General features: G+C 39.4%; 1 protein-coding gene, 2 long non-coding RNA genes and 1 other non-coding gene across 6 annotated transcripts; 3 read left to right on the top strand and 1 right to left on the bottom strand.

The window, feature by feature from the left end:
- Positions 1-29043: 29043 nt before the first annotated feature.
- LOC139716308 (uncharacterized) lies at positions 29044-134099 on the bottom strand. 2 transcript variants are annotated; one of them, XM_071627868.1, is made up of 10 exons: positions 133825-134099; positions 121944-122077; positions 116443-116528; positions 106189-106275; positions 91834-91982; positions 68625-68718; positions 55195-55288; positions 39307-39399; positions 35936-36014; positions 29044-31054 (listed from the first exon to the last, which is right to left on the bottom strand). In XM_071627868.1, the coding sequence occupies exons 1-10, from the start codon at positions 133825-133827 to the stop codon at positions 30965-30967; spliced, it is 909 nt and encodes a 302-aa protein (XP_071483969.1). In that variant the 5' UTR covers positions 133828-134099; the 3' UTR covers positions 29044-30964. The 2 variants fall into 2 exon arrangements, with proteins under 2 accessions (XP_071483969.1, XP_071483970.1); XM_071627869.1 differs by lacking the exon at positions 121944-122077 and having other exon boundaries at positions 133825-133831.
- LOC139716307 (uncharacterized) lies at positions 47435-50140 on the top strand. The gene is made up of 3 exons (XR_011709886.1): positions 47435-47545; positions 48090-48195; positions 49360-50140. It is a non-coding gene; the product is annotated as an uncharacterized lncRNA (long non-coding RNA).
- On the top strand, positions 75971-80473 carry LOC139716228 (uncharacterized). 2 transcript variants are annotated; one of them, XR_011709879.1, is made up of 5 exons: positions 75971-76504; positions 77216-77360; positions 77998-78095; positions 78617-78722; positions 79934-80473. It is a non-coding gene; the product is annotated as an uncharacterized lncRNA (long non-coding RNA). The 2 variants fall into 2 exon arrangements; XR_011709878.1 differs by lacking the exon at positions 75971-76504 and having other exon boundaries at positions 76850-77360.
- Trnas-gga (transfer RNA serine (anticodon GGA)) lies at positions 81367-81439 on the top strand. Its single transcript has one exon. It is a non-coding gene; the product is annotated as a tRNA-Ser (tRNA).
- Positions 134100-144179: the final 10080 nt, after the last annotated feature.

Raw genomic sequence — 144179 nt, 5'->3', positions numbered from 1 at the left:
AGTTGGAGAGGGTGCTGCCCAGATAGGTGAAGGTCTTTGCTGCCTGGAGAGTCTGTCCATTCACCTGGATTTGTGGTTTGTGGTACTGGTTCCCTGGAGCAGGCTGGAACATCACCTCAGTCTTCTTGGTGCTGATGGTAAGGCCGAAGTTGTCACAGGCTGAGGAGAATCTGTCCATCTGCATCTGCATCTCGTCCTCACCATTGGCATTGAGTGCGCAGTTCGCAGCAAACAAGAAGTCTCTGATGACGGTCTCCTTCACCTTCTTGATGGCCTTCAAGCGCCTAAGATTAAAGGGCTTTCCATCCGACCTGTACCTAATGTTGATGCCAGGTTTGCAGTCTTTGAAGGCGTCTAAGAGCATTGCCGAGAACGTCATGCTGAATAGTGTCGGGGCCAGGACACAACCCTGCTTGACTCCATTTGTCACTGGAAAGGCATTGGAGGGTTCACCATTATCAAGAACTTTGGCAGTCATCCCATCGTGAAACTGGCGGACAATTGTGATGAACTTCCGTGGGCAGCCAAACTTTCCCATAATTTTCCAGAGTCCCTCATGACTAACTGTGTCGAAGGCCTTTGATCAGATTGACAAAGGTTGTGTATAGGTCGCGATGCTGCTCAATGCACTTCTCCTGAAGCTGGCGGGCAGCAAATATCATGTCAGTGGTCCGTCGACCTGCACGGAAGCCGCATTGACTTTCAGGGAGATGACCCTGCTCTAGATGTTCCAGTAAGCGATTGAGGAGTACTCGGGCCAGAATCTTGCCTGCTATAGACAGGAGGGAGATGCCTCGATGGTTGTCACAAGCCTGGCGATTTCCTTTCCGTTTGTAGATGTGAACAACCGTAGCATCTCTGAATTCTTGTGGTAACTGTTCTTTGCTCCACATGGACTGGTACAGCTTGGTGAGCTTAATGAGGGTGATTGGGCCACCCTTTTTGTACACTTCAGCAGGGATGGAATCAGAGCCTGGGGCTTTCCCACTAGACAGCTGTGTGATGGCTGTGTCGATTTCCTTCTTTGAAGGGGGCACATCAAGCTTGTGATTTATGGGCACCTGGGGGAGGCGATTGATGGCTTCATTGTTGATCTGGGCAGGTCGATTTAGTACGCTGTTGAAGTGTTCAGCCCATCTTTCTAGAATCAGCTTCTTCTCTGTGAGCAGCGTAGAACCATCAGCACTGAGAATTGGGGATGATCCGGACGGTTTTGGCCCATAGACTGCTTTCAGGGCGTCATAGAAGTTCTTCATGTCGTTTCTGTTGGCAAAGCTTTGGATCTCATCGGCCTTGGCACTAAGTCAGGAGTCTTTCATGTGGCGTAGTTTTGTTTGGACCTTGCTGCAGGCCTTGATGAATGCAGCTTTCTTTGCCATGCTGGAGGGATCATTCTGATGTAGACGTAGAAGGTTGTGTTTAGTATCTAAGAGCTCCTCAATTTCTGTGTCGTTTTCATCAAACCAGTCTTGATGGTACCTAGTGGCTGGACCAAGGCATTCAAGGGCGACAGAGTGAACAGCATCCCTAAAGGTTGCCCACTGATCCTCGATGCTAGACTGGTTTAGCTGAAGGTCTGCTAGGTGGTTATGCATGTGTTCTTGGAAGTCTTGCAGCTTCTTGGGGTCTTTGAGATTGTTGACATTCAGTCTCTTTTTTACTTTCTGGCCCTGTGGCCTTCTCTTGGGCTGGATTAGGAGTTTCATCTTTGAAATGATCAGGCGATGATCCGTCCAGCAGTCAGCACCACACATGGCCTTTGAAATAGTCACTCTCACGTCCTGCCTGTCCCTCGCCCTGACGATCACATAGTCAATAAGATGCCAATGCTTCGAACGAGGGTGCATCCATGAGGTCTTGTCCGAGTCGAAAGTCGAAACATGGTGTTGGTGATTACTAGGTTATGAGAGGAGCAATATCTGAGGAGGAGGTGCCCGTTACTGTTACAGTTTCCAATGCCATGTTTTCCTACTACATTGTGCCAGGCATGATAGTCGGCCCCTACTCGAGCATTGAAATCGCCAAGGATGATGAGCTTCTCAGACTTTGAAGAAGCGATGAGAGAATCAAGTTCCTCATAAAATTTGTCCTTGACCTCATCAGGGTTTGTCATGGTCGGAGCATAGGCACTAATGATGGTTGCACTTGTCTTCTTTCCAAGTGGGAGATGCATTGACGTCAGACGGTCATTGAGTCCCACAGGGATGCTTGCTAGTTTCTGCACGTGGGTGGATTTGACAGCAAAACCAACACCAGCCTCTCTTCTCTCTTTACTGCTACGTCCACTCCAGAAGAATGTGTAGCCACCACCAATTTCAGTTAGCTGACCTCTCTCTGCTAACCGTGTTTCGCTAAGAGCAGCTATGTCAACATTGTAGCGAGCCAGTTCTCTGGCGACCAGTGCAGTGCGTCTCTCTGGCCTGTTTGCTTTCTTGTCATCAAGTAGAGTTCTCACATTCCATGATGCTAACGTGAGCGCTTTTGTTTTCATTTTCCTTGTATTTCGACCGCTAGAGGGGGATCCCCGCCAGCCGCGGTATGCTGGCCAGGGTAAGATGAGGCAGGCTATGTTTAGGGCACCTTTTCTAGCCCCGTCCTCTTGCTGAGGAGGCGAGCAGAGCGATCCTCAAGAGGGCTGCTCGGTCGCTCAGAAGGCTGCCGAACTCTGCTGCCTCGGTCCATTGAAGAGCGACCACATGTCCTAAGCCGCCTGTGTGTAGGTTTGCGACTACAGCATCCAGTGTATCTGCACCTGCTGCTTCACCGCTCCCCTATCGCCACAGAACTTGAAGGTTGCCAAGTTGGCGACGTCATGACTTGCGCTAAACTTTGATTAAAGTGAAGGAGACTTGCGCAGGATCAGCCTCACTCTCTCGTCCTGAGACGCCGGGTCCAGTGGCAAGACGAAGTCGAGACGGCTGGAGGCGAGACAGGATGCAGGAGCTGCCGGAAGGTGACAAGTATGCCAGCCAACCGCCTAAGGGGCCCCACTCCATTGATTCCCATTGAGCACTAGACAGTCACCAAGAATCAGCCCGCCTAGCCCTTCAGTTGTTCTGTTCTCCAGCAGTTTGAGGGATCTTCACCCCAGCCGGAACATGATTCACAAGAACTCTAACCTTAGGGCAGCCGAACATGACCCAGATGACCCCCAGCACTCATGGGAGGGGCACAGGTATGACGCTGGATGCCATCCCAGTATTCAAGAACAAGTTCTTGTCTGTCGCCAAATACACACACACACACAACGTAGAAACAATGTCAAATACTACTACTATTAGCCACCGACGTCTTCATGCATCCGGGTAACTAGGCAGCGTACGGATAACGAGCAGAACACGGCTGGGAAGAGTTGTGCCTCGGTGGCGTCTGACTCTCCGCCAGGACTTGCTCATTAGCATATTCACCATGCAGATTCACACTTTTTCAACCAAAATTTACGAGCTTATTTGGTGATTTGAAAGTTTGTTTTCGGTGAAAGTAGTTCATTGGAGGTACCAACAACATATTTTTTTTACATTTTGTGAGGACTGCTTCCTTTTAATGGCCTCATATCATCTTCCTAATCCATTCACCTGCGGTAAGAACCGTGTGTACTGGTAGAGTATGATCTTCTCTCCCGTTATGCCACCAAAATGATAAATTAATTTGATTTGATATGTAATCTTAAGCGTTCGGAGATGACGCTGAATAAAGGTGCGACCTGGCCTTTGTCACAAATTTCAAAAAAAATCATAACTTTCTTGATTTGAAATAAGGGGAAAACGTGGTGAGTTCTTCAACTTCAGCATGTATAACTGTCATGTAGCACTAAAATCGATACTTAGGGTACCCGACATTTTTCGTTAATGGCGCCCTAAATGTTCGTGACGGAGATGACTCAAAATGGCGGGACACACAATTTTGAATTATTTATTTCAATTTTTTCTTAGATCGTTTGATGTTGGTATATCTTACGTAAACAGAACAAAAAATAATGAAATGACCTTTTATTTTTGTATACATAGTACCTTTAAACTGGTGGGACACAGAACTATACACTTAGCAAAGAATGACCCATATACTGTTACGGATTTTGATGATAGTATTACAAGTAACTATATGGCCCCTTACCAAGCGGAGAAACTCTCCTGGTGGTCGTCGACCATGTGAGTCGTTGGCCAGAAATAGCAGTCTTGAAATCCCCAACCGCGACCAGCGTAGCTTCAAAGCTTGACCGCATCTTCGCTACTCAAGGATTTCCTGTCTCCATAGTAACCTGCAACAATCCTCTATTCGCGCGTCTGCCTAATTCGAGGCCTACACCCGCAATCATGACATCGCTCACCGACAAGCGACACCACAATTAAGCGAACGCAGAGGTTGAACGGGTCAACGCTAAGATTATGGCAGGAATCAGAGCCGCGATCAACGACGGCCGCGATTGGCACCACTCTCTTCCGAATATATTGCTCACCTATCGGAGTACAATCCATCCCGCGATGAATGCGACCCCTGCCAAACTTTTCCTCGGTCGCGAACTACGAACCAAGGTGCCATCAGCGACAACGCCTTCGAAAACCACCGCGTACCGCGAAGCTCTTCGACGCGACGCGACATACAAACGACAAAGGAAACGGAGAGTAGATCGACGCGCGAGAAGACGCGAGAGATCAACAACGCGTGGTGACACGGTCATCACTCGACCTCGACCGGACAAGTTCGCGACAGAGTTCGACCCACAACCGCAACCATGGACTGTCGTCGAAAGAAAACGACACAGGTCGCATGGGAGAAACACATACGACGACGACAGCGCCGATGTCGCACCCCCAAGCGCTCGCCGCTCAAACCGAATGCGACGGAAACCAAACAGACTAACGTAATACCGCGAAGGACCAGCAATGTAATATCCGCTGATGTAAATATGTGCTGGTAATTGCGTAACTGGAACGCGGAAATTCGAGATGTGTCGAACTGTGAACTGTAATAAGAAACAGTGAAATATAATATAATGACTAGCTGGACTGTAAAAAGAAGCAGCGAACAAAAAAAAAAACACACACACACAAAAACTGAACAAACTGAACAACAATGAAGCAAAAGTTAACGTGAAACTCATGTTCATTATGCCATGTCTTGTATGTGTACATGCGTTGTATGTTCATGCCTTGTATATATGGCTGCTTTGTTTCTTCTTGTTTCATACTATTCCTTATCTCCACTTCTCACTTCTCACTCTTGTGTTTCCTATAGCTTATCTGCCTGTTCGAATTGCAACCTTTTTCTCTGAAAATAAAGGAAAAGAAAAGGGAAAGTGTTTATATGTATGATATGTATAGTATGAAGCTCTACTCCGTGTTAAATTACGAAGCTCTGAGATCGTTCGAAGTTGTGTGGTTTAAAAAGTGTCATTTTATCATGTTCTCTGCTCGGCGTTCCATTTCATAGCCTTTGGTTACTATCCAATTCACCCTGATTACTATCCAATTCACTCTTACTCGCTCCTACCTTCTCCCTTCTCTTCTGCTCTCGAAAAAAAAAAGCGACGACGAATATTTGCTAATTCTTGTCTTGTCAAGTGTCTATTACTCATTTACATGCTGCCCTGGTTACGAACTTGAGAACTGTAATCATGCTGTGTTTTATTATTGTTATGTAAACCTCCCTGATTTCTTCTGTCTTGATCTCTGACTGTCCTAATTTCTAACTCACTCTTCCTCTAGACTCCTTGACTCTTCGATCTGATACACTATGCACTTTTTCTTTCAACAAGGGGAGGGATATTGTGTTTGCACATGTATATAAATGTGTTAGGCTTATACCAAGAAGCTGAATTGTACCATCACATGTTCTCATTCCACCATCACTGCTTTGGTCACTCTATCAACCTATAATTCTTATTTAAGTATGTGTTCTATGTTGTTAGCGTACGTTGATTAGTAGGTCGTAGGAAGGTGGAAGCGTCATCGATGTCGCCATGGTTACATCGACTGTATCCTCGTCGTACATACACTCGCATTAACCTGACATAACCAGAAGGATGTATGTTGCGACACGGATTGTCGCCCCTACACGGATTGTCGCCTCCTGCTCGGGGCGACAATCCGTGACGGGCGCTGGCGGCACGGATTGTCGCCTGGCGACAATCCGTGACGCTTGTGCAGTTCCCAGTTTTTGACCTCGAAGGCGACAATCCGTGTTGGCAAAAAATTTGCTGCGACACGAATTGTCGCTCCGTCACGGATTGTCGCCCCGGGCTCGGGGTGGTTCCTCCGGTGTTAAAGGTAGGGAATCCCATTTGCATGCCTTAAATGAAGAGTTGTATAAATACAGTGGTATGTTGAAGACAGTATCATTTTAGAAACTCCCATAAAGTATTGAAAGTGGAAGGTAACATTTAGTACACTTTTTTGACCGTTAGATTTTGAATTGAATTTTTTTCGGGGCTCACCGTAAATTCCAGTACATTACTAGGCTACCTTTGCAGACCCATGCACTGCATGTGTGTCCATCATGTATATTTTGTGAAGAAAGTTCATCAAAACTTACAAACATTTCTATATACATTCTTGCCACACACTCTATATGTTATTACATCAGCTCTTATACATTTAGATTTGTGTTTATAGATAAAAAATACAGAAGACTGCAACAAAAAGGCTTAAGTGTGGCTGACACACAGAACTACTGATTAGTTGAGTTTTGTGCATTATTCAAATTGTAGATAACTGTTGACTTCCAAATTTCTCAGCAGTGGCCTAAACAAGTCCCCTGAGGTTCATATTTAATGTTTTGCTGCATTTTGGGAGGTCTGTAAAAGATATCCCCTACCTTTAAGCTTTGGTGGGATGGGTATGACTGGTAAGTTATGCGTATGTGTGTGTGTGTGCGTGTGTGTGTTGTGAGCTGCATGATATGTGATGTGTATGATTTGTTGTGTGTGTGTGTGTGTTTGTGTGTGTGTTTGGAGTATAATAATACAATAATGTAGAAATTGTGCATGTGTGGTGGTTGTATAGTGGTAGTGGTTTGTTTGTCTGTGTGTATACGTGCTTACGTGTGTATGTGGAATATAGTGGCGCTACTGTGGCAATACAAACGCCTTCAGAGTGTATGAGCACGTGTTTAAAGAATTCACACCAGCGTTGATCTAAAAATAGTATGGGTGTGTCAACCAAATATCAGCGGGGAGGCGGGCTAGGCGAGAGAGAGACCGAGAGAAAATACATACGAGGGAGGTACCCTCCCCAAATGTTATTTGTCTTTGTTCATTTTTCCCTGCAGTCATTTTCTTCCATCAGTCTTATAAACTAGAACGTCCATACCACTATTCTTTGTCCCAGAATAGGTTTGGCATGCTTTATGCATGAGCGAATAATTTCCACACGCCGTAAAAAAATTTGTCAATCGTTACTTGATTTTAGCACAAACGAACTGCCATTGCACACCGCTAATGCATACGTAATACAAACAAACACCAACAAACACTCAAACAAACCTCATAATGCAAACAAACCAACTCAACACTTTTTTCCTTGATATTGATTTCATTCAAATCATTCATAAATCGACCCATTCTGGGTGCAACATGAACAAAAAAAGTTACAAATGGCAATTCGAAACAAAAGCAAATCCATTTGTCAATTTATACCACAAATAATCTCACTTCAACATAGATAACTCGATTATAGACCAACCCTACTAATAATTTCTTCACGGGAAAGTTTTGACATGTATAGGGCCCTACCAAACCTATATTCCTTGAATATATTGGTTTGGATCATGTAACACCTTCTTACTTACAAGGGCATATACATAAAAAACACACACACAAATATATTACACAAATCTAGAATGAAATAAGTCATAAAAAACCCCACCACCCCCTCCCCTCCCAAACCGAAACAAATCTAAGGCCTACATTTATCCTAAATATTAAATCCTACCAACATCCGTCATACCATTTATAACTATCCTTCTTCAAATCCAATCACCAACCCACCAACCCCTGATTAAACAAAATCTAAATCATCCCACACCCACATTCACCGACCCAAATACATACATACACACACACACACACACACACACACACACGAAGGTTCGTTATTCCGAAGTTTCGTTTTTTCCGAGGCTTCATTTATCCGAAACACACAATTCCCTATACCTAGTGGTTCGTTGATCCAAAAATGAAATTCGGAATAACGAACCTTCGGAATAATGACCCTTCGGACGAATGAGCCTTCAGAATAACAAACTTTTGCAATAACGAAATGTAACCCCCTTCCCACAAACCGAACGCACACCCGAACCGATACCACATCCTTCCTGATGGAACGATTTCCCAATGTTGATAAATGAGACCGTATCAGGGTAATTACCCCTCGAGGGCAATTACCCCCCGGCTGTTGTTGTTGTTGTTGTTCATTTTCCATCTGTGAAGATGGCTGGATAGCCCATATTCAGCTACACTAAGCTGGTCTTCCATGGGGTCCAGTTGGATGTGGGGTAGGACCACTTCACCGGGTTAGACACCCTGCTCTTTGCGATGAATGAATGAAGCGGGATCTTTTACGTGCATGAGCTGTGACTCTCTCATACACGGGACCTCCATTTTATGTCCTATCTGAATACTGGTTAGTGATAAGGTTTGAGTAAAGATTAGGGTTAGGGTTAGGTTTAGGGTATAGAGTTGTGGTTAGGGATAGGATTAAGTTCAGGATTACGATTAAGGTTAGGGTCAGGTGAAAGGTCTGGGGTAATTGCCCAGGGGGTAATTGCCCTAGACCCAAATAAGACATAATGGACCGTATGCAGAAAAGCAGCATCCGCCCGCACGCAAGCTCCACTTCGAATTCATATACAAATCTGCCAAACAAACTCATCAAATTCAAAGCTGCTGATAAAATCAATATCAATGTTTATGCCAGCAACAGCTTACTAGGTATCCCTCCCCACGCGCAGCTAAAAAACACATACGCAAAAAACTGACATAATAAACACATTCTTCCATCACACACACACACACACACACACACACGCACACGCACAAACGGACACTAAAATAATTATCATGTGCACGCGCACATACACACTTCCTTGAAACCTCACCATGACTTTTTGCATGGCATGTTTGCATGGATGTAGCCATGTATTAGTGTTAGTATTTCAATGATTATGTCCAGAACGATATTACCCAGCAAAATGTGCTTCGAGGGCGGGCGACAATCCGTGCCGCCAGCCCCCTACACGGATTGTCGCCAGGCGACAATCCGTGTAGGGGGCGACAATCCGTGCCGCCAACGCCCGTCACGGATTGTCGCCCCGAGCAGGAGGCGACAATCCGTGTAGGGGCGACAATCCGTGTCGCAACAGATGTACACAACTTGTAAAGCCCCGGTCACACAGCACTCCACGTCTAAATCACGTGCAAAAAGTTATGAAAATCTGGTGGACGTGATCGTAAGTGGTAATTTTTTGGTCAATTTTGGTTTGGCCGTGCTTTGTATACTATTGAGATGGAGACTTACTGGAGAGAGACTCATCGGACACGCCTTGCTCCATTCCGGTCTGAGATGCCAATCTGTTTATTCTCGGCCAGGATGGTTGGTTATATAGCTTGTCGAGTATATCGTACAAGTATTTACAATCATGGGATGAAGAGGGTCGGTATTGTGTGAGAAATAGCTATGATTGTTTGAGCACAGGCTACAAGATACATTTGTGTTGCCATGTAATTGTTGTTTTAATATATCTAATTAAAATGGGTATCTGATTCTACACAAAAATTAACAGTGGGCAAGATGAAACTTACGGGTTATAAACCCTGTCAGACTTTTATACTTCTTGTGAATGAATCGTTTGTTATGAGTTATATGGTACCTGGGTATGCAGAGTCGGTGGGGGAATGGTTTGCATCTTCAGGGAATTTACCGACACATCTGCGCAAGAAACATACAACATATATCATATTTCGGTAGAAGCATGCATATCACACACACACACACCCACACACACACACACACACACACACACACACACACAAGGGTAACTAATTGTCCTGTAATCGAGTCTATGACGACTTCCGTAGTTGAGAAAATACAGAACAAGCATGGCTGTGCTATTCAATGTGTTGATTAAACAAGTTTTCTTCAAATTACACATGTATATAGGAACTGTATTCTGGTTATAATTACTTGTTTGTCTTGAATTTTGACAAGCTTTTTTTTTTGACATTTGTGATTCTTTGTTATATTCTGTGCCGTATTGTTGTTATTTATCAATAGGCTTCTAAACTTCAACCGCTGATTAGAAGAAAAAAATCTATAAGGCTCAGGAGACCGACACGATGAACAGCACCATCTATAAACCAGTTAAGAGTGCGTAATTGTATAGGGTGTCCCGGTAGTGGCATAAGGAAGAAATGAGTGGTGGGAAATGGTAGTCGCTAAGGTGTTGCCACGCCCTTCCTCACCTTCTGGTATTCTGAATACTCTCTACATATGTGCGTGAGTGTGTGAGTGTTTGTGCAAAAATTACTAAAATTCACTAAAAGTGATAATTTTTGTACCGATGTGTATTATATTCACTCAGAATATTTATTTGCAATTATTCACGATCTCGTTCTCGATAGTGTGACGAAAGTGCACCCCTTTTATGTCATTAAAGGCCGGATTTCACGGAGCACGCGAACGATTTGCGAAGGACCAAATCCAGCATTCCAAATAGCCAAATCCAGCATTCGTATTTTAGTCTGCAAAAGATCGCCAAAAGAACGCGGAGGTTCGGAAGTGTCGCCAATTGTTCGCGGATGTCGTTTTTACTTCGGCGAGAATTTCAAAATTTTTTGAAATTTTCTGCGAACCTTTCCCGCACACTTGGTCGGGATTTGGTCGCGATTTGTTCACGAGCCTCGTCATAAATTATGCACACGACCTTCGAAAGACATGCGCGATGTTCGGAAAATCTTCGTGAAACCCTTCACAAACCCCGAAACTTTGGAGAATGTCTTGCGTATGTTTCGCTAAATCTGCGAAGTTTTTCTGATCATTTTACGACATAACCACAAACTGCTCCCGTACCTTTTGAGACATTCTCTCGAACGTTTGGCGCATGTTTTTTTGGATGTATGACCTCTTTAATACTCTACGTATTCTACAAATCAAAATCGTAGCATACATCCTCACATCAAACAACTATTGACAATTATAGTAAAACAAAAAAGAAATAAAGACCAGCAAAGAGAACGAAATACTTGATATTTGGATACTTAAAAGGAAATCACAAAATGCACTTAAAATGATTCTAAAGTATGCCAAAATTGCATTTGAAACTAGAGATTATGTGGGAGAAACTGCAAAAATCAAATGAGTTACTAGTGGAGGTAGGTCCTCAGAGAAAAAACAAGGCAATCGCCGAATTGTGTCTCGCCCATTCGCGTACAAGGAATTAATATTTTTTATAACTCCCACAAGTTAATTGACCTGCTTATGACCTTTGACCTTGTGGTGACCTTCAACACCCTAAGGGACATTCACCATCCAAGTTTGGTCACAAACGGACAAAGGGATCAAAAGTAATGAGCCATAATCGAAACGCGCCATAAAAACTTAACATTGGGCCCTAAAAATTTGTTGACCCCTTTCTGTGACCTTTGACCTTGTGATGACCTTTAACTCCCCAAGGGACATCTACCGTCCAAGTTTGGTCACGAACGGACATAGGGATCAAAAGTTATGAGCCACAATCAAAACGCGCCCTAAAAACATATTGAGCCCTAAAAGTTTGTTGACCCCTGTCTGTGACCTTTGACCTTGTGACGACCTTCACCTCCCCTAGGGACATCTTCCATCCAAGTTTGGTCACAAACGGACAAAGAGATCAAAAGTTATGAGCCATAAACGAAATGCGCCCTAAAAACTTAACATTGGGCCCTAAAAGTTCGTTGACCCCTGTCTGTAACCTTTGACCTTGTGGTTACCTTCAACTTCCCAAGAGACATCTACCATCACCCAAGTTTGATTGCCATTGTAGCAACATGTGCTGAGTTACGTGTGATAAGAGTCTTGCAAGTAAACTTTAACGTATGACCTCAAATGACCTTTGACCTTATCATGTGACCTCTTACGGTACCATAACATGAAGGTACCCCCAGTGCATCCATCACCCAAGTTTGATTGCCATTGTAGCAACATGTGTCGAGTTACATGTGATAAGAGAGTCTTGCAAGTAAACTTTAACGTTTGACCTCAAATGACCTTTGACCTTATCCTGTGACCTCCAACAGCACCATAACATGAAGGTACCCCCAGTGCATCTATGACCCAAGTTAGGTTGTAATCCAAGCAACTTATGTGAAGTTATTTGTCAAAAGAGAGTCTTGCAGGTAAACTTTAACATAGAAAAGAGAGTCTTGCACATACTCTTTAATATATGACCTCAAATGACCTCTGACAACACCAGAACATGAAGATACCCCTAGTGCTTCTATCACCCAAGTGTGGCTGCCATTGCTGTTACAGATGCCAAGTTATGCATCATAAGAGAGTCTTGCAGGTAAACTTTAACATTTGTGATGGACGACGGACGGACGACGGACGGACGACGGACGGACGCCATTTGGATCCCTTAGTCTCGCCTTCACCTCCGGTGGGCGAGACAAAAAAGTGTAGGCACACACACAACAGAGAAATGAAAAGACAGGAGAAATACAGGAAAGAGAAAAACTTCAACTAAAGACAGCTATCGTCTCTCCTTGGAAACATTTCCCCCATGATTATTGAAAAAATTGCGTTCACTTTTCCGTCGCGTGTTCTTCGTGTACGTGACATGCTGTACTTTAGCAATGTTATACACACCACATTCGCACATACGTCATGAGAACTTCGCACAAATTGCGCAAGGATGGTTTTCAGCTTTATTGTCGGAACACATTCGGAGAAAAACCTTTCCGTATGTTGGATTTTGCCATTCGCGTCCTTCGCAAATCGTTCGCGTGCTCCGTGAAATCAGGCCTTAATGCAACGCCCTGTACAGATAGATAGGCCTATTAGCAGTTGACATTATGACGCTGTTCATCCAGTCGGTCTCGTGGGCCTTCTTTGCCTAGTGTCGTTCTCGTGAGCCTATTAGCCTAGTGTCGGTCTCGGAGCCTTTTTTTTTTTTTGCGTAGTGTCGAATTCATAGGCTGAATGACTCGTGCGCTGTATGACTCATGGACCTATTCTCAATGTCGGTCGCGTGGGCCGTATGACTCGTTGGTGTCAGTCTCGTGGAATTACCCCCTCTGAACTCCGTAATGATGTTGTTGTTTAATCATGACTTTATTCAAGTTCAAGGACTTGTTAGAATAACATGTATAAAAAAGAACCAGGTCCACCGTTTCATTCAAAACGAATGGCAGGTTAAGACATGTACATGAGGTCCCCCCCCCCCCCCAAAAAAAAAAAAAAAACAATATTGGAGTTTACAGTACTGCAACACAAAATATGCATATCATATAATATCACACACAAACTGTCAAATATTAATTATTCAATCAAATATCAATACTATATCTGCGTTACAATAACAACAGTGGTGTAATTATCTTCCACAGTATTAATACAATAATCCTCATTAAAAAATGATAAAATAAAACAAACATATAATACATATGCCTTATTATCATCATCATCTCATCAAATCTTCACCAACTTAAATCTTTATTTGACTCTGTGCCCCATACCACCACCACCTATTATAATAATCAAAACCCATCTTTGCAACTATATTATAAACCTTTTTCAACATAAAACCAAAAATTACAAACAGAAAATTCTACGTTTTTCAATTGCCCATTCACCCATAATATTACAGTGTATAAAAATAATCTCATCTCAACTTTCCAAACATATCATTTGACTTCAGATTCCATTCCCTTCCCAACAGAAACATGACACAAAAATCTATACGAAATCCAAGCCAGCCGCAGCGACAAAATAAACTTTCACCTACTATCCCCATCTTCTACCTGTGGCTACCCTTTCCCCTTGCACCGACTTCTAGCGCATAGAATGACACTGAGTAGCCCTTAGCCTGGATGGCCCGCACAATGAATTATACTTTTCTATATACTTTCCTTTGATGTGCATCCTCGAGGTTCATTTCAAAGGGAACAGTTAGTTCAACAATCGTGATATCTTGTTCTTCTTCCCTTAAAATAATTAAATCTGGGCGCAAACTTGTATACGTGAGAATATGGGGAGGTATGGTGCCCCCGGCGATTGAGTGCCCTTCTAGGTCAGTGTAAATCGTCCCGTTGGACAGATTTTCAAGAAATGTTTTATACATATACCTCAGCAGATTGCTATGTCGCCACTCGTATCTATTTAGAAAAACTGGGCAATTTGAGAGTATATGATGCAAAGTGCCTGTGGTGCCCGGGCAGATCAGAAGACACATTTATCACTGAGGCGTTTACCCCAGGTGTGCAAATTTGTGTAGGAGGACAGAGAATCTATACACGCATTGATGATGAAACTGAGAACTCTTTGGGGGAGATTATATTATGATCGATTTCCACATTAGATTCTCGTTTTCCATCAGTAACAGTAAGGAGGTGAATTTCCCCTGCACTAAGAGTGGCGCTATTCGATCAGTCCAGTATTTCACTGTATCCTCGTCTATTACCTGCTTGACATTTTCTTTACTGCGTTCCATGAGCTTGTCTGCACATTGACTGATAAGTTTTCCACTTTACCATGAGTTACGTTACTATGCACAACAGTGGACTACTTACGTGCCCATTTTGACTCTCTTTCAATGGCGGAGTCAATCGCTTGGTTAACAACACTATCAGCTTTGACTCTCGATCTGGTGAAAGCGAGAGATTGAGACTGCATGACGGTAAATGTCAGATAGGCTGGGGATGTTGAGACCATGGGGTAAGTGAACAAAGTGAACAATACTTATACGGAGTATTATAATGGTCTAAGGTATCAAACGCCCTTGAAAATCTCCAATAGTATCAACTATGAAAAATATTTAAAGTATCCATGGGCGTAAATCGGGGGGGGGGGGGGGGAATGGGGGGAAATGGGGGATGCATTCCCCCCCCCCCCCCCGACATGGAGAAGGGGGGATGGCTTGTACAATCATCCCCCCCCCCATGAAATAAAAAAAGAAATGGAAGAAGCACATATGTGATGGTATCAATTTGGCATATTGCATGATGTTCTTACGCCCGCCTTCAGAGAGTTTAACAATATTCTATCTTGTAGGATGTATAGGCCCTACAAAATTTTCTTAGGCGCTCGCTCGCTTCGTCGCTCGCGAAAAAGGTGGTATCGACATAAGGTATGGTCCAGACGTTGCAACGTCAAAAAGTATAGGCCTACATGTAAACACACGCTATGACGCGCCCAACTCAGGACCATCTGCAAATTATGTACAAAACAAACAAGCAAAAAAAAAAACTACAGTATATACCGCCATAATTGAACCCCCTCCATTCCATAATTGAACCCCCTTCCCCCCCCCCCCCCCCGAAATGGAGAAGGGGGGATGGCCTGTACAATCATCCCCCCCCCCCATGGAATAAAAAAGAAACAGAAGCACAAATGTGATTGTATCAATTTGGCATATTGCATGATGTTCTTACACCCGCCTTCAGAGAGTTTAACAGTATTCTATCTTGTAGGATATGTATAGGCCCTACAAAATTTTCTTAGGCGCTCGCTCGCTTCGTCGCTCGCGAAAAAGGTGGTATCGACATAAGGTATGGTCCAGACGTTGACAACGTCAAAAAGTATAGGCCTACATGTAAACACACGCTGACGCGCCCAACTCAGGACCATCTGCAAATTATGTACAAAACAAACAAACGAGCAAAAAAAAAAAAAAAAAAAAAAAAAAAAAAAAAAAAAAAACTACAGTATATACCGCCATAATTGAACCCCCTCCATTTCCTGAATCATTCAGCGAACGATGATGACTCTGATGACTCAGTCAGGATACATCTATGGACATATACAGGGATGATCTGGGGCGTCGATCCTATGGGGGGGGGGGGGGGGGGGCAAAGGGCCATTTGCCGCGCCCTCATGGAAATGTTGGGGGCAAACAAATCATTTGTCTCCCCCAAACAATTCCCGAGATGAGGACAAATCCAGAGATGTCGGAACTAGGGTTGGGTATTGGTATAGCAGAAAGTAGATTGGTGGACTGATAAGAAGATATGCTTTCAAGTTTCCGACAAAGTGCTTCGAGTACACCGCATTAGTTTGCGTCTTGGTTCTTGGTTCTTGCTCAATTATGGCACAATAATTTTGAGTTAAGTGTTTCAATGACTATGAAATTTCATGAGAATGATTATTGGGCCAAAGGTACAGACAGTTGAATTGCATTAGTGAAGTTCCATCCTGATATTGCTAGAAAGTGAAAGGTAATAATATATCTCTTGTGGAAATGAGTTTAATATAATCAAATGCCAATGAGAAATCTCCTCTCTTTGGTGGTCATAGATGCCGTCATTTTTTTATGTCGTCTAAAAAAATCATGTATGCTCTGAATGAGCACTTTACATGAAACGTGCACAGTTCGTCGGTTGCCCTGCAGAAGGGCATTAGCTTAGGTAAATGTTCCTGGCAGAAAGGTCTTAGCATAAAAGTGAGTGTAGCATAAAAACTATCAAAGATTATCAATTCAAATTCTGAAGAACAGTGTACAACAATATTGACTAAATGGAGATAAATTGCTAGCCCAGAAAATTAAGAACTCCAATTTACAGAGACATTCGAACATAAAAAATGTGATTATCTAAAAAAGTACTTTTTTTGTGTGTGTACAACTCATCAGGTAAGGCCCTTCTGCAGGGCAATTGACGAGTTGTATGCCAGAATGATGCAATTACACTCAGCAAAAAAAAAGAAAGAAAGTAAACGCTTTTTCAAGTTTAGATTTCTCATAGAATATTTGGCTGAAAGCTAATGTAATATATACCATATTGACGGTAATTTAATTGGCTATCAACCTGGTAGGTCAACAAAAAGGGAAACTTAACGCATGAGTAAACACCATTGTTTTTCTCTTCCAGGGCACAAAAGCAAAAATTGCAAAACCGAACAAGTTGTCATTCATGCGTATGCGCTCTTCCATAGATCAATAAGAACAAACAACAAATTTCACACAAAAAGAAACATGAACTAAGTTGCAAAAACAAACCTTTGATCTCTATTATATCTTTAAAGCCTAAAAGAGCAATGAAGGCTAAAAATAATGGAGGAAAATAAAGCATCTTATGTCAAAACTAAATTCAAATGAAATAAGAGAAGTAACAATTAATAAAAATGTTACAAATTTGAGGTTTTTTTTTTTTCAATTAGGAAATTGCTAATAATGTTTGGTTCTTGAAATTGTCACATGGATTTTAAATCACTAGTTTAAAAGAAATAAATAAAGAAATACTGCTCATTTAACCATCTTTATGCTTTTTATTCCCTATGTCATTTAAAGGACAAGTTCACCTTCATAAACATAAGGATTTAGAAAATGCAGCAATATTAGTAGAACACATCAGTGAAAGTTTGAGGAAAATTGGACAATAGATGCAAAAGTTATGAATTTTTAAAATTTTTGTGTTGGAACTGCTGGACGAGGAGACTACTACAGCTTGTGATGTCATATGAGTACAACAGTATAAAGAAAATGTAAAGAAAATTCAACATATTTTCATTTTTTTCGCATAATAAAAGAGCATGTGACTTGCCTCTTTCTAAAGGTAGGGGGAATAATATTACCCATGACATATGTCGGTAACGAGTCAAGGGAATGTGTACTTTTTTCAAAAGATGAAATTTTGTGAAATTCTCTTTTTATTTTCCTTATATTGTTGTACGCATGTGACATCGTGCACTGCAGTAGTCTTCTCATCCAGCGGTTACTGCACAAAAACTTCAAAAATTCATAACTTTTGAACGGATTGACCGATTTTCCTCAAACTTTCAAAGATGTGTTCTACTAATATTGCTACATTTTCTCAATCCTTATGTTTATGAAGGTGAACTTGTCCTTTAAAGTTTGACTTGACAGAAAATTCTTATTTTCCCCTTTAGTTTCCCACTTTGTTTTTCTTAGAGGTAATAAAGAGATAAAAAGAACAAAACTGATTTTTCCTATTTCATTCATGTCTCTCATTGTGTTAAACTGGTCTTTTGTTGCCATTGTTATCGTAAAGCGCATTTGCAAAGTAAGAGAACATGTCAATTTTTTTGCAATTTTTGATTTTGTGCCTTGGAGGACAAAAAAGAATGTGCTCACTCATGCATAAAGTTTTCATTTTAATCAACCTATGAGCTTGATAGCCAATTAAATTACCTTTAATATGATATATAATACATTGATTTTCATTAAAATCTTTTATGAAAAATATGACCTCGAAAAAGTGTTTACTCCCTTTTTTTTTTTTTGCTGAGTGTATAAAGTGAACAAATTGAATTTAAATTGAGGTATCGGCTTCAAATGAATGTATGTTATGGGTGTACAAGATGAATGTTGCAGTGGACTTTGAGGAAGAGTGAAACTTGCTATGATGTAGTTAAAAATTACACAGAATGTGGGAATGTTTCTTTTCGACAATATGAAAATTGGAAACATGGGGATGACTATGTTCCTGGTTGTTTGGAGGTGAGAGGATGCATTACCTAAGGGAAATGCACCCTCTCACCTATTGACTTCAAATTTGAAATGATTGGATATTTGCAAATGTGTACATGAGCATTGTAAATGCTACCCAAAGGAAATGCATCCTCTCACCTATTGACTTGAAACTTGAAATTATTGGAAACAGTAAAACTGCGATTATAGGCGGATGTGGACACATTGTCCTTTAGGGTATCTTTTAAGAGTTACCAGGTTCTGGTAAAAAATAATACAGCAACAGCACAAATTCCTTTTGTGGGAGCCACCCAGAAATATTCTTAAGTTCAATGTGAAATTCTAATGAGGAGATGATTAGAACATAGTGCGGACGAGAGGGATGAGTTTGAACGGACCTGAATATCCATTTAACATTTTTGAGCAGCAGAGAAGGCTCCCGCGTAAAGAACTCATTGAAAAAACAAACATCTTTTTCGTATTCATACCTATCATGTTTTTGATTAGAAAAAGTGTTTTCCTGGACATTTTAAAAAGTTTTTCTTATGGCAATATATGGCCCACAGGGTGGCAGGAAAGCAAAAAGCCAACAGTAGGGAGGCCAATGACTTTTGCTTGGATTCTTTTATAAAAACCAGACAAGTTTGGTATCACTGGAAAGGTCCTGCCAAGAGAAAGACAATGGATCAGCTAAATCGATAAAAAATTGGTAAAGTTACGATCTTTTAACTTAAAGATTATATTTAAAAATTCTGCTGCAACATTGGACCCTCTAAAACAAGACTAGCAGTAAAATAAATGATTGGAAAATGAGCACCATACTTCAAGCTTTCATATGATACCACTTCCATATGGGTTTTTTTTTTTAAGTCCTTCATATCCCATTCCAAATTTGATAAAAACTAGAAAAATGTTCAATGGGACATTTTTGTGTACTGACAGATATAATTTCAAAATAACCAGATTTCACTGTCCTCCCTACCAACAGGCATTTATTTTTGGCCCCCTTATTAAGTATTTTAATTTTTAAATTGACATTTGTTTCCTGTGAAGTTAAACTTAATTTTTTTTTAACCTGACGAATATTTGGAACTCATACCATTTATGCCCCCTAACTAAACTGGAGATATTTATATAGTTTGAAGGAACCCCAAAATCCATTTAAAAGTACTAACTGCAGTAATGCTGAAGAAAATACACGTGTACGCTACTCTTTCCCAAGCCTGGCCCAAGCCTTCGCGAGGGAGGTAAACAGTGCAGGTGGTGCAGAGCGGCTATAGCTACGACCCGACATGACACAAATTTTTGCCTTGAATTTTATTGAAGGCCACACCTACATGTAGTCGTTCTTGGCGATAGGATATCATCTATAAACACTAAATGTAGCACGGTGTGGCAGGGCTAAGGGGGTCCCATGGGGCCCATTTAAAAACCCAAGTTGGATAATTGCTTCTTGAGGGTTAACGAGTGTGGCAGGGCATCAACAGCTGATTGTGGAAGCTTGTTCCACTCATTTACTAGGCCTATATTCTTTGGCTATAAAAGTTTTTCCTGATGTCCAGGCGACTCCTTGCTTTTAATTTGGCTAGTTTCATGGAATGGCCTCTTGTTCTATGATAACCACCAGTGGCAAGTTCAAAATAGTTCTCAATCTCAGGTTTTGAATTGTCAGTGACAATTTTTTTGAATATTCTGCCATGTTCTGCATGTTCGATGTTCTGTATGATTGGAGTAAACTATGTCTCCTCTCTTCTTTTTTCCAAAGTGGTCAGCCTTAGTCTTTCTTCGGTATAACTTTAGAGTGAAGACTGAAGTTACTAGTCTAGGCTATTATTATGATGAACATGTTGATATTGATTTGGCTTAATCGTGGTTTAGGCCTTAGTGGGTCGCCCTCATTCACCTCGCACACGTAACACTATCGCATTATCGCTTAATTCAGTGTACGCAATGTGGACTTCAATCCACCTCCACTGACTTTGCGTTAGCCATGCTTCACGAAGAAGAGTTGATAATACAGTTAGGTCTAGAACCACAGCGGTATACGGTACAGGTTGAAAGAGTTGAACGCTAACTAGTCTAGGCAACACAGATGTTTATGTGTGGGACAACAATCCAGTAGTATAGTAGTACGCGGCACAAATTGTAAAGGAATGCTTGCGCTCACACTTTCAGCGAGTGGGGACCTAAACCACGAAACCGCCGTTGATTTTGTATTGTATGTGCGACAGCGTGACATTACAAATAATGAATAAAAAACTTCAGTTTACTTACAAACACACCAGATAATTTAGATTACTTTCATTTCTCACTTCTCATAAACTTGTCTTTGGCTGCGTTTATCAACTTTCCTCTGTGAGCTGTTTAAACGGCTTTCGATAGCCCTTTCGATAGCCCTTTCAATAGCCCTTTCGAGAGCCCTTTCCAAAGTCCTGACTGCCTGTACTATTAATGTGCCGCTTGTTTTCTAAGAAGGGACGGCGAAAAGCAATTACCATCATAAAGACATACAGTGTATCTTCCTTTGAGAGTGACGAGTGACATACTAATAGTAGTCAATATCAAACTGAGACATAAACATGGTTCTTTCATACTCGGTATTAAACGAAAGGGTTTGCCTATATTCAGAAATAATATTGCCAAAAAATTGTACTAAATTTGGTCATAAAACAGAGTTTGGCCTGTGAAGATTAGCAAGGATTGGTTAATTCTGATCGCAGCAGCTTGCTGAAATGTGTGCAGTCATCAAGCACTGAGCCACGAGTTAATTATTCTCTCCTTTTCTGGATGAGGAAAATGCATAGAAACAACATACACTCAAGCCCAATAGAGCCATCAAAACATAAAATTTCTGAAATAATGGAGGTCCAACATCTATTTCTGATGGTCACAAGCCACTGTTAATGTTGAGCCTTAATATACACACACATACACACGTTAACTGAAACAAATGCAGAAGATCAACACACAAAAGTTGGGTCTGAAGGTTAGTTTTTCATTCTCCCGTACCCAGCCAATGTGTAACAACTGACATCACTCTTACAATCAACTTTTTAGATTAATGGGTGCATTTTTCAACTTTATCATTCATGTTAAAATTGTAAATAAAATGATTTTACACACCTCCCTTCCATGCTTTTAGAGATCATGACACATTTTCAACATATTGTATCATGTTATACCTTAATCTTATTACCCTTACTGGGTCTCCTTTAATTGTCTCGGGTTTGTGCGTTTGAGGAGAATATGCATAGTTGGCACACTGTCTAATGAGTCGGATGTGCGAACGTGGCACATAAAGAGTAAATTCTCAATGCTCATCTGGTCAGAAGCTATTGGAGAGGGTGTGTTTGTATATGTGTGTGACACACACACACACACACACACACACATACACTCACATTAACCTGACATAAACCAGAAGGATGTACACAACTTGTAAAGCCCTGGTCACACAGCACTCCACGTCTAAATCACATACAAAAAGTTATGAAAATCTGGTGGACGTGGTCATAAGTGGTAATTTTTTGGTCAATTTTGGTTTGGCCGTGCTTTGTACGGGATATGGCCGTTGGCGGCTGTTCCACTGCTGAAGCACTGCCTTAGCACTGCTAACCACGTCCAGCCACGTGTGTGTACGCGGAAAAATCCATTTGTCAGCGATAAGCCGCTACACACACACTATTTCCCGTGATACCAACGCGTAACACGCGTCAGATGACCGTGCTTTGCCCGTGACAGACCGCTAAACTTTCGCGTCTCCCCAAGTTTTAATCACTGCCAGAACACGGATTATCACGTGTGTTTCACGTGTGTTGCACGTCTTTATCACGTATGCCGCCCGTGGTTGTCCACGGAATAAAATTTTGAGCAGTTCAAAACTTTTTACCGCGTCCGACGCCGTTCAGATTTTTCCCCACGTCCTGCCACGTCTATAAATCAACTGTAGCTCATCTTAAAGGGACGCAGTCCTCACGAAATTAAAAAAAAATATGTTGTTGTTGGTACCTCCAATGAACTACTTACACCAAAAACAAACTTTCAAATCACCAAATAAGCTCGTACATTTTGGTTGAAAAAGTGTGACTCTGCATGGTGAATATGCTAATGAGCAAGTCTTGGCGGAGAGTCATACGTCATCGATGCACAACTCTTTCCAGCGGTGTTCTGCTCCTCATGCGTACGCTCCCTAGTTATTTATAAATACATGTTTACTATTTATTTTTATATTAATTGTATATATAAATAAGCTTGAAATATTTTGTTTGAAATAATAAAACCACATATTGTCACATTTTATGAAAAAATCAGATATGATCATTTTGAACACTTAAATTGGTTTTCTGAGGCACGGCTGTCAACTTGAGAGTAGGGCATCAATGACGTTGCACCTTTTGGCAGGCTCTTACACGATCGCTTGCAGGAATTATTTTTTAAAAATTGCGTACGGAGACAATTTTTGATGTCCACGCGTATAAATTGGTGAAAGATTATATTTTTTACTCTTCTTAATTATCAGTACGGTGAAAATCTCAGGACTGCTTCCCTTTAAACTCGACATCAATGCGAACAACATCGTCTGCTTCACAGGAGACCACTTTTTGACGTGTTTTGGGAGCAGCATCCTCAACTCATACATTGTTATATGCTCCACTCTTGCCCTAACCAACAACCTTGACCTTGAAAATCCGAACCCTGACACAGTAAGCTGTCTGTGACAGACTTCCGACACTGTCTAGCTATCTCATACAAAAGAAGATGCATATGCCAAGTTTGATTTGGATATCTCAAAAAGTTCTTCTCAACTTATGTCTTCCATAAAATCAATTATGGACAGCACAGACAGACGGACAACACAATATCATAATGCATCTGTGCCCTGTTGAATAAAACCCTTACCGCTGGACTTACCGCTCCTTCCTAGCAGTAAGTCTTCAAATTAACGGTAAATGTTATAATCCTTGATGCTGATTGGCTGTGACGCCTAATTCTGACGGTAGTTACCATTGAAATTCAATGATAAGTTTTATGGTGACACTTTGTGGTGGAGGCATAAAAGAATAAAATAGCAAACGCCACAACAGCTGCTCATTAGTAGTCCAGTAGATGGTCTATATACCACGTAGGGCAACTTTCTACGTGAAAAAGTTGCCCAGTTATTTTTTTCCCCTCTGATTCTTGTTGGAGATGGGTATTGAACTAAATCACCAAATTAGCATATATGTGCACAATATAATATGTTGCTAATTCTAATCTAGGAATCCAAAAAATATGGATAACATGACTTTTCAAGGGTTTCCTGTGGTGAGGAATCTATTTGTAACACCAGTATATACATGTAGTATGGTCTAATACCTAATGGACTGTTGTGCACATGGAAATTAGCTCATTATGCTAATTATGATATCTAAGACACTTACACTATTTAAAATAAGAAACTAGTGTTGTAGAAAGATTCTTCATCATAGAAAACCTTGAAATTATGGTAATGGGCCGAATGCATAAATGCTAGCAATTGCTTGTGCTAGCCTTTTACTCGAATCCGTATGCATAAAAACGAGCAATTAATATTGCTTGCGAGCAGAAGCTTTTGCTAGCAAGCACAAGCAATTGCTTGCTGCCCGCAAGCAATTGCTTAGAGACCAAGCATTTGCTTAAAAACGTATGCATAAAACATACCTTTTGCTAGTTCTTGCTAGCAATTGCTTACGATTTTCCAAGCTCTGTAAAATGAGCTTGAGCTTTTGCTTAACCGGAACGTACCCTTTTAAGCATCCTTTTCATATTTATGAAAGAAAGACCACACTTGTGAAGGAGTGGTATAAATCTACAAGAAATTACTCATAAGTAGTGTAAGAAACTTTTTCATTTCAACAACAGGAATTTCCAGTGGTTAGCACGCAAAATGTGATGAAAAACAGGTAGGATGTCTTGACTTCGGTGGAGAGCAAGGAGACCTCTCTCCGCGTGCGATCTGGCAGATCCGGGCTACTGTAAGCTGCAGTGATGGGAATCAGCCAGTAATACGTGTGTGTGTGCATAGCTGTGTGTGATTGTGTCTGTGTGTGCATTTCATAGCTCTTCTGCTATGTCAGGAAATGTTTCCACACAGACATGCCCTTTCAAATACATGCTGCCACACTCGCCTTTGTTCTTGTGTTCGCACAGGCGTGACGTCCCTTTTGTTGAAAACGCAGGCAATTGCTTGTGCGGGACAAGCAAAAGGTATTAGCATAAGCAAAAGGTTATACATACAACGTGTATGGATTTAAGTAATTGCTCGAGCTAGACCTTTTGCTAGACGAGCTTGTGCTTTTGCTTGAAGCAATTGCTTACAAGCAATTGCTTGTTTTATGCATTCGGCCCATTATCTGTGTTTTGGGGCTATCTAGCTTAAAACTAGTGTATAGCACATTTTACATATCGTCGCTGGGGTGACAAGACCTTGTATCTGAAATATTGGTGAAAATGACTTTTTTGATTAATGGTCAAATAATGGGTTAAGTGACGTCCTGGCCAAATCCCAAGTGTCTTGCTCCAAAAATGAAGCCACCATGGCATGTCAAAGGAAAGGCTATCCCATTCGCTATAGTGCTTTGGCCGCCATGTTTTTTGGCTCTCCTGAACATTTGACATTTTGTAGATACGAGGTCTTGTCGCCCCAGCAACGATATGCTGATAAGAAGATTATGTTACAATGACTAGGCTAACTTGAAGTATCACTAAAGGTGATTAATACCATCGCTCCCACATCTCAGATTCCTATGAAAAAGAATACCTGGTGAGTTTGACTGCTTCAAAATTGTGGAAGTAGTTCATATCACAAGATTGTCACGAAAATAAACTGTTACCATGACAATGCATTGTCAGGTACAAACACAAAGTGTGTCTTGCATAACTACACCTATAAATCATTATACATACCGAATTTGAAATAAATTGCTTAAATACTGTGGAAGTAGTTTACTCCACAAGGTTTTGGGAAATTTGTAGTTACCACGGCAACACTTTCTCTGATAAACATAAAATAGTTTTTTACATGTCTTGCACATCTACACCTCAATGTCATCATGTACACCAAATTTGAGTTCAATTGCTTCAAAATTGTTGAAGAAATTCACTCCACAAGATTTTCACGAAAATATGCCGTTACCATGGCAATACCTTGTCAGGTACAAACACAAAGTGTGTCTTGCATAACTACACCTATAGATCATTATACATACCAAATTTGAAATAAATTGCTCAAATACTGTGGAAGTAGTTCACTCCACAATGTTTTGGGAAAATTTTGGTTACCATGGCAATGCTTTCTCCAACAAACACACACACACACAAAAAAATGTCTTGCACATCTACACCTCAATGTCATCATGTAACCCAAGTTTCACCAAAATTGCTTCAAAACTGTAAGATTTGCAATGTACCGCTTGACCGTCAGACCGCCCGACCGACTGACCACACGCTGATTCCTATACACCCCATTATACACTTTGTGTAAGCGGGGTATGATTAAAAAGTTGCCCATGGTAGCCAAAGTGGCAACCATGCTGAATTTAATTCAATACCCATTTAGAACATGAACCATCACCGCCATCACAACCACCACCAACAACAAACAACCTTGTGCTTAAACGGCATTCTTGGGTCTGAAAAACATCTGCTGGACATAAGTGTGCTGAAGAAGGGCTCCATCTTTAACCTGTTGAGGACAAGCTGATTTTATTATAACACACAATTCCCACAGACACCTGGCTGAGTATACTCAGGACTAGTCTTCAACGCAGAGACTCCAACCCCAAGCACCTTCTGATCTGGAGATTCTCCCGCCTGAAACCCCTAGCAAACGGGAGACTCCAAGTTTATGTGTGCCAAATGCGAAGTTCCTAGGGTTATAGATGCTCTCTGGTGCAATCTAAGGCTTATTTTTGCAACATACGATAGCAATAAGTACGAAATCCTTTACAACGGGAGACATTGAGCCAGGGCGGGAGAAATTAAATCTCAAACGGGAGAACAGGAGATTTTGCAAAAATAGGTTTTCGGCGGGAGATCTCCCGTCGAAAACGGGAGAGTTGGAGTCTCTGTCAACGGGTTAAAAAAATGTTGGCATACACAGTGAAATAATGCCTGAGGATAAATATTAGGCAGCTGCCACATGCAAGGCCTTCAACAAGTTGTTTCTCTCTGTGAGACTGTGGCAGTTATATACAGCAGGTGACTGCAGCCACAGGTGGTCAGTACAGGGGTTTGACTGCAGTTCAGTGAGATCCCCCCCCCCCCCCCCCCCACACTAAATTCAAGTGAAGCCTTTGCATTGTTTGGTTTTAGATGTCTCTTGATTTCATGTGTAGTGCATTAAGATGTACCAATACTATGCTTCCACAAAAAAACACTTCATTTACAAACATGTCATATCACTATCAGCTAGATCACTTCTCAAGATGTGATTAAAAATTCAACAAACTTTGTGAATGCCTTTACAAAGAGCATGCATGTGAATTAACATACGTAGCTACTTTATCAATAAAGAACAAACCTACCAGAAAAGCAGTGAAAACTAGGAAGAAGCAGATTGAGTCTTCCATTGTCTAACATACAGGAGAATCTCATTATAACAATATCGTTGGTCTTGGGTGATCAATCTTGTTATATCTGGACTCTTGTTGTACCTGAACACTTTGAACCCCCCCCCCCCCCATATGAAAATGTACAATGTATAAAAACAGACAAGAGATCTAGGAGTCCCGCGTTCACCCGAGTATCTTAAGTTCACCTTCCATGCATTCTTGCAGACTTCTACCTGAAAATTGTGCAAATTTGAGGGGCAGGGGGCAGGGGGCAGCTATGAGAGCTTCTATGAGGGTATGGTGTCCATTTGCATATTCCATCACACTGGTAAAAATACCTGCCATGTACCTACACTGTATTCAGAAAATTTGACTATGCAGTGGAAAAGAAAAAAGACATAATTGTGAAAACTGCCCCCCTCCCCCCATTTGATCCCCACCAAACCCCTGGAGCTACAATGTACTATGAATAACCCTGAAAGTGCTCTCACTAATGTACAGTGTATTTACTCAGAGTATTTCCAGTTTTAAACATTTCTTTGTGTCTTTTTTATGTTGTGGCAAGTATGTAAATTGTCATCCTTGAGACAACCACTGGGTTTGGTGACAAATGTGACCATGAGTTTTGAAGAAGAAGAAAATGTGTTGGTACCACCTCCCACTTTAACTCCCCCTCCCCCTGCCCACCCCTGGATCTGTCATGAACAAAGTAGAAACTACAGCAATCTACTTAACCATAGCACTAACTTAGCATATATCTTCTGGTTCTAGATAGAAGACTTGTAAAGATTTCTTGAATTTGTGAACTTTGCCTCTCCCACCCACTGCACTGTGCCCCATAGAGCCCCCAGGTATGGAATGGTGCCCATTTGCATAGATACATATTTTACACCCCTGGCGATAATCCTTGCCAACTTTGGTAAAAATCTGAAAATGCATTTTCAAGAAGATGAAAATGTATAATTTCGGTCAAAATTTGGATGATCCCCTCCCCTCCCGAGCTCCATGGCGGGCACCCCTGGATCCACCATGAACAAAGTTTCAATGTACTTTACAGTGCGACCTCTCCTACCTGGCCTCCCTCTATCTGGATCTCTCTATTATCTGGATGCGATCTCCGCCAGATTTTTTTTTCTTCCAATCTAATAATTGCAGGGGAAAGGGGAATTGAGCAAGACCAAAGGGCAAGTTGAGCCATGGCTCAACTTGCCTCACAAGGTCTGGCCCATCTTGCCAAATATAGTACAAAGCAATTCATATAGTATTATAATTTTTAGATATGAAACTAACAAGCAAAACTTCAAGAAATGTTGGAAGTTAGGAAGAAAAGATTAAAAATTCATTGATTTTTTTTTTTCTTGAGAATTTTTGAGTCTTTGTTGTTAAAGACAAATAACAGTCATGTCTGATATATAAACTTAATTTTGATATTTGTGTCATGTGTTTGCACAAATGGCTGGAAATTAATAATGTCAAATATCTTGGACTTTCCTTTCCTTATTATTTTGATCTTCATGAGAAACTTTTTTGTTTTAGTTTGGCGAAGGCAAAAATGTCACTGGCCCTAATCTCAGTCATTGCATTAAGGCTATTACAATTTTCTTACACAGAATATCATTACCATATATTTTACTTGATATCCATTATATCTCTTTCAAAAGCACACAAGAAATGAGAGAATAGTTAAGTCTTGATGTCTTTATTTTTAATTGAAACTGATTACTAAGGTAGACTCTTGTACATAATGTTGATTAACCAAACCTTGACATAACATAACAATTTTCTTGGTCCCAACATTTAGATTTTTTATGTTATTTCATTGCCTTTTCATTCTCCATTATACAACAGTATTTTACTGGGTCTGAGGAGTTTGTCATATTGTAAGAGAGTCCACCATCAAACTATACAAACAAACATGTAACTTGAAACTGGCTCCTGGATTGAACTAACTATCCATACCGTATTTGCCAATATTGATTTTCCCAACAATTAATTTATTTGTAACTCTGTCCAGGGATACAAAGTAATATTTTTCTCAATTTTGTAGTAACAAGATTTTATTTTTCTTCAAACAAAACAGTGGTTTTGTACTTTTTTATGTTTACTGGAACAATGGTCTGCTACATGGGATAGTTTTGTTGTTTTGTTTTGTTTTGTTTTTTAAATAGGAACACTGAGTACCAGAATTGTTGGAAACATTTCATTCACTGCTGTGGCCGCAACATCAATGATATTTGAAGTTTGTTTCAGCTAATGGTCAACACTATTTACAACATGATTTACTTAATCAAACATGAAACTGTGACATATGAATGGAGCTGACTTTTTGTCCCATGATGACTTTCTTCGTTTAGTTAATCTATGATAGTATGAAAGTGACTCAATCTGTCTCCGAGTGATAATTAAATATAGGCCCTACGTTTATTCATGAACAGAAGGTAATCATTTCATTGGATGTTGTTGAACTTTTTGACATTAAAAATAATTTCAAGCAAAATAATGCTGTATTTTCATGAACTTGCAATGCTTCATGTTTGCATTATGTTGGGCAATGGTGGTATAGTCACTGCAAGCACACAAATGGTAAAGCAGAATGGTTATATTCAACAGTAGTCTCTGGTTTTGACATGTGTGATTTTGTCTTGGCTTGGCAAACAAAAAACAATTATATAATTATCTATTAACTATATCTGTACAAATTCTTCTTTGTTTTTGTTTTTGTTCTGAAAATTTTAATGAAATACAAATGTAAAAGAAACTTCGAATTCCCATAGGTTAACATGCAAAGTTTATAGTTGGGATTGGAAGATTTAATATCTTGTTACAAGTGGCCTCCTTGTACCTGATCTCGCTATTATGGGATTCCCCTGTAGTTTATTTTACTTCTTCAATTTAATTGTATGTCAATATGTTAACACAATATAAATCTGAATCTGTAACTAGTCTGTCCCCTGTATGCTTTTGCTGTATAAAAAGTGACTTTATTACAAAGTTCTCACTTATCTATTGCTTAATCACTACCAACTGAGTATTCACTACATTTCAGTCAGTTTTCTTGGATGAAACTTATGCCTTGGTGCTCCAGCATCTATGATGGCACAGGGAGGACCTATGTCACTGTCAAACTCTTCACCAATTTCATACATCTTAACACTGGCTTCTTTCAGCCTTGAGAAATGAACAGAAATTATAATTATTCTGTCTGTTACACTTTTAAAGGGCCTCTTGCACCTATGAACTTTGGTATCATGTGTCAGTTGTAACGCATTTGACAGAGATTCATAATTTCAGCTACATTCCATTCAAAGATGGCATTTCACACCAGAAATACTGCACTTTCTTTAGTTCAAACCTGACCACAGATCAGCTGACTCAAGAGCATTATATAATTCTTCATTTGGTATTTCTTTTGAAAGTGCACAACCTTGTCCAGTCACTTCATACAAAATTTCATTCATGAGACATGTGTGAATATGTAATCGATGTCCACCACAAGTTACAATCCTGCATGCTAAACCAGAACAGTCCAAGTTAAGAAGCAGAAAGACATTAATGCTACATACATACTTTGGTGTCAGTGCCCTTCTGATTCTAAACAGAACATCTTTTAGACATTATACTTTTCAACCCATTGAAGATTTTCTCCCCTCCTTTCTTTGTAATTGCAGACTTCTACTTACAAACTCTGAAAGGAAAACATATCAAATTTGCAGTCATACTGTAGTTTAAAAGAGGTGCATTCAAATGAAAACACGGAGAACAAAAATGTGAAGATTTATCTAGATGGGGCAGTCATAAATATGGATTGCCTTGTCGTCTGATACAGATACCATTTTAGCTCCATTTCCACTGTATTTAGTCTGCCAAACCTGCAAAACAAGAAAAGATGAAAGTATTCATTTGTTATCAATCTTGATCTTTATTGTGAATGTTCTCTCTCTCTCTCTTTTAAAAGGAGCAGTCAATATTTGATTGCAAAATAAATCGAAACTTCCACGTGAAAATATACTACTGGGTGAGTCAAAGTAGTAATGTTGCTGTGGCAACTGGTATGCCTCCGCCACCTTCCATATTCTTTACATACATGTACTTCTCCAGTACATCTTGACAAGGCAAGAGGACAGTTTCACATGACTGGCAAGAAAATTAAATGACATGTTTGAAACTTTGAGAGCACAACCCAAATGTGTTGAGAGTTTATGCATTCCTTGAACCAGGTTTTATTTGGATGGCTAAATTGTTTCAGATAGCAAGTATTCAGGAATTTGATTATGCTACATTTACACTATGTTCTGGCAACCACTGCAGCCCCATTTGCCTGAAACGGAGTGCACTGTGGGTAGGTGGGACATTCTCATTCTTATTTCCTCTCAGTATTCTAGTCTTGTTCATTCCAGTCATCGCTTCGGTGATCATGTCGCTATCAAATGCCATCCTCACAGCGTCTGGTCAGACTAGACTACACCATATTTCCTGTTACGTCCAATTAAGAACCGCTTCAAAAGTTTTGTTACGGCCTATTACGTGCTGTCACATTTTCTTGTGTACATCCTGTTTCACTACACCCTACTAGGTTTCTCATCAGCACCATGAATGCCATGACAAATTCTTTGACCAAAAAAAAATTAAAATAAAAAAATAAATAATAATATGGCATCCACAGCAATTACAGCCTGTTAAGTTTGGCAATCCTGTCCCCCACGTTACCTCACATCCATTTCAGATTTTGTCCATGCTGCCCTGAAACATAACTTCTGTGGCCACCAGGAACATGGTGTAAACATCACATTATTTTCACTGGACCTTTGACCCCATGACCCAAACTTTCTTCAAATAATCACAACCAGTAATAACTGGTAACATCCAATTTTCACAATCCTTTGAGCTATTTTCAAAATGTGGGGAAAGTGACTGACACTTAAACATTCTCACTTGAACTTTGAACCACGGACCAAATCTTTTCCTACACAATCATTGTGCAGTACTGCATGTAAATGCCTAGTAGATCTAAGTGGATGCATTGAGTAAATTCAAAGGTATGGAAAAGATAGTGGAATTTCAGCATTAAATGGAATTATGGCATTTCAACCTGCCCTTTGACTCCTTGACCATGGACCCCAAAATTCAACAGAGAATCATTGTCAGGCAGTACAAGCATATGAATTCAGTTTTCATGGAGAAACCTTCAGCCATTTCCAAGATATGGAAAAAAGCTATTTTGTAGCATTTTCACTTGACTTTTAACCCAATGGCCTAAAACTTTTCCTCTAAGAATCTTTATCTGGTGGATGTATACACTATTAAAGTTTCATGAAAATGCCTTTAGGCATTGAAGAAATATGAGGGAACTAGTAAAATTTGGAGAATTTGACCCTGACCTTTGACCTCGAGCATGTGCCTCCAAAATTTGATAGGCACAGCTTCATCCACTCATAAATACATTGGATTATGCCATGTTTCATTCAGATACCCCAAATAGTTCTAAAGTTATGCTATCCACAAAATCAATTGCGGACAGAAACACGGAAGGATGGATAACCTGAAAACACAACATCTTTGTGGCTGAGGTATAATAACGTTTACACTTTTAAAATGGACATTCATGTAAAAACCAACCAGAAACAAAAGGCCACCATATATGTTTTTAAAGAGTGTTTTATCCAGAATCATTAGATATCATTCTTTTTTTATGTGTGTGGTATGTGTTCATGCTTGGATGAACAGGAGACATTGATTGTGTAATAGACCCCATTTACAGTGCGGGGCTGGACCGAGAGGCGGCCGAGCCTGGTCTCAATTGCGGGGCCAAGCCCCCCAATTCTGTCCGTTTACAGTGCGAGGCTCGGCCCAGGCTTTTCCTTCAAACCTTTCAATATCTTGTTGTTGTGGCGCTCTGCTTGTAAACAAACTCAATTTGGTATAGTCTGGTTTTCAGACCCTTTGCCAATTGGATTCGGTGGCGAGGAAATCGCCGTTCGGGCAAAGGCCTTTGCCGAAGGAAAAATCCTTTGCAGGACAAAACCACCTTAAACTAAACTAGTTTTCGACGTTGAGGGGGTTAATATCCTGAAAAGCGAAATAATACGGGCAGAGGGTCTGGAAGCTAGACTAAAATTGGCTGCGCATTTGACCCAGTTTGTGTTTACACTGAGAAAAGGCCGGGCTCGGTCGAGACTACCTCCAGAGTGTGGCCAAATGCGCGGCCAATTTTGGCCCCGCATTTGGCTTTTTGCGCGTTTACAATGAAATGAAGGCGGGCTGGGCCGCGGCCGAGCCGTGGCCCAGCCCCGCACTGTAAACGGGGTCATAGAGGGCAAACTCAAGTGAAAGTATACTAATACTTATGTGGTGTTTGAAAAAAAAATTGGGATTTGGGTAACTATTCACTCATTCTTTGCAGACCCAAATAACATCGCGAACATCCTTTGGACGTCCTCCTCTTCACTGTACTGTGCTCTAGTCCCTTGGTTGAACAGGAGATGTTTGAGAGAGTGCAAAATTCAACTTGTGCAAAAGTATGGTGATGCCTATTCATTCCTTAGGGTGGGATTTCACGGAGCACGCGAACGATTTGCGAAGGACGCGAATGACAAAATCCAACATTCGGAAAAGTTTTTCTCCGAATGTGTTCTGACAATGAAGCCGAAAACTATTCTTGCGCAATTTGTGCGAAGTTTCCATGACGTATGTGCGAATGTCATGTGTATCATTGCTAAAGTACAGCATGTTACGTACACGAAGAACACGCGACGGAAATGCGAACAACGAAAAATTTTCAATAATCATGGGAGAAAATGTACCCAAGGAGAGGTGGAAGCTGTCTTGAGTTGAATTTTTTTTCTTTCCTCTATTTCTCCTTTCTTTTTCTCTCATTTCTCTATCGTGCGCTTGCCTACATTTTTTTTTCCTAGGACGTATCTCCACTAGTAAAGCATTTGATCTTTTTTTTTTTGCAGTTCCTCCAACACATAATCTCTATAGTTCAAATGAAATTTTACATACTTAAGATTAATTTTAAGTGTATTCTGCGATTTTTTGTATATCAAACATTTCTTTCTCTTTGCTAGTCTTTAATTTCTTTTGTTACTATAGTTGTTAATAATTGTTTGATGTTTAGATGTATGCTACGATTTTTATTTGTAGAAAACATATACAGTAGGTCATACATCCCCCAAACGTGCGCTAAACGTTCGCGAGAATGTCTCAAAAGGTACGCGAACAGTTTGCGATTACGTCGTAAAATGATCGGAAAAACTTTGCAGATTTCGCGTAACATACGCAAGACATTCTCCAAAGTTTCGGAGTCTGTTTGGGGTTTCACGAACATTTTGCGAACATCGTGCGTGTCTTGCGAAGGTCTTGCGCATATGACGAGGCTTTAAAGACACTTTCGAGAACAATTCACGAGCAAATCACGACCAAGTGTGCGGAAAAAGTTCACAAAAAATTTCAAACTCTTTTGAAATTATCGCCGAAGTAAAAACGACATTCGCGAACAATTGATGACGCTTCTGAACCCTCACGTTCGTTTGGCGAACTTTTGCAGACTAAAATACGAATACTGGATTTTGCCATTCGCGTCCTTCGCAAATCGTTCGCGTGCTCCGTGAAATCCCACCCTTATTAGCAGATGCAAATGACATCTCTAACAAAATTAACCATGCCACACACATCACCAATACACACACACATTCACACTCAGTCAGACACAAACACACACACAAACCTAGCTGATCTTCGACAGCCTGGATGTCCTTTGTTGAAGTTACAGTTTGTTCCCTTTCTGCGGTACTTCTAAAAGTTTTCATATGCAATTTACGATAAGCCTACCAGGACATCTGATGTTTGTTGCCGAAATTGTCTCAAGACCTGGGTCACATTGCATTGATACTGTGCACTTTCTGTCACCAAGAAAGATCAGCCTTGAAGGCGAGCTGAGAATGCACCATGCTTGCCCATTCAAGTTCATACACATAAGGACAAAGGCCAATTGAAAGCTACCATTTTTTTGTTGTTGTAAATAATAGCCCTATTCAGTGCCTATGTGATGTCTGCTAAGTTAGGCAAGGCCCTTGAGCACAAGCTCACATCTATAACCTGTTGAATGCTGCCACTCTTTATGGAAAAAAAAGAAGCAGCCACTTATCCTCTCTCTGTTTCATTTTGAGATGGTGCATGACTACATGCAAAATAGTGGTTACCTACATGCGTATTTGAAACCAAGTCATCATTACATAAAGAAACTTTCTGTAAAATCCCAAATTTCACATTAAACATAAAAATGAAATTCACATTCAATCATATTGCCATGTTGAAAGTCAAGTGCATTAACATAACGATGAATCGTTTCCCCCCAAAGGACTCAGTCACTGTCCATCTTTGGTGTGCTATGTGACATGAGTGTGTGTGTGCATACAAGTGCAAATTTGCTCCTGAAAAAAGCATGAAATTATGCATTGCATCTCATTTGATACATTCATTGCATACTCGAATACTTTTGTGCAAGTCCATTTTTGCATTCTCATACAATGCCTCCTGTTCATCCAAGCATGGACATTTTACATATCATAGAAAAATGAAGACGAATGATGAAGAATAAAACATTCTTTCGAAACATGTATTAATGGCTGGCTTTTAAAGTAAACTGCAATTTTCTGAGAGTAACCCTTCTTTTAACCACACTGTAGAGAAGACATGACACACCATATGAATTCTATCAGAAACTTTTTCACATCAAGAGGTTGCCTCACCTGATCGTAATGATCATAAAAAGTTGCTACACACTGTCTTGTGGTGCTGTCCCATACCTTCACTGTCTTATCTGACGAGCTGGGGAAAAGAGGGTCAAGAATATCAAGTGATCAACAATTTTAAATTATGTACATTATATCTCTGTACAACTTGAATTTCCAGTATAATGGATAATAACATTTGATTATTACAGTACTCTTCACTTAATCGAGTACCGCTTGATAATAGGGTATACTTACTCCTCTTAAACAAATAAAAACAGGAGATAAAAAAAAGTTCCTGATGCGCATTATATTTACTGGATAACTGGGTTGGCATTCCGAATAAACGGGAAGGAATTTTCCAGATTATCCTGATTTACTTCCACAATTTATTTCACATGCTAAAAAGAAAACATCATGTTCACAATAAAACAGAAGAGAAAAGTATATACAAACATAGCACGTGAGGTGTCAGTAAAGGCTGTATGAAGCCTATCGAGGCCGATTCCCTTACAAACAATAAATAGAACACAATTTCCATCAAATATACATTAACGAACAAAAACAACAAAGAAACATCACAACAATAAAAAAGGGGAAAAAGTGGCAAAATTATTACAATAATTACTCAATTGCACTTTGGATTAAAAACATTTTGTATTTACGTTTAAAAGATGACAGTGTTGGACTCTCTTTTTCTCGCAGAAAGGCTTTAGAATTTGTGTAAATATTAATCAAGAAACTCTGAGGTGCTGAAAGCCAATAGAGGGCTTGGGTTGACATTTTAACATGCTAAATCTGAAGTGTACAAATGATTGGCCTCATCACTGGCACAAGTAGACGTACTATGCCGTGTACGAACTGCACCAGTACCACACACACACACACACGCACAGTGACACACTAATCACTATACATGTGCCAATGAGCTATGGCTAGCTCTCAAGAAAAATGAAGAATAAACTAACTCCATTGAGATCTTAACCTTTCTTCAGGCTGTTAACTGAAAAAATTATGGTCGCCATGAAACACATAGGAACCCAGCCGAATTTGTTGCAGCATTTGGCTGCATATGCATATTTGTGACCCATCACGTCAAAAGTAGCTATTATAAGTCGCTGACATCAAAACTGAGAAAAATCAGATTTTAGTTGAGGTACCGATAAATTGAAATTTTGATTTTTGGCTAATTGGAAACCATAGGGTTTTATCTACCACTAGTTTCAAACTGGTACCAAATGGCATTCACTGATTTTGTCATTTAGCACGGTCATGATACAGTTCAATTCTCGAATGGGGAATCACAAGTTAAACAAATAAGCCAGTTAGCAGTTCCACTTCTCGCATGAGCAGAAGAAAGGTCATTCATACCAACAGGGATGTTGGCTTTTAAATTCACTGGGATAAGCATCTGTGTTGTAATGATTATTCATGTAATCTTTATAAATGCTGCTTGCCAGCACATCCACCTGACAGCAAAAGTGGTATAAGCCAGTTCACAGTTAGCTCACGGGCACATTAGTACAAATGACCTTTCTTTTTTCTTAGTTGGTTAGGCACTTCACTCGTTTTCAAAGCAGCATGATGCATAAGTATGCCCACAATTTATGACTTCACGTTCAAACAAAGAATGAACTTGCACAGAGCAGGTGACAAGAATGGTCTGTCAATTGACACTTCAGCAGGCATTCATTTCATAGTTTCGTGTTGAATGCATAAACAATGTGCTACCACGCTTGCTGTCAGGTGGATGTGCTAGTAAGCACCATTTACAAGGGTTACATGATTAATCAATACATCGGGGACGCTTATCTCGCACGCCTGATTGTACAAATTACCTTTTTCTGCTCATGCGCTAGTGGAACTGTAACTTAGCTTACTTGGCAATAATCAGGAGAAAGAGATTGTTAATACCTCCAATGCAAAATAATGAAATGGATGCTTTCCCCAAGTGTTAATTGATGGATCATTCTGGTCATATGGTCTACGCAAGTTCATTCTCTGTTTGAGCAGGATCAATGAATTCCATGAAGTGTTATGTAAAGCTTATGCGTTATGTCGCTCTAAAACGAGTGAAGTGCCCCTAACCGACTGAGGAAAAAGAAAGGTCATTCAGACAAATGTGCCCATGAGCTAACTCTGAACTGGCTTATGCTGTAAAACTCTACCTACAACTATGAGTCTTACAGCCCATGAGGTAGACACCAAGTAAAACAACCCCCTGCATGAGATAGACACTAAGTAAATCAGGAACACAGGCTACACACTATGCAAATGAGGTCTACAAAATTGACACTAGGCAAGTATGGCCCATGAGCTTGACCAGGGAGGTGTAAGAAAAGGAGAGACAACTCCTGCTCTCCTTTGAAGGATGCGCAGCACCGCCGAGAAGTTACATGTATGCGCTTAACTACACGTGGAAATCAGGTGCTTTGACAAAAGAGAGCATCAATAATCGGGACTAGCGCTCTCACATCTAGAAATACTTGCCCCTACTGCATTTCGCTCTCTCTTTCAATGTGATGGCAACAATGAATTTGTGTACCTTGAATTGGGGCAGCGAATCAAAATGCAGTGTAAAACTGACAATTTTAACAGCAAATAGTTTAAAAGCACGCTGGAGCACGCTTTAGTGGAGTACTTTATTTGAAAGATCAAAATATCCCAGATTAAAGGATAGAAAACTAACATGCGGAAATGTGCGCATTGTAGAAAAATATTAGGTTTTTAAGAGGGCCTAATTTTCATATCATTTCGATTTGCGCATTATGAAGAAACTGGAAATACATGTTTATAATATTGAATTCTTTCCTAAACTACTCTTAATCAATTCGAGTATTTCATTTAGAATTTTACGGGGAAATAAAGCTTGTAATTCAACGAAAGGTGAAATGCGTTCTTCGTCTCCGAACTTTGCCTTGCAACTAGAGCGGTGCAGAGCATGACTTCAAAGCGCATAGTGGAATGCTAGATATCCCATTGTAACGCTTTGAACCCAAACATGTGTTTGCATGAATTACGAAGAGTTGTCTCTCCTTTTTCTACACCTCCCTGGCTTGACACAGGGCCAAAAAAATGTCCATGAGCTTGACAATATGTAAATTAAGCCCACAAGTATGATGCTGAGCTCCTGGGTCTTTTTGCCTGGCGTTGAGCTCTTTGAACTTATTTGCCTAGTATCAAGCAGTCAAGCTTCTGGGCCTCAATTGCCTAGTGTCAAGCTCGTAGGTCTAGTTTACTTGATATCAAGCTTGTGGGCACTGTTTACTTTAGTGTCTAGCTCATGGACTGTCAGTATGACTCACAAGTGTCTTGCTCATATCACTCATTTCAACAACTTTCAATGCCCACTTACTGGAATAAATTACGGACTAGAGCACAAAACTGACCTTGAGACAAAGTGTACATTGTCTGGACAGAAGTGGACACTAGTCACCCAGGAGCTGTGGCCCGACAGTGTTCCTGCCAAGTTGGCTTGTTGGCTGGATGTTTAACAACATTTTTTTTTTTTAGAGGAAAAAGAGATATGTACACTATTTTGTTAACATTATTATTCTCAATGTTGCTGCCACTTATTTCACAAAATTTTTCACATCGTTTACAGGAAGCAAGGAAACTGAGAGATACCTGTAGATAACTTGTTACATTCCTCCATCACCAAACTCTGCACCATTATTATCATCATCGTCATAATCATAACCATAACTGCATCACTATGACATCACTACAATAAGTGTAAGTTTATAATGCTGCAGAGATTTTGGCACAGAATATAAAAACAAGGCAGGTACCAAAATGTCTCGCCCATTTGCGTAGAAGAAATTAAAATGTTTTTCTAACTCCCGGATGTTAATTGACCCCGCCTATGACCTTTGACCTTGAGGTGACCTTCAACTCCCCAAGGGACATTTACCAGCCAAGTTTGGTCACAAACCGACATATGGATCAAAAGTTATGAGCCATAATCGAAACGCGCCGTAAACACTTACCATTGGGCCCTAAAAGTTTGTTGACCTCTTTCTGTGACACCTGACCTTGTGATGAACTTCAACTCCCCAAGGGACATCTACCATCCAAATTTGGTCACAAACAGACATAGGGATCAAAAGTTACGAGCCATAATCGAAACGCGCTGTAAAAACTTAACATTGGGCCCTAAAAGTTTGTTGCCCTGTCTGTGACCTTTGACCTTGAGATGACCTTCATGTTTGGTAGAATGTGTAACTTTGTATAAACACTCTTCCCTCAAGTTTGATTGAAATTCAAGTCCTCAGTAGAGAGTTATTCAAGTTTTTGTAGCGTTAAGGACGGACGAGGGACGGACGGTCAGACGCCGCAGGTGATCCCTTAGTCTCTCCTCACCTCCGGTGGGCTCGACAAAATATGTCATATATCACTGTTTCATATTCAGCTGTGGTATTTTTTTCCAAACAATCTTCTGTACAGGTTGAAGAGATAGCATACAATGTAGCAAATGTAAAATTGGGTCAAAATCTCAATGATTTACTTTGCTGTGGTACATAATACAGCAAATATGGCCAATTTTTTTGACACCCAAAGTGTGACATGCACTCACAGCATGTAGGGAGAAGACAGTTTGACCACTTATTTCTAATAACTACACATCATTTTCAGATTTAATTCCCTGCAAATACATATGCAAACAGCTTGTACTTTGCAGTGAATATAAAAAAAGCTGGTTTCCAAATAGGGTAACACATGTTGGTGTCCAACCTGTTTCATGGTAATGAATGTTACCTCCCGGGGTTGAATTATGGCCTTATACATGAGATAAAGGATATAAACTTCACTGGTTTCAGGAACTTCACACACAATAACAACACACAATAAAGTATGCCAAACAACAGTGCTTTGGCAGTGTTGCTGGGTATTGAAATTCATGATTAGTTTTTGGTGTTCACAGTAACATGCACTACCACTGAATGTTTTATTAGCAATTATGCCACCTTAAATTTTACTCTAATCATGTCCTCAAATTTTGGATCTACAATCAACTGGAGGTGTATCCATAACATGCAAAGTGAAATATCAACATTGACATTCTAGACAAAATGCTGCAACTCTTATGTTTGGTGTCCAACCGCAAGGCTGTTTGTAACAGGCATTATCCAGAAACAAGCAACATCACAAATTATCTTTAAAATTTTAACACAGAAATGCTGCTATGGCGACTGGCATATAAAAAAAAAAAAAAAAAATGTACTGTTAGACTGCAACAATGCGTAAGCAGTGAAATGCGATGATACATCTCACCATCAGAGGGATAATGTGGTGGGAAACACACAATAGTCACAAGTACATCATGGTGCTATGTTGTACTTGTGGATACCGTCAACTTAACCTAGATCAATTGTGGATTGGGGATTGTGGGGTACTAGCTTTTAACACCTCAGAAGCAGTCCTGTACCATTGTATACATAAGTACATAAGTACTCTTCCATCAAAGTGGCCATCACTAGTGATCAAGATGTAACAATTCACTTTTAAGATGAAGGCATGCTATGGCAGGCTTGTTGACAGAAAACCATGTTTCTGTAGCTGCAATAAGATGAGTGTCACAGATAGTTCCTTTTCCCAATTGCAAATTCTGAAATTGACAAACAAATTTCTAAAGCACTGTTTATTTAGGGTCCACTGCAGCATTTAAAATCTGCAAAAGAAATTTTCTTTAATTTTTTATGTCAGCTTTGATGTGACATCTCCAAGTTAGCATGTTTTTATGCAGAGTTGTACTCACAATGAAGAAAAATAAACTTTGTGGAAATGTGTTAAATCCACCTAGAGAGGGAGACAGGCAGTATTATGTAATCGCTTCCAGCCAAGGCTGAATGTCAGGGATACTTGGAATACCAAGACCCGCCCAAAGTTACAGGCTGTAACAATGAAGGAGAGAGTCACTTTCCATTTTGGCAAGTTGTGTTCTGAGGAGTTCATACTCCTATCCCAAGTTTCAACTCCGACTTCATACTTCACTCTGAGTTTGTACTTTGAGTTCGCACTCCAGATCATAGAGAGAGTGGTGTCTCTAGGTTGTGGTGCAGTTTAACTCTTAACGTGCCATGGTCGCCGAACGGCGACCTTAGTCCTGACGTGCCATGGTCGCCGATCGGCGACTAAGAAGAGCGAGAAAAGCATTGATCATTTTAGTTCTTCTGGTACCGTAATGTGTTACACCAAGAAACTGCCAATGATATGTAGTGGTAGCTGATTAGCATAGCCATCGTTTCCACTAAAAATGTGAGCATGCTTACATTGGAAAATTTTGAGTAATTACATGATTTTTCAGCTAGATGTATTTTTTTCGCGTCGGGAAAATCCGCAGCGAGTGCACCCTCTGCGAGATGTGTATGGATCAAAAGTCTCATTGGTAAACCACACGTGTGTATGCTATTGAATCTGCGTGTAAGGTCTATGCGGTTCCAGTCGCATTGTTCCGCTTGGATGCTGTCCTGCGGGAAGCTCTTTTGATTTTGTCCCTCAAAGAGGGTCAGCTTTCGTTCGTCGGTCAAGTCTTTCATCCTTTTGTTTTGATGAACGTCACTAATCGTCCCCACGCTAGCATAGGAATTGCGAGCGGACAAAGACCTGCCGATTTCAATAGAGTACCCCCGCCCGTGGTCCGCTTAGACAAAAGAAGGATTAGTGGGCTCTTCCTTCTCAAGTGGACAAAAGACACTCTTCCAGGGCCGGGGACAATCACTTTAGTTTCAAATACAGCATCTGGGACTAAAGGACTCAGATTTGGGAATGAATTACTGAGGCAGAAAGAGAAATTGCTAGCACAAAATAAACTGCTAGTATCTTTGGAATCATACAATTCTAGAACGCAATTTTGTTATCATTTGAAAGAGGAGATATTGCTCTAAAACTTTCTCACAGAGTCAAGGGAGCGTTCTATTGAAGAAAAGACACGACTGACTCTTTTGTTCCATACTACACAAAAATTTCTAATAATTTTTCTGATGTATCAATTATTTCTGCAATATTTCAGGTTCAGATAGATGTTATGGCAAACTGACTACATGACACGAAAGAACAAACATTTTCTTGATATATGTTGTGTAGAACTCAATTCAAAACAGTCAATAGTTTCAGAGATATGACGGTTTTAAATTTCATTGTCAGTGCAGTTTCGAAACGTTCTGGCGTTAGGTAAAAACCTCTGGCACGTTAGGGGTTTTGGGCCTGGCACATTAAGAGTTAAGCAGCATCGATAGACAAGCATTGCAGTACCTGCTCACACTAGGGATGCAGTATGCATGCTGCCTTGTGAACTTTTAATTTTCCTTTTGGGTTGCCGTCATCGCATTTATGTCGCTTCAATGACTTCACATTGCCATCGTTCTACCTAGCTTTATCCCCACCAGATCTTCCATATTGATCATTCTTAATTGCCAAATGAACTTCAGTCCTCAATCAGTTCAGGAAAGTTTACCTATATTTGAAACTCTTAAAGTATAGTTCAGAAATACCGGAGTTTGACGCAAATGTTAAGGGTCTGCAGTTATTTTTGTTGTGTTCATGAGTCAATCCTATACTTATATATTAAGTAATCAAGTAGTATGGTTATGATATGCAAGACAATATTTGTTATTAAAGTGTTATTTTCTATACGTTCCACAGAACACACTGTTAACTTCTGCTCATGTTTATTTACCTAAATGGTATCGTGAAGTGATAAAACTGGCAGAAATTATCCAGATGTAATAAATAATTCAAATGTAATGTACTTTTGTATGAAGTTTATTTACTTCTGAGTATGGTGGCTAAATCATAGCTCTCTTCACAGAATTACAGGATGCTTGGGGGTATGTGAAGTTGTTTGAATTTTGAGTGCTGAGTAACCAAAACATAGCCAAACACAAATACAAGTTTGATCCTCACAATGAGCAACTCAAAAGTGAGTACCTTACATCCTCAAGAGTTCATCTGCATTATTACGAAGAGATCACACATTCACTGAGATGATGGATGGTACTGATGGGTCTTCCTTAGACTGACTCTATGCTACTTTTCTGTTTGTTTAGCACAAAACAGACATTTCCAAAACTTGCCTCCTGCTCAGAAATCATTGTAATGGGGTACTGATTTGCCCGTTCATGTTACTTGGTTGAAATGTGCACAGGCCATGTAGTTTCTATGTTGGTATGCATCATATGGAATTCTAGTGTTTGGATGAGGCCCCTATGGACAAACATTTCTTTCTGGAGTAGGAAATACCAGGTATTGTTGCGAGGAAGGACCAGAGCGCCATGATAGCAAGTTTTGTATTGGTGGCCATCACCGCTAAATTCATGACCAAAGGAAACACCGAAGTAGATGCAACACAAAGGCTTGTATTGCAAGCAATGACCTCCTTCCATGTGGTAGGTCTCTAGGCTTGCTGATTTTCCTCAAACTATCTTTTAAAATTACAGCTAATACCCAGGTAAAGATTGCCTGGAATAGGTCTAGCCATGTAAAGTGAACCCTGAGTAGAGCCATGAGGTTGTTACCAATGTACCTGAAAGGCTGAAGTTTGGCAAAAATAACTTGTCATGGCAGGGCTCTGCTTTAATGTAATCTTTGGTGCCACTGTACAAAAACTTGTCAGAGGGAAAGTTGTGACATCAATTATTGTTACCTGATCAATTCGTTTGAGAACTTTGTCATATACTCTTTTAAATAATGTATCAGTAACAAAAACAAATCAAATGAAAAACAAGTGCCAAATTGTGTCTCGCCCATTTGCGTACAAGAAATTAATACTTTTCTAACTCCCAGAAGTTCATTGACCCGCCTATGACCTTTGACCTTATGGTGACCTTCAACTCCCCAAGGGACATTTACCATCCAAGTTTGGTCACAAACGGACAAAGGGATCAAAAGTTATAATAATAATAATAGTAGTGGCTACTTGTATAGCGCACAGGTCCACTTTTCAGTGCTCATGGCGCTTCAAAAATGAAAAGATATCATATATTTACATGCATATGGGCAATTCCACGGTAAATGGGTAGTTTTATGCACTCTAGACATAGAGCAATTTCATTTGAATATATTTGTTTTAATCATCTTTTTTTGTTTATTTCGTGAATGAATGTGGCAAGGTGAAATAAAATATTCAACCTCATTGAGTCTTTTTGTCATTTTTTTGTGATCTGCTGGTTTGTTTGTTTTTATTTAATATTGTTGATAATGTGCAAATTTGAAATAAAAATTCACATAAATTGTAACTTGTATAAAATAAATTTTCTTAGAAGACACGCACCCTGGATGGATTATAATTCAAAATTTATCGTCAATGCACCGAGAAATCATTTTCTTGTTCGCCCTGAACGATTACACGAGTTTTGAGAGAGTGGAAAGCAAGCTGGACCAAAAAGGTCGGCGTTCTGTCCTACTTCAGTTACGTACGTTCGGCCTCAATTTCGTTTGGTTTCCAGGCGTCAGAGTGCAGTTATTTTGTGTTACATACACTTTGCTGACCACAGTTTCAAGTTAGGTTTCACTAGTTCAACAGAAGATTAAATCAAATATTTAATATCCGTATTCAAAGTTACCAAATTCAATTTTCTGTCCACGCCGCGAACGTACGTAACTGCTGGTTGAGACACTCCAGAGTCGTTCGATTTAACACGGAAACGCCGACACTACCCTGAAGTTAGACATCTGCTTTCGGTTTCGCGCCAAAAGCATAGCTGTCTTTTCAGAACATTTAGTTATCTAGCTTCAGCTTCCGTTTCTAATTCTGTCCAGTATGTTACGTGCGTTCAGTGGGTACGCTCCGCTTGGTGGGACGCACGAACGGTGGACAGAATCGACAATCGGTCTTCGTTACGTGTGTTCGCACGCGCGTAACTCAGACAGATCGTTCCCATGTCTTGCTTACCTGCTCGTTTCGCGCCGTTCTGTCCGAGGTTGCGTATCGTTCGCATGAAATTTCCCGTGTTATGTCTGCATTGCGTACAATCCAGCATCGACTGCTCAGATCTGAATATGACGGAGGTGATTACGACTCTCGCTGACAAAAGGTAAATTTTGCATTCTAGAGTAGAATCTTCCGTATTTTTAGGATTAATGGCCCTGCTGGCATTATTAGAAATTCTTTTGAGATTCTCTGTATGCTTGCTTTCACTACTCGTTTTCGAGTTCACACGGACGATAACTGAGCCAAGTCCCACATGTGTTATTTTTTGTCAGTAAATTCTTCGTTGCTTCCAGCTTCAAACAATCTTTCTTTTCATCTTTTCGTAATATTTTTTCCTCAAAATAAAACCAAAATGACAGTGACAGAACAGCAATGAACGAAAGCTAAGTCAAGAGTGGTACTTAAAATGGCTGAATACAAGTTTAACTCCACTGTCCATCGTGAGCTGACGCACTGTAACCGTGTTAACGTTAACTCGCTATTCAGTTTACGAAACGAGTGTAACTGTAACATTTTAATATTGAATTTCGAAAGCCAGGCTAGCGCTACGCTAGTGACATGAGTCCTAAGTGCAAGTGTAACCACACGATATCGTTAGTGTATGTAGACACCCATGATCAAACAAGTTAGAAAAGAAAATTTACCAGGCCTACATCGGGACTTGACTTGATTTATTTCTGCCTAAGCAAAGTGCAAACTCGACTTCTAACGTTGTTAATGTTGTCCTTCAGCCACATGAGCTCATGGATTGCAGTTCTCTCATGATATGATTAATTTATTTAGATTCTATTTCTATGTTTTGATATAGACTAGACAACTAGCAACTGATGTGAGAAGCTGTGCTGCCCTGTTCTGCACCTTTTAGTAGTGATTCAATCTGTGTCTTGAGTGACCAGAGCGTCCCTTTGATCATCATGCTGATGCCCAGCCTGTCTGCTTTCCAGTGTTACGGTGAGGTGTATATACATATTTTTGTGATTTTGCGGGAGGGCTCGTTGGAGCTAAGTGACCCTGACTCAATGTACAATATGTCCATAACACCCTGTCTTTTGTGGCCTGGACAGTTATCTGTGCAGAGCCTCATTCCAGCTGTCGCACCATCCACCATGCATGTTTCCTCTTTGCTGGCCTGTGTCGTGTCCTAAAAACGATCCCTGTCATGAAATCAGCCCCAAATCTTTCTGCTCTAATAAATATATGACATGACCAAAGTTCCGCAACTTCACTTCGCAGAAATTCTGCGATGTTATGTTTATTTACAGAACTATTTTGTATTTATTTAATGAAGATTATAAATTTGTATTGCATACATGAATGAATGACCACTAAGCAAATTGTGTAGGAGATATTAAATCTCTTTCTACAGTGGAAAACAAACATTACAAGTAACAGTAATACCTTTCAAAGAAGCCATGACCTCCATATTTTTAATGCCATGCTATTATGTATTGTAAATATTTTATTTGTAGATGTCATAGAACTGGTACATGTGTAGTCTTCATTTTGTTGTCTTCCATGATATTTTGGTCCATTGTCATGTAGCCACATGTGTGCATGCACTGTATTTGGGGTTTTCTTCTGATACGATTATCACTATAGAAGCTGCGTGGCCCTGTTCTACAGCTCGTGGTGGAGATTTTCTGAGTGCCCAGAGCATCCCTTCATCATGACTAGCCTGTCTGCTTTTCAGTGATAAGGTGTGAATGCATATTTTAATTTCATTATGTAATCTTCCTTTTTTTTTTTTTTTGGCCAAAAAGGCTGCTACATTGGCACTCTTAAATATATTAAGGGTGCATAATATATATATATATATTATATATATATATATATTTTTTTTTTTTCCAGACCATGACAAAAAAAAAAAAGTTCCTTTTATGTACATGACTAGTTCTTATTCATTTTTAAAGTATATAAATTTATAGTGCATACATGAATAAATGATTGCAGAGCAATTTGTGTAGGATGTTTGTAGGAGATATTGAATTGCTTTCTACAGTGTGAAACAAACAGTGATTGTTACCCTTCAAAGATAGAAGCCATGGCCTCCATATTTTTTGACACTATGGCATATTCTTTTTTATTATAAAGATTTTATCATAGATATCTTTTTGAATGATTATGTACAATTATAGTTAGCCCTCCTTTTGTTGTTTTTGGTAATATCTTTATCCGTTGTCGTGTAGCCATATCTGTGGTTATCGGGGTTTTCACCCTATGTTACTATCATTCTATTTATAGAAGCTGCATTGCCGTGTTCTACAGCTTTTGGTGGAAATTTTTTAAATCTCTGAGTGCCCAGAGCATCTTTTCATCATGCCAAGCATGTTTGCTTTCCAGTGATAAGGTATGTATGCATATTTTCATGAAGTTGCAATCAATTCTCGGTATCGCCAGTGCGCAAAAAAATTCTGTGCATGCTGAAGAGCTCTGTCACAGATACACTTTGGGATTCTTTTGTGCCCTTGTTCACTTCTGGTTGTCTCATGCTAAGAGGTCGCAGTTCCCATATGATTCAATGGAGTTAATTGTCTGCTTTTCCATTGTCATCCCTTTTTTCTTGGTTAAAATTCAGCTTAAAAGAGTTGGAAGTTTTTAAGTTTTACTGATTCAATGTGCTGGTCACATGATGGAAAGCGAAGAAATCTTCAACAAAAATACCTCTGGATAAAGATAGAGCATGATCTGAGTGCATGAGCAGCCAAAACCAGGTCAAGTTTGTCCTGTAAGCTATCTCATAATGCATCTAAAACACTGCTCTCCGCACGGCAACTAGGTATTGGCGATACCAAGAATTACACCTATCCTTTTTTTTTTTTTGAAACTTTGGCCAGGAAAGGTTGCTAGGAGGGTTGATAGATTGGAGGTCAACTTTTATTTTTCTATGATAAACATACATTGCTTTTATGTACAGAAGTATTCTGTATTTATTTCCCAAAATCTATAAATATTGCATACATTACTAAATAATCAAACAGAAAAGAAATTCAAGAGGGCAAACATTGTGCAGAGGTGTTGATACTCAATTGCTGTCTGCAGCAAAAAATAAATATTACACATTACCTTTCGAAGATAGCGATAACTCACGGCCTCCTCCAAATTTCTATAATCCTATACAAGTGTATTCAAAACTTATTGGAAATGTTTTATTATTAGATGTCTTTGAATGAAGATTGTTAGATAAAACACAGCTCTTCAAATTGGATGGCTACACATACTTTTGTTGTCTACAGTAACAGTTTTTTTTTTCTAAAATTCCATTTAAAAAAAAAATAAGAGTCTACTGTATTTGTAGTTTGTGTATTTTATTGCTTGGTTTACGGAATAACTATGCAGCAAAATGTTTTAACTATATTTCAATTGCGGGTGACATGTACATGGCTTTTGAACAATCTTTTATCTGCACTCAGTATGTAGGAATATTCCAAACTTTCAAAAATTGTGATAAAACGAACTCAATATATGTATTTGTTGATTATGTATGTATAATTTTTTTTTTTTTTTTTGACAGGTAAAAGACATCCTGGATGATGACTTGATGGGGAAACCAAGGCATGGAGTTTTCAAGTGGTTGTTCAAAGACAACCTCTCCGGAGAATCTACAAACAATATCCTGTGCAGAATGCCTGATCCCATTCTCTTGGAGGAGCAAAGCACCACAAGACAGCAGTTGTTGTTGTTTTTTCTTCAAGTTGTAAACTATATCAGATATGACTTGAGCTTTTAATTTTTTGCAAGATACAATGTACTAAGAAACCACTTATGAAATTTTTATGAGCATACAATTCTACAAGGAATTCAAAGTTTAGCTTATGAAACATGGTCTTCAAATGGCTGAGGTATGAAACCACAAATTAAACCAATGTTAATTAAATAGAAGATCTGGGTTTCAACTTTTATGAGGATCACTTTGTTCAACTTTCTTTTTGGATATCTCAGCCTTTTCAAAACTGATTTTCACTTAAGTAAACTTTCAATGCCTTTAAGAGAACCTATATGCTATTTCAAAAAGTTAAAAGCTGAGTCATCACCTAAATCAATACTTACCATCCCTTTTGTTGTAAAGCAAGATATAAACAGGGATACAACTGAATAAAAAAGTTGTTACATTAGCTGCTTTGTTTCTTACTGTGGCTGATGAACATTAAGGCGATACAAGAACGAACAATGTCAGTTTTTATTGTGTTCAGAGCCTGTATGTTGATTGAGTTTGGAATATGATGACTGAAATTCCAGGATGGGCCTTATACACCATTTGAATGCATATGTATCGAATGGGCGGGCACATAAAAAGGGTGGGTTTTTTTGTGCGTGTGTGTTTTTTTTTTTTTGTCTAATTTACAAATCAACGCATAGATTGTAAAGTTAAGAGTTCTCCGACAGTACCTGAACATTTCGGAAAGTGTTATTCTTCGAAAACAGTTGATGGCACATTAACTTTTTTATGTTTCTTACTGTGACTGATTTACATTAAAGGTCCAGTTTACCTTTGGGAGCAGTGATTTGAAATATGTTCAAGATATCACATTTGATGCATATAGTGTCAGTCTGTTGTATCACAATATCCTACCATTTAAAATGTTTGCAATAAAGCCGAAAGTATAAGGAGATATCAGTATTATTCTTGATAAACCATATGTTTCTTAACTATGGCTGATGGACATTAAGGCGATAGAAGAGTGAACAATGCAAGTTTAATTCTTGTTTATGGAGCCTGTATGAGCCTAGATACACCATATAAAAATGTACACTGCATTGAATTGGCAGGCAAAGAAAAGGGTGCTTTCAAATTCATGGAATTTTTCTGTCAAGATGTTTTCATTGCTGTCAGGCAGAAGCTCGGTGGTCTAGTGGAGATGACGCCTGTCCGGAGATCAGGGGGTCGTAGGTTCAAATCCTGCTCGAGTATGTACGTCCATGATTTATTAATTTTTTGTTCTGCTGTCAGGCAGAAACTCGATGGTCTAGTGGAGATGACGCCTGTCCGGAGATCAGGGGGTCGTAGGTTCAAATCCTGCTCGAGTATGTACGCCCATGATTTTTTATATCATGGCTACTATAGAAACACTGAACAATTCAGAAAGTGTCATTCTTTGTGTATTGATTTCCTATTAGGATTATTTCCTTAATGAATGTTACAACTATTCATTTTCAAATGAATGTAAATTGAAATGAACAGATTTAACTGTTGCACTAGTTATCAAATAACAGTTTCTTTTCACATTGATATCAGCTATTGGTACATTAACTGCTTTATGTTTCTGACTGTGGCTGATGGACATTAAATGCAATAGAAAAATGAACAATGCAAGTTTTAATTCTTGTTTCCAAAGCCTGTGTGTTGATTGAGTTTGGGATGTGATGACTGAAATTCTAGTTAATTCCTTATAAACTGTATCAATACATTTGTATGTAATTTTGTATCAGTAAAAAAAAAAAATCACTTTAGTTTTAAATTTAGACAGGCAAATACAATCCACTTGATTTACATGTATGTGTATGTAGGAATATCAATTCAAGGTGTAATGGACACGAAATGGTAACTGCTGACCCAATGACAACAGCAAAATGCTCCTTTGCATACAGTATTTCGATATTTCAGCCTTTGTATATACTGTACATTGCGGTTTAAAATGAACTACACAATATACTGGAGAATGGGAGTGTATTGTATACCTTGGAAATTAAAAAACTCTGTAAAGTTCAAGTTTCTGTCCTACTCTTGTGTTACATACGTTCACCACTAATGCAGTGATACATGTCATATCATGTACTTTGGAATTTCAAGAAACTCTATGCCAATGAAGCTTTGGCTTTTCCTCACACACACATGCACCCATACAGATATGAATATGACAACAGTTTGCCCGATTATGGAGGAACTTAGTACAAACATGATCTCACCTTTCGGATATGATGCACAAATTTTCTGGCATTAATCATGAATGCACACTTCAAAATGACACAAATAATGAATGTTTTCACAAATATGGACACCCTAAATTGTTCTTATCATAATGTATCAGCACAATAAATAGTGTCAGATGATTTGAAATCAATATTTGTGTTCTTTGTATGAGGAATCCATCATTCCAATATTTCTGTCCTACTCTATGTGTTACACGCGTTCGCCCCATAGCTATTACACATGTCTTACTTACATACCCACTCGAGCTCTATTTGAATACAAAGTTATCTTTTCCTACTTAAAAATATTTAATATAGGTATTAGGCAACCAAACTCTGAAATATGGATACTCTGAAGACAATTTTAATTTTTCATGTTTTTCCAACCTAAAACTACCCATTTACTGTGGAAATGCCCATATACATATTCAAACATTTCAACAAATAAGAAAATGGTAAACAAAAACAAATATATACCAAATAAAGAATACAACATATACCAATTAAAAATACAATATTGATCCAATATTAATGACATACAGCAATTACAGTCCTCAGTATGAAAGGAACAGATAAGTTTTAAGTTTGGATTTGAATGACTCTGTCGATGACAGTTCCCTTAACTGAAGAGGTAACTGATTCCACAATTTTGGTCCCATAACGGAACAAGAGACCCGCGGGTCTAGCGCTCACCTGAGTATCGCAAGTTCACCTTTCACGCAGTCACTAATCTAAATTATTCACAGCTCCACCAAAATTTGACGAGGCATTCTCAAGTGGAAGATGAAAATGTACAATAAGGGCCCAATTTTTTTCAAGATTCCTTAATTTGGGGGAATTGGGGCCCCCTGGGGCCCTCTGGGTGGGGCATGGTGCCCAGTTTGATAAATTGAGATCCTGACCACCTAGGGATGCTACCTGCCAAGTTTGACAAAAATCCATCATGAGGTTTTCAGGAAGAAGATGAAAATGTACAATTCAGGCCCCCATTTGGACCCTTCCAACCACCCCCCCCCCTACCCCCAAGAGGGGCACCCCTGGATCTCCTATGAACAAACTTGAAACTACAGTCATTAATGTACTCACTCATAGTATTATCTCAGCTCTATAACTTCTGATTCTAGAGAAGATTTTTAAAGATTCCTTCATTTGGGGGGTTTGGGCCCCCTGGGGGCCCCCTGGGCGGGGCATGGTGCCCATTTTAACAAATTGAGATCCTAACCCCCTAGGGATGCTACCTGCCAAGTTTGGTGAAAATGGGTCATGGGGTTCTCAAGAAGAAGATAAAAATGTACAATTTAGGCCCCATTAGGACCCCTCCTCACCCCCCCCCCCCCCCCTGGGTCCCAAGGGGGGCACCCCTGATTCTGCCATGAACAAACTTGAAACTACAGTCATCAATGTGCTAACTCATAGTATTAACCTAGCTCTATCACTTCTGGTTCTAGAGAAGAAGATTTTTGCAGATTCCTTAATTTTGGGGGGTTTGGGCCCCCTGGGGCCCCCTGGGTGGGTCATGGTGCCCATTTTAACAAATGGAGTTCCTAACCCCCTAGGGATGCTACCTGCCAAGTTTGGTGAAAATGGGTCATGGAGTTCTCAAGAAGAAGATGAAAATGTACAATTTAGGCCCCATTAGAACCCTTCCCCATCCCCCCTCCCCTGGGTCCCAAGGGGGGCACCCCTGATTCTGCCATGAACAAACTTGAAACTACAGTCATCAATGTACTAACTCATAGTATTAACTTAGCTCTATCACTTCTGGTTCTAGAGAAGAAGATTTTTACAGATTCCTTAATTTTGGGGGGTTTGGGCCCCCCTGGGGGCCCCCTGGGTGGGGCATGGTGCCCATTTTAACAAATTGAGTTCCTAACCCCCTAGGGATGCTACCTGCCAAGTTTGATGAAAATCGGTCTTGGGGTTTTCAAGAAGAAGATGAAAATGTAAAAAGTTTACGCACGACGCACGACGGACGACGGACGACGGACGACGGACGACGCACGACGCACGCCGGACGCCGGACGAAGGGCGATCGCAATAGCTCACTTGAGCCTTTGGCTCAGGTGAGCTAAAAAGCACGATCACCATACCCATGTTTTACTCTGGGTGTTTGGAGTAAGAATGCATCTGATGATGAACGTAGCCTTCATGTCGGATTGTATTTTTGAACAGAATTACTTATTTATATTGGGGAAAAAGAATGAACTGAATTATGTACTAATAACAGAATCTTGAAAATAATCCTTTTTTCTACAGGTAACCAATGTAAGGAACGGAGAACTGGTGACATAGAATCAAACTTATTAGTAAAAGTTAACAATCGGGCGGCAGAATTTTGCAACCGTTGAAGTTTTGTGACATCTTTTTTTGAAAGATTACACAACAATGAATTCGAAAAATCCAACCGAGAAGAAATCAAAGCATGAATAAGTATCTCAGCTGCAGATTTAGACAAATATTTCCTTATGAAACTTAAATTACGCAACTGATATCGAACATTCCGCTGAATATGAGTTACATGACTTGATTATGATTATGAGCCATTATCGAAACGTGCCATAAAAACTGAATGGGCCCTAAAAATTTGTTGACCCCTGTCTGTGACCTTTGACCTTGTGATGACCTTTAATTCCCCAAGGGACATCTACCGTCCAAGTTTGGTCACAAACAGACTTAGGGATCAAAAGTTATGAGCCACAATCGAAACGCGCCATAAAAACTTAACATTGGGCCCTTAAAGTTCGTTGACCCCTGTCTGTGACCTTTGACCTTGTGATGACCTTCACCTCCCCAAGGGACATCTACCATCCAAGTTTGGTCACAAACGGACGAAGGGATCAAAAGTTACTAGCCATAATCAAAACGCGCCATAAAAACTGAACATTGGGCCCTAAAAATTCGTTGACCCCTGTCTGTGACCTTTGACCTTGTGGTAACCTTCAACTTCCCAAGGGACATCTACCATCTAAGTTTGGTCACAAACAGGCAGATACATCAAAAGTTACGAGCCATAAACAAAACGCGCCCTAAAGACTTAACATTTGGCCCCAAAGTTCATTGACCTCTGCCTGTGACCTTTGACCTTGAGGTGCCCTTCATGTTTGGTAAAATGTGTAACTTTGTATAACCACTCTTCTCTCCAAGTTGACTGAAATTGAAAACCTCAGTAGAGAGTTATTCAAGTTTTTGAAGCGTTACCGACAGACGACGGACGGACGGACGGACGGACGACAGACGGACGGATGGATGGACAGACGCCGCAGGTGATCCCTTAGTCTCCCCACACCTCCGGTGGGCTCGACAAAAAAAATCAGAATGCTGACAAAGACCAATCATAACTTGGTAAGTAAGCACCGCAAGGGAGGCGCAAAAAAACTTTGTCGTAAATAGCAGCAGAAAAATGTATTTTAGTGAATGACACTGGTGCTGGAGAACTTACACATCATAGATCTTGATTTGTCCATCATCAGATGCAGTTGCTAAGAGCTGCGAGTCTGGCGAGAAGCAGAGTGACCTGATGGGCATGGCATGACCTACAAAACAAAGACAAGATTATACAGTAACACAGTCACCACCTACTGAATTGGCCTCATTTTGTTGACCCAGAGGTGTCGGAACTAGGGTTAGGTATTGGTATAGCAGAGAGTAGATTGGTGGACTGATAAGATATGCTTTCAAGTTTCCGACAAAGTGCTTCGAGTACACTGCATCAGTTTGCGTCTTGGTTCTTGCTCAATTATTGCACAATAATTTTGAGTTAAGTGTTTAAATGACTATGAAATTTCATGAGAATGATTATTGGGCCAAAGATACAGACAGTTGAATTGCATTAGTGAAGTTCCATCCTGATATTGCTAGAAAGTGAAAGGTAATAATATATCTCTTGTGGAAATGAGTTTAATATAATCAAATGCCAGTGAGAAATCTCCTGTCTTTGGTGGTCATAGATGCTGTCATTTCTTTATGCTGTCTAAGAAAACAGGGATGCCAAGTTCAAAACAAATTTATGAGTGAGATTTTCATGACTCGGCATCTCGGCGAGCGAATGTGCCCGTGAGCGAGGGTGTGGGAGGGGTTTTTCCCCCCTGTGGCTTCCCACGGTAGGGAGCTTTTTCAATTTTTAGCTCTTAATGGTGCGATCAGGGGCATACGTGACTTTTTTTTACTTATTTTGGAAGACAAAAGGAAAATAAACCTTCAATTGCAACTATCACTTCAATCTTTTGAGCTACCATGCGGTATGCTCATTATTATAGGTGACTCTGCACCTCAAAACAAACAAAAAGTCGCCAGACATGAATTTTTAGTGAAGACCATATTCTGAAAGAGCAGACTTTAAGCTTTAAAATTATGTATAACTCAAATCAAATGGACTCTCCTAACCTATCTGAATATTGGATTGAAAGCACAAACTCAGGAAAAGTGTGAACTGAGAAAAGAGGCTCTGAAGTACAATGTCTATTCAAGCGCTTAATCTTTACCAAACCGTGCTGGCTGTGCGATGAATGCGACAAAAAACAGGAAGTAAACCACCTGAGTAATAATAATGAAGGGATTATTAGATTAAACTGAAATTACGCATGCCTCATTAACACATTCTGTCCATAATCAATGCCAACTTTCAAAGCAGTAGCACTATCCTTTCAAAAGTTATTAGAGTTAAAATTGAAGAGTGTGGACAAGGTTTTTCAGAAATGAAAAAGGGATTCTAAAGACACATCGAATCACACTAACTACCAAATATGTTCGAGATAAACTGCTAAAAAAGCACACTTTCCTGCCCGTTTTATGATACCAAATTTTAGCATATTGTAAAAGAAGACCCGCTCTTTCAGAAAATATGAAAAAGTCAAGTTCGGCAAGGTTGACCCATTTCACTTATTTTCAGTCCTCACGCGAAATCAGTGTGTGCGACTTTATGTTCGTTTTGAGGTGCACTGTCACATAGGACCAAGTTGCAGACTTCGCCCGATGCGTGAGAAAAATGGGTGCCATGCGTGAGATCGTGAGACGGCCCCTAAATGCTCGAGTCTCACGCAGAATGCGTGAGACTTGGTTGCTCTGAGAAAAGCATGTGTGCTCTGAATGAGCACTTTACATGAGACGTGCACAGTTCGTCGGTTGCCCTGCAGAAGGGCCTTAGCTTAGGTAAATGTTCCCGGCAGAAAGGTCTGAGCATAAAAGTGAGTGTAGCGTAAAAACTATCAAAGATTATTAATTCAAATTCTGAAGAACAGTGTACAACAATATTGACTAAATGGAGATAAATTTCTAGCCCAGAAAATTAAGAACTCCATTTTACAGAGACATTCGAACATCAAAAATTTGATTATCTAAAAAAGTACTTTTTTGTGTGTATAACGCATCAGGTAAGGCCCTTCTGCAGGGCAATTGACGCGTTGTATGCCAGAATCATGCAATTATAAAAGTGAACAAATTGAATTTAAATTGAGGTATTGGCTTCAAATGAATGTATGTAATGGGTGCACAAGATGAATGTTGCAGTGGACTTTGAGGTAGAGTGAAACTTGCTATGATGTAGTTAAAAATTACACAGAATGTGGGAATGTTTCTTTTCGACAATATGAAAATTGGAAACATGGGGATGACTATGTTCCAGGTTGTTTGGAGGTGAGAGGATGCATTACCTAAGGGAAATGCACCCTCTCACCTATTGACTTCAAATTTGAAATGATTGGATATTTGCAAATGTGTACATGAGCATTGTAAATGCTGCCCAAAGGAAATGCATCCTCTCACCTATTGACTTGGAAACTTGAAATTATTGGAAACAGTAAAACTGCGATTATAGGCGGATGTGGACACATTGTTCTTCAGGGTATTTTTTAAGAGTTACCAGATTCTGGTAAAAAATAATACAGCAACAGCACAAATTCCTTTTGTGGGAGCCACCCAGAAATATTCTTAAGTTCAATGTGAAATTCTAATGTGGAGATGATTAGAATATAGTGTGGACGAGAGGGATGAGTTTGAAGGGACCTGAATATCTATTTAATATTTTTGAGCATCAGAGAAGGCTCCCACATAAGGAACTCATTAAAAAAAATGTATCTTTTTCGTATTCATACCTATCATGTTTTTGATTAGAAATAGTGTATTCCTGGACATTTTAAAAAGTTTTTCTTATGGCAATCTATGGCCCATGGGGTGGCAGGAAGCAAAAAGCCAACAGTAGGGAGGCCAATGACTTTTGGATTCTTTTACAAAAACCAGACAAGTTTGGTATCACTGGAAAGGTAATGCCAAGAGAAAGACAATGGTGTTAAAATCAGCTAAATCGATAAAAAATTGGTGAAGTTACCATCTTGGAACTTAAAAATTACATTTAAAAATTCTGCTGCAAAATCGGACCCTCTAAAACAAGACTAGCAGTAAAATAAATGATTGGAAATTGATCCCCATGCTTAAAGCTTTTATGTGATACCACTTCCATATGTTGTTTTTTTTAAGTCCTTCATATCCCATTCCAAATTTGACAAAAACTAGAAAAATGTTCAATAGGACATTTTTGTGTACTGACAGATATAATTTCAAAATAACCAGATTTCACTGTCCTCCCTACCAACAGGCATTTATTTTGGGCCCCCTAATTAAGTATTTTAATTTTTAGATTGACGTTTGTTTCCAGTGAAGTTAAACTTATTTTTTTTTTAATCTGAAGAAATATTTTGAACTCGTACCATTTATGCCCCCTAACTGAACTGGAGATATTTATACAGTTTCAAGGAACCCCAAAATCCATTTAAAAGTACTATCTGCAGTAATGCTGAAGAAAATACATGTGTACGCAACTCCTTCCCAAGCCTGGCCCAAGCCTTCGCGAGGGAGGTAAACAGTGCAAGTGGTGCAGAGCGGCTACAGCTACGACGTGACACAAATTTTTAACTTGAATTTTATTGAAGGCCACACCTACATGTAGTCGTTCTTGGCAATAGGATATCATCTATAAACACTAACTGTAGCACGGTGTGGCAGGGTTAAGGGGGTCCCATGGAGCCCATTTAAAAACCCAAGTTGGATAGTTGCTTCTTGAGGTTAATGTGTGAGGGCATCAACAGCTGATTGTGGAAGCTTGTTCCACTCATTTACTAGGCCTATACTTTGGCTACAAAAGTTTTTCCTGATGTCCAGGCGACTCCTTGCTTTGGCTAGTTTCATGGAATGGCCTCTTGTTCTATGATAATCACGAGTGGCAAGTTCAAAATACAGTCAACTTCAGATACCTCGAATTCGTCGGGACTGAAGAAAATAGTTCGAGGTACGCGAAATTCGAGGTAAGCGAAATTCGAGGTACGCGTACGTACGTCGAATTTTCTTCGACTTATCCGACGTTTATCGATGTTCAACATGGTATCTGTTATAGTGCCTACCGATTGTTTACATGCTTGTCAATTGGAATTGAATCGATTTTTATATGAATGAATTAAATGAAAATCGGAATTGAAATAAAAATTTCAGAAATTAAGATTTTGGTGGCCCTATCGCGCCACCAAAAAAAGTCGGATGTTTGCCTTTACTTTTGAAAATAAACAGCGGTAACAATCGGCTCCGTAAGATACTAAAATAAATGTCGGATGTTTGCTCATACTTTTGGAAATGAAAAACGATAAGACTCAGCTCCGTATGGTGCTAAAACTAATGTCAGATATTTGATTTTGCATTCGGAAATGAATAAGGATAACATTCGGTTCCGGAAGACGCTGAAATAAATGTCGAATATTTGCTTTGACGTTCGGAAATGAAAAACAATATTCAACTCCGTACGATGGTTAGATAAGTGTCGGATGTTTCCTTATACTTTCGAAAGGAAATAGCAATAACATTCAGCTCCGGAAGATGCTAAAATAAATGTCAGATGATCGCTTTTATGTTCGGAAGTTGCAGTAATATTCTGCTCCATACGATGCTTAAATAACTGTCTGATGTTTGCTTTTAAATTTCGAAATGAATAACAGTAACATTCAGCTGCGTTCAATGGTAAAATTAATGTTTGATGTTTGCTTTGACGTTCGGAAATGAGTAACAATAACATTCAACTCCTTACGATGATAAAATAAATGCTGGATGTTTGCTTTTACGTTCGAAAGTAAATGGCAATAACATTCAGCTCCGGCAGATGCTAAAATACATCTCGAATGATTGCTTATACGTTTGGCATGTTTGGAAGTGAATAGCAGTAACATTCTGCCCCATATGATGCTAAAAAAAATATTGGATATTTGCTATTACATTTCCAAATGAATAACAGTAACATTCAGCTACGTTTGATAGTAAAATAAACGTCTGATGTCAGCTTCGATGTTCAAAAATGAAAAACAGTAACATTCGGCTCCGTACGATGATAAAATAATTGTCAGATGATTCATTTCACTTTCGGAAGTGGACAGCAGTAACATTCGGCTCCGTACGATGATGAAATAAATGTCGTATGTTTGAAATGAATAACGGTAATATTCTGCTTCGTACGATGCAAAAATAAATGACAGATTGTTGCTTTTACATTTGGAAATGATTAACGGTATTAATCCGCTCAGTTAGATGCTGAAACAAATAGCGGATGTTTGCTTTCACGTTTGGAAATGGATAAGGATAGCATTCAGCTCCGTAAGATGCTAAATTGAATGTCGGTTGTTTGCTTTTACATTTAAAAAAGATTAAGGATAATATTCGGCTCCGTAAGGTGCTAAAAGACTAATAAATATTGGATGATTGCTTTTACAATAAGAAATGAATATCGTTAACTTTCGGCTCTTTACAATGCTAAAACAAATGTCGGATGCTAACACATGTCTGCAAATGCTCCCACTTTTTCATTTCAAACGTAAGTTTTGACCTCCTAAATATATAGGCATCAACTTTTATAATAATCTATACGCCTATTTGCTAAATCTTAAAACACAGAATAAGATGATTGTATTTTCTATTCATTTGTTTTAGACATGGGCATCTGTATCACTTTAATAATGCTTAATATTCATTTTTCTATGTTTAGTAGGACCGATTTAGTTTTTCTAATGTTTTTCTCCATTTTTTTTTTGTGTGTGTCGCCAGATTTAAATTTCGAGTAAATTCGACCACCAAAAAATAAAAATCAGTGATACTGGTGGCCCAATAAAAGTTAGTGTGGAGCCCTGTCTATTCTATTCTTTATTATGCTCAGCCTATACTTCCACATCATATTCCACAGTATTTTTATAATCGCATTGCTGAAAAAAAAAATCAGTGCTTACGTTCTCGGGGAAGAATAAATGAAACATACTTTGTGAAAGGCAAAAAAAAAAGTTTAAAAAGGCACTACGCAGGAGATTGATGTTTGGACAGTGGACCGTGATTAATGCCAAAGATATAACTGTCGACACCTACGCAGGTGCGCCACGACTGTTAAGAAATCTACGCATGCAGTATGACTAGCCTGATCAAGAATTAAAACACAGTGGTTAAAGAAACGAAGATGATGGGGCAGAGCGTAGTGCTATCGTAAGCACTCCATTGGCAAGGGTGCTATGTGCATACCGTGTACGGATGTAGGTAGGTGTTGGGGATTTTTCTTGTCAGCCGTGTATGGGGTATTTCTTTGGGCGAGCGATCGTTCTGGTCGGGAATATTTACAGTCGAGTGTGAAAAGATTTGTGACATGTCTTCTTCGCTGTCTACGCGCGCTTTAAATAATCGGAGATGCTGAGTGATGTTTGCAATTTCGATTCGAGCTACATGCTGGGAAAAACAATAAGTTAATTAAGATCGGGACAGTAGATTTCACTTCGAGGTAACCGAACTTCGAGTTATTTTCTTCGAGCTACGCGAATTTTAATACACGGAAACTCCATAGGAACAATCGGGACTTTCATTTTGCCCCCAAGGTAAGTGGTATTCGGCTTATCCGACGTTGAGGTATCCGAAGTTGACTGTAGTTCTCAATCTCAGGTTTTGAATTGTCAATGACAAATGTTTTTGAATATTCTGCCATGTTCTGCATGTTCGATGTTCTGTATGATTGGACTATGTCTCCTCTCTTCTTTTTTTCAAATTGGTCAGCCTTAGTCTTTCTTCGGTATAACTTTAGAGTGAAGTAGAAATAGAGGCTATTATTATAATGAACATGTTGATATGGCTTAATCGTGGTTTAGGCCTTGGGTCGCCCTCATTCACCTCGCACACGTAACACTAACACTATCGCTTTATTCAATGGGGACTTCAATCCACCTCCATTGACTTTGCGTTAGCCATGCTTCACGAAGAAGAGTTGATAATACAGTTAGGTCTAGAACCACAGCGGTACAGGTTGAAAGAGTTGAACGTTAACTAGGCAACACAGATGTTTACGTGTGGGACAACAATCCAGTAGTAGTACGCAGCACAAATTGTAAAGGAATATGCGCGCTCTCACTTTCAGCGAGTGGGGACCTAAACCACGAAATCGCCGTTGATTTTGTACTGTATGTGCGACAGCGTGACATTACAAATAATAATAAAAAACTTCAGTTTACTTTCATTTCTCACTTCTCATGAACTTTGTCTTTGATGGATGCCTGTCGAATGTAACACATGCGATGACAATTACTTAGTAACACGCGATGCATCGATGGCGTTCAAGTTGTTCATTTGCGTTATAAATCGCCAAAAAATCGCACAAAGGATAACGGTTTATGAATAGCCAATGGCTTATAAGTCGCTTATAAATCGCCAATGACGTCATCAAATCACACCAAATGCTTGAGAGAAATATTATTTGGGATATAACTCGCCAAAAAATCACACTCGGGATAATGGCTTATAAATAGACAATGGCTTATACATTGCTTATAAATTGCCGATAACGTCATCAAATCAGGCCAAGTCGCAACCAGTCATTTCCTTACAAAAGCATTTGCAGTGTTCCAATAGAGTTTTCGACGAATGGGGGCGCCTTCGGCGTTCCGGGAACTTTGCGTCTAGCTTAACCTACCAAAACTAGAATCAATGTGTGGAAGTTTGCTTCTGCAAGAAGAAACATTGCATGTGCAGAATGACAAGCTAGGCTCTCCACACTAACAGCCAGCTTTGGTCAATAACCAATGCAGGTAGAGTGATTGCTTTAATCTGATGTAATTGTCTTTCAGAGGGCAAGTGTTCCCATCAGAGATTTGATCATAGCCTGAACTAGTGTACTAATTGATATTATTCATTCTACACGATGATGTTACATATTTGATGGATGTGCCTTGTGGATAGTGTGTGTACTTCTTGAACGTGATGTTTTCATTACATCCACCTTCCAAGAAGCACAATGTATCTGGTTGATTTCACTATTTGATTTGACTATTGCTCTTTACTTGGCCTGTATCACATGTGATAGAATCAGAAACCATTTTCCAATGTGTTTGGGGATGGGCCACTTCACCAGGGTTTTGCTCTTCTGTGAATGAGAAGCAAAGTGGGATTGTTTGCACTCTGTAACCAAGTCACACAAGACCTCTATTTTGCAATCTTGCTGGGAAACATATCGCTACACTTCTTTAAAGTTGGGACAGCTTAGACAACACACAACATTGGTCAGCTGATCTCACTGAGCCTAAATCTCGAGACCACTTCATTGTAATGCTATGTTTATACCATGTTCCAAGTGGTCACAGTAATCATGTTTCAGGCCACCATGGACGAAATGGGATGGATGTGACACAATGCGGGATGATGGGATGGGCAAACATTACAGACTGTGCATGATTGCCTTTGATGGTGTGTAAGATTTTTATAACTGTTAAAAACATGGAGATCTCATGCTCACCTGATTATCGGAATTACACCTTCCATGCATTCTTGCAGACTCTCACCCGAGAACATTGCAAACTTGGGGGGAGGGTGGGGTGGGGGCATCTCTGAGAATTTCATGTGGGCATGGTGTCCATTGGCATATTCTATCACACTGGTAAAAATACTTGCCAAGTACACTGTATCTATAAAATTTGATTATGCAATTTAATAAAAACAACAACACTTTGTATGTAAAAACTGCCTCCCTGAATTTGATCCCCGCCCAACCCCTTGAGCTACTATGAATGACCTTGAAAGTCTACTCACCAATGTATTCACTCAGAGATTTTCCAGTTTTATTTTTTTTCTAAAATCTTTGTATTCATTTACTATCATTATAATTTTTATTATTATTATTATTATTATTTTTTTTTTTTTTTTTGTGTGTGTGTGTGTGGAAATAGTGGGTTCTGGGGTCCATGTATTAAGTATATAAATTGTCATCCTTGTGATAACACACTGGGCTTAGTGACAAATTTGACCATGTTTTCAAGAAGAAGAAAATGACCCTCCCCCAGCCTACCCTTCAATCTGCCACGAACACAGTAGAAACTGCAGTCACCAATCTACTACCTTACAGCACTTACGTAGCTTATCTCTAGACAGAAGATACATATGATTTCTTAAATTTGGGTGCTTTCTCTCCCTCGCCCCCATTTGGACCCCTCCCCCTTCCTTCTCCGGGCTCCAAGGGCAACACCCCTGGATCTGCCATGAACAAACTACAGTCATCAATGTAGTGTATTAACACAAAGTATTAACTTAACTCTATTACTTCTGGTCCTAGAGAAGATGACTTTTAAAATATTCCTTAATCTTGGGGGTTTGGGCCCGCTGGGGGACCCTTGGTGGGGCATGGTGCCCATTTGAACAAATTGAGATCCTATCCCCCTAGGAATGCTTCCAGCCAAGTTTGGTGAAAACCAGCATGTGGTTTTCAAGAAGATGAAAATGTTCAATTTAGGCCCCAATTTGGACCCCTCCCATCCCCCTTCCTTGGGCACCAAGGTGAGCACCCCTGGATTTGCTATAAACAAACATGAAACTACTGTCATCTGGTTCTAGAGAAGAGGATTTTTAAAGACATATATATATATATATATATATTTTTTTTTTTTTTTTTTTTTTTTTTTTTGGGGGGGGGGGAGGGGGGGTGGGACGTAAACTTCCAGTTTTGCGGTTGTGGAAAATCGTACCAAAGATCCTACATAGTGTAGGATCTTTGATCGTTCATTCAAAACGCACAGATCTCGTCATGCACAAGCAAGCATGGATCAAGATGATGACCAATTTCAGAGAATGTCTGTGTCGCAATTAAAGGACTTTCTTAGTGAAAGAAATGTTTCTACAAACGGTAAACGAAGGGCTGGGCATGACAGACTCCCTCCCGCTTCGCATTCGGGTCCACGTCCAGTGCGGCTAGGCTGGGCCTGGGTCTGGGTGATGATCGCGAACCGGCCCAGATCTGTCGGCACTCGGATGGAGCACTTCTCTTCCTTCGTGCTTCATCTTGTCCGAAATTGTTCCAGTAAAATTATTTCGGTGGGGCATTTGCAGTGTCATCTGCTAAAATTGCCCCTTTCTGGAAATGTGTCGAACAAATACGCAAGCTTGATTTCAGGTCGAAGTGATCTTTCCTACGAAGCAGATTTTTCCACGTTCTCCGCTGAACTTTGTCTGTTGGGAACTTCACCCATGTCCATCCTTCATCTATAGATATTTTCCATAATTTCGTCGTTTGGCATCATCGGCCCAGCATTGGGCCGCTTTGCAGAAGAATCCCATTTATCAAATGTAAAGCTACAGATTAGAAAATAAGGGCAATTCCGTGAAAAATGTTACCCGAGGGTGGAAAAACGAAAATCAAGAAACAACTTTGTTTTACCCTGGAAAGTATTCAGGAAGGGTCATATCAAACTGATATGATGAAAAAATTTGGTACATTTAGGAAAAAATGTAATTTTTTAGGTATTGAAATTGTGTGTTTTTTCTAAGATATTGCAGAAAAATTCAGTATAATTTGCATGTAATTCTTCTGAAGTAGAAATTTTCCCTATAAAATGACTTTCAGGCAAACATTTTTATGCTATGATAAAGCTGATGACTCATTTTTACGTCATCCTCCTTGGTTACGAAAGAAAATAATTCTTTCTTAAAAGATGAGCATTTCAATTTTTTGAATTTCCACCTCTTTCAAAGCGTAATGTCCGTAACGTTTTAGATGTAAAAGTTCTTGTAACACACTGTGTTTTGGTCTAATTTTGTTCTAAATTCAAATGCAAAGCTAAAATGTGATATCACACAACATATCCACACAGTTTTTCGGGAACCTGCATAATTCCTTTTAAAAAGCGTTACGGACATTACATAACCAATGCGTTACGGACATTACACATTTGTGGCAAAAGTATTAGCTACATATGATTATTAGGAATAGCTTGGATTCTACCCTACAATATTGATATCTGTCACAATGAATGCCCTAGCCCTTGCTGAAAATTGATTTTGGACTTTACTCAGCAACAAGTGCAGTGTTTCAACAAGGTTTTGACTAATCTGCATTCCTCTACAATCTTATTTCTTGTGTCTACTTATTTCTCCCATGTAATACGTGTACATGGATGCAAGCTATCTTCTAATACAGCAACAGCATATCAAGTTGAGTAATTATACTATGATGGCAAGAATGTATGTTAAAACATTGTTAAAGAAGAGAAACAGTCAAAAACATCTCTGGACAAGGCCTTTTACACAATGTATGGTCAGTTGTGGTCTGACTTGTCTGTAAAGGAAATACAGTCCAACCTCAAGTTCTAACCATGTCGTGAACAGTAGCCATCTGGATAAAATGATATTGCTGGATAAGGGAGATATGCCCACGCATGACACTTGTAAGCAAATTGTGTAGGATATTATTTATTGACAATTCAATATTATAATTTACATGAAAATTTCATGTTTTATTATTTAATAATGTGGAAATCAAATGGGGATGTGAATGAAATACACTTCCTCATTATTCCTTCTAGCAACAGTATTTTGGTTGTTAGAAATATAATGTTGTACCACAGCGATTAACATTTATATCCTGAATCACAATTACCTTGTAAAGAATAAAAAAGTGATATGTACTTTTAGTCATATTTTGCACCGAATTATGCAAAAAAAAACAACAATGTGCCAGTCCATATTTGGATAATAGAGCAATCCAGACAAGTGATTGCTGGATAACTGAGGTTGGACTTTATGTAATGAGGATAGTCCATCGATTATGAAATTTCTGAAAAGACAAGGAGCCATGAATATTTCTTTGAGTGTAGTGAAGGAGAGCCATTTTTAGAACAGGATGGAATCATTAGTATTAGACCCTCTCCAACAATTGGTCAAGAACACCTTTCTTGCTTCCAAGGTGATTGATTTGGAAGCAGAATAAACAATATTCTCCAAAACAGACTTTTCTGACCCTGGAAAAGACTGTTGTACTTCAAAAAACTGTTGGGGGAAAAAGAAATTAAAACTAAACATTCATTGTGTAAAAATACATACTGAGCATTTGTTGAACCATTATTTTATTTTATTTTGATTATGCATTAGTTTTGATTAAAATAAAAGTCGTTTATTCTCACAGAGTTACGCTCAGTGATGGCTATGTAGATGTGAATAAAAATTGTAATGTCCGTAACATTTTTTTCAAATTACATTTTGAGTAATTAAAAGTTTGAATATCATAATAGAAAGTCAAAAGGCTGATCTATATGTTATTTATAGATCATAACTTTATTACAGGCATTAAATAAGTTGATTAAATTCCAATATGATAGAAAAGTCAACAAATTGTTAAAGTAGGGGTCCATACTGACCAAATAGTCCTCAAATTGGCAACTCCTGAAATAAAAGATCTCCTGAAAGGGCTATAGTAGCATTGTCCAATGTGTACTGATTACCATCCAAGTGAAAAGGATAAAAAATATTAATACTTGCATGTGACTCCTGCCACTTAATGAAAGTGGACAAATCTGTAATGTCCGTAACGCTTAGAATGTAATGTCCGTAACACCACAATTATGGCTATAGGAGGTACATGTGCCATCTGTTTCACTAAATTTGATTTTATTTTCTTTAAACTTTTCTTTACCTTTCAATTTATTCCTACATTGGTCTAATTATGTGCTTAAACTCACAGACTTTTCAATGATTGTATAGGCATGCAAAAAGTCATGTCCAAAAAATGTAATGTCCGTAACGGCCAACATTTTATGCAGTAAGTGCCATATGATATGGTGAAATGGATTGAAATTTTCACTGTTTATGATTTAGCCTCATATGTGAGTGATTCCACTGTATGAGTTCAGAATGAAAATATTTTGTTATCTTAATGACCTTTTGAAGTTGCAAATTTTGTCTGAAATGTAATGTCCGTAATGCTGGAACTGCCCACAACTATTATTCGCGAGATTATAAGACTATAAATTTGATGCCATCTATGAATACTAGTACTTCGGCATTCAATGTACATAAAAGCGTACATTTACACATCGCACATTCATGACCGGAAGTTTATATCCCAAGAATTAAAGGTAAAAAAATTAGAGCGCCATATGTGTTCAGATTCGGAGAGCTATATGCGATAGGGAGAATTCAAAGGGTATTATTCACATAGTTGAGAGACGGTTTAAAATCTCATTAGTTACTTGTTACATACATCAACACAAAAATCTAAGTAAAGGGTTTAAATCTTTCAATTAGCAGCAGCCTATGAAATACACTAGTCATCCCTATATTTCGGAGCAAATCAACCGGATGAAAGTACAACAACCCCTACTTTTCATCCCCCCTAAAAGAAAACAATTTAAAAAACAAACTTCACGATAAAAAAAAAGGGAGCAGCAACCTAGCCCTGCTCCACCCTCCCCCCCCCAAAAAAAAAAACACCCAAAAAACAAAAAGAAATCAATATGCCTATTTGAGGTCATAAGAAACTTGTACAAGCACAGTTCCTTTTCATGCTTACTATTATTATTATTATCAGTAGTATTTCCAATCTCATCTTTAACTCACCTTCCAATGTGTGAAGCAGCTTGCTTGACTGAATGTCAAAAATATTCACAATACCATCAATGGCCCCACTGGCGAGGAACCTGCCATCAGGACTCTGTTTGACAGAAAAAAGGAAACAAGAGCCCAAGGGGCCTGATACTTAAAGGTACAGTTAACCGTTGGGAGCAGTGATTTAAAAGATGTTCGAGATATCACGTGATGCATATGTATATAGGTCAGTTGTATCATAAAACATCCTACCACATAAAAATGTTGCCGTAAAGTTTATTAAGGAGATATCACTATATTTCTCAATAAACCATAACTGTAGACAATTTTGTGTTGCTTGAAGGTTTGCATGGTGAAGTAAATGAGGGAGAAAGGTTTGCGATGACACCATGTGTATGTAGTCCTTAAACCGGATTGTTGCTTGGCAGAAGAAGAGCCTAAAAAGAGGAGAATTGAAGAAGGAAGCGACATATCGGGGTTTTAGGGAAGGCAAAAAGTGAAGAGTGGGGGACAGTAATGGTCTTGGAGTTGAAGTTGCACTAGTGGAGATGGTATAGAAGGGAACAGAGGGAGTGGTAAGGAAGAATAGAGTGCCAATCAAGTAAGATATTTGGACATCGTTAGGAGGAGAAAGATGAAATAGAAGGGAAGGGGAGGAGTTGAAGGTTGGAAAATCATGGCGATAGGAGAGAGAAGTGAAGATTCATGAAACCAAGAGAAGAACGAAGTCAGCGAACAATGTGGGCTATGGAATGCGGAATTAATGGAGAAAGGATGAATAATCCCGCGGAGGAAAGAGAAATGAGACTATGTTAAGAGAAGGGGGGGCGAACGAAGAGAAAAAGAAAAAAAAAACGGGATGAAATTCAAGAAAGAGTAAATGGGGAGGGGGCTTATGAAAAAAGGTATCAAAGCAGAGGGAAATATCTCCTGAAGCAGATTATCATTATGACTTATTAAAAGATATTCGCGCTATTGAGAAATCGCGAGTTAAAACCGTTCAATTCACTTCACTGATTTTTGCCCCGGAACAGCCGTTTTTTTTAGCCCTGAATTATGACATCACGAAAGGCTCAAAACCCTTTACGAGTGCAGCGGGACATTGGGGCCATCATTCATAAAGCACGTATTTCCAGGCGAGCAGATGTAATATCTGGCCTATCTTTCTTCGCATCGGCTTTCTCGGCTGAGCCATTAAAATGTCCAATGAGTTTTGAAGAAAATGAGTTTTGAAGAAAATCTATAAAGAAATGTAGATGGTCAAACACATGCAAAAAATATAACATGGTGGTGACTTTTTACCTGTAAAAGAGAGAAGGTTGGGGGCAGCATCACCAAATATCATCAGATTTGAATATATGATTACTAAACATCAGTATAAAAACTTGAATAAAAATTTTGGTCACTTTGCATCTGACAAAGATTTTACTCCATTAACCTGTTGAGGACGAGTCCAGAGTATATACTCGGCCAGATGTCTATGGGAAATGTGTTATAGCATAATCAATGGGTTAAGACAGAACAAGTGAGGGCGTTATTCCTCAACAAGACTTGTACCACATGGTTTCCCTTCCCCTAATCTCCGAGATGGGGGCCAGATGCAATTTACATGCAGTTTATGACCTAGTGGGGAGTGAAGGAATGCTTATGCGCATTCCTTTGCCTGGCACGCAACACTTATTATCAACTCTTCTTTCATGGAAATTTCTACAATCTAGGCCTTGCTGACATGGTTTCCCTCTCATCCAGCATGATCCCTTGCACCAAATGTGGGATTTTGATGATGATTGGTCATGATCGCTACTGTACTCCAGATGAAAAAACGATAGTTGTTTCAAACACCTAATGTATTCAAACAATATTTGAGTTGAAGTGTTAAAGGGATGTCAGTATAGTTTCGTTTGAAATGGCACTTCAGGTTTCCAACTTTTTTCGTGAGATAATGGAAAACCTCTCATGAAATATGAAAGAGCATGTAATTCTAAGAGGAATTCAAAGTTTACTTGATCAAAATTGGTCTTGAAATGGCTGATATATCCATACCAAAAGGATCCTACTAATAGGGGGACCCACTTTTTTATGGGATTGCTTTGTTTTGTTTTGTTTTGTTTTTGGATATTTCAGCCCTTTCAAAACCAATACTCCTCAAATAAACTTTGAATTCCTCTTAGAATTGTATGCTCTGTAATATTTCTTACTTGTGTTTTTTTTCAATATTTTCTACTTTTAAGTGGCCGAAAAATCATCTCAGGAAATTATTCTACTGATTATGATGTCATGCACGCATTGCATAAGAATCTCTGATAGTGCATATTCACTGTCGTTCCGCTAGCGAAGTACACTTACAAACCAGCCGCTATGTAATACTGTCGGCTTGGACGTGCTGTTGGAGAACATCAGAATGTATATATACATCATGAATGGACAGGACTTCATCATGCACACACTTGTTTTCATGTAAATAGTACACATATTATGAGCTGGGGTTGTGATTACATGTAGTTTCAACTAAGTATGCACTTGTGTGCTGCAATCGCACTAGGATGCTAGTGCCGCTTTGCACCACGAATGATTATCAAACATGAATATAATCACAACCTAAATAAATCACAACCTAAATAAATCACAACCTAGACACATTTGAATTTGAGTCCCTAGAGTATAGTAGAAGACACTTTTAAGGGACTTTAAAAACATTATGGAGTAACTCAATTGCTTGAATTGATGCTCTGTGCTATACTTGCCCAGTCAGTAGTCAGTCGCGCTACGACAAGTAGTGCAGCCACTGGTATGAGGCCTACATGCACATACCAGCGCCATAAAGTCATTTTGAAATGTGGAGAAAGTGTCAAAATAAACAGCAAATATACAACTTTCACCCAACTTTGGAGACTCAGATGAAAGTAATTAAGGTTGTGAAATGTCTAGGGTTAGTTTGTGTATGTTTAGAAATCATTATATCAGGGTATGCACAAATACTGTTTATGCCATATATTTAGTGAGTCTAAATTTTTGCAAATTGGGACTTCCCGACAATATTGCGAGTGATTAAATTCGCGTTCCTGGAGTCCTCCACTGAACGGAGAATATGTATACGTGTACATCACATTCATATTGGGATCAGAGTCAATATATTTGTGTGTCTTTAATTCATGAATAGCACCCGAGTCACAAAATTCCCGAAAATAAAAACCTTGTAAAATATTTGACGTTTACAGTACGCTAGCGCCTTTACGCTGTGCAGTGGCTTCAGAATAAGAACAGTAAGGACCTCTCACATCACCTCTCCCAAAAAATCTGGATGAGAAACTACTTCCTTTTTTTTTTACTGCCCTAAAATCATGGTAAGAAAGAGTGCATTGCATGGCCAGTGCCACATTTTCAAAAGTGTGTGTGTGTGTGTGTGGGGGGGGGGGGGGGGGGAGGGCACTTCAAGGTTTCTGCATTGACACATAACTTACTCTCAGTTTATCAACTTTATCAGTGCTCTATTAAACAACAACAATCTTTGTTATAGTATGGAGTTACCAGAGAAGTCCTTTACCACATGATAGGAAAAAAATTGCTGATTGCATTAATGAATGTAGCAAAAACATTTTATTAGTTTGACCATGATGGATGTAACATCATTAATAAAACAAGGAATTTTTACAGACATTATGCAGTGCATGCATTCTAGCTAGCCAAAGCAGAAGCAGCAGAAGCCGTTAGAAAACTTGTGGTGAGCAGATTAGACGAAGGGCCTACGTCTCCGGAAAGTATCGGAACTGTTTACGTACAGTACAGATCCCCATACAGATACACTGAGCCAAGGTATGTTATCCATATCCAGAATCGGAATGTGCTATAGCTAGATTCCTGAACTTTCCATGGTTCAGAGGGTGTTTTGGGAGCACATTTTTATGTAGGACTCTATAGGAGTAGGGCTAGTCTAGATCTCTAGATTGAGAGATCTACAGATGTAATAATAATTATAATAATAGTGGCTACTTGTATAGCGCACAAGTCCACTTTTCAGTGCTCATGGCGCTTCAAAAATGAAAAGATATCATATACATGCATATACATATTCAAACATTTCAACAAATAAGAAAATGGTAAACAAAAACAAATATACATGGTACCAAATAAAGAATACAACATATACCAATTAAAAATACAATATTGATCCAATATTAATGACATACAGCAATTACAGTCCTCAGTATGAAAGGAACAGATAAGTTTTAAGTTTGGATTTGAATGACTCTGTCGATGACAGTTCCCTTAACTGAAGAGGTAACTGATTCCACAATTTTGGTCCCATAACGGAAAAAGCACGATCACCATACCCATGTTTTACTCTGGGTGTTTGGAGTAAGAATGCATCTGATGATGAACCCAGCCTTCGTGTCGGATTGTATTTTTGAACAGAATTACTTATGTATATTGGGGAAAAAGAATGAACTGAATGATGTACTAATAACAGAATCTTGAAAATAATCCTTTTTTCTACAGGTAACCAATGTAAGGAACGGAGAACTGGTGACATGGAATCAAACTTATTAGTAAAAGTTAACAATCGGGCAGCAGAATTTTGCAACCGTTGAAGTTTTGTGACATCTTTTTTTTAGATTACACAACAATGAATTCGAAAAATCCAACCGAGAAGAAATCAAAGCATGAATAAGTATCTCAGTGGCAGATTTAGACAAATATTTCCTTATGAAACTCAAATTACGCAACTGATATCGAACATTCCGCTGAATATGAGTTACATGACTTCGAAATGACATTTCCTGATCAAATATGACACCTAAATTACGGGCTGTTTTCGACAGAGTAATGCAAGTGCTACCGATGTTGACATGACATGACTGATAATCAACTTTGCTTAACATATGCTCTGATGTAGTGGGGCAGATATGTGAAAAAGATGCTCACATCCGGCGGAAAGTATGACATTTTGCATATAGGGGTATTTTGAGGCGCTGATTTCGAAAATTGCTGGATCCAAGAGATCTGGCCACGGGGTCGGCCGCCATTTTGAATTCCAATATGGCCGCCGTCAAAGATCCCTATCTTCAGTTCTGAATGACATTAGCCATTGGAATTTGATATATACATGTAAAAGCATGGTTTATGATGACTTCAATAACAGACTTATTTGATATGTCTGACAAGCTGCACGGCAGCCAATTTGAATTTTTATACATATTTGCCATGTTGGAGTGTTGAAAATCTCTATCTCGGGTTTGTAAATTAGGCTACCTGATTGAGCGCGTGTTTGTCACTGATAGAGTGAGCGCGTGTTTGTCACTGATAGAGTGCGCGCTGCTGTATTTACATTGTGACGTCAGTGAAAGGTGCATTATGCTTCCTCTTTGCTGCACTTTTTGACATGCCCGTGAATGTTAGTCGTGATGTTTGTCTTCGTAGCCACATTGGAATTCAAAATAGCAGGCATTGTGTTTGTCAGACACATCACATCAGTTTATATTTTAACTCAGTATGGTAAAATACTTGTTTACACCTAATTTCAGGGTCACTCATCACTTAGAAATCGAGATAGGGATTTTGAATATTTCGTCGAGGCGGCCATATTGGAATTCAAAATGGTGGCCATTCGATGTTTGTCAGACACTCCAAAATCAATCTGTCATCAAATTTAATGTGTCAAAATGCTCTTGTGTACCAAATTTTGGTGCCACAGGTCATGCAGAACTGAAGATAGGGATCTTTGAATTTGTTTTGTGATGGCGGCCATATTGGAATTCAAAATAGCGGCCGACCCCGTGGTCAGATCTCTTGGATCCGGCAATATTTGAAATCAGCGCCCCAAAATTCCCCTATATGCAAAATTTCATACTTTCCGCCGGATGTGAGCATTTCGACCAATTTTTGCTACATATCTGCCCTACTAATGGGCAAGTCCAAGATAAGGTCCCCTCAGAAGGCAAAATTTCATCTTTGCTCAATATTGACGTATTTGGTATCATTTTGAAGCTTATGAGTTGAAGTTTTGATTTCCATGGAGGAAAAAATGATATTAGGTAAATTTATGCAAATTTCAAGGGCTTCATTTGCATAAATGTAAAACATAGTGTTACGTATGGGACATTTATAAAATTTCATATTTATTCAAAGGAAAGCAAATATTTGATTGATATGTGGACATAAGAAGTTCATCAAATAGTTAAACTTGGTATGAAAATTTAGGGATTATGCAAATGATTATGCAAACTAGCTCTTGTCCTATCATGAGATGTCCCACACGTAACAAATTGAGGTCATTTTTTAATGTTTTTTCTGAAATTGCTAAGGTTATTTGAATGCCCCTTTGGAAAGTTCTAATTTATTGTTTAGAGAAATTAAATACCACAGAAAGAAGAAAAAATAGTAAAAGAAATATCTTTTATTAGGCCATCAAATAATGTTATGTATGGGACAAATGCGTTACGTATGGGACATCCTCATACATATTGCATGTGAATGCATGTGGCTAGCTGGGAAGGTCTCTCAGTACACAAATGGTCAATCATCCTGAAGAAAGCATCCCAACTTTGTAGCTACTTTTTGAATTATAGACACTTGAAACAATACATGTACTTGGCTGAACAATTTTCACAAAGGGGGAGGGGAAGATGGCAAAATACACAATGAAAATCAGCATTAAAGGGATGGTATAGTTTCTGTAGAAATGGGGATTCAGTTTTCAACATTTTATGAGATGACTGGAAACCAATAACATGAATTACTAAAGAGCATACAATTCTAAGACTAGAGGAATTCCAAGTTAATTTGATGGAGATCCAATTGAAACGGTTGTGATTAAAAAAAAATATATAATTATATATACTATATATATATATATGGGCAATTCCACGGTAAATGGGTAGTTTTATGCACTCTAGACATAGAGCAATTTTATTTGAATATATTTGTTTTAATCATCTTTTTTTGTTTATTTCGTGAATAAATGTGGCAAGGTGAAATAAAATATTCAACCTCGTTGAGTCTTTTTGTCATTTTTTTGTGATGTGCTGGTTTGTTTGTTTTTATTTAATATTGTTGATAATGTGCAAATTTGAAATAAAAATTGACATAAATTGTAACTTGTATAAAATAAATTTTCTTAGAAGACACGCACCCTGGATGGATTATAATTCAAAATTTATCGCCAATGCACCGAGAAATCATTTTCTTGCTCGCCCTGAACGATTACACGAGTTTTGAGAGAGTGGAAAGCAAGCTGGACCAAAAAGGTCGGCGTTCTGTCCTACTTCAGTTACGTACGTTCGGCCTCAATTTCGTTTGGTTTCCAGGCGTCAGAGTGCAGTTATTTTGTGTTAAATACACTTTGCTGACCACACTTTCAAGTTAGGTTTCACTAATTCAACAGAAAATTAAATCAAATATTTAATATCCGTATTCAAAGTTACCAAATTCAATTTTCTGTCCACGCCGCGAACGTACGTAACTGCTAGTTGAGACACTCCAGAGTCGTTCGATTTAACACGGAAACGCCGACACTACCCTGAAGTTAGACATCTGCTTTCGGTTTCGCGCCATAAGCATAGCTGTCTTTTCAGAACATTTAGTTATCTAGCTTCAGCTTCCGTTTCTAATTCTGTCCAGTATGTTACGTGCGTTCAGTGGGTACGCTCCGCTTGGTGGGACGCACGAACGGTGGACAGAATCTACAATCGGTCTTCGTTACGTGTGTTCGCACGCGCGTAACTCAGACAGATCGTTCCCATGTCTTGCTTACCTCCTTGTTTCGTGCCGTTCTGTCCGAGGTTGCGTATCGTTCGCATGAAATTTCCCGTGTTATGTCTGCATTGCGTACAATCCAGCATCGACTGCTCAGATCTGAATATGACGGAGGTGATTACGACTCTCACTGACAAAAGGTAAATTTTGCATTCTAGAGTAGAATCTTCCGTATTTTTAGGATTAATGGCCCTGCTGGCATTATTAGAAATTCTTTTGAGATTCTCTGTATGCTAGCTTTCACTACTTGTTTTCGAGTTCACACGGACGATAACTGACGATAACCCACATGTGTTATTTTTTGTTAGTAAATTCTTCGTTGCTTCCAGCTTCAAATAATCTTTCTTTTCATCTTTTCGTAATATTTTTTCCTCAAAATAAAACCAAACTGACAGTGACAGAACAGCAATGATCGAAATCTAAGCCAAGAGTGGTACTTAGAATGGCTGAATACAAGTTTAACTCCACTGTCATTCGTGAGCTGACGCACTGTAACCGTGTTAACGTTAACTCGCTATTCAGTTTACGAAACGTAAACGAGTGTAACTGTAACATTTTAATATTGAATTTCGAAAGCCAGGCTAGCGCTACGCTAGTGACATGAGTCCTAAGTGCAAGTGTAACCACACGATATCGTTTGTGTATGTAGACACCCATGATCAAACAAGTTTCGAAAAGAAAATTTACCAGGCCCACATCGGGATTTGACTTGATTTATTTCTGCCTAAGCAAAGTGCAAACTCGACTTCTAACGTTGTTAATGTTGTCCTTCAGCCACATGAGCTCATGGATTGCAGTTCTCTCATGATATGATTTATTTATTTAGATTCTATTTCTATGTTTTGATGTAGACTAGACAACTAGCAACTGTTATGTGAGAAGCTGTGCTGCCCTGTTCTGCACCTTTTAGTGGTGATTCAATCTGTGTTGTGAGTGACCAGAGCGTCCCTTCGATCATCATGCTGGTGCCCAGCCTGTCTGCTTACCAGTGTTACGGTGAGGTGTATATACATATTTTTGTGATTTTGCGGGAGGGCTCGTTGGAGCTAAGTGACCCTGAATCAATGTACAATATGTCCATAACACCCTGTCTTTTGTGGCCTGGACAGTTATCTGTGCAGAGCCTCATTCCAGCTGTCGCACCATCCACCATGTTCTCTCTTTGCTGGCCTGTGTCGTGTCCTAAAAACGATCCCCGTCATGAAATCAGCCCCAAATCTTTCTGCTCTAATAAATGTATGACATGACCAAAGTTCCGCAACTTCACTTCACAGAAATTCTGCGATGTTATGTTTATTTACAGAACTATTTTGTATTTATTTAATGAAGATTATAAATTTGTATTGCATACATGAATTAATGACCACTAAGCAAATTGTGTACGAGATATTAAATCTCTTTCTACAATGGAAAACAAACATTACAAGTAACAGTAATACCTTTCAAAGAAGCCATGACCTCCATATTTTGAATGCGATGCTATTATGTATTGTAAATATTTTATTTGTAGATGTCATAGAACTGGTACATGTGTAGTCTTCATTTTGTTGTCTTCCATGATATTTTGGTCCATTGTCATGTAGCCACATGTGTGCATATTTGGGGTTTTCTTCTGATACGATTATCACTATAGAAGCTGCGTGGCCCTGTTCTACAGCTTGCGGTGGAGATTTTCTGAGTGCCCAGAGCATCCCTTCATCATGACTAGCCTGTCTGCTTTTCAGTGATAAGGTGTGAATGCATATTTTCATTTCATTATGTAATCTTCCTTTTTTTTTTTGTCCAAAAAGGCTGCTACATTGGCACTCTTAAATATATTAAGGGTGCATAATATATATATATATATTTTTTTTTTTTTCAGACCATGACAAAAATAAAGAAGTTCCTTTTATGTACAGGACTATTTCTTATTCATTTTTAAAGTATATAAATTTATAGTGCATACATGAATAAATGATTGCAGAGCAGTTTGTGTAGGATGTTTGTAGGAGATATTGAATTGCTTTCTACAGTGTGAAACAAACAGTGATTGTTACCCTTCAAAGATAGAAGCCATGGCCTCCATATTTTTTGACACTATGGCATATTCTTCTTTATTATAAAGATTTTATCAGATATCTTTTTGAATGATTATGTACAATTGTAGTTAGCCCTCCTTTTGTTGTTTTTGGTAATATCTTTATCCGTTGTCGTGTAGCCATATCTGTGGTTATCGGGGTTTTCACCAGATGTTATTATCATTTTATTTATAGAAGCTGCATTGCCGTGTTCTACAGCTTTTGATGGAAATTTTTTAAATCTCTGAGTGCCCAGAGCATCTCTTCATCACGCCAAGCATGTTTGCTTTCCAGTGATAAGGTATGTACAATGTATGCATATTTTCATGAAGTTGCAATCAATTCTTGGTATCGCCAGTGCACAAAAAACTTCTGTGCATGCTGAAGAGCTCTGTCACAGATACACTTTGGGATTCTTTTGTGCCCTTGTTCACTTCTGGTTGTCTCACGCTAAGTAGAGGTCACAGTTCCCATATGATTCAATGGAGTTAATTGTCTGCTTTTCCATTGCCATCCCTTTTTTCTTGGTTAAAATTCAGCTTAAAAGAGTTGGAAGTTTTTAAGTTTTACTGATTTGCGGTCACTAGAGTCCTGGTTCACTACTGCAAGGCTTCAATGTGCTGGTCACATGATGGAAAGCGAAGAAATCTTCAACAAAAATACCTCTGGATAAAGAAAGAGCATGATCTGAGTGCATGAGCAGCCAAAACCAGGTCAAGTTTGTCCTGTAAGCTATCTCATAATGCATCTAGAACACTGCTCTCCGCACGGCAACTAGGTATTGGCGATACCAAGAATTACACCTATCCTTCTTTTTTTTTAAACTTTGGCCAGGAAAGGTTGCTAGGTGGGTTGATAGATTGGAGGTCAACTTTTTTTTTCTATGACAAACATACATTGCTTTTATGTACAGAAGTATTCTTTATTTATTTCCCAAAATCTATAAATATTGCATACATTACTAAATAATCAAACAGAAAAGAAATTCAAGAGGGCAAACATTGTGCAGAGGTGTTGATACTAAATTGCTGTCTGCAGCAAAAAATAAATATTACACATTACCTTTCGAAGATAGCGATAACTCACGGCCTCCTCCAAATTTCTATAATCCTATACAAGTGTATGCAAAACTTATTGGAAATGTTTTATTATTAGATGTCTTTGAATGAAGATTGTTAGATAAAACACAGCTCTTCTAATTGGATGGCTACACATACTTTTGTTTCTACAGTAACAGTTTTTTTTTTCTAAAATTCCATTTAAAAAAAAAATAAGAGTCTACTGTATTTGTAGTTTGTGTATTTTATTGCTTGGTTTATGGAATAACTATGCAGCAAAATGTTTAACTATGATTATTTCAATTGCGGGTGACATGTACATGGCTTTTGAACAATCTTTTATCTGCACTCAGTATGTAGGAATATTCCAAACTTTCAAAAATTGTGATAAAATGAACTCAATATATGTATTTGTTGATTATGTATGTATAATTTTTTTTTTTTTTTTTGACAGGTAAAAGACATCCTGGATGATGACTTGATGGGGAAACCAAGGCATGGAGTTTTCAAGTGGTCGTTCAAAGATGACATCTCCAGAGAATCTACAAACAATATCCTGTGCAGAATGCCTGATCCCATTCTCTTGGAGGAGCAAAGCACCACAAGACAGCAGTTGTTGTTTTTTCCTTCAAGTTGTAAACCATATCAGATATGACTTGAGCTTTTAATTTTTTGCAAGATACAATGTAATAAGAAACCACTTATGAAATTTTTATGAGCATACAATTCTACAAGGAATTCAAAGTTTAGCTTATGAAACATGGTCTTCAAATGGCTGAGGTATGAAACCACAAAGTAAACCAATGTTATTGAAATAGAAGATCTGGGTTTCAACTTTTATGAGGATCGCTTTGTTCAACTTTCTTTTTGGATATCTCAGCCTTTTCAAAACTGATTTTCACTTAAGTAAACTTTCAATGCCTTTAAGAGAACCTACCTGGTATATGCTATTTCAAAAAGTTAAAAGCTGAGTCATCACCTAAATCAATACTTACCATCCCTTTTGTTGTAAAGCAAGACATAAACAGGGATACAACTGAATAAAAAAGTTATTACATTAGCTGCTTTGTTTCTTGCTTTGGCTGATGAACATTGCGGCGATAAAAGAACGAACAATGTCAATTTTTATTGTGTTCAGAGCCTGTATGTTGATTGAGTTTGGAATATGATGACTGAAATTCCAGGATGGGCCTTATACACCATTTGAATGCATATGTATCGAATGGGCGGGCACATAAAAAGGGTGGGGTTTTTTTTTGTGCGTGTTTTTTTTTTTTTTGGTCTAATTTACAAATCAACTCATAGATAGTAAAGTTAAGAGTTCTCTGACAGTACCTGAACATTTCGGAAAGTGTTATTCTTCGAAAACAGTTGATGGCACATTAACTTTTTTATGTTTCTTACTGTGACTGATTTACATTAAAGGTCCAGTTTACCTTTGGGAGCAGTGATTTGAAATATGTTCAAGATATCACATTTGATGCATATGTGTCGGTCTGTTGTATCACAATATCCTACCATTTAAAATGTTTGCAATAAAGCCGAAAGTATAAGGAGATATCAGTATTATTCTTGATAAACCATATGTTTCTTAACTATGGCTGATGGACATTAAGGCGATAGAAGAGTGAACAATGCAAGTTTAATTCTTGTTTATGGAGCCTGTATGAGCCTAGATACACCATACTGCATTGAATTGGCAGGCAAAGAAAAGGGCGCTTTCAAATTCATGGAATTTTTCTGTCAAGATGTTTTCATTGCTGTCAGGCAGAAGCTCGGTGGTCTAGTGGAGATGACGCCTGTCCGGAGATCAGGGGGTCGTAGGTTCAAATCCTGCTCGAGTATGTACGTCCATGATTTATTAATTTTTTTTTGCTGTCAGGCAGAAGCTCGATGGTCTAGTGGAGATGACGCCTGTCCGGAGATCAGGGGGTCGTAGGTTCAAATCCTGCTCGAGTATATACGCCCATGATTTTTTATATCATGGCTACTATAGAAACACTGAACAATTCAGAAAGTGTCATTCTTTGTGTATTGATTTCCTATTAGGATTATTTCCTTAATGAATGTTACAACTATTCATTTTCAAATGAATGTAAATTGAAATGAACAGATTTAACTGTTGCACTATCAAATGACAGTTTCTTTTCACATTGAAATCAGCTATTGGTACATTAACTGCTTTATGTTTCTGACTGTGGCTGATGGACATTAAATGCAATAGAAAAATGAACAATGCAAGTTTTAATTCTTGTTTCCAGAGCCTGTGTGTTGATTGAGTTTGGGATGTGATGACTGAAATTCTAGTTAATTCCTTATAAACTGTATCTTAACATTTGTATGTAATTTTGTATCAGTAAAAAAACAAATCACTTTAGTTTTAAATTTGGACAGGCAATATACAATCCACTTGATTTACATGTATGTGTATATAGGAATATCAATTCAAGGTGTAATGGACACATATGGTAACTGCTGACCCAATGACAACAGCAAAATGCTCCTTTGCATACAATATTTCGATATTTCAGCCTTTGTATATACTGCACATTGCGGTTTAAAATGAACTACACAATATACTGGAGAATGGGAGTGTATTGTATACCTTGGAAATTAAAAAACTCTGTAGAGTTCAAGTTTCTGTCCTACTCTTGTGTTACATACGTTCACCACTAATGCAGTGATACATGTCATATCATGTACTTTGGAATTTCAAGAAACTCCATGCCAATGAAGCTTTGGCTTTTCCTCACACACACATGCACCCATACAGATATTGAATATGACAACAGTTTGCCCGATTATGGAGGAACTTAGTACAAACATGATCTCACCTTTCGGATATGATGCACAAATTTTCTGGCATTAATCATGAATGCACACTTCAAAACGACACAAATAATGAATGTTTTCACAAATATGGACACCCTAAATTGTTCTTATCACAATGTATCAGCACAATAAATAGTGTCAGATGATTTCAAATCAATATTTGTATTCTTTGTATGAGGAATCCATCATTCCAATATTTCTGTCCTACTCTATGTGTTACACGCGTTCGCCCCATAGCTATTACACATGTCTTACTTACATACCCACTCAAGCTCTATTTGAATACAAAGTTATCTTTTCCTACTTAAAAATATTTAATATAGGTATTAGGCAACCAAACTCTGAAATATGGATACTCTGAAGACAATTTTAATTTTTCATGTTTTTCCAACCTAAAACTACCCATTTACTGTGGAAATGCCCATATATATAAAGTAAAATGATTTTTTTTTTAAAATTGCAAGTGATACACAAATTGTCCTTATTCAGTTTTCAATAGTAGCCACAACAAAATTCATGGGTACATACTGAGGTGTGACTCAAATCAATGACCTGACTGCTAGACAGACATCATACATCTACTCGATTACTGGAATTCCACGCAGCAGGTATTGCTTATTTATTGAAATTAATATTTCTTGTGTCAAGTTGTTTTTTATTGAAACAAGGAAAAGTAGAAACTACGCAGTGCGTAATATATGTCCCCGCCGGAAGTAGCATTTTGTAACAAAATGAGCAATATAGGTAAAAAATCAAGGTCAAAGGTCAAAATTCTGTGTAGAAGTTTTGAAGCCCTCACCTAGTACCATCACATAAAGCAAATGGAATCGAAATTGGGTTAGAAATGGCGAAGGAGTAGCATTTTGTAGCCAATGTACAATATAGGTCAAAAATCAAGGTCAAAGGTCAAAGAAGACAAAGGTCAAAATTCTGTGTAGAAGTTTTGAAGCCCTCACCTAGTGCCATCACATACAGCAAACGGAATCAAAATCGGGTTAGAAATGGCGAAGGAGTAGCATTTTGTAGCAAAATGTACAATATAGGTCAAAAATCAAGGTCAAAGGTCAAAGAAGTCAAAGGTCAAAATTCTGTGTAGAAGTTTTGAAGCCCTCAACTAGTGCCATCATATAAAGCAAACGGAATCGAAATCGGGTTAGAAATGGCGAAGGAGTAGCATTTTGTAGCAAAATGTACAATATAGGTCAAAAATCAAGGTCAAAGGTCAAAGAAGTCAAAGGTCAAAATTCTGTGTAGACGTTTTGAAGCCCTCACCTAGTGCCATCACATAAAGCAAACGGAATCAAAATCGGGTTAGAAATGGCGAAGGAGTAGCATTTTGTAGCAAAATGTACAATATAGGTCAAAGGTCAAGGTCAAAGGTCACAACTGAAATTCTGTGTAGAAGTTTTAAAGCTCCCATGTAGTGCTATCATATAAAGCAAACAGAATCAAAATTGGCTTATAAATGACAGAGAAGTAGCAAATTGAACATTTTGATCACACACGGACGCACGGACGCACGGACGCACGGACGGACGGACGCACGGACGGACGCACAGACACACACACGTACGGAGCCCGTTTCATAGTCCCCTGCTCGAACTCGTTCGGCGGGGACAACTAAATGGCAAACTGCCCTTCATCAATGGAAGTAAACACTTTAAACTATTCAATTTTTTAGTAGTAACTATCCTGATAAAGAAAGAGGAGAATTCATGAGAAATGTAGAATATGATTGAATATGATTATGATGGTAAATATTTGGGGGATATTGTTCCCTTGACAATCTGGATCAGTATTTGAGTAATTTCAACTGATTCCACCTCAATAATTATGCAAAAATTTGTTTATGGGTATTTTGCGAAATTATTTTGCAAAATACCCATAAACATGGTTCTCCACACACTAAACGAATGGGGGACAAAGGGCATGCATACTCAGGTTGGTCATAAAAATATAAAAATATGATTGAATATGACTATGATGGTGAATATTTGGGGAATATTGTTTCCTTGACAATCTGGATCAGTATTTGAGTAGTTTCAACTGGTTTTACTTCAATAATTATGCAAAATACCCATATTAAAATGGTTCTTCACACACTAAATGAATGGGGGACAAAGTGTCCCATACGTAACTGTCCCATACGTAACAAGTCATGTCTGTCTTTAATTAGAACCTGTAATTAGAGCTTTTTGCCTAATGACATGAAACTTACCTGTGATAATCTTGAGTGTTGTGACTTTCATCACAATGAGTTACAAGTTGTAGAATGAAATACTTTCAGCGAGTTTTGAGGTTGAAAAAAATGTTCAAAAAAACAAAAATTTTCTGGTTCCATACGTAATGGCACATATTTTCTCTTCTAGAATATGATTGTCAAGGTCATTTTCTCAATTTTTTACATGATTATACTTCTAGATATCAATCACCATGATAAAGTTCAATATGATCAAAGGCCATTAACACTATTTTTCAAGTCATAAAAGTCTCTGAATGTCCCATACGGAATGCGCGTGTTATCTTGGACTTGCCCAGATCTAATGAAGATACAGTAGGTGTACAAACTTTCAAAAGATTACCCAATATGTCACGTGTCGTTGGGATCTAGAACTAGATTAATCTACTGTAGATCTAAGCTGTCTAGTTCACAAGCTTACATTAAAACTCTGCTTTGTTTATGTCCCTCACAACATTCAAAACTGATGCAATTTTGTCATGCTTTCTATTTTAGCGGGCGGACATTTGTGTAATTACAAAATAATGTAACATGGGTAACAGAGAGCGGTGGCTGGAGTGAATGAAACCAAACACAGGTCACATTGACGTAAGCACTTTTGAGAGGAAATTATCCATTCTACTTCTGTAATGCACTTTTTGAAATTCTATGCAAGCATAAAACATGGTCCATTTCTACATTTCTGATAACCACAAACAAGTTTACTGACAAATTACGACAAAGAATGGTTGATTTTGCCAAGCCAAAGCCTCATTTCATTCACGCATGCTAAACGCCCAAAACTATAACTCACATACATGTATGTGTAATAGTTGTCTTCTTCTGAATTTTTTAGGAAATGTAATGAAACTAAAAAAAAAATGAAACTAAAACATTCACCTATATCTAACGTTAGGTCTGTATTCAATGTAAGCCTACCTGATGTCCGGTTAAAAGTCTAATTGACAAGTAGGGCTCTGCTACTACAATGTAGCTTCTACTTCTAGCATGAGTTACCAACTGCTTATGCTCCAGTCACATATAAACACGGATGCTCAAGGATCTACACGGTGATCCGGGAAAATCCGCGGACGTCCGGGGAGATCCGGGATTTTGGTATGACTGTACACACGGTATCAACACGGCAGCTACATACACGGATATGGCCGGAAGAGCGCGGCGTCTACACGGATCAACACGGCATCTACACGGCAGCCACAAGGACCACCCCGGATTGCTCTGCCAACACGGCAATCCCCGGATGACGCCGGATGTTTTTGACCTCCAAAAGTTGCCGTGTTGGCCTCCCAGCGTCAACACGGATCTCTCCCCGGATCAGATCTGGGGTGGTACGGGGTGATCCGGGATGTCTATGTGACTGGGGCATTAAGAGTCAAGACTGAGGCACAACAGCACAAGTAAAAGTTTACAAAGATAACATCTGCATTCTTAGTTCTAAGCAAGACAGATTCAATAAGTAACAAGAGACCCCGGGGTCTCCCGCTCACCTGAGTATTGTAAGTTCACCTTCCATGCATTCTTGCAGAATCTTACCTGAGAACATTTGAAACTTGTGGTGGGGGCAGCTTTGAGAGCTGAGGGCATGGTGTCCATTTGCATTTCCATCACATTGGTAAAAATACCTGCCAAGAACACTGTACTTTAAGTTGGTCTACATGCAGTTTTGAAAAAAAAAAGACTTAAAAAAAGCTCTATCATTTCTGATTCTAGACATGAATATAACTGACTATAGATTCCTTAATTTAGGAGGTTTGGTCCCCCTGGGGCCCCAAGGGGTTTCATGGAGCCTATTTGATCACGTTGAGATCTTATCCCCTAGGAACGCATTTTGCGAAGTTTGGAAGTTTGGAGAAAATCCATTATGTTGCATTCAAGAAGATGAAAATGTACAATTAAGGCCTGCACTTGGATCTGCAATGAACAAACTTGAAACTATTGATATTATTGATATTATTCATAATTTGAAAGAAGGGAAAAGCCCAGGTTGTGATGGAATCGATAATTATTTGTTGAAAAATATAATTCTTCAAATAATAGATCCTTTAGTATATACTATTAATTTATCACTTAGTACTGGGCTTGTACCAAGTCAAATGAAGACTGCCAAAGTTATACCTATATATATAAGAAAGGGGAGAAAAATGATGTCAATAATTACAGACCAATATCGTTATTAACTTCAATTTCTACAATTTTGGAAAGAATAGTATATATCCGAACTGTAAAATTTTTCAATATGAGTAATATATTTACGAATTTTCAATTTGGATTCAGAGAAAATCACAACACCACCCACGCTTTACTTACCTTTGTGGAAAAGATTACACATGCACTTGATACATTTTCGCATACAATAGGCATCTTCCTGGACTTTTCAAAGGCTTTTGATACGATTAATCACGGTATACTTCTTTCTAAGTTATCCCATTATGGTATTCGCGGAAAAGCCTTGCAATGGTTTACGAGTTATTTATCTGACAGATTTCAATATGTACATGTGAACAGTTTTGATTCTTCTATGAAGCAAATAGAATGTGGTGTTCCGCAAGGAAGTTTGTTAGGCCCACTGTTATTTATAGTTTACATTAATGATTTTTATAGATCTTCAGATAAACTCTCTTTCATATTATTCGCGGATGATTCCAATCTTTTTTATTCCCACCCTGACCCTAATACTTTGATTAGTACAGTGAATGATGAATTGAAGAATGTCTCACAATGGATATATGCAAATAAATTGTTTTGAACTTGAATGATGAATTGAAGAATGTCTCACAATGGATATATGCAAATAAATTGTCACTGAATATTGAGAAGACAAAGTATATGTTTTTCAGTAATTCTTTAGATAGATTACCAGGTAATGTTATATTTGACACTACTCCTCTAGAAGAGGTTTCGTCTATTAAATTCTTAGGTGTTTGTGTTGATAATAAGTTATCATGGAAGTGTCACATAAACAATATTTGTAAAGTAATTGCACGTAACATAGGCATAATGAATAGATTGAAATATTATCTTCCTTCTTCGGCTTTGATTACGCTTTATTCAAGTTTGGTATTGCCGTACTTGAATTACGGAATTCTTGCTTGGGGGAATACATATTCGACATTGTTAGATAAACTTTTTCTTCTGCAAAAGTTGGCGCTCAGAATCGTTTTTAACCTTCATATCCGAGCACATACTGACAAGCTTTTCCTTGAGCACAAAATTCTGAAAATAAGAGTTGTATTTGTTTCAACTTGGTCAATTTATGTTTAATTACAACTGCAATCATCTACCCAAAATATTTTATTCTTTATTTCACCGTAACAGCCACGTACATAATTATCCCACTAGACAATCTAAAGAATTTCATCTTCCCTTAGTTAGAACTGTACACACTCAAAATACATTTGTTTATACCGGACCCAGATTTTGGAATAGCTTAGATAATGATTTAAAAGAATCTGTGAAGTTAATTACATTTAAGAATAAACTAAAAAAATATTGGTTTTCTAAATATACCAGATAATTCTGTTCAATGAAAAAACCAGTCATGTTTCACTTTTCCTTCAAATTTTGTAGTGTGTCCACAGACCTTTTCCATCCCTCTCCTTTTCCTTCTCTATTCTTCCCTGCTCCTTTTTCCTCGTTCTTCGTTGTCCAGTATCTGTCTGAGTGCATTTCCTCAAATTCTGTTATTTCTGTGTATTGTGTTATTGTTCTTGTTGTTGTCGTCGTTATGTTTTTTGTGGCCGATTGCATATCTTCCTTTCCGTTCAATTTTCCTGGCACACCTGGCCCCATAGTGTCTGTGCCACAAATGTGATATGTTATATAGTTTATACGTTTGCATCCTAAAATCCTAGTAATGTATTGTTCATAGTATCAACATCATTATATCAATGAGTAAAATGTACAATAGTATATAGAAGAATTTAAAACAAGGAAAAGTAGAAATTACGCAGTGCGTAACATATGTCCCCGCCGGAAGTAGCATTTTGTAACAAAATGTGCAATATAGGTAAAAAATCAAGGTCAAAGGTCAAAGAAGTCAAAGGTCAAAATTCTGTGTAGAAGTTTTGAAGCCCTCACCTAGTGCCATCACATAAAGCAAATGGAATCGAAATTGGGTTAGAAATGGCGAAGGAGTAGCATTTTGTAGCCAATGTACAATATAGGTCAAAAATCAAGGTCAAAGGTCAAAGAAGACAAAGGTCAAAATTCTGTGTAGAAGTTTTGAAGCCCTCACCTAGTGCTATCACATAAAGCAAACGGAATCGAAATCGGGTTAGAAATGGCGAAGGAGTAGCATTCTGTAGCAAAATGCACAATATAGGTCAAAAATCAAGGTCAAAGGTCAAAGAAGTCAAAGGTCAAAATTCTGTGTAGAAGTTTTGAAGCCCTCAACTAGTGCCATCATATAAAGCAAACGGAATCGAAATCGGGTTAAAAATGGCGAAGGAGTAGCATTTCGTAGCAAAATGTACAATATAGGTCAAAAATCAAGGTCAAAGGTCAAAGAAGTCAAAGGTCAAAATTCTGTGTAGAAGTTTTGAAGCCCTCACCTAGTGCCATCACATAAAGCAAACGGAATCGAAATCGGGTTAGAAATGGCGAAGGAGTAGCATTTTGTAGCAAAATGTACAATATAGGTCAAAAAATCAAGGTCAAAGGTCAAAGAAGTCAAAGGTCAAAATTCTGTGTAGAAGTTTTGAAGCCCTCACCTAGCGCCATCACATAAAGCAAACGGAATCGAAATCGGGTTAGAAATGGCGAAGGAGTAGCATTTTGTAGCAAAATGTACAATATAGGTCAAAGGTCAAGGTCAAAGGTCACGACTGAAATTCTGTGTAGAAGTTTCAAAGCTCCCATGTAGTGCTATCATATAAAGCAAACAGAATCAAAATTGGCTCATAAATGACAGAGAAGTAGCAAATTGAAGATTTTGATCACACACGGACGCACACACGGACACACGGACACACGGACACACGGACGGACGGACGGACAGACGGACGGACACACGGACACACACACGTACGGAGCCCGTTTCATAGTCCCCTGCTCGAACTCGTTCGGCGGGGACAATGAATATGTCTTATTGGTATAACAAATTGGTGCTGTTGTTGTTTTGTTCCAGTGTTCCACGTTTTACAAGCGTGGCTTTTTTAGTGGAACACTGTTTTCCATCATTATGATTATTTACTATTTTTGTTGCCATGACAAAGTGCATTGTTTCTTTTTTACGACATCATTCGTGTATAATATACTTTATATTGTATTGAAAAAATCCTTTATCGGACGAGTGTAAGAGAAATGAAAAAAAAAAATTGTATCACTTTGGATTATGTCAACTTTTTCTTTTCTTTTCTTTGTGATGATGGAAATAAATAAACTATTGAATTGAATTGAACTACAGTCAACAATATACGTGTACTACCTCATGGTACAGTATTCATCGCATAATCGGGACAGGTTGGGAGTAGCAAACACAGCCCCTTTAAGCAGAGTGCCCGATTTCGCGATGAGCACTCACCATACACTAACGGCATACGACATGTAGTGCACACACACACACACACACACACACATGCATACTGACGTACTGTACATGTACATGAATACACAACCACGCTACCCCTCGGAGCGACCCTCTAGCTCATTCACAACTGAGGAAGATTGTGACATACACACAGATCACAGTGTATTGAAAGTTGAAACACTAGAGACGAGGAATTTGGACTTTGCCCTCAAAGTGTATGACTGAGATTAAACAACGTACACAGCCTGAGCTGTGTGAGCGAGGCATATTTTTGATTGGATGTGAATAGGAATTGCAAGCGAGCACATGTCTTTGCTTATGTAGGGGGGAAGAATGTTCGCGAAAGCATGTGTTTCGCAATAGCATGGATACTTACATGGCGCTTTCGTGGCTATGCATGTACGTGTACTGGATGGACGGAGGTCAAAACACACCAGTCCGAAGCTTGCTTTGTAAGTTCGATGTTAACGACAACTGATAGGGAATCTTTGAAATATTGTTGTGGTATTTTGGTAGATTTTTTGTGTAAAATATCAACAAAATCAAAGATCGCTTGAAGAAAAATTGTCCCGTTTATCAGAGGTCCCCGCCCGATTATCCAGTGAAAATAACATGCATTGGAAATGTTTCTGGGAAGCGTATGTCATTTAAGCGAAGTTCCCGATTATCAGATGCCCGATTATGCGATGAATACTGTATTAACTTCGCTTTATCGCTTTAGGTTCTAGAGAGAAATATTTTTTAAGATTCCTTTTTTTTGGGGGGGGGGGGGGGTTAAAGATTTTTAAAGATTCCTTTATTTTTGGGGGTTTGGGCTCCCTGTTCCCCAGGTGGGGCATGGCGCCCATTTGAACAAATTGAGATCCTATCTCCCCAGGGATGCTACCCGCCAAGTTTGGTGAAAATCGGTCTTGGGGATTTCAAGAAGAAGATGAACTGTAAAAAGTTTATGCATGCTGGATGATGGATGCCAAACGCCGGACGAGGAGCGATCGCAGTAGCTCACTTGAGCCTTTGGACAAGTGAGCTAAAAATCTACAAAAGATAATGCAAACATTGTTCATGTACCTGATTCTTTTAGGAAGATACCTCGCTGAAATTTGCCAACGGATATTGTGGAATTCATGCTTTGAATCATGATGCTGCGTATCATCAGTGAATCAGTGCAGGGCTGATAATTTGTCCCTTGCGTGACGTCATAATTTGGGCCCCCCAAAAATTTTGCTGTCAAATCAGGTTCTGGCGTTCAGAAAAGTGTGTCAAAACACCATCTCTCTATTGTTCTAGAGAAATTTACACATTCTGAAACTTAATTATTCGTATTCCTAGAGACTTAAGTTTCAAAAAATGTGTAATTCACTTTATATATGAATATCAAGCTATTTTTTTTTTCATGTGGGGCCTTTAAGCTGTCAAAATCAAATTTCTAGGTTATTCAGAAGCCAAGACATTAAAGAAAGCCTGTTCTATGGTAGTCACTTTGTAAAATTTGAAGATGGTGGCCATACAGGTATAAAGGCAAATGGAAACATTGCTTTTCTGATTGCTTACACAATAACGTTTCCAAATATGTATAGTTTTGATACTCTCAACAACAAAAAATGGCTACATTACATGGTGAACCAGACTATGACATAAACATGCTATCCTTGCAATTTCTCACAGGAAATAAAGTGGTTGTCTGACCATTTGCCTTGAGATCTAGAGATTAAATCCCTTGTTTCTGCATGATTCAGAAGGGAGGAAAAAGACTTACATAGGCTATGCTGAGTGTGAACTTCCCAGTAGTGTCCAGCTGTGATTCTTTCTTGGCACTCTCCACTCCAAACAGATTAATCTTTCCAACATGGCTTCCAGAAGCAAGGTACTTGCCATCAGGGGAAAAGGCAATTGTCCAGGCATCAACTGGGGAAGAAGAGGTCAAACAACACTTAGCAAATATATCAGGGCCATGTTTTATGAAGAGGTATAATTAATTATGATTTCTATAAGTCTATGGCAGCCTGTGTGGCAAGGAAATTCATAATCGATTACATGTATATCTTTTGATAAAATGGGGCCCTGTTTCTCTTTCAATGATTGGTCTCTATGACCACTTTCATGTCTGATGTGTCTTAAGCTTGCTTTAGATTTTACTTGGCACGTTTGTCTAATAAAATTGGTCAGGATACAATTTATCAATTTCTAAAAGCTCCAACAACAATGACAAAAAAGAAATCGCTAAATGTTGTTTAGTGACATAAGTGCAAGACTTTTGCTGCTGCTATAAAGCAAAATTTCAAATAAGTCTGTCCCATGATGATATATTAATGACCAAACTGTTGATTGCACAAACAATCCCCCATGAGCAGCCGTTTGAAGGTGCATGACAGCTTTATTTGTACTCAACTAATTGAAAATGTAAGCTTGATGAATGATGGGAAGGTATTGTACGATACAGTCATCCATTCTAGAAGAAGTTTTGCCCATAATGCTTTTTCCCAAGTCAAAATTCATGCATCCACGGTTAGTGAAACTTTCCTTGAAAGCTGATGATATGGAATAAATGATAATTACTGACTTAAGCTCAAGTTTTCTTTTCAACTTAACTGCAAGAATGCCATTGCTGCTATACAAGACAACACATATAGTCAATGAAATTTGCTTAAAACTCCACTCCATGGTCAAGTTACAAGCCTTGTAAGTTCTAAAGTTTCAACAAAATTGGACAAAACCATGACAAAGTCATAGCATTTTCAAATTTGACATTTTATATTATTTTCCAGATCAGATGCATCAGTCATAGTCACGTACATGCCAAGTATGTGGTACTGTATAAGCTGTTATTTTCATGAATTAGGAGGTCACAGACATTTTTGGAAGATGTTGTTTTCGCAAACTGGCAACAACACTGACACAGACGCTATCTAAAATGCACTGTTACCCTAGTGCATGGCAACATTTTTGTGTGTTGTTAAATTTGCGATCCAACTGTGATTTGCAAAATTTACTATAATTAAACCCTCGGGAAAATAACAGCTTATAGTAAATAGGTAGAGTAAAATATGCATTGTGATTGGTTAGATTGCATCATGTGATTGTGGAAAAACTTCTGTATAGTAGACGGTCATGCCGCTATACCAAACACTTACAGCGCGCCTACAGTATGCTTTATCTACGCAGAGATTCGCACAGCAAGGGACGTAGTAGGACAAGGCCAACCATCTCAAAGCACATGCGTGTGTGGAGCACTGGATGCAGAATGTAATAGTTTATTATACGCAAGTCTGTTCTGCAATACGCATTAATGCGGCTGTAGCTGTACGTAAACAAGGTTACGGTTAACTCCACGTGCAAGAAATCGCAGTAGGCCTAAGGCGAGTCTAATGTTAGATCTAGGGCCTAGACCTACGGAAATACATGTAGATCAAGGGATCTACGTATTTACTATAACAATTAGGGCATGCTCTATTGATGCACTGGTACTGGACTATAAAACTCCCAAATACTAAATTATCCCTCATACAGTTCTATTCACCTCGGCCTGCAGCTTCAGTGAAACAAAACAGCACTCGAGATAATTTAGTATTTGTCGTTCTACAATCCAGTATAGTGCATCGTAGAGCATGCCCTATTTGTATAATAGTGCACAGTAATAAAGTCATGGTTTCACAAGCTCCCATCAGCTTGCACATGATTCCTCACTAAATTTCCTCTTCTGATATGAATTCAAGAAAAGCCTTCGATAAACCTTCCAGAATCTGACATACACAGAACCAATAAAAATGCCTTGACTTAATTGAGCGTCAACTTTTGTATCTTGACACAGTGTTAGCAGTATCTTGAGTTACCTTTTGTTATTGATAAAAACATATGCATAGGGTCATAAGTAGGATGATATGAAGTTTACTAAGCACAGTCAAAAAGACAGTTTAAATCAATATCATACTATTAACTTCTTTAGCTCTATCACTTTTGGTTCTATAGAATTTTTTTTTAAATTCCTTTAATCTAGAAGGTTTAGAAGGGCCCATGAAGGGGGCCATGGTGTCCATTTCTAAAAACTGAGATCCTATCCCCCTAGGATGGTACCTGCCAAGTTGGGTGAAAATCTGTCATGGAGTTTTCAAGAAGAAGAAGAAAATGTACAAAGTTTACACATGAAGGACAATGGATGATGCACGCAGGACGCCGGACCAATTGCAATTGCAATAGCTCACCTAAGCCTTTGGTGTCTTGCACATATCTATCAATGTGGGCATATGTGAAACATTTCAAGTCAATCAAAAAAAAAAAAAAAAGTAGTTTAAAAGCCAAGATTTTGCAATGGAGTGACATATCTACCAAACTGCAGACTGCTTGACCAACCGATCATGCAGAGATTTCTATTACCACCTTACAGTTAAAAGAGGTAAAAATGGGAAAAAGATGGACTTCAAAAATGAACACGAGAACTGAGGGTCTCATACTCACTGCAGTATTGGAAGTTCATCTTCCATACATTTTTGCAGAGTATACCAAAAAGAACATAGCAAAACTTTGGGAGCTTTGGGGGACCTCCAGGAGGGGAGGGTGTCCAATTGCACATTCTATCACACTGGCAATCATACGTATGCCAAGCTTGTAGAAAATGGGACCATGCATTTTCCAATGGGAGATCAAAATGAGAAAACTGGCCACCAATTTGGTTACGACTCCAATGGGCCCTAACCTGATCTAACGTGATCCATCCCAAGATCCATTTTGAACTCAAAACTGCAATCACCATGCACTTTAATACTCATAGCACAGCACCACCACTTCTAGTTCTAGAAGAGATTTTTATTGTCATTTGGAGGCTTTGGGCCCACTGCTCCCCCCCCCCCCCCATATTGTGAGCTCTATCATCTCTGCTTCTAGAGATGATCTTTAGAGATACCTTCAATGGGGGATGAGCCTCCTGAAGGCCCACAAGGGGGTGGGGTGTTATGGCACCATTTTATACAAATTAAAATCCTATAACTCTAAGGATGGTACCTGCCAAGTTTGATGGAAACTTGTAGTGGGGTTTTCAAGAAGAAGCTGAAGAAGCATTTGGACCCCCCTCCCCAATCCAATCCCACTTCCTTGGGTCCCAAGGGGGTGGGGGGGGGTTGGGGAGGGCACCCCTGATTCTCCCATGAACAAACTTGAAACAACAGTCATCAATATACTGACTCATTGTATCAACTAAGCTCAATCACTTCAAGTTCTAGAGAAAATCTGTAAAGATTCCTTACAGGAGGGGGGGGGGGGGGGGGACCCATGGGGCCCCCAGGTGGGGCATGGTGCCAATTTGATGGAATTGAGATTCTATCCCCCAAGGAATGCTACCTGCAAAGTTTGGTGAAAATTAGTTATAGGGTTTTAAAGAAAAAGCTGAAAATTTATAATTTTGGTCCAAATTTAGGGCCCCTGGGGCCCCCAGGTGGGGCATGGTGCCCATTTGATGGGAATGAGATTCTTTCCCCCTAGGGATGCTACCTGCCAACTTTGGTGAAAATTCATAATGGCATTTTCAAGAAAAAGATGAAAATGTACAATTTGGGCCCCATTAGGACCCCTCCCCATCCGCTGGGTCCGAAGGGGGGCACCCCTGATTCCCCCATGAACAAACTTGAAACTACAGTCATCAATGTACTAATTCGTAGTATTAACTAATAGCTCAATCACTTTTGGTTCTAGAGAAGAAGATTTTTTAAGATTCCTTTATTTAGGGGGGGGGGTTGGGCCCCTCTGGGGGCCCCCCAGGTGGGGTATGGTGCCCACTTGAACAAATTGAGATCCTTTTCCCCTAGGGATGCTACCTGCCAAGTTTGGTGAAAATTGATCAAGGGGTTCTCAAGAAGAAGATGAAAATGTAAAAGTTTACGCACGACGAACGACGGACGCCGGACGAACAGCGATCGCAATAGCTCACTTGAGCCTTCGACTCAGATGAGCTAAAAAGTTTACGCACAACTGACACTTAACGATGAATGATCCCTACCTATTAACTATACAAGCCTGTATCAAGGCTGGTGGCTGCAATTTGGTAATGCTGCAATTGGGTAACATGTGAAATGGGTGATGTTTATCATTCCAAAGGTTTGTTAATACAAAAACAAAATGAGATATGTCATTCCAAAACACACAAATTCTGCTCATCAAGATTTTCTATTAATCTGAACATTTGTGGTGTTAATCTGAACATTTGTGGTGTTATTCCAAAAATTAATTATTCTCAAGGTTTGTTAATCTGAAAATGAAATAAGGTTCATTATACCAAAGGTTTGTTATTCCAAAAATGAAATAAGGGTCATTATTCTGAAGGTTAAACTGTCTGTAAATGAGAGGTTACATATTCCAAAGGTTCTTTATTCCAAATATAAAATAAGGTCCCTTGTTCCACACATAAGATAGGGTTCATTAAACTGAAAATCAAATAATGCGTGGCGAAGTCAGGAGAAATGAAGGAGGGGGAATCACCATTTCTGTTGAATAATTTTGAGGGTGGAAAGGTGCTAATCTGTCATGACCAGGGACATACCCAGGATTCTTTCAAAGAGGATGATCAGTAAAAGCATGTGTGATTGTTAGGTGATACGCTATCAGCGTATCACCTATTGTGATTGTCAAAATCTCTCTTTATTTCTTTTTATTCTTCTTTCTTTCTGGACAATTTTGTGTCATCAATATCTCAAGAATGACATTACGGAATAACATGACATTTTCAGGGAACATGTCTCATGACAAAATCTAGCCACAATAAGGTTTTCATGACAGTAACATATCTATGACGTCATCTAGGCGCCATTTTGTGATTTTCGGACCATGTTACATGATCGATCATAACTTCATATCTAAAGGTCATGTCTGTATCATTTTCGGCGGACATTAAGTTCAGGTCACGCTCTATCATACATTTTAATGCTAATTACCTAAGACATTATTACGCGCGCGTACGCGCGCGTCAAACTTTTAAAAGGCTCAAAACAACTTACCAATGGGAAATCTCGAAGTTTCAGACAATTTTAAGCGTTTCGCGCGTTCGCGTCCGTCCGCACATTTTCGCGCGTAGTGCGCGTAAGCAAACTGAAAATGCACATTTTTTGACAGATTTGGATTCCTGATACATTAAGTAACAATATCCATTGATTTCCGATCAATTTTGACCTATAACAAAGGAATGCGTTGGCGTCAAAGTTGAAATTTCGTGTGCGCGTCTTTGTGCAAATATAGCGAAAAACATGTCTTTGTTTATTTCGCCATAGCTCTTTAAAACGTCTGGTTACCCTATGTTTTTATTGCATATTACAAAAACATATGAATTGGAAATAACGTTTCAAGTATTAATATTTCCATAATTACATTATGACGTCATCATATCATCATCTGAAATCAAAAAAGTGGAATTAATTTTTTTGAGGTACTGTTTCTGACATTCATTTGCTCGTATCTCTGTTGTTTAAGCTCAATATTATCCCAAATTCACATATGTTGTACTTTGAACATTTGCCTTTTAAGTCCAAGTCATGGTTTTGAAATTTGATGACGTCATCATACCTTAAATTGTGATTAAAGGTAAAGATGCAAAATCGGACAAGTTTACGTGTTATGTCTATGGGAGGTGATTTTTTTTAAAACCATGCATTGACTTGACAACGTTTAAGCACCTTTATCTCAGCTGATTTTGCTTCATTTCCTCTGAAACTTAAGTATGTTGTAGCTGAGACAATAAGCTTCAGTAATCATGCATTTTATTTTTTGAAATCTTATCATCAGGTTGACAATTTTGCAGTTGAAAACTGAAAATGAGAATGGAATGTGGACAAAACGATTCCCGATTCAGCTTTCACATACATAAGTTTACGTTCCTCATATTTTCTCGCCGAGACGTATGGCCGAGTGGTTAAAGGCGACGTCTCAGAGACGTGAGGTTACGGGTTCGAACCCCACAAGATCACGAAACAAAATACTTAGCTATTTTACTTTTTTTTTCTTCAATTTTGTATTACATATTCGTCCATGTAGAAATCACGTTCGTATATAAACGCACCTATACACACACACACAGACACACAGACACACACCATATCCCTCTTTTTGTGTTGGAGACCACATTGCTTCGACTGCTGCAAAATTTTGCAGGCTCACTTTGTCTAACCGATCATAGTATGTAATGACGACGACGGAGGTGTTGTACTTTGAACATTTGTCTTTCAAGACCATGTCATTGTTTTGTACTTTGATGACGTCATCACACTGAAAAATTGTGATTAAAGGCAAGGTATCAAAACCAGCCGATTATAGGCTTTATGTCTACGGCGCGTATTTTTCCCAAGTTGCCAGAAATGGCATAGCGACATCAGTCGTTACAAGGCCGCATGTCCGTCTAGCAATGCAATACATGTTCACGCGGCCACGATTGTTGAGTGGGCATTGACTTTTTCCCCCTGTAATATCCATACATTTCTTTTTTTGCCTTACCATTTCCGGGGATGTCCCGTGGCCGAGTGGTTAGAGAAACGGTTTTGCATGGACGCTCAATATAACTTCAAGGTGCCTATATCACATTCTTTTCTTGTCGATCACAGATGACCGACACCTGATGACCCCAAGCGTATCACCTAACTCGTCAGCGTGACGAGTTTCATATCTCGTTTTGTTTTGTTTTTTTCTGCCTGCGACTGGCCTCTTGTACATGTAATTGTTCCTACATCATGCACAGACCATCCAGCTGATGATGATGATGATGATGAAGTGGGGGTGGGGGGGGGGGTGGGCTACAGAGAGGAAGAGCAAATACTTCCTTTTTAATCAATTATACAATAACTACAGTCTTGAATGACTGTATTCCAGTTCAACAATGGATTTCTTTACACATCTGTGTGCATGTTTGTGTGTGTGTATATGTGTGTATATGTGTGTGTGTGTGTATACACATATATGTGAATATGTTTTCATTCAATTTTCAATGCGCAATATCCTACCATTTTTTAATTGCAACCCCACATTTTGTCACTACAAGAAGTTTATTTCATTTTTGGAATTACAAACCTTATTACCGTTGCCAAGGAGATTATGGTTTTGTCGGCATCGGTTTGTCTGTCCTTCTGTTTGCAAAAAACTCAAAAATTTATGAATGGATTTCGATGAAATTTGTGATTCATGTAATCTCGATATATAAGCTCAGTTGTGAATCAGTTGAGATATTTTTGAGAATCAGTTGAAATTGAAATTTTCAGGAAAGTTGATGATGACACAAAAAACAGATGATTACCTGCTTGAAGTGATCTAGGTGACCTGGATCCATGAATAAATGTTTTTCTGAACGATTCTTCATCATTGGGACATACACGTAGGGCCAAAAAGAAGGGGGAATTCAGATTGCAGGTATTTGAGGTATGCATATGTGCACTGACGGCATGCTCAAGGCACAGCAGGGAGGTTAAAACACTAAAAAGGACAATTTTCAGCATAATTTATGTGTCTGTTTATCTAATTTAATGAATCCGTATATGTGTCTATGGGTGGATTCTACTTGGCAGAGGTACAATGTATGCACTCCAAGTGTTTTTCTAGTTTTATTTTTGGACCATTAACAAACCTAAGGAATAAGGTACCTTATTTCAAGTTCATGCTAACAAAACTTCAAAGTAACATTCTATATTTAATTTTTGGATTTATGAACCATATGTAGCAGGCAGCATGGCTCATTGACTGCATGGGGAAGCATGCAGACCTAGAAAAGCAAGGAGGCATGGCACCTCAGACCTTTCTTCCTGCAAAATTCAAGAGCTGATCTGACACTGGGCTTCCCTCCTCTATCCTGTGCATCTACTCCTGTGGCAACAAATTCATACAGAAATGCTACATACTGTCAAAAATTTTGATTAGTGACTTCTCTGTGTATTGGGGGAGCAAGAATTACAACCTGTGACAACATTGTCAGTATAGTAGTCCCTATAAACTAAAAGCATTCTTACACCAGCCTGGACAAAAGTCGATCAACATCCTCAGTGTTTCATAGTTATTCATCTGTAGATTCAAGTTTCTTCTAATTTGTATTTCAGTAGACATGGCATAAATGATAAATGTGGATGGCATGAAAGTGCATTGCCCTTTCTTTACATAAATTTTGATGAAGCTCAATGATCAGGACTACTGACCAAGGGTTTACATGGAAACATCTTCTAACTTAATATTTGTAACCTTACACACACACACACACACACACACACAAACAAAAAAAAACACCACTATTTCTGGACTTATACCTGGTGGACTTATGGCCAGAATAAGAAATTAAGCTAAATTTTGGTGACATTACACATGATGATTGAAATGTCATTATCTGCCATTTAACCCAACTGTTAAACTGCTTAATCATTTCTAGCCATATCATCATATATCATCAATGCACATTCCTAGTTGAAAATGTGATAGTTTGGCCATGAATATAACATACATGTTTCACCACCAATCTAGACATGGCATAGACAGTGGTCAATAGAATTTAAGGGCTGTTATTTTTTCTGACTAGTCAATATCATAACATTCAGTTGAAAAACAACAAATTTTCAAAGAATATCACTGGACCTTTATATGTTAGTACAGTACTCTCCGCATAATCGGGTAGGCTCTAGCAGAGCGTTTCTTACCCAATTAAGCGGAGTACCCGATTAACAGAAGAACACGTCTCATTCAAAATCATTGACACACACACTGTGTATGTACATAATGCATTGTACACTGCACCTGCTCCAAACACCTACACTGTATGCTTGACACGCGTGCTTGCACGGCACATTATACTTATAGCTTACATTTGCTCAATCACGAGCAAAAATCTACACTCTTTTTATGGACAAATATGTTTTCAGAAAACTTTGTCGTTTGAATATGGACTCCTCGCAAACAAGCAGGCGTTTTCCGAAATGAACAATTCTGTCACGTAGAACGTCCGGTTACTTTTCGAGAAGTGACTGGTGAAAAGCAAAAATGGAGCTGGTGCATGACCTGATTTTCGTTGCAAACTTCTCGTATTGTGAAATGTTGTTGCGGAGCAAGGGAGGAGCGCAAGTGTGTACAACTCCTGACTGACCATGCAATTGTGAGTGCCAGCTACCAAGTACATAATGTTCGTTTACATGTGGCAAGTCAGTACTGGTACATGTGTTTTCATGTTTAATCACTCGCAAAATGATCGGTCTTCTTTGCAAATTAAGCAGAGAATGCGATTAGCCGTGGAAATATTGACATTCATGGTTTCTTAAAGTATTATATCTGCGATAAAATGTGGGTAGAAATTAGATTAGACGAAAATTATTTACCCGTTTATGCGGAGAGGCAACCCGATTATCAGGTAATTTTAACGTGCACTGGAACTGATTTTGACATTTCTACCCAAATAAATGGAGTACCCGTTTAAGCGATACCCGATTACGCGGAGAGTACTGTACCGTATGGATGTCAGTCCAATATTACATACTAGTATAAACTGTACAATCGCCTAAAAACTTTAAATTGGCATAAATTCTCATGGACTGCTTGATTGAAGCAATTTTGAGGCAAAATTATCTCTCATTAAAGAGTTTAAAAGATCATATGTGACTGTAGATCACAAAACCAACAAAAAGACACACAAACTGAGGCCTGCATCATAAAAATTGAGCGTAAGTACCTCACTCTCAATCCATTTGTGATTGATCGCAACTTGCGATCAATTGCAAATTTGCATTTTATAAAGAACTTTGCGATTGATTGCAAGTTGCACTTAATTTTCTGCGCTAAATAACATTTCTATGAAATTGTACGAGCCTATTATCATCATCAATGGTGCTTTGACGTGAATGTACTTTTGTTTTCATGTCGCTATTTCAAATCCCATTTGACCAAATTGCACCAAAATCACCGAAAATAGACAATAGAGTATCTTCAATTATTCATGTAAAATTTAACCCAAATCAGTCACTGGGTCCAAACGTTTAAGATCGACACCAACTTTCATGTCGTCTAACTGAAACTGAAGTTAATTGTCTCATTTTGATACACTCAGTCGCATAAAATTAGATGACTAACTTCACTTTCAGATTGTATGGTCAACAGACGCCGCAAAGCTCACGATGTGTAAGTTGTTTAGAGCGACAACACACAACATCTCGTACATATTTATGTAAAATAAGATAGCTCAATTAAAATCTTAAATTGTGTGGGCAGCTAGTTCAGCACCAGGGTGCAGTGCACGCACTGTACCCGCACACAAGAACAACCACACAACCGCAAAGCACATACCGTGAAGCTCGCAATGACAAGCAAGTCAATGTCGATATCAGTGCTTCCCACTAACTGATTCAGTGCAAAATTGTATAAAGAGTGATTGAATACAAGGCATTGATCTATAAGCTATGAAGTATTTCCTGTGATTCTGATGCATTTCGGTAAGGTGAATTTGAGACATTTACTTGGATACAAGTAGGCCTACAGAGCACCACACATTTAATTCATGCGGTAAGTTTGTATGATGAACAGTTTGTAACATTGCCACGATATAAGGAGACAAACTACGGCGTTTGTTTCAAGAACTCTGCAGGATATTTTTCATTTCGGTCTTTTTTTCGCATAGACTCATCAATCCAAGTTTAATATATACTGCCGTTCTCACTCAGAGTCCTAAAAAGAAGCCCGACATTTATATTAGGAAAATGATAGAGAATTTTAGAGTTCTCTAGGCCCTACATAAGCCTAGTTACATTGTGCAAGACAGATCTTTACAAAATTGCTTGCAAGCAAAAGCTTTTGCTAGCAAGCACAAGCCATTTGACCATATGCATATAGGTACCAATTGCTTGCAAGCAATTGCTTCAAGCACAAGCTTGTCAAGTAAAAGATCACACTCAAGTAATTGCTTAAATCCATTTTGCATCTAATAATCTTTTGCTTGTACTGAAACCTTTTGCTTGCAATTTCAACAAAAGGGATGTCACAAGAACAAAGGTGGGTTTAATAGGATGTATTTGAAAGGGCTTGTGTGTGCAGGAACATTTCCTGACATAATAGTGCTACAAGATGACACTCTCAAATGCACAGAGAGAGAGAGAGAGAGAGAGAGAGAGAGAGAGAGAGAGATACACCTTTCCACACACAAACAGGTACTGTATTGGCTGATTCCAATCACTTCCCCAACTGCTGCTTAACTTATAGAAGCCTGGATCTGCCAGGTACCCAAGTGGAGAAAGGTCTCCTTGCTGTCCACAGATGTCAGACATCCTACCCATTTCTCTTCACATGTTGGGTGCTAACCACTGGACATTCCCCTTGTTGAAACATTTTAAAAAAAAAATACATATTAGGAGAAATTTCTTGTAGATCTATAACATTTCTGCACAGCTTTGGTTTTTCTTTTATGAATATGAAAATGATGCTTAAAAATAAAAATTCTGTTTAAGAAAAAGCTCAAGCTCATTTTATAGAGCTTGGAAAATCGTAAGCAATTGCTTGCAAGAACAAGCAAAAGGTCCATTTTATGCACATGTTTTTAAGCCAATGCTTGGTCTCTAAGCAATTGCTTGTGCTAGCTAGCAAAAGCTTTTGCTCCCAAGCAAATGCTTGTTTTTATGCATATATGGATTCAAGCAAAAGGCTAGCACAAGCAATTGCTAGTTTTTATGCATATGGCCCATTACTTGCTGCCCATGAGCAAGTGTTTAGAGACAAAGTATTTGCTTAAAAATGTATGAATGAATTAGGCTTTTTACTTGTTCTTGATTGTAAATACTTGTTTTTCCAAGCTCTGTATAACGAGTTTGAGCTTTTGCTAACTAGGACACTTTTAAGCATCATTTTCATATTTGTAAAAGAAAGGCCAAACTTAAGCAGGAGTGGTATAAATCAACAAGAAATTTCTTCTGAGATGTACGTATCAGTATACAAATGACGCACAGGTCTGAGCGCGTCAGTCGGATTTGTGTGCATAAGGTAACTATGGAATGCTTAACCCATGAGGCGAAGCCGAGTGAGTTTAGGCTAAATTCCATAGTTACCGCACGCACACTATATCCTGACTGACGCACGAAAAGACATGTGCGTCATCTGTTTTATAGAATGGGTAATCTACTTGCCAAAAAATCATTTTTCTATCGTGTTACCCGATAACAAATTTACTGGATGCATTTCCTTTTGGCTTGCCATAGACGAGAGCCCGAAAACCATGCATCAGTTTTTACTGGACACATGGTTTCTCTTCAGAACCATGCATCAGTAAAAACTGATGCATGGTTGTTTTAGCCAATAGGCGTCTCGTACTGAGTGCGCGTGCTTAATGCGCGATCCTTTGTTACAAGTGCGCGTACTCGTGCTACAAGTGCGCGATAACATGTTCACCACTGTGACTCAGCGTGCGGCCAGTATCTATAAACACACAGCTCTCGACCAATGAGATCGCAGGATTCTCACTACCCATTCTATAAAAACTTCTTTTGTTTCAACAAGGGGAATGTCCAGTAGTTGGCACACAAAATGTGACAAGAACCGGGAAGGATGTTTGACATTTGTGGAAAGCATGGAGACTTCTCTCTAACGTGCGACCTGGCAGATCTCAGCTATTAAGCATCAGTCGTGGAAGTGATGGGAATCAGCCAGTATGTGTGTGTGTGTAGCTCTGTGTGTTTGTGTGTGTGCATTTATGAGTGTAATTTGATAGTTCTACTGCTATGTATGTCAGGAAATATATCAGCACACACATGCCTTTTCAAATACATCACATCAAATCCGCCTATGTTCTTATGTTTGCACAGGCATGATGTTCCTTTTGTAGAAATCGCAAGCAATTGTAAGCAATTGCTCATGCAGGGCAACAAAAGCTTTAAGCACAAGCAAAAGGTCATGCATATGGATTTAAGCAATTGCTTGAGCTTGATCTTTTGCTTGACAAACTTGTGCTTTTGCTTGAAGCAATTGCTTGCAAGCAATTGTTAGTTTTTATGCATAAAGCCCAATGCATTTACTTGATAGCTCCATGCTAGTTAAGTGACTTCATTGCTCCAGCCCTAGCAAAAGTGTGCTGTGTGCAAAACCCACAACCCACAGTGGGCAAAAGGGAGAAACAGGGCAAAAAAATTGCTGAGAGATGGCTTTAGAAAATACATATCAAGCATTGGCGATATGAAATTTTCTAACAGAATAATATATATCAAAGAGAATATGTTAAAGAACTCAAAAATGCAGAAAAAAAAATCTTGTGCCTTTTTTAAAGCCATTCCACTATTTTTGTACCAATTATGAAGTGACCCTGTGCGACTTCCACCTTTAACTGTCAGACCTTGTTACATTTGGGCTGTACCCTCAACTATGTAAATGGCTTTTTATCCCTTATCTTTTAAAGGTGCATAGTCCCGGTAGTGTAGAGGGCGCTGTTGATGATACTGCCAATCACCGTTAGCATTGATACGAAGATTGCCGAAGTTGAGCTGTCATCAAGAGTAAAGCGCGTATGTGTTGCTAAGTAACGTTGCCTTCGTTGTCTTCTCTGCGCATCACGCATGTCTGTAGTAATGCCAGGGTGCGTGCATATGTGCTTCTTATTATGACATCACAAAAGAAGTTTGCTGAAGTTGTCATCCCCCTCAGCCGAATCATGAGCCGAACTATGATTGAACCACTGACTACAGTGGATCGGACTTCTTCGGACTCGGGGAAGTGGGCCACAGTGTAAGCGCCAAAGAGGAGTCGATAGCATAGGTCTCTATAGGAAACTTGCGCCGTGCGCCCACGTACGCATTTGACTAAAACACCGGGACCATGCACCTTTAAGAATAATCTCTGCCAAGTTTGGTGAAAATCTGAACATATGCATTTTGGAGAAAATGGCAAGTTTCATTTCCAGCTATTGGGGCCCCCACCGTGGCTTGTTACTTCCTCCTGTTAGATTAAAGCAGAATTGGACCATACAGAACAAGGCAAAATTATAAAAAAATAATGGACAAAACTTGAAAGCAATAGAGCTCAAGAGCCTGCATATTTACCATAAACTACTTGGGGGAAAAGTATTTTAACTATTAATATCTCTGTGTTGGGAAGGAGAACACTTCTTCAAAGTTAACTACATCTCCCACAGAATTGACCGTATGCCTACCTGGTCCAGCATCAATTGATCGCATCTGTTTGCCAACTTCCAGATCCCATAACCTGATGTGACTGTCCAGGGAGCTTGATGCCGCAACTGTACAAGTGTGAAAGAGTATTTTTACAAGACATTGGATACAGGATATTCATATAAACAGGAAGTGCCTGCTGCATAAACATATACAACATAAACAGAACCAAAATAAAGAAAAACAAAGAACAGCGACATTTCGTGGCAGAGGCATAAAAATAGTAATAATCTTCAAATGAAAATGGGTAGCAAATCCAAAAAGGTTCACTTAAATGCCAAAATTTCCTTTTCGATTTGCTGTAACACTGGTACAAGTAGACGCCCTGATTTATGCATGCCTTGTACGAACCTTTGCACCAGCACAACACACACTACCAACATACCTACACACATACACACACACAAACAGTGATACACTAATCACTATGCATGTGTCGATGATTTAGCTCTTGAGATACAATTTGATATGATTATAATCACACAATTTCCCACGCAAATCTTAACAAGTATTTGTGTGGCGCTCCTACAAAATGAGTCATAAGTCGCACGGGGAGTTTTCCCGTAATGAGCCGAAAATGAAGGGGAAGCACTGCTCGGGTCGAAATTTTTTTATGACGGATTTTGATTCCTTAATGTTTTATCGTTTGTACAGAAAATTTCAGCGTGTTAAAATGAGTACAAGTGTCCAAAATCACAGTTTTTCTGAGACAATTTTTTTCGGTTACATTTTTTTCGAACGCTTGCCTTTTCGTTGCATTTCGCACCTATTGTTCTTGCCCGATCGAGACTCCGCCTCTGTTGCTAGGGTGTATGCTAATGACGCATTGCTCTTGACCCCATTGAAGACAAAACAGAGCATGGTGCGCGCGTCGGCGTCGGCGGCCAAGCGGCGAGGGCTTTAGAATTATGCAATAACAGTGAGCTGACCAAGGCTATCGATTGCATGACCAGCGAGTTTCGTTTGATACATGCACTCCATTTCATGAAGTGGTGATTGATGTGACGCACAAATCGCGCTGAAAACTTAATTCCAACGAACGATCACGCAAAATTTATGATACTTTATCTATGAGCTAATACAATGATCACATATCGAACTTGAAACCTCTTCATGCGTGTGTGTACTTTTACAATAGTTATTAATTGGCCTCATTAATGAATTCATTCAAATAATCATAACTTTCGTTTCCTGGTATGTGACTTGTTGTTTACAGTTCATCTCTGGAGATATAGTAGGGCCTAAGTTGTCAATTATTCTCGTTTTTATAAAGTCAACAATTCGTGTGATAATTCACCAAATGTATGTAATGCGTACTATTATTTCCCTGGTTAATAAAACGTATTGCCCTATTTCTTATGATGGTTTGGGCCGTGACGGCATGGAGAGAAATCGGAAGACAAACATTATTAATGCCCAAATAGCTCCTGTTCCCTCTGGAGGATATTCTGACTCTTGTCATCTGTGTATTTTTTAGAAGTAGGACCTATTTGAGAAAGGGACAGAAAGTTGTGTCGCTACTCAAAAGTGTGCTTCATTTTGTTTTGTTTTTTAATCAGGATGTTTGTAATGATAGCTGTTTGTCGTGTATTGCGTGTAGCTGACATGTGAGAGGTCAAGTCTGCAAAGAATTTGGCTAACAGCTTTGCGAAGTAGCAGCGCTAATTGCCCATTGAATTGCGTATTCTGAGGAATTTCGAATGAAAGAACTCGGACGACACTGTTCACGCCTTGTATCCGAGTAAACCCCGCATCAACGAAGCCTTAAACAATGAAAGGTAAACCTCCTGCTATCACGGGGTGGATAATCACGCAACCAGTATTCTTTCTTCGCCACTGATAGCAGAATCAGTGACGGAATGGAGCAACAGTGTTGGAGGATCGGCATTATGTCTGCTAGTTTGTAAAAGAATTTTTCATTCCCCTTTTGTGTTCAGAACCACAGTTAGGGACGCTAACTTACTCTATCTCCTACAAGCTATCGTTACTATCTTAAAACGTGAATTTTATGAAAGGTTAAAAGTGATCGCGGAATCAGTTCTTCTGCGTGACACATGCAGGTTTTTATCATAGCATACCAAGCTTAAATCATTTACCTGTATAGAAAGGGCGGGGATACACACTTATCGCAAATCATCCGGATTTGAGAGTGATACACTCTACTACTTTTCTTCATCTTTCCCCCCGACAAAGACCATGGTAATTCAAAACAAACCAACAAACAAACAAACAAACAAACAAACAAACAAACAAACAAGCAGTTGCATTATATCAGAACGTACAGAATTTTTGTGTTTCATGTATGTATAGGTCATCTCTTGATGTATAGTAGGCATTTGTTGTTGTTTTTACAGCGTTTCCTAATAAATGCCTATAGCGAAAACCCAACACAACTTTTATCAAGGAGGGAAGGGAACTTAAATTTAAATAACATAGTTTACAGAAATCAGACATGTAAATAAGGCAATCATATACATCCACACGGCCGATTGTAATCTCTTACTTTGATTATCAAACATGATCGCCTGCATTTACATGCTTTTTTCTAATTTCTTGAACTTTGCCTCATTTTCTCTTTTTTTTTAAACAATTGCTCGAAGCATTTAAAAATCGTAACACAGTCTGCTATCTCACAACATAATATTCCATTTGATTCGTCACTTATTGTTGGTCGGGTGACGCCAAATGTTGGAATCTCGAGCGATGATACACGGCGTTTTGTTTGTTGGTTTTCGTCTCATCGCTCAAAAGAATTTTGACTACCGTTTACAGAGGTATCATCTACAAGACATAACTGATGGTTTACAGAAGTGATCATCAATTCAGCAAGGATTAGTCAAGTCATGCATTCACTTTACCCATCATGTCTAATCGAACTACGACATTGTTTGGGTAACCGCGCCTTTTTGTTCTCATAGTTCAAACTAATTCTTGCAGGGATGCCAGTGGCAAATTGCTCTTGGGCCGGAAATTTTTTTTGTGAACGAAATTGATGTGACGAGCGCGAAGTCCCTTCGGCAGGGGTCCAGGGCCCGCTCAAGGACCCTGGAAGCTCTGGGGTTCTTAGATGCTCTCTGGTGCAATCTGAGCATTTCTGAGGGCTCTTCTTCCCTCAAATCTAATCCAGAGAAATGAATTTGTAGCAAAAATAAAGAAGTCCTAGTGCCGCAAACTCCGTAGTTTTGCTTCGTTCAGCTGACTCGATCGACTCACCATACTCTCTCAGCGCTGTAGCTATAGCGAGAGGGCAGCGTGATCCATGCACCGCACTATATTGCCTAGAAACACCACACGTTGTTCGATCGCGATCGCACGTGCTGGTATAACGCTTTCCAGACAATAATGTGGTCGTATTCTAGAAAAAAAAAAGGAATTTGTAGCAAAAATAAAGAAGTCCTAGTGCCGTAAAATCCGTAGTTTTGCTTCGTTCGGCTGACTCAATCGACTTACCACATCGTCTCAGCGCTGTAGCTATAGCGAGAGCGCAGTATGATTCATGCACCGCGACCGCACATAGTACATCGCATAGAAACACCACACACTGTTCGATCGCTATCATCGCACGTGTTGCATGTCCCAGCCACAGAACTCTCTGTGGTCCCAGCTAGCAGCAGCAACATCGCGCTAGTTTTGCATGACAGTCGTTTTGTGATATTCTCATGCCCAAGTATATGCGAAACATACTACGGAAATCGTGAAAGTGAATGTCCCGTAAGTTTAGATGATGATATTTTTTCTTTCTTTCTTTCTTTCTTTCTTTGTTTCTTTCTCGTGTTCTCCGGCTTTCCCACACAGACGGAAATAATATCACGAAGCCGGAAATTGGATACCAAAATATGAAAAAGCCGGAATTCCGGCTACTGCTGGAAAACTGGCATCCCTGTTCTTGACATAATCAAAACAAATAATTCTTTATATAATTTCTCAAAATACTCAAAAGATGGCCTAAGTCAACACTTTCTACAAAGATTGCATACGGCAATCTTTACTAGCCTAAACAAGTTTTCTAGAGCTATCAGTTCCCCCTATGACGATGACTTCGATTGCGTTTTGAACTTGTATCGAACTACTTTCAAAACAGCTATTACCTTTATATTTCGATTAATAAACCAGTCTTTTGAATTCATAACCAACATTCGTAATCGTAACCATACAGTAACACAATACTGCATGTCAATAAAAGTTGGAAAATGTAAATGCTATAATAAATGAGTAACGATTATCTTCATACATTCTAATTCCTAAGTGATGTGGCTACGAAAATGACACAGCTTCAAGCAAATAAAAGTAAAAAGGAATGGGATATACTTCTAAAGATAGTACCACGCTGTACAATGCATTTCAATGTATTTGGTAATGTTTGGTTACATTTCTGTGCGCTTTACGCACGGAAATAAGGCAGATTGATGCTATTAACATGCTAACACACAACGCATCCAAAATGTTTTTTGAAATACACCATGATAAGGCCAAGTAAAAAAAGAAAGTAGTTTCTCGTCCGGGTTTTTTGAGCAAGGCGATGAGGGAGGTCCTTACTATTTGATATCTTACTATTTTTTCGAGGATTGTCAAAATGAAAGTAACATGTGTTTCTCGGCCGGTAATTCTTAAAAAGGTAACGAGAGAGGGCTTTACTATTTTCTATATCCAATTTATGAAATGAAATATCACTCTGGTATGCGGTAGCTGTGTTATGAGAGACCAGGACCCAAGTGTATGTCTTGCCAGCACTCTGTGCATTTTCAAACAAAAATATTATGTACAATACTTGAAATGAAACTTCATGCATGCAGAAATACATTTGCTTTTCCTTTCCACTACAGATGTCAAGGGAAAACTACCATCTTAATACTGGTATTTAGTGTTGTAATGGCATTTCTGATACCAGTGTACTTGCAATTCTGATGTATTGTGCTATTAATTGAAACAGGTATAAAACACTCTATCAACAAATGTACGACTGAAATAAATTCCATGATATTCAAAACACTGCTTTATTTATCATTGGTGTTTGTGACTTTTTGTGTCCACACAGCTGCGCTGTAGGCCTATCTTCATCTCTTCACAGTACAATTGTAGCACATTCAACTGGAAACTGGCTGGTACATGGATGTCAAAATGATACTGTTATGGCATTAAACATTTAAAGATGTTTCTTCATGTTCTAAAAAGACATTTGATAATCACTCATCATTTGGATGATGAATGATTCAATCACACTACAGGTGATACGACTCACGGCCGTGTCCATGAATTTACATCGTATAGAAAAGTATCCCGCAGAAATACGAGACAAACCAGAATCCGTGGAAGAGTTATTCATTTTGTAGATACACCCATTTAATAATTCTACATTTGCTGGAAAAGCGCATTCATATTCTCTTCAAAATAGAATACTAGTATATCGCCGTCAGATGCAACGTTACAGAGCAGAGTGTTTGGGCCTCTACACATTCGAATGTGTTCATGCCTGCGTGCAGACAGCTGACAGACCAGGGCCCTGTTTCATAAAAGATGTTAGGATGGCAACTCATGCTGGAATGTCAATTTCCAATAGCAACAGCCAATCAGGAAGCTGGATTCTTGTCGTTACCATGACAATTGTCATTCCAGCAAGAGTTGTCATCGTATCAACCTTTCATGAAATGGAGCCCAGGGGGATGGGGACCCTGACAGCTACAGACAAGCATACGCGGCCGGCACGGCCACTGCACTGCACGGGCACCGTACCTTCCGACACTGCACACACATGCACATAGTCACAATGACATGAAAATGTATACATATACAAACTCCTCACAAGCATTTGCACAGTACAATTCATCCGCTTAAAATATGAGAAACGGGGAAAAATACGAACAATGCGCGAAATATGCGTGGAATATCAGCGATTGTTCGAAAAAAATGTTGCCGCTATCGCGTTCACAACGTACCGAGTGCGCTGTACATATACATCACAGCCCAGGCCCGCCGCGCGCCCACCCAACTACAGTTCGACTGCTTTGTGGGTCATTCCTTCTTGCCGAGCTCGCGCAGTGTGAAATGCATGCGTTATATTACATACGCACTACAGAAGCTACAGCTGTACTAAGTAGAGGACGCAAGGCGTATTTAGCAATGAGAAATCACGATTGGTAGGTGAATTGTCGATATTGTTTTTTTTCGGCGGCCGAAAAAATAGTAAATATCAAAAAAGTCGATGCGGCAACTGAAATTCGATGCGGGCGGGGAGCGGGCTGGGACGAGAATTATGAATTTCTTGGTATTTTCAGCGCCATTTTGAAAATAGTAAATAGTAAAAAAATCGATGCGGCGGCCAAAATCGATGCGCGCGAGGACGAGAAACTGGTTTCTTTTTTTACTTGGCCTAATATAATGTTTTAGTATACGGTTTGAAACTTTGAATTTGCGAGTCCTTCATAAAGTTATAAGCAGGGTTATTACATTATCAAGCAAAAATTAAAGTATTTAGGGATTCGGATTTGCGCAGAAGACTAACAGTGCTATTATATGGCGATCGTTCGCAACAGAGACAATCCTCTTCGATAGATATACAATGTAATTCTGTTTTCATGAATTGAAAGAGAAACGAAAAGAAGTCAACTTTTTAACTTCATTTAGCTTTCTCACCAATTGAACTTGATTTGATCTGCCATGCATGATACCGCTGTGTGTTCTATTAAATTTATTAAATTATTTAATCGGCGTGCTTGTTTTTTATGCAGAATATCACAGGTAGGTTTAATTCTTTGAAGTTCATAATGTTTGTACATATGGCGTGTTCGTTGTTTTGTATTTTAATTTTTGTAATATATCATGTGTCCATTATCTGATTCTGACAACGAAAATATGGCGACTGTTTAAATGCGGAGCATGTACTGGAAAACTGTAATGTCTCCTGCCAGTATAGACAAACTTATTTCTAGTCTATCCCCGATTGAAATGGAAATGAAAAAACAAAAACAAAAACGAAGTTCGACTTTCAGTAGATTTCAACCGTTTTGTATAGTGCCTGATTCATGTAATGGACACAATTCTTTAGCACATATAAAGCAATCACACAACTTTCGGGAATAGATATATATGTCTTAATGATTGTATTTCATGGAAGAAAACTCGTCTCCTTGCCCGAATTTTAGCTTTTTCCTGTTCAAGCTTGCATGAAAGAAATAGTTGAACATCAATCGCAATCATTAAGAGAGGCACATCCTTAAAAATAAGCACATACTGAGACACACTACAAAATAAAAACGGGCCTTTTATCACTATTGACAACGCATGACATTGAAATGCTTTTTTTTTCCCGGGGGGGGGGGGGGGGGGGGGTTAATGCAATTGATTATTCTGAAGGTTCGTTAATCACACAATGAAATATGGTTCGCTATTAGCTTAGGTTCGTTAACAAGAAAATTAAATGCGGTTCCTTTCCGGTGGTTCCTTTACTCGAAAGTAATCAAGCAATCATTTTTTCTAGTAAGGTTTGTGAACACAAAACTAAGTGAAGAAGGCCTGATAAGTATTAATTCTGAATGTTTGTCAGTATTATTATCTATACTCCACTTCTCAAATGCAGAAAGATTGTAACTGCAAATGTGATGTAAAAAAAAACCATTCAGCTTAAGCTACAAGTTAATGTTTTTTTTTATATGCTATGGTATTACAAAAGTGACTGAGAATAAGAAGTATATTTATGATACAATCATTGTAAACCCAACGTGAAGCCGTCAAGCCTACATCAACCTTTGCTTCTGATACGCATAATATGTGCAGCATTGGCAAGCGTGATAAGATACAATTACTGTGGACGCAACGCCTATAAAGGAAATGTGCCTAATATGGCAGGAATTCAGAATGTTACGGCTGTAGCATTATACAGCTCCAGCAGAACAGACGCGAAAGCAGTCTTTGATGCTCTGCAACATTACGACCATGTGCGTAATTTGAGGGTTTTACACAGGATGTAAGTACACGTAAAGAACACGATCTCAAAAGACGATCTATCGTTAATTAACTTCATTGACTTTTTCTACCGATGCTGTCTTTTGAACCCCCGCCTACAATAGGTTCTCAGGTTCTATTTAGGTATTGGTACTTGCTAAACGCATCCTCTTTAGTTTCCATTGACAACAACATGGGAGGAGAATGGAAGCGATGAATGCCCTCGCTAAAAGACGCTTCTCGTAAGACGCATTGCGTGCCCGCCTACAATAGGTTCTCAGGTTCTATTTAGGTATTGGTACAAGATTGTACTCGCTAAACGCATCCTCTTTAGTTTCCATTGACAACAACATGGAAGGAGAATGGAAGCGATCGACGCCCTCGCTAAAAGACGCTTCTCGTAAGACGCATTGCGTGCCTTTTTTTTTCCTACTGTTTCCTATTGTTTGTGAGTTAAAAACTTGCGGCAAACCACAACGCAGCCGACACACAACGCGTATACCGACTCATTCATGCGGCGGCAGCGGCACGGACACAAACGCACCGAAGTTTACATTCGGGCTGCCGTATTGGTCAGAATCCTTAATGACACACCTGTCCTGCAATTGGTTAATTATCTTACATACCCAAGCTATCGCCTTATACGGTAGTGCGTGCGATGGAGTGTAATCGCCGTCGCTAAGCAGGACTGTTGTATTGTTTCGTCCCGTGAAAGAAACAGGTTGTGAGCTTGAACATAGCCTAAACTTTGAGAGCGATTTTCTCCGTTATTTAGAAAATGGACTGACATCATAAACGTAGTTAATATTCGTTTTTATGATCTATAGGGATGTCGAAATGAGTTGTATTACATATCAGTGTAAAGCTTAGAGTCCGTAGAATTCACATATAGGCATATCTACGATTTCATTTTTTGCGACTTTTGACTCATTCCAATGGAGCGCATCACATTTGGTACACTGTACATGACAGGAAGGTTCTGAGACTACAGTCTAGTTTGAACATTCTTATTCAAGCACCTCAATCATTATTTATTTGTTTGTTTGTGTTTTTACTACACCTGTTGATATAATAAATGTAGAAGAGTTGTGCAGTTTTCCACACAACAATCTCTCCTGGTCAGTAATTTACTCAACAGGTGCAGTGGGCCACCCTAATTTGCATCTCTTTATCTGTCCACTCTGTTTGAATTACAAATGGATTTTTATGATTGTCTGTAAATATGGCCAGTGAAAGTCAAATGTTTTACCCTCCAGTTGCATTGATTCGCTAGAGTTATGCCTTGAAACCTTCCGAGCTTTCGAAGTTTTGCAAGAACTTGATATGAGTGCACAATATACGAAATATGATGGGATAACAAAAGAGATACGAACACGGCTTGAAATCAGACTCAAGATAGACTGATTTTTTTTTATTTTAAATTTCTGATTGTGCCTTGGCCGATTTTCAATAAACACTATCTTGTGTTTATAGTCATGAAAGTGCAATCCCTACATGGCAATAGTATCAGATTGGGCCATTGTGTAGTTTTTAAGATATCTAATACACTGAATTTCTCCAGTAGTTGTTTGGGATCTTTTGGGGGTAATGGTCGAGGACTTTTTAATCGGTCTCACAGCAATCACATCACACAGCAGCATCATGGCAAGTCAACATTATTAATTCACAGGAATCACAATTGATTGTATTCTCAGGAATCACAATTGAATTGTCTGCGAAAGAGAAACTCTATCATCGTGCTCGCTAATTCGGCCACCCATCAGAACAGTCCACCTGACTCAATACATAATCTGTAATGAACGCACGAAGCCCTACAGCAATCATCTGCAAATTTATTTGCACCACTCGCAAGAAAGTTTGGAAAAGTCCTTGCCATTGCTTTCATTCCATTGCAGGAGGGCCAGAATTTAAAAGAAATGGTGGGGGAGGTTGTAAGTGCACCATCTCATTGCCAAAATGTTGTGTCTACATCCTTTTATACTTAGACACTTAAGGAATCTTGAGGCATGATGTAAAGGTTCGATGCACTTGATCACAAGCACACACTTTTGATGATAAGTGTACTAAATGTATATGGAAAGGCATCGAGCAGCAAAATGATATATTTGCCCCCTTCCCCCATTCTTATGGGGGAGGGCAACTGCCCCCTTGCCCCCCCCCCCCCCCCCCCCCCCCCCCCGAATTGACGCCAATGCTCCTTGCTGAGTAAAACTGTATCACAGGCCTGCAAATCATCAAATATCTGTATACATACAGGTGCATGATGCAGTAAGCCATTGTGCAATATGCCCCCTTACTTGTTCCTGTAGGGTTGATGTCAACAGATACAACACCAAGCTGGTGTCCTTCCAGGGTCCATTTCAGCTTCAGTTCATCATTTTCCCTGTGATGAAACATAACAAGCACACAAACTTGATTTTAAGGTGATTATGCAAGACCAGGATTGCTTATTCACATGTACAAGGGAGTCCTACTATATAGCTAGTTCAGATACAAGAATCTGCTTTTAGTGATGTAAATAGTTTTATTATTATCATTATTAATACTATTAAAGGACAAGTCCACCTTCATAAACAATTAAATTGAGACATTGCGGCAATATTAGTAGAACACATTGGTGAAAGTTTAAGTAAAATTGGGCAATCCGTTCAAAAGTTATGAATTTTTGAAGTTTTAGTTCCGGGATTGCTGGATGTGAAGACTACTACAGCTTGTGATGTCACACCATGTAGAACAATATAAAGAAAATATAAAAGAAAAATCAACATATTTTCGTTTTTCTCACATAATAAAACAGCACATGACTTGCCTCTTTCAGAGGGCAGGGGGAATAATATTCAGCATATGTCAGTTACAAGCTAAAGAAATGTTAGTATGCTCGGTTTTCAGTTCACCATGTGTGAGTCCTTAAAGACCTAATAAAATGCGTGCAAAATGTTTTAATATGCAAAAGAAATGTAAAATATATGTCATGATTATCAATGTAAATATGTTGTCAGTGACGTTCCGGTTTTTATCGCTTCTAGAAACTCCCCAAAATATCACATTTTTGGAGGACCTCGTTGCAGCTTTTGCCAAAAAGATACGTCACATGACCAACACCCCTGAACCGATTGATGACGTATAAGCATGGAGTTGTGCTCAGTTAGCAGACGCCGCTCAGCACGAGCACTTACAATTACTAGCTTGGTACACGCGCATACACGTTAGCTAGCCCGGCCAGACCCGGGCCCCGTGGGATGTGCGCTCCCAGTCGACCCACTGACTGTCAACATGTACACATTAGTACCACGTACATTATCACTAAGTTAGCTTGCACAAATACCTGGTACCTAGAGCATAATGTCTTCCCCTATATGGGTAAACTTCGACATTGATGATGATGATGATGATGAAGACTGGAGCTCTGATGATAGCGGAGAAGAGGAGGCACATGAAGTTGAAGGGGAAGATGGGGAGGGAGAGGCAGCCGATGAACCAGAACGTTATTGTGGGGCTGCACCTTATCGATATGAACCAGCTGCATCTCCCCTGCTGCCAGTGCAAGAGCGAATGAACATGGCACTAAGTCCGAGAATAGACCTCACGGAAACAATCGCCTGGGAAATACAGAGTGGTATGTGTGATATGCCCTCATATAGTTTAACGTTATAAAGGATATACTGTATTCTACATGATTGACATTGTAAGTTGTAACTGTTTGTCTGGTAAGTAGTAGAAGAACAGACCCAGCTCGCTCACAAAGTGAGCGGCCACCCGGCCGCCGCAAGCGGGAGCGTCCCGGCCGTGGCCTGGCCCGTCGGCCGGCGCTAACAAGTTAAACTACCAGTAGTAGTCTAGTAGTAGTAGCAGTCTACTAGTAGTAGTAGTCTACTAGTAGTAGTAGCCTACTAGTACTACTACTAGTAGTAGTACTATTACCACTAGGTCTAGTAGACTAGTAAGCAGTAATAGCAGAATCTTTGGTAGTAGTACAGAGGCTACACTCTAGTGCTAGGGGGATATGTTACAGGGTGGGTCGTGGCTCAAAAAAAAAAAAAAAGAAGAAAAAAAAAAAGGCCTAACCAGTTTGTCTGCAATATTTGTCAGGTATTTGTTATCAGTAATTTAGATGCGCCATTTTCTAAGAAAAACAATACCAAGAATGATCGTCAATTTTGGTCGAGTAGTTTTTGTTTTATGCTACAAATCATACTGTGGAAGGAAGCCCCACCGCCGTGCTTATCTACCGATGAACGCCACGGTGGGGCTGAATTCACGAGTAGGTCTAGGCCTATAAAGCAGGCGAGTCGCCGTAGTATTAGTACAGACACGCAGTGGTGGTGGGGCTACCGTGAAATAGGCCCCACTGCAGTGCGCCTGCACCGTACCCGTGTGTTTATAGCAAGCAAGGGTAGGTCCTAGGGTTTAGGGTTAGGTAGGGTTGTATTTATGGTTAAATTGGCCGTTAAATTAGTCGAGGGACATATTAGGAAGTCATTTTCGCCGTATTAATGAGTATTGACTGCGGAAGGCAGCCCCACTGCCGTGCTAACCTACCGATGAACGCCACACGGTGGGGATGAATTCACAAGTATTTAAACAGGCAAGTCGCCGTAGTATTAGTACAGACACACAGTGGTGGGGCCTATTTCACGAGTTTGCCGAAAATAATGGATATCCAAGCGTACCACAGTTGTAATCTGTATTATTGGCAGTATTAAATCTGATACAATTCATTAAATATTCTTTTGTCTAAAGGCTTAGCCAATGACAATAGTGCAGCACAGCACCTGCTATGCGCTCGCTAGCCGCTCCCCCGCCAGCGCTAGACGCCGCCGGCCGGCTGTCGCTGCGCTGCGCTAGCATAGCCTTGCTAGCTCGCTGGCTATGGCTAGGCGAGGCTGGTCAGACAATCAATATCGACAACTCCGATCTTAGACGGCATCACAATTTAGAAGTGATAGTGCGCTGCATGCGGCGAAAGTATAGAAAGTTTTCCAAAACCGAGGAAATTCATCCATTATGTTAACAAATATAGAACAAAATTCAGAACAGTAAAAAATCCCGCACGACCATAGAATTACTTAGAATTTAATATTTAATATTATTACATCATTAAGAAAAAAATGTCTAAACCATTTTATTAGGTCTTTAAACGGACTGTTAGAATGACAGAAGGAAAGAGAAGGTAAGATAAGAAACAAGAAATTAAGCGAGAGTATTCTTTCTGGAGTTTGTGTAGTCCTGAAAAGGACTGTGAACCGAAGAGGGATAGAAGAGCTAGGAGAAAGACTCAACGTTTCAGACAGTTCACTGTCCATCCTCAGGAGTGAGAGAAAGCTGGAGATGCAGGGGATTAAGTAGGTACGATGCAGACGTGGGTGATCCAAGCCGGCGTGGCGGCGGCGGTGTGTATGCGGACGTGGGTGTGGACTATGGGGTAGTACGTGTCATGGGCACATGTGAGTGGGCGGAGGTTGTAGAGGGAGGTAGTGATGCGTGTCGGGAGAGTAGCAGGCCGGGTGTCGGGTGAATTGGCGTTGTTGGGAGCTGTGTTGGGCAGCAGGCGTGTTGAGATGGTCTCATTGTGTAAAACCGGAAACCAGATGTTGTTGATGTGGAGGCCAGTGTCTTGGGGAATGGTGTTGTGTCCGTGGATTTCTATGGCTTCTCTGATTCTTCTGGAGTGCCATTGTGGGATGGAAGAGATGAGGTGGCTGTTGTTCCAGTTGATGCAGTGGTCTTCTTGTTGTGCATGTTTCACGATGGCTGATTTCTCCCAGTTGCAAAGTTGTTGGCAGGTCGTGTGTTCTTTCAGTCTGATGTTGAAGTTGTGGCCTGTCTCCCCGATGTATAATTTGCCGCACTCGCATGGTATGCTGTAGACGCCTGGTTGCTTGTTGGCCGGGTTCTTGTCTTCGTGAGAGTGGAGGATGGAATGTAGCTTGTGGGAGAAGCGATGTCTGACTTTGATGTCGTCTGTTCCTGGTCGCCGAGTTGGTAGGCCCATCTGATGAGGGTGGTGGGCACAGATTGTCGAACGGATTGTCGAACGGATGGGTGGTGGTGGGAGCTCACAGTCCTTTCCAGGACTACACACACTCCAGAAAGAATACTCTCGCTCAATTTCTTGCTTCTTATCTTACCTTCTCTTTCCTCCTGTCATTCTAACAGTCCTTTTAAGGACTCACTCATGGTGAACCGAAAACCGAGCATATGCTATGATTTTCCTTCCCAGCATGGTCATTTATAGCATACTTGTATGTTTGGCTTGCAGATGCCCTCTGTGATCGTGTGTATGATTGTCCATCCAATTTTTGGCAATCCTTTTTGTGTTCATCAATTCAGGTACTTAATTTGCAACTGGTTTCCCCGATATATTGGGCTTGGCAGAACGGCAAGGGATGACATACACTCCTCGTGCTTTGTCCATTTCTTTGATTTTGTCCTTTGGGTGAACCAGTATGTCTCTAAAGCTTGTTGCAAGGCTTCATTGCTGTAGATATACGTTTCTTGAAAATCCTGCTGATTGCCTCTGATAAGCCTTTGATGTAGGGGATGACTACCGGATACTTCTTGGAGTGGTTACATCTTTCTTTTGTTGTTTGGTGGTCGTTCTGTTGTTCTTGTCTTTTTGTTTCAACATCCATCAGGGATAGCCACATTGTAACAGAGCAGTAGAGATGGTGGTGGTCTCTTCCTAATTGTCTTTGGGGTCAGATATTACTGTTTCACAGCGGTGGAAGAGAGTGTGAACCACCCCCTAACCCCTAACAATCATACACATGATCACAAAGGGCATCTGCAAGCCAAACATACAACAAGTCTGCCATAACTGACCATGCTGGGAAGGAAAATCATGTCATCAACTGGGAGGGGTCGCAGTTAGTAGTGAGAGAGAGCCAGGACCTGAACAGATGCATCAAGGAGGCCATTTGGATTTAAAGAACCCCCCACAATATGAACCGGGATGGGGATGCATACCAACTGACATTTATGATGGCGCTATCACTTGGATGTCACACCTGGGTAATTGCTGATTGGCGACAAATCATCAGTTGCCAATTAGCCATCGTTTGAGAAAGATGACAGCCCGTCGTCGAAACTGTCACAAGTATATACAACTTTTGGATGTGTTTAGAGAACTCTTTACCTATGTCCCTAAATGTATTCCTGTCCGTCCAGGTGCTGAAATTGTGGACACTCTTCACCTCAGCACTCTTCCTTCACTTAGGGGGTAATTTTGGTAGCTTCCCTTCCTAAAGCATGTGATAGGGGGGTAATTATGTGGCCTCCCTTCCAAAACCCTAAAATAGGGGGGTAATTCTGTTGGCTCCCCTTCCAAAAGCCCGCGAAAGGGGGTCAAAATCCTAACCCCTTTCCCTCCGAATAGGGGGTATTTCTAAGAATCTGGAACGAGCATATGTGTATTGTTGACCACCTGAGTGGGGGGGGGGGGGGGGGGGGGGGGGGCCTAAGTTCATACAGTGTATGTTTATAGGTGTGTTCCAAGTGCACAGATACATGTACAATCAGGGCCCTAACATAACATGGAAAATTAGCCAGACCCCAAATCTTGTTATAACAGGATCCTCCTGTACTCAAAAAAATTATTGCTTCACTGGCTCTTGGCTGAGGTTATGTGCAGAAGTATCATGCTTATTATCCCGCTGAAGACTACTCTTGAGTATACATGGACATACTGTATGTCCATGGGAAATGCATGTTGTAGAAAAATCAGCCCATCCTCAATGGGTTAATCCAAGTGATTGTGAAGTATTGCAAGGGTCCTACAGGCCCGTAGATTAATTCATACCAATTCCAGCACTTGACGAAGTCATCAACAGAGCCAGTTACAATGTTTTCCACTCCATCTCTGTCACTCTTCATCCATGCCACACACCAGATGCTGTCTTCATGGGCCTGTTCTTGCTTGTACACAACACTATACTGTAAGGAAGAAAGCAAATAGTTGTACTAGTAATGTCTGGATAGAGCTAATGACTACATATCATAGATTGCATTACCCAGAAAAAATACCTTGTTTAGCACATGAAATGACCTGCATCAGTGTACGGGCATTTTGCGTCTATGATCTTCAATATTGTATAACTATATTTCATGCTGAATTTCAACTTCAAATATTGGAGCAAAGCTTCCTTCTAATAATCACAATTTAAATCAGTATAGATGTTCCTTGAAACATGCTATTCAAGGCTCAACATCAGTGGTAGCTCGGGGCCCACAGATATACATTGTATATGTCGGTGTTTGGTCACCACTTTTTAAGAAATTATATAATTTGGTGGCCCGATTAGGCCATTTTTGTTTTTTGTTTTTTTGGTTATAATACATTGTTTTTATAATTAGTCCAAGAGCATTAGGTCAAAAAAGTCCAAAACCTCGACATTTTTGGTAACAAGCTGATTTTTTCAGGATAGATCCTGAAAAATGTCTTGAATAACATACTAAAAGTCCTCATAAATCCTCTTTGAGCGTTTTCCGCAATCCAAGATGGCGTCCAAAATGGCCGCCATTTCCAGAAATTCTTATAACTTTTCAACTAGAGAACCAAAATACAAAATTTAAATGTCTAAATATATGTTTTGAAGCATGAAGAACTAAAAAAAAAACACATATCAAAAGATGTTGATGCACGCAAGTACCGAAATCCAAGATGGCGTTCAAAATGGCCGCCATTTTCTGATTTTGTTTTTTTAATAGCTTTTCAGCCAGGTAACCCAAATACAAAATTTAAATGTCTAGATATGTTTTAAAGGATGAAGAGCTCAATAAAATACATATTAAGAGATGTTGAAGCTGACAAGTACCGTAATCCAAGATGGCATCCAAAATGGCCGCCATTTCCTGAAATTTGTATAACCTTTCAACTAGGAAACCCAATACACAGTTAAAGTGTCTTAAATGTTTCGAAACAAGAAGAACTCAATAAACTACATATTTTAAGAGATTTTGATGCACGCATCATGTACCGATTAAACCGCTTGAACTCTTCTTAAAATGCAAAATGGCATGCAAAATGGCCTGCAGTCACAATTCTATCTCACAATTATGTAAGTAAATGTCAGTATAGTTTATAAGAAACTTTTAACTTAAAAAAAAATAATTCTTAAATGTGTAACGTATACAAATAAAACAACATTTGTATGTTAAATTTAAGGAGTGTGTCCTTGTTACGAGAGAAACATTTCACCATCAGATTTGTTGCTAAACAGAGAGCCTACTAGAAAGTAATACTACAACAAACTTACAAAGCAAGCTTCGGATTGGTGTGTTTTGACCTCCGTCCATCCAGTACATGTACATGCACAGCCACGAAAGCGCCGTGTATAATTATCCATGCCATTGCAAAGCACATGCCTTCGCGAACATTCTTCTCCCCTACATAAGCAAAGCCATGTGCTCGCTTGCAATTCCTACTCGACTCACATCCAATAAAAAACATGCCTCGCTCATACAGCCCAGGCTGTGTGCGTTGTTTAATCTCAGTCATACACTCTGAGGGCAAAGTCCATTGTTATCGCGCGCCTTCGGATCTTGTTATCTACTGTCTTTGGTTTCAACTTTCAATACAGCTGTACACTGTGATCTGTGTGTACGTCACAATCTTCCTCAGTTGTGACTGGGCAAAAGTTACGGGATTGAAATGAGGGCTATGAACAGTTACGTATTCAGTGAAATGGGGGAGAGAGTGGGAGGGAGAGCGTGAAAGATGAGAAGGGTTCAATGTATGTGCGTAGTATCTTTTTACCACATCGTTTATTTTCGTCACCTCAAACATGAGATAAAAATTTGGAGCTAGCCCCTTTTTATTACCAACGCATTTGATGTCTACCATGAGATGAGTTCTAGTCAAAACTGTCAGTTATCACTTGAGAAGTAAAAACAATTCTTTTTGATATTTGTGCTACATAAATGTTCAAAATTAGTATCTACAGGTGCTACAAAATAATGTGTAATTCATCACATGACAGTTAATTTCTTTGGTATAGTATATTGCTCCACCTAAACATATTATAGTGTCTAAATCATCTTTTTCATTTCGTGTAGATCAAGGAGGTACTAGGCGAGCCTAGTACATCCTTGGTGTAGACTTGGTAAAATTATATAATAGATAAAAATAAGAGAAAATGGCAGTCATAGTTATTGGTACATGGAGGGATACTCCTCTCCCACACAAGGAATCATTTTCATTTTCTTTTACTCGAAAGTAGAACATATAGTGCAAACGTTTGGTAACATATTGAATTATTTCCATCAAAGAGTAGGAAATACATAAAGTAGTATTCAGGGAAATGGGCAATATACGGGAGGGTGTGGAAGGGGAATGCCCTCCCCCTCCCCCCCCAAAACACGAGGGAGATTTTGCCTTTTTAGACTTGATATTTAGACATCTGATGCACCCTATTGGTGAAATATTACATTTACGTTTCCATCGAAAAAGCAAAAAAAAAAAAAAAAGATATAGAATCGTGGCAGTGCGCGGTCATAGGGTTGCCCGCTCCCACACGAGGGAAAATTTCGTATTTTCAGACTGAAATTCACACATCTGTTGCACCCATTTGGTGAAATATCCGATATTTGTTTTCTATTTGAAAACGTTACAAAAAATATGTATTCAGGAAAGTGTCGGGGAGGGGGAAGTGTGAGAGGAGAATACTCCTTCCCATACAATGTAGATTTTGGCATTTTCCAATTTGAAATTCAGAGATATAGCGCACTCTTTTGGTGAAATATCTGAGATTTGTTTTTGTCCTAAAAGTAAGAAAATATATTTATGGAAATATGCGGGGGGTGGTGTATGAGGTGATGCACCCTCCCACAAAATGGAGTGTTTTTTGGAGTTTTTTTTTTGTTCCGGAATATGGTGCGCACTATTGGTAAAATATTAGATTTTTGTTTCTATTAAAAAGTGTAAGTAGAATAAAGACTAGTATATTAAAGGCAATGAGCTAGTAGAAGATGTGGGGGGGAGTCACTTTCGGCTGGAGGGAGTTTTGCATTTCTTTGATCGTCATTAACTGGCCTAGTGCACCCTTGGTGTTATATTGATTGTCCATCCTCAAAAAGTACCTAATTCATAGTCTCAATATCCCAATCCCCTCCAACACGAGGGCGCTTTTACACTTGAATTGAAATGAAAATGATTATATCATTTACACACATTTGATGGAATATTTGGGAATTGTTAATCAAAGGGGTATTTAATTCATATTGGGGAAGTGAGCGGTGGAAGGGTTAGGAAGAGCAAATTACCCTTCAATATGAGGGAACTAACTTTTGCAATTTGTAAATGAATTATTTAGTGTACACTTTTTGATGACATATTCGGAAATTTGTTAATTTAAAAGATGTACAAAGTCTATGGAAAGGGGCCGAGCGAGTGACATTTAGCATTTTTATGATTGCCATTCAATGTCAAAGTGCAAATACTTCAGGTTGAATATTTGGAAAATTATGACTGTACAGGTCGTGCTTCATGATCTCTGAATAAGTACTTCGTTGGGTTCCTTATTGTCTCAAAATTAAATTTAAGTGCTTATCGCGGTTACCTACATGTAGTTGCAGAGTTATGGGCAGCCATTTTGGACACCATTTTGGATATCTGAAAGTGCTTAAGTGCTTTGTTTGTGTTCCAAAATCTCTAAATAAGTCTTATATTTGGTTCCTTGTGACTCAAAATGTATATATCGACATTCTAAGTGTGTACAGTTGAAATCTACTTGCAAAATTATGAGAAAAAAAAATTAGGAAATGGCGGCCATTTTGGACGCCATCTTGGATTACGGTACTTGCGTGCTTCAATAACTCTTAATATGCACTTTATTGAGTTCTTCACCCTTCAAAACATATATTTTGACATTCAAATTTTGTATTTAGGTTACCTGGCTGAAAAGTTTTAAGAATTTCAAAAAATGGCGGCCATTTTGGACGCCATCTAGGATTGCGGTACTAGCGTGAATCAACATCTCTTAATATGTCTTTTATTGAGTTCTTCATGCTTCAAAACATATATTTAGATATCTGAATTTTGTATTTGGGTAAGGGCCTACCTGGCTGATAAGCTATAAGAATTTCTGAAAATGGCGGCCATTTTGGACGCCATCTTGGATTTCGGTACTTGCGTGCATCAACATCTCTTGATATGTTTTTATTGACTTCTTCATGCTTCAAAACATATATTTAGACATTTACATTTTGTATTTTGTTCCTCTAGTTGAAAAGTTATTAGAATTTCTGAAAATGGCGGCCATTTTGGACGCCATCTTGGATTGTGGAAAACGCTCAAAGAGGATTTATGAGGACTTTTAGTATGTTATTCTAGACAATTTTCTGGACCTATCCTGAAAAAATCAGCTTGCTACCAAAAATGTCCAGGTTAAAACTAATACTCTTGGACTAAATGTGTTTTTCTCATCTAGAATATGGGGAGAATAACTCGCAGCTCAGTGCTTGAAAACTGCACGCATTTCAGCTATAAAGCTACTGCAACCATGGTTGCCAGATCACCATTGATTATTGCCAAACATAGCCTATTTTACAGCTGAAATCAGCTTTACTGTTTTTTTCTCACTTCCAAATTTCACGGTCAAATTCTATGAATCCATTGATAAAATGTATGACCCTTATGTTGAATATAATAATTTCATGCTTGTGTGGTGTCATGGAAAATCATATTTATGCCTCATCAATAATGAGTATGCTAGCCTATGAACACAGTCAAGTGTGTGATACTGAAGCCTTTTCAGTTAAATGAGAAATTGAGAAAGTTAGACAAGACGAAAACTACAAAGAAATGATAGATAGGAAGGAGAGGGAAATTTAGGTATAGATTCTACCTGAAAATGAAAGAAGAAAAGAAAGAGAAAGATATAAGTGGCAGCACACACTCGCGCATGCGCTCAACCGCTTTAAATTGAAGCTACAACCGCCAGCACAAGACTTGGCTGAAGAAAAGAGAAAAACAAATTTTAGCTTTTCAACGACACAATTGAAAAATCCGCTGTGTGGCTACATTCAGACCAAATGATCGACCCTTAGTGCATGCGCTGAACGTATTCTTACTGTGCTAGTGTACAGAACAGTTTTTCAAGTGATCAAGACTTCCAATGATATTCTGACATTTGTAAATTCTAAAAGTGATAAAACTTAACTTCTATTCGACTTTGGAGACTTAGATGCAAGTATTTTAGGTTATTGAATAACAAAACTGAGTTTGTGCGTGTTTGGAGATCACTTGACAAACAGGTGCGAAAGTACACTCGCGCCTAGTAATTTTTAGTACTTATGTTGGAATTTCGGGGTGATACTACCCTGTGGTGCGAGACCCCAAATCCTACATTCCGCAGCCCGAAAGCAAAAGTTGCAGTTAGCTCAATTCCTGACCACATTAGCACATGACGATTAGTGTATCGCTAAAATTTCTTTCTGCAAATCAAACGCAGTTCTCCAGGACTGGAGGAAGTCAACAAAAGAAGGAGAAGATACTCTGAGCTACTACTAGTCCTAGTATAGCGTAGGCCGGAGAGAGGTCAATCACCTCCGCGTAACTATAAAATTAACTGTTAAATTAAGTAAGCCTACTGGCAGTGGCAGTATAGTTGGGTGTCCAACACACTGACACCCTGTTTTTCTATCAATAGATACTTAAAATATCTCACAGTTTGTCTGAAGTTTCACTCACATGAAAAGATTCTGAATTTACAAACACACATTAAAAATGTGATTTGGGCAATTCCATGTTACTCACATTACACTTTTTAGGCGTCCCTGCATATTGTAATTGTCATATTTTTTGTACAGGAAGGTTTGACATACTCTCTGTTCTACAATAGATGCACAAGACCTTAGTGTACCATGCAATATTGATAGAATTTTACTAACCACATCTATACAGGAAATAAAGACAAAATACTTTCGTTACTCACGTTACATTTTTTGGGATGACATAAAAAGCCAACATGTCTTTATTCAAAAAGTGTCCTCATACTGGGTAGCATTTCAAACAACTGTTGTATGATTTATATAACTCATGTTGTGGTACTCAAATAATAGGGGGTAAAATTTTGAGAGCATTGGAAATATTTGACAGTAATAGCAAAATCTTTGTTACTCACCTTACACGTTACTCACGTTACATATAAGCTCATAATCACTACCACATAACTGACCATGAGAATTAGCTGGAAACTAAATGCTTTTGATGTATCTAACCTCTACAGATATTTTGTCCCTAAAATAAAACAATATTGGCACTCTTTCATACTTTTCCCACTGTCATACAGTCATATGCCACACATTTTACTTTACAGAATCCAAGTAACAACTATAAACCGAATGCAAGAAAATATAAAGTAGTTCTAGACACTACCTAGTTAATGCAGTGTGATAAAATATTTTACTTCTATTCCCTTTCACAGGAACTGAAATGTAAGTAGTTTTAATCATGAGTGAAACACTTGATTTCATAAATTGTAAACTACTTTAGAAATAACAGACAGTACATGTCTACAAATTACATCCAGCTACTGTTACCAGTGTGGACTTTCCACTCTATGTCAGGGCTGCCAACTCTCGTGCAATATAGCATACCTCCCAACCACCGTCACTTTGATTAGTCGCTTACAGTACTTACTGACACTACACTCCAAACTCTCACTCTAGTTTGGCAGCCCTGCTATGTACAGATGTATACAGTGACCCACCTCTTAACCTAATTTAACTAAAACCCCTTTCAGTTTGGGCTGAAAACAGGGGATGACGTCCGGACGTCGTGCCGTGTCTACCGTCGTCCACTGTTGATTTGAAAGATACCGAGGTAATGTCCTCCGGGTGAACACGGCACGAACACGGCGCGAACACGAGGTGACATTCACGCTAGACCGTCTAGCACGACTCTGGGGTGACCTCCGGAGGACATCCCGTGTTCACCCTTGTTCGCCGGCAATGTGAAATGTATCGGCACGACACGGGGTGACAAACCGAACCGGAAATCCCAGTCGCCGCATGCGAGCACGTGCTTTGTTTTGAGCATTGTACGGAACTACAGTTGTGTATGAGACATGGTACGGGATAACTACACATGGGGTCAATTTGTAAGATTGACGAAGCAAAAGCATTGATACAACCACCTTTTGAAATATTTCTATCTAAATATTTAATTTTAGAAAAGTTATTTTTTATTTCTTAAACTTAATAAATATTTAATTTAGTGTTTACTTAACTAAAAAAGTTTACAGTACATAACAATTCTTGTACAGTTTTCGCTGCTCGGTACACGTACATGTACGAGATCATCCAGGACGAGTTGCCACGGAAACGCATGCCGCGATCATCCCAGACGGGACGCTGTATGTGAAAGGGTAGCGTGACCTTACCCCGTGTTTGCATAACTGTTAGGGAGGAATGTCACTCCGTGTTCACCCCAGACTGCAGTCTGGGATGACGTCTGGAGGTTGGCAATCTGAAAGCGTCATTATTTTCGGTTGATAATCCTTAAGAATAATGTATCAAGAGCTGTGACACTGACAATTCTTGTAAATGTCTTAAACACAGATGTATTACCAGCTGACAGAAAATGATTGTTAACCCCCCCCCCCCAAAAAAAAAAAGATAGCATTGCAAAGAGAATGCCAACTCTTGCTCAAAGTTACATCAGATATATACATACAGATTTTTGTTTATTATGCTTACAATTCATTTGTAAATTGTATCGAGATGCAATGTTACATTCCCATCTGTCTTGAGATTGCTCCACTATCAATTACCAAAACTGTACAAGTCACATCCTTGAGCATTAAAAAAAGAAAAGGAAAAAAGATCAAGCTGCCTCTAAAAAAGATTTAAAGTTATCAACAGCTGACATCTGAAAAGATATGTAATGTAAGGCTTAGAACTTAACAACAACAAAAAAATTCAGAATGTCCAGGATCATTGGCCACATCTGGTTTGTCTAGTTTGCCAATCGAGCTTTTCGTTGGATAGCAAGTGTGTTTAGCCTATTAGATAACAACCAATTAAAGCAAGGTCATGTAAGGTTATTTAAAAGCCCATACTCTCTTAATGCTCCCTCAGCTTACTCAAGTCACACAAAAAATATTTGCTGTCATTGGTGCAGAAATATATATTTGTATTTCATGATTTTTTGTTGTTACACGCGTTACACCCTTGTTACTCACGTTACATTGTCACTCACGTTACAATTTTTGAACCTCTGTCATTATAATACAATTGCATGTACACAACTCTTTCACCATTTTTCATATTAGGTAGAGGCAGTATGAAGAGAATTTCCACTGGCACATTTTAAATCCAAGGGAATATTAAGATATGAAACTATTTCAGTATTTTCGTTACTCACGTTACATTAGTTTTAGCAGTTTAAAAGTATGCATTCTACCAATTCATGGGAATACGGATCATTTTTTCCTTACTGACAACTAGTAACTAATACCCAATACATCATAAAAATCAACAAATCAATTACTAACCATTCTTTTATATTCTACGAATTCAACTCAAACATTCAAGTACATTTTCAAAGTAATTCTCCATGAAAATGTTAGTTAACTTTAAAGTGTAATATCTGCCATTCTGGAGGTAAATTAGTGTAAAAAATGGCTGTTTCACATGCCCAGAAGTATACTGAACAAAATAAAATAAGTGGCAAGTTTCAACTTAATAATTTATTTTTTCACCCCATGACACCAATCTCATGGAATTGCCCATTTGCGGTACATGCTGTGTGGGTTATTTTGATGCACTCAGTTGCACCACAGGTATACTGTCTACCCTCTATTGACAATACGTGTGAAATGCATGTAGATTCTATGTAGTTAGACTCAGAGTCTAATGCTTTTCCAATGGTGCATTTATATAGGATCATTGTTTTGCTAATTGATCTTGTTTATTATCGGGTGTTTCAGTAAAATTTGAAGGAAATTACAGAACACCAGTTTTGCGTCATATAAATTAGCATACTTATGCGTATAGGCCTATTGTTAAGACTACACAAGAGCCACCGGAGGACTCCCGCGGCATTCCTTTAGAAATTAGAGACAAATTTCAGCCCAGAGGGCTGAAATTTATCTTTCCTGTCGTCTGGGGCCCCCAAAAAGCCCAGAAATGGAACGGCCGTCAAGAAATAGGTTGACCATACAATTTTTATGAAAATTGAGTTGTTATGGAGGAAAACTGTCCTAAATCGAGATAACTCCAGTAAATCGTCAATAAAGAAAATCGAGCCAAGTTTGACGGAGCTATTTTTAAAGGTGATGTGATGACGTCATCATAGCTGGCATCCTTCTTCTTTCACTCTTTTCGACACAAGTCATTCACGATCAATCACAGTAACTTGGTAAGGCAACGCGCATACGCATATTGTCAAGACACAATTGCACGCTCAACCACTATGCCTGTACACATATTACTAGTACAAATACTAGTAAACATGCGCATGATCTGCACACTCAATACGCGCTACCACTGTCACACACACGTCTACAGGATATGCTGTATATTGAGTCAACATGGTGGGCTGTCAAATGCACCGGCACAGTCAATTAACTTTACTGTTAGTTAAGTGACTTTTTCTAGTCTCACCTAAATTGGCATCATTTTCTGCTATTCTAGTTGTCTAACATTAGAAAATAGATCTAAATTTACATGAATACGGACTATCCTCAGCTCCTAAAAACGCGAGTACCGGTATAGAAACCTACATTGTGAATTTGGGGAAATCTTAACTCTTTATGTGCCATGGTGGAAACCCCCTGTGTGCCACATTATTCCGAGACACAAAAGTAGTCATGCTTTGAGAAAGAATTCTGTTTTTCCAATTTGTATAACTTCTACAAATTTTTCTGTTAAGCTGTACATAATAGTGAGCAAAGTTAAAGAGGAATGCCAAACTTTGCTTTCCATTTACAATGTATAATGATTCTATTTTCAATTTTTCTTTTGAACTACCAGTTGCTACATTACTGTAAAGGCATGTCTTTGGCACATTAATAATGACAGAAACTTAGAATGTACACGCAAATCTAGTTGGGAACACCGCTTGATAGTCAATCACCACATAGAATGCAAGCCGAATGTGAGAGGAACAAAAGCGTGAGAAACGCTTTGATTGTTACCGCGGGATTAGCGATTTATCGATCGGTTTTGGCGGCTTTGTTTGTTGAGCAGAATATGCGAAGTTGGCACGCCATCGCCTGAGCCGGACGTGCGAACGTGGCACATAAAGAGTTAACGGCTAGTCTAGACTAGGATCGTAAGATTAAAAGAACTACATTATTGTCGCTATCGGGGGACACCCCCGAAACCCCCCAAGAACCACGTACGAGTACCGGTAACCACACTCTCACTGCACAGATCGAAGAAAATACATGTAAACAAATACAATCATCGACAGTTGAATCACCGACTGTATCAGTCCGGGAAACCCACTCATGAGGACCGCTCCCGCGTACGAGGACTGCCCCGCCTCATGAGGACCGCCCCCACGCCTCATGAGGACCGCCCCACGCCTCATGAGGCCCCCTATTCACTTCTATTCATCTCACATCTGACGTATAAATTGTCGCAACTTTGCACGGTGATTTTTTGTTACACACACATGTCCACTATCCATGATGAAAAGAAGAAAAAATCCTATAGATCTGTTTTTTTTTCAAAAATCGAGTTTTAATCAACCGATGCAGAGCGCCCATCAAAACACGGGCGCCAGCGTGTTCGCACAATGCAAGACTGCCGCACCTAGCGGCCTGATCCGACTAGTCGGATCATAGTCGGATCAGGCCGCTAGGTGCGGCAGTCTTGCATTGTGCGAACACGCTGGCACCCGTGTTTTGATGGGCGCTCTGCATCGGTTGATTAAAACTCGATTTTTGAAGAAAAAAAAACAGATAGGATTTTTTCTTCTTTTCATCATGGATACAGGATAGTGGGCATGTGGGTGTAACAAAAAATCACCGTGCAAAGTTGCGACAATTTATACGTCAGATGTGAGATGAAGAAGAAGTGAATAGGGGGCCTCATGAGGTGTTTCCCCCCGGGCCTCATGAGGCGTGGGGGCGGTCCTCATGAGGCGGGGCAGTCCTCGTACGCGGGAGCGGTCCTCATGAGCGGGTTTCCCGGACTGGTATTGCAAATGCCAAATGGGATTGATATTTTTGACGATTGCTATCCGCAAGCGTAATTACAATTACGCTCTCTTCAGAGCGAGTAGACAGAAAGATCCGTCTGTCCGAAGGACTCTTTTTATATTTTGCCATTAACGCTGTCCTCCGTGAATACGGAGGGGATCCGTGAAGCCAGACGCAGTCTCCGCGGAACATTCCCCGACGGACAGATACAGACCGATCTTTCGGTCAACAGAGCGAGTTGCGCTATCTGTGATTGGCTGCTGGTATTCTGTAATTTACCCAATATTTGGACATCATCAAATGCCCAGAGCAATGATGAAGAATGCAAAACCACTGCGCGTATTAGTCTCATGCGTGAATGAAAGCGCAATGCTCTATTTCGAGAGGTGTCAGTATCAACTATCATTAAATCTTACTGAGTACATACACTACAGTAAGTGTCGATGCGTTGGACACCTACCAAATAGGGATCGATAAACTGCTTGATGGGCGAATACGTTTCTACGAGTTACAGTACGTCATTAGGCCTACCATCGTTCTTGTCGATATCCTTCGGGTAGGCCGAGATAAACTTCTATCACGGCCGTTACCAGAACCAACGGCAACACCGCTGGCGCTGCTGAACCAACGACAACGTTGACTTCTCTGGAAGGTAAATTAGCTCAAGATGGATCGTCAGCTTGTAGTATGCAGCATCCAGCAGCTACAGATCATTGTTGTGGGAGACCTAGATAGTAGATCTATTATTATTAACGTCAACTCAGGACTGGTTAGGATTAGTAGACCTAGATCCAGCTAGACGTCCATCAGACCGATGTACAATCGGTGATGTTGCCAAAGATCGTATCGATGCTGCTACACGAATCTAGTGCTATAAAAGGCACCGTCACGATCCCGTACAACGGCGCGGCCGTGGTAACAACATGTGCGCGCACTGATGACCGAGTCGAGTTAGTTACCGTTGTTGTTGTTTTGTAGTATGATGCTTGCGATACGTCGCCTCGTATGGAACGCCATGTGTTGCAAAAGCCGGGAAAACCCGCTGATCAGAGGTTTAAAACCATTGACGTTCGAGATTTCTAGTAGGGGGCAAGACAGGTTTACCAGACATGGGCTGTTGTAAAAGGTTGTTTGGTATCAACGTGTTCAGAAGACCCTCCTGAACAACTTCTAGGTGGACTACCTTGACAATAAGCTGCTGGAAAAAATGGCGGCCATTTTTTTTTCAAAATGGCCGCCATGCATGTTTAAATAATATTTACATTTTTCCAAATAACTTTTGTGTCGTACCTTTAATCAGAATGTGTGTGGTATCATATCAAAGAAAATTAAATTTACTACAGAATGATACCTCACTTGACTGGTTTGGTCATAGTTTACATAACAATTTTAGGCAAAAATAAGATTTTTTATTACACTTTTTACCATAAATTTTAATTCTGTAAAATTGCGATTTTTCATATTTCAAAAATTATCTTTTCTAGAGAATTAAAACTTCGTGGAAAATAGTCCATACATATGGGCAGTATTCTGTGAAAATCACAGGTTCATTGAATTTCCAATAAAAAAGTTATAGTGCTCCAAAGTTTGCACTTTCATATCAGCCGAAAGGGCAGTTTGTAATAGACACACAGGCATCTCTATATATCCCATATATTTTTGAAGACAAAAAAAAAAAAAAATTCAGGCTAACCTTACTCCATATGCATCAATTAGGGGTAAAACTTAGCAGCAGATATCATGTTTTGCTTTGCTATGGTCCTCATAATATGCAATTAAGGATGTCTTTATCACTAAGTCTTGAATTGTGCATAGTACGCAGACTACATCTCCTTAAAGTTATAATGAACTATAATGTTGCCATAGGCCTGATATAGAATATACGACTTCTCAGTGGCTATATTTTTCTCAAAGTGGCTGCTATGCACAGCCACTTGTATATCATATTTCAACACATATTGTGCACTGAAATGTGATTTGACAGCTATATACAGACATTAGATTGTCATGCAGATAATAAGAACACTGATATATCAGATAGTATATCAAATCAAACTATCGCCTTTGTATCAACAACTGAAAAAGGGAGTGAGATAATATTAAAACCCAAACCTCCAGTGAAAACAGATTGATCTCTGCTTCCTAATCACTATCTGAGTCTGAGCTGCTACTATCACTTAGCTCAATTTGTTCAATGTCCTGCATCCTGCTGCATTTGTCTGAAAGTCCTTGGCATCGGCACCCTATGTAGCATGGGATTGAGTTCTTAGCACATGAGAAGTTCTTCTTGCATCCCTTGGTACATCCACATGATATTGCCTTCTTCATTGACTCCGGCCAAGCTGGACGAGTACTTGGAATTGGTACAGCATGCTGACCATCTAGAGACAACCCAAACTCTGTCCAGGATGGGAGTTGGGGCTTAGCAATGTGCACTGTCTTATCGATCATCAGGGGCGTCACCAGCTTTTTTTCAAGGGGGGTGCGTTTTGACCCTAATGTAAGGGAGATTCTTTTTTTGACAGACATTTGGAAAAAAGGAAGCTCTCAATCCCTAGACTTTTACTGTTTTTGAGGGAAACCAAGCGGGGAAAGGGCACCGGCGTAGCTAGGATTTCATCTTTTTTTATTTTTTTATTTTATTTATTTATTTATTTTTTTTTTTGGGGGGGGGGGTTGTTAGTATGCGAGGGAGCGAGCAAGGGGGGGGGGGGTGGAAGTTCCTGTTGCCCCCCCCCCCTCCCACGGTGAGAACTTTTTGCATTTTGATGTTGTAAATGGTGCAATTTGATGCAGGCTTTTTTGCGTGTTTTTGTCGACTTGAAACAGTCCCATTTGTTTAAGGTAGCAGTACATTTTGATGGAATTTGTTGTTGAACAATGTGCCTATAAACTATATCATTTCAATAAACTTATTGTATTGATTCTTTAACACACTGATGTCATGAACGCGACCGAGCCCGAGCAAGCGGAGAGAGCGAGGGGGGATTTAATGCATGCTTTGCTTGTTTTATCGACTTGAAACAGTCCCACGTGTTTAAAGTGAAGCAGTATATTTTGATGTAGATTATCATCAAACAATTTGCCTATAAAAAAGTATCATCCAAACAAACTTCCTGTTTTAATATTTACACTGAATATCATGAACGCGGCCAAGCAAGAGCGAGAGGAGTGGGCGAGGGGGAGGATGTGGGAGGGAGTGTCCCCCTCCCACGGTGAGCGCTTTTTGCATTTTGATGTTGTAAATGGTGCAATTTGATGCAGGTATTTTGCGTGTTTTATCGACTTGAAACAGTCCCACTTGTTTAAGGTATCAGTACACTTTGAAGTAAATTATTATTGAACAATTTGCCCATAAATGGTATAATTCAAATAAACTTCTAGTAATAATTCTTACACTGATGTCATGAACGCGACCGAGCCCGAACAAGCGGAACGAGCAAGAGGGGAGGTTGTGGGAGGGGGTTGTCCCCCTATAAATGGATTATGGAATGACGGTGTAAAACGACAAATTACTGGCAGCAATATCGGGAGAATGACTTAACGATTACACGCGAGCGAGCGGAGCGAGCGAGCTTTAAAATTTTTGGCATTTTTTACAGTCCCAAAACTGCCGTTAGTCGCCATATTTTGTTGCTTTGGAAATTAAGGGGGGGGGGGCGCACCGGGCGCAACTGCAGGCAATTACTGGCAGCAACATCAGATGAATGGCATAACGATTAAATGCGAGTAAGCGAAGAGAGCGAGCTTGAAAATTTTGACATTTTACAGTAAAAAAACTACCATTTGGAGCTTTATTTTTTTTTTGCTTTAGAAATAAAGGGGGAGGGCGCACCGGGCGCAACTGCAAGCAATTACTGCCAGCAACATCAGGAGAAAGGCATAACAATTAAATGCGAGCGAGCGGAGCGAGCGAGCTTGAATATTTTGACATTTTACAGTAGAAAAAAAAAACCCTGCCGTTTGTTGCTATATTTTTTCGCTTTAGAATGTAAGGGGGCACATCGAGCGCAACTCCTAGCAATTACTGGCAGCAACATCAGGAGAGCATAACGATTACATGCGAGCGAGCGGAGCGAACGAGCTTGAAAATTTCACATTTTACAGTCCAGAAGCTGCCGTTCTCAGCCATATTTTTTCGCTTTGGAAATCAAGGGAGGGGGGGGGGGGGCGCACCAGGCGGGAACTGCTGGCAATTACTGGCAGCAACATCAGGTGAATTGCATAACGATTAAATGCGAGCGAGCTTGAAAATTTTATATTTTACAGTCCAAAAACTGCCGTTCTTAGCCGTATTTCTTCGCTTTGGAATTTTTTTTTTTTTTTTTTTTTTTTTGGGGGGGGGGGGGGTGGAGCGCATGCCACCGGGCGCAACTGCTGGCAATTACTGGCAGCAACATCTGGACCCTGTCTTATCAAAAGTTATAATCTATTTTAAATTTCCTTAACACACAGGCTGCCATTGACTTATGATAGAAATCAACTTTATAATCAATTTTAACTCTTCATAACACAGGGTCCAGGTGAATTGCATAACGATTCAATGCGAGCGAGTGAAGAGAGCGAGCTTGAACATTTTTGACATTTTACAGTAGAAAAACTGCCGTTTGTAGCTATATTTTTTCGCTTTGGAAATTAAGGGGAGGGGGGCGCACCGGGCGCAACTGCAGACAATTACTGGCAGTAACATCAGGGGAATTGCGTAAAGATTAAATGCGAGCGAGCTTGAAAATTTTGACATTAAACAGTCCAAAAACTGCCGTTTTAAGCTATATCTTTTTTGCTTTCGAAATTAAGGGGGGGCGCACCGGGCGCAACTGCTGGCAATTACTGGCAGCAATATCAGGTGAATTCAAATGCGAGCGAGCGGAGCGATCGAGCTTGAAAATTGTGACATTTTACATGCCCAAAACTGCCGTTTGTAGCTATATATATATATATATATATATTTTTTTTTTTTAATTTAATTTTTTTTTTTTTTTTTTGCAGTAAGGGGGGGGGGGGGGGGCGCACCGGGTGGAACTGCCGGCAAATACTGGCAGCAACTTCGGGAGAATGGCATTACGACTAAAATGCCAGCGAGCGGAGCGAGCGAGCTTGAAAATTTTGACATTTTACAGTCCAAAAACTGCCGTTTGTAGCTATACTTTTTCGCTTTGAAAATTGAGAGGGGGCGGGGACGCCCGGTGCGCCCCTCCCCCTGGATCCGCCACTGGTAGTCAAGGGTGTCGGTTTATGTTCATGACTGGGGGAGGTATGACCAGCGAGGTGGCGTCGAAGTGGCCAAGCATGGGAAGATGTCCAAAATCTATCTAAATAGTAAACACTGTATAGAATACACCTGTACTATACAGTAGATATGTATAAAATCAGTGCTGCCAGAACCAGGGGTGCGAATTTTTTTGCCCATGATTTTTTTTTTTTTTTTTTTTTTTTTTTAGGGTCTGAAGGGGGGTGCGTTCGCACCCAACGCACCCCCCCTGGTGACGCCCATGATCATTGTTGCAAGGGCAGCCCTCTTTACGTGCAGAAGGAATGCATTTTCTGTGGGGGGCAGGAGCTTCAGGAGAGTAGATCTGATGTTCAAAAACTTGTATGTCCTGAGCTTTCCTAGGTCAGATCCCTCGAAATCATCAGCTGCTGACGTGTACTAAGTATATGGCTGTGGTGATGGTCCTTGCCTGCTTGATGAGGTCTTCTGATACAAAATCAGTGGGGTTCTCGCCAAACTCTTCAATCATTGGTATGTTAAGATCTAAGCTGCGCTTGAGCCATGCCTTCTCGCCAGTGAAGTAAGGATAACTCGTAGTGTCTCTGCCACTCAGGCTGTGGATGAAAGGCATTGCACGACACTGTGAAGTTCCAAGCGCCATCACCAGTTCATTGATTGGTAACGCATCCAGGGATGTCCTAACCCATAGTTCAGGTATCTTTTAGGTGTTTAGCTCCATAGTGTAGACACATAGAAATAATGTCTGTATCATTCGCATGCATAACAACTCTGTCAACTCCATCATTCTGGACACTATACAAAGTGTGCAGGATTACCCTTAAATTGTATCAGCCTCCTTTTGTGTTGATTCCAGGGCAGGAACATCTACGACAGACTCTTTTGTGATTAACACGCTCTTCGTTTCTTCCTGTGAAGCCACCACCTAGGTAGAGATGAGTCGGGCTAGCAGCAGAGTGTAGATGTTTATTCTCACACCATTTCTCACAGAGGAAGTTTAGGAGCTTAGCCTTATTTGCTGCCACCGCAAAGAATTCTTGTGGGTCAGGAGCTGTTTACTGATCGTTTATTTCATATTCCTTGACAGGTTTTGATCGGGCATACCTTTGTTCTTGCTCAGCAGACTTTAGACTCGGCCCACTGTATCTGCCACAGCAGAAGTGTATGAATTCAGTACCAGCAGGTACATCATTCAGCAGAAGGAATTTGTATCGTTCTGCAATGGTCCCGAATCGTTCCCCTTTGTGAAAAGACCAGCGTCGAATGGCATACCTGCCATCAACTACTACTGCTGTCTTTCTGTCGAAATGAGGAAGTGCAGGAGTGCTGGCCACTTTAGTCTCCTCTTTCAGGACTTTCACAATGCTGGACTTGGTACCTGTTCTCATTCTGCTATCATCCTGAAAGAGATTACCCGCTCTCATTCTGCTATCATCCTGAAAGAGAGATGGTGGGTAGTCACTGCATTCATGATTGCCGATGAAGTCAACGATGTCTAATTCTCCACCACTGGCAATAATTTGAGTCATACGCAGAAGGGCACTTATTTCATTACTCTTACCCAATGCTGCTGTTTTAGCCACAGTCTTCTTTGGTTTCTTGTTCTGTGCGTGGAATGTGTTCAGCTTCACAGTTCTTGTTTTCTTCTGATCGCTATTCAGTGATAGAGACAGTCCCTCGAGACCAATTTGTTTCACTCTGATCAGATTGTCCTTTATGCTGCAATCGGCGCATTGTCCAGTTGCTATGTTTATTATAAGGGACGTTGTAATGGCACTGAATGGATTTGTCTCGACTGCTGCCACTACCTTAATCACCAGCTCTTTGTCCCTTGTGACTCGATTTGCACCAGATTCATGGTGGGGATTAGACGAATGAAGATGTAACATAGATTTTAGCTCCGCAGAGACAGCAGCAGTGATTGGTTTTGTGTAAACCCATTTCATCCGTGCGGCAGTGTTTAGTGTAATGCCATCCAGACCACTTCCTTACTTGGCATCTGCATTGTAGGTCTGTTCCAGAAGCATGTCAGGAGACACACTATTGCGACTGCCATCTGTTCTCCTTCCTACAAAGGCACCTGCCATCAGTGCTTTATGTACATCTGGGGCTGTTTCAGGTAGTTTCCTCATCTCAGCCAGATAGAGTGGCAGAGACTGTTGCCCATATTTGTAGTGCCCTGCTGCTGTGAGGTAAGGTAGCATTCGCGATGATTCACAGAGATGTCCTACCCAGTCAGCCTCTCGCTGGTAGTAGATAAACCTATGAAGAATGTCTGACATCTCCAAGAAGTTGGTCAAAAAGATTGCAGTTGGTTGCTCAATCAGTGATTCTTCAAAAATCATCATCTGTTCTTGCAGCTGGGCTGATAACTGCTCTTGGGATTTCTGAATCATCTCTAACTTCTTGAAGGCAGCGATGTCTTTGTCAAACAGCATCTTCATAACAGATTCCACCTGTGGCTGCCACTGACTGGTTTCACTATCAGGTATCCAAGCTTCGAATGCTTCCCAGTACAAGCGACACATAGCTTCACTCAGGATTCTCAGGGCATGTATGGTCTGGTAATAATCGGCTTTCTCTCCAAACATCTTCTTGGCAGTCCCTTCCTGGCACAGACCAGCAGCAACGAGAAGATCTTCTGCACCTGCTTCCCTGATTATCTTGCAAACTGCTTTCATGTAGTTGTGAACGAGATGAAAGCCGCCCAGTAGCAAGATTACGTTGTTGAAATCGCCATGTTGCTTGTCTCTGATGGCGATTGCGAGCTCATATGTAGCCTGATCTCCTATACACATGATAATTGTATGTTTGTCACCGAGAGCATGCGATGTCTTGACAAGTCGCATCATTTCCTTTTTTAGAACAGCAGGAACTGTCGCCGAAGATGGGATCAAAGGTAGATATCCAATGGTGCTCGATGTTCTTTTTGGATGGAGACCAGCACAGACGGCAGAAAAATCAGCACTGGCCAGACTCCCAGACTTTATTCATTGCACTCATGGTACGAGTGTCAAGCTGGACGTTAGATTCTCAATTTTTCAATAATCTACCGAGTCCAGGGTGAGCCACAGCACTGAGAAATTACTATTCACTGAGCGCCATAAACTGCACCCAGTCGCTCTTATTTCAAATGTAAACTACCCATTCAATTTAGCATGTTGGTCACTCACACACTAAAAGTAACAACTTAATTGTTGGGACATGGATCCTCAGTCATTGACTGGCAAGGCTCACTGTGATGAAAACTTTATTGTTCTAAAAAAAAAACTTGGAAATGTTTGGAATCCTCGCTTGTGTCAAAACCTAATGAGGTGTGGGCCGGATATTAATGATCCAGATTTTTTAGAATAAGGAAAATGTAAAGAACAAAAGAACTAGGGAGACAGTTTGGCTCCTTTTGGTACTGTTAATGTCAACATGTTTAAGGCAAGGATGACTGGATCCAGTGTATGTCCATTTCGGCCTTTCCCAGAAGGAAGGAAGGAAGAACACGCCTTAATGACCAATGAAGAACAAATATCGTGCATGCCTGTTTAGGTCGGCTTGTGCCGAAAGGGTGGGTTGGGTGGTGGCGCGTCGCGTTAATGGGAACACCACCCTTCGTCCAAAGCCCCCCCCCCCCGGTTTTTGCCGAAAGGGTGCGTTGGGAGCGTTGGATCGCGTCGCGTTGACTGGAACCCCACCCTTCGTCCAAAGCCCCCCCCCCCTGGTTTTGCCGAAAGAGTGTGTTGGTACTTTTTCTCTTTTTCTCTTTTTCTCATGTAACCCTATAAAGCCCAAGCTATTTTGATGTTATTGTTTGATGTTTCATCGTCACATTTGGCACATGGGTAGAGCAACTCATAGTCTACATGACCGCATACTTGATTTTTTTCATGGTGACACATAGAGGGCGCTATTTACCAAAATATAAAGAAATACATAGGAAATATGCTAAAAACATGATTTTTCTGTATGATTTCTTTATCCCCAGTATGTCTTACCATAGACCAATATTTTTCATATTTGCCACAAATGATCTGCAAGTCAAAGCTCATTATTTTTTATGGTTGAAATTTCTCAAGGTCACTACATGGGGGCGCTATTCATACCAAAATAAAGAAATACATTATGAGACCTGTGATGTATTGTTAGGGATAGGTACATGCATAGTTAAGTTTGCAGATTGATAATGTGATAAACAAATGATATTAGAGATATAACTTGGGTGGAGGAATCAAAATGACACAAAATAGAATGGCAATCTTTGGAAAATACTGTTATTTTCATGTATCTCTATCATATCTACTGTTTTATGGCATTGTCACAGAAAAACAAAGGAAATAATAGGAAAAACATTTCAGGGCCATAATTACTTCACATTTTGCTCCTTCAGCAAATTTCAGCCAAGAAACGCCCATTTTATACATTATAATGTGGTTAATTGGAATTGGAACAGAAAAATATGCAAAATCTGACTGACATGGTTGTCAGTTTTATTGTTGCCATGGCAACCAGCAATATCAAATATAGCTAAATGATATATAAAAATGTTCGGAATAAGATTTTTGGAAAAGTCACCATATTTGGTTAAAACTGGATTAAGGGCGAAGGAGTGGCGAATGAAAATCTGGTAGGGGGCACAATGTGCCCCCCCCCCCTTGGGCTTTATAGGGTTAAAAGACGAGTTTTGAATTCATATTTAACCAACTGATATTAAACAACAAATAGCAATTAGACCAAACAGTACTTAGACGAAATGATGACTAGACCAACTGGTATATATTAGACCAACTGATATTAAACAGGCTATTAGACCAACTGGCTGTAGACCAAGTTGTAATAGAGTGTAAACCGATCCGGACGATAGCCTCTTTGAAATGGTTGTTTGAAGGTTAATTATAAATTCAAAACTCGTCTTTTAATATTACATGAGAAAAAGTACCAACGCACCCTTTCGGCAAAACCGGGGGGGGGGGGGGGGGGGGGCTTTGGACGAAGGGTGGGGTTCCAGTCAACGCGACGCGACCCAACGCTCCCAACGCACCCTTTCGGCAAAACCGGGGGGGGGGGGGGCTTTGGACGAAGGGTGGTGTTCCCATTAACGCGACGCGCCACCACCCAACCCACCCTTTCGGCACAAGCCGTTTAGGTCATACCATTCCCCAAAACAGTCAAATGGATGTGTGGGGGTTTCCTTCCCACTTTACCTCTTCATGCCAGGGAGGGCACCTGATTTCGTTTTATGATTCCTGACATGAAAAAACACAAGTTAACTGAAGGCTGGACTCCCTCCATCTACCAAACAGTGTGGTATCAACTCATAGATTGTATAATGTACTTTAATTTGATACCAAACACTCGCGTACTGCAGGCAAGTTTTATTCAACATCCGAAAGCCAACGAAAGTTATACGTACATAAAATGCGCAGGCAAGCCCGTGCGACAGAAAAACCTAGAAAATTGGCGATTGAGCTAATATCAAAGTGTCAACTTTGGAACATCATAGATTTTCTATTGGAAAAGCAATGGATTTGTAATTTTCACACAATGTTAACCATATATGAAGACAGTTTTCTAGAAACTTTGATTTGTGTAGTTGCTATAATTTTTGAAATATGACAAAAATGTTTTTTAGGAAAATTTGCATAATGTGAAAAATTTGTTTAAAAAA

This window comes from Diadema antillarum, unplaced genomic scaffold, assembly GCF_040938485.1.
Source record: "Diadema antillarum isolate AM-2024a unplaced genomic scaffold, OU_Dant_1.0 scf00000063, whole genome shotgun sequence".
NCBI classification, from domain to species: Eukaryota; Metazoa; Echinodermata; class Echinoidea; order Diadematoida; family Diadematidae; genus Diadema; species Diadema antillarum.
This window is presented reverse-complemented; position numbering and strand designations above follow the sequence as displayed.

What these genes read in the sequence shown, in the direction of transcription:
- LOC139716308 (XM_071627868.1), bottom strand. An exon ending in CATCAACCCTACAGGAACAA is followed by an intron (nt 106,276 to 116,442) that starts GTAAGGGGGCAT and finishes ACACTTGTACAG; the next exon opens with TTGCGGCATCAAGCTCCCTG. An exon ending in GCTGCTTCACACATTGGAAG is followed by an intron (nt 55,289 to 68,624) that starts GTGAGTTAAAGA and finishes TTTGTTTTGTAG; the next exon opens with GTCATGCCATGCCCATCAGG.